Consider the following 142,221-nt stretch of genomic DNA (forward strand, 5'->3'; position numbering starts at 1 on the left):
TAGTTTGACTAATACATGATAGAAAACTATTAAAAGCGACTGAATTTAGAAAACATTTCTTTTTTAAGAGAAATAGATGTCTCCTTTAAAAATTTTTCATTTCATTTTCATTCATTTTTTTTGTGATTAATATCGATTTGTAAAAATGTCTAATTTCTACGCAGAATTTGGCTATATATATTTTTTTCTCATTGTTTATATTCAGACTTATATTTTTGATGATCAGTTTTTAAAGGTTCTGTTATCTCAATTTTCATTTACTGTGACCTTGACCATTGCAGCCTGGCTATTTTCATTTTCTTCTGATAAATACTTTTACTTACTATTCCGTCTCGGATTCGAAAACCCTTCGTCCACATCATCAGGATGCGTTTATTTAGTCAAAATGGGATGGAGAAGAAAGAGGAAAGTTGTTCACATTTAGCAATTGGGTGAACTCATATTATTGTGGAATTGGGGGTGTAATAACCGCTCATCTTCCTGCTTACCACACCTTACCAAAGTACAACCGTCTAAAAGTGCTAGTTTTGCGATCTTAAAATGTAAACAATCTTAAATGTAAACAATAGTACGAAATAAATTATAATAAAAAGCAAATGTATTTGAATTGCCGGTTACGACTTTAAATGACATAGCATGGAAAAGTTTTTGAATCACAAAAATTTTGAAGTCATATATTTCTAGCTGAATTTTCAACATTAATAATAGTATAAGAAAACTGATTTCACAACAATAATTTCGCTATTTTCTATTCATATATATTTGAAATTAGTAAAAAGTTTTACCAACGAAAATAAATAAAAAAATAAACTTAAAAATCCCTAATATAAAAAATTATATTTGTTAAAAAAAAGTATCTTCCTGCAAACCATTTATTTTATTCAATCTTTAAATCATCAAATGTTATGTAAATTGTTTACATAATCTACGCGTATATGTTTATATTCTATCTGTCCAATTTAGATTGCCTGATTTGCCTTTTTGTCAAAGTTATTGTTTTGTTTTAAATCAGTTTTAAATTTAATTCTTGATAGCGACATACTGAAAGTGACTGTGATAAAATTAAAGGTTTCTTTAAAATAAAATGCAGCCCATAATTGAATTTTTTGTTCTACTCTGCAGTGTTTATTCCTTAAAAACTATTTACGGAATTATTAAATTGAAATCAATAAAAGGAAGTTTTGTTTTGAAAGTTGATGTTGAAAAAAAGAAGGTCCCATGGAATTGCAGTGTCCAAGCTCCCCTCCCCTGCAAAAAAAAAAAAAAAAAGCTTATTTCTTCTCTGAGTGCTGGTGACTTAAAAGGTATTTTTAAAAAATCTAAACATTAAAAAAAAAAAAAAAAACTGATTCGAGAAACGAGAAAACATTGAAAATAGCATTCTAATTTGCCATTTTCAATTAAGAGCCGAAGCATACATATATATGTTAAAAAAAAACTTATCAACTTTCTTCGTAGTTTACCCAAATTTGATTTTCTCTTTTTCGTAATTTGAGAGAAAACGCAAATCGGGCAACTAAAATTAGAATTTCGTCTCATCTTGGATAAAATCAGGATATCTAAATAATATTTTGAATTAAAAAAGGATTTTGAGGATTTTTCCTTTAACCCTCTGACTGCGTAATTTTTTAAAATCAATATTTAGATGCGATGTTTGCAAATTAGTTCAAATATTTTTAAACAAAGTGATTTGATACTATATGTCACATGATAATAATAAGATTTAATAAAAATCTGTAAGAATTTAAATAAACACACTAAACTGTAAAAAACGCATTATGCAATAGAAAATGGACTGATTGCTAGCCCGTGGAAATCACAGGATAAGCAGGTGGAGGGTTAATAATTTCCTTCATCGTTGCTTATACATGAAATCTTTAAGAATAAGGCGAAAAAATTTGAATGCAATTACGTCTTAAACATCCAATTCCAGAATATGTATTTTGAGTTCGTGACGGTTTTCGTAAAATATTGCACATAAAATTCTTATGCTGCATTTCTCTAAAATTAATTATTACGTTATAAGTAATCTGCTATGTAATAATTACAATGGATTGCATTTTGCAAAAGAATTAGACCCTCGGGGGGGGCACCTCGAAATGAGGATGAGATGCTTCCGGCATGGTGGTTGGATCTCGCCACCCTGGAGGGTACACTAATAGGTGGGGGATCTGGCTCCTCCCATCGATGACGGGACGTACTTCCTTCGGGGAGGGTTGTACCGTGGCCGGTGACGGCCCTTAGGACTCAACCACAGTTCCCGCCAATTGCTGTTGTGGCGGTCCGGTCATTCAGTTTTATGGTTTAAATCCGTGTGCCTTAGTGCGGGTCGGATAGTTAGATGGTTGACTTTGCAAAAGAATTAACAGCGATTTTTCGTAATATGTCTGAAATCCATAAAATTGTCATTGCATCCCATTGTAAAGGGTGTCCCAAAATTAACGCAATATTTGAATTTGCCACTATTCGTGCAGTAAAGTGTTGGTTAGATTTGGATTAAATAAATTACTTGGAATACATAATGATATTACTAAGAAATATGATTAAAAAATATTTTTTCCCTTATTTAGAAAGGAAATCGCCTGATAAAATTAAATAATGACAAAAAGGATTTACATATTTACAAGAATAATTAAATTCAGGTGAAGCAATCTCCATTTTCACTGAGACAGTATCCCAGTAGAATATAATTTCAGATACAGATGAAAATTAAAAATAAATAAATAAATAAAGCGATCCAAACATTAAATCAGATTTATTACAGCAAGTTGTTTTTTATTATTTTTATTTGTTTAATTTTTATATTATTTTTAAAATGTATTTTTAACCATAGCAAAGATAACAAACATACAAAAACGCATTTCATATCGCTGCCATGTGCGTACTTATAAACGGTTACTAAAACGGTAAAAAAAAAAAAAAAAAAAAATATTTTAAAAGATAACATAAAAATATGTTTTAAACTTTATTAAATGTAGAGAAAAAAAATGTATACGAAATCATTGAAAAGCTAATTTTTCTAAATTTTAAAGTGGTGAAAAAATGATCTTTGTGCTGTAATATACCTAGAAGTTCTTATAGAGTAACGTAAAAATTTTGCTCATTATTTAATTAAAAATTTATTAAACGTTTAAAAACTCCCTTTATAGCAGTATCTAGTATCTCCCTAATAGTAGTATCTACTATTTAAACAGAATAGCTCTAAAATGTTACCCTATCTTTAATTTTCTATGTCATGTGATAAAGTTTACAGATACGTCAGTCTATAGACATGTTATTTGTAAAGATATATTGATAAAGTACTGACAAATAATATACAGTGAAATAAAGTGCTAAAAATCACTCAATGAAGTGATTGCTGAACTGTAGTTGTTGAGCTTGAATTTTAATGTAAGTTAAGAAGCAGTATTTAACAGAGATGTGGAAAAATGAGTGGGATAAAAATATACAATTTTAATATATACATGTTTTTGATTTTTCTAATGTAGTCTAAGTTTTAGAATGATATGGATATTACACATTATATTGGTTTTTAATGTTGGCTGAATTGCGTGTATCATCTGTGTTATTTTAAAATTCAATAGATAAACTTCAACTCAATAATAAAACCTCAACTTTTGTGGTAAACAAAATTTTATCACACTCACAAAACCAAAGTAAATTCTACTTTCCAACTCCCGTCTTTGAAATCAAAGTAGCTCTATTATATCGCTATATTCTGCAACGCAGTTTTTTTATGCTTCGCGTACCGTGACAGCAAAAAGGTTAGTTTTGTATCTTTTCACAAGCGTGTCCGTTACCATAGCAACTGCTTAATAATCGATGCATTCACTATTCGTATCGATGGGTTTTTTTTCCATTTTTTCCCTCTAATTTCACTATTTCATTAGTATTATTAATTGTTAAAACATCCCGTACATTATTATTTATGAATGTTCGTTTCTAATTTACGCTTCTGAGACCTTGAACTTAAAAAAAAAAAAAAATCCTAGCAGAAAACGTGTACAACGGAAGAATTTGTTTCTAATAATTGCAGAATGAGCTTTTGTTTCATCGATTGTAGTCACGAAATGTTTTGTTTCCTTTCCGTCGGTCGAAACTTTACTATATTTGGCTTTTTGCTGTGTCTGTCTTTGAATTAACTTTTTATGTTTATGTTTATTAACAGATAATACTTTTGATTTTGAATTGAAGTCCCCATATAGAAGAAAATTTTGAAGATTTTAAAACTTCGATTTATTTCATCCCGGGAGGCTTATTATATACAAGAAGCTATGATAAAACTAACACCCGCTGACATCTCAAAAGAGCCAGACATTTTTCCCTTCGATCATTTTACTATGGGATTTTGATAGGTATTTCTTTGACACCTGTAGTCTTAGGAAAGGGAAATTAAAAGAATGTTATAAGCATTAAGGGTTTTATTCCTTCACTCGAAGCAAGAGAAAATGCTGAAGTGAGCAGTTTTATACAGCGCGTGTATAATTAATTAAATAAAATTGTGGAAATTGGATGAAGAAATAAGAAATCATTTTGGAATGAAGTTAATATGGATTCAATTAAGATAAAAATTAGGAAATTAATTAAGATTTAAATTATATATATATATATATATATATATATATATATATATATATATATATATATACACACACACTAAAAATTCAGATTACATAGGATAAAATACATACTATTTATACAGATATAAATATTTTTTACTAAAACTGAAAATAATAATTAATAATTTATTATCTTTCCAGTAATTTCAACTATAATTAATTTTTTTAAGACTTTCGTTTCCACGACTCACATCTGTGATTCGGACCTACTAACTAATTAGATAATAATTAATAATGTGAATCATAAGTGTTTCACACGGCAAATAGCATGTTAAGATAATGTTACAGGGATGTATGCAAAATCTGGCAAAATAATAACCGCATACTGTTTTCTGTAGAATTTTTATTTGGATCTTATATTTTTAAAATTCTTTTTATATCTTCCCGAAATATCGGATTTTCTTTGATTTTTAAATATTCAAATTAATCCATTAACAGGAATTTAATTAATTTTTGAAAAATCGACATTTTAAGCCGACTGTATTTGCAAAACAAGATTACAAAGAAGTCGTTATATAGTTTATGCATAATGAAGTTATGCATTTTCATAAAAATGCGCGTTGAAGTAACAAATGGTGTGTGATTTTATCATTTAACAAAATTGTTTGGAACACGTTTTCATACATTTATCAAAGCACATATCCATAATTTAACCAAGTTTTGAAACAGCGGCATCCTAAGCTGAATAACCAGGATAACGAAAAAATGTCAAATATATTTTATGGACATTGAAATGACTCATTTTTCTCAAAATATATGTTACAGTTGCTGAAATTTTACTGTCGTTTTATAATCCAGCAAGAGTTTTCAAAAAAATATCAACATAATTTTGTCGAATTTTCAATACAAAATTTTAAATTTTTTTCTTATGAGTGATTTTCGAGTTTTAGTTTTGTTTTTCAGCAAATTTTTATATTTTTGAGAAATGTTTTTATGATGTAAAAATTAAACTTTTCCTGATAACGTATTCGAATCTCTTGCGTCACAAAGCAGAAAAATACCTATCAGCAGGAAAAAGTATTGAGAGGTACCTCCTTGTACCTTCCTTCAGCTGAAAGCATATCTTGAGTACGAGGATTGGAATTCAAATTACTCATTATTTTGATTCTGATTGCAATAACAGAACAGTAGAAGAGATCATTATTAATGAAATTTAGATCATCAAACTGGTAGAACAATGCTGCATAGTACTAAACTGGCACTGTGGTCTGCATCTTTACAGAATGGGTTATGGTTATTATAAAATGTAGGGAAATCTATTCTTTCCCTATTAGTTAAATTGATTCTAAATCTGAGAATACAATGTGATTATTATTATTATTTTTTTTCAGAATTGCTCACAAGTGTTTTAACATTACTTATGGACAAACAAACTATTCTTAGACCATATTAATAAGAAATATAAAAGAACATAAATATTACATATATGCGTATATTACTAGAGAAAATATACAGTCTTTTTGCTGTTAAATTTAGGATTTGAAATTTTTAGAAGAATATATACACACACACACAAATAACACAAAATTAAAATATTATTAAGAGTATTTTATGTATAATTGAATAATTCACAATTCTAATTATTGCTATTTTTTCAAATTTTTTTTATGGATATTGGCAGATTTTAAATATGTGGATGCATGTAATAATTATTAAAAATTTTGTTAGAATTCAATGGTATAATCAAAAATCAATTAGATTTAATCTATGATACAATGTTTAAAGTGTCTCAAAATATTGATAACTGAGCTTTTGACTATTAAATTTCTCTTTTTGACTATTAATTCTTACAACTCTTTATATATATATATATATAAATCGGGATAAGTTTTTGCCATTTTCAAAAATTTACAGCCCTACATTATGAACTGTTATAAAACAGTTTATTTGTACTGGGACAGATCACAGTAGTTAATAAACTCTGAAAAATAAATGAATGTGCTGAAAATATTATAAAAAATAAAATACATGAATTTATATATTACAAAAATATAAATATATTAGAATTAGAAAAGTATTTTAAATGTTTTATTTAAATTTTAATACCTCTATATGTTATTTAATCTTATTAGTAATATTACTAGTACATTTTTCAGAAAACTGAATTATCTTATTAATTAATTTTAGAAATATATATATGTATATATGGTTAACATATAATAAATACTTATTAATATATATATAAAATAGAAAATTTTAAAAAAAGTTTTCTTTCTTAAAAAATTGTGTATTTAATATTCAGCAGTTTATGAGTATAAAAATTTGCAAGGAAAATAAAAACTTTGTTTTTTGATTTTAATGGATTTTATAAAAGCATTTTGAAATTTAGTTTTATGAATGTGCTGTTTTGAAATAACACAAGGATCATTTTTGTGCAAAAAATGATACATGCATTTAAAAACTTCCAGATGTGTAAAATAAAAAAATGCAAGTGAATACAGAAAAAAATCGAAACCTTTTAACTCATTATGAATATTCCTTATTTATCAATTTAACAATAGAAAAGAAAACTGATAATGTATTTTATCTTCTATTTTCTATGTTAAAAATAAACACACAAAAATATAGTTGAGGAAAATTAGCTATAAAAATATATAAGTAGATATTGTTTCACAATGCTGCTTTATTATTTTCAAAAACTTACATTGTAATTAATTTGCATTAATAAGCAAACTGAATAATATTAAGTGAAAAAAATTTAACCTGTAAAATTTTTAATCCTTTCATAAATTTTGTAAAAAAATCATTCACATAATAAAGGATGGTTTAAAATTCCAGAACTAGAGATAGATAAAACTAAATTTTGAATTATTGTAGTTTTATTGAAGTAAAAGTTCTTAGTAAACTAAACTATATTGTTGCAAAATAATATAAAAACAACTATTAGTCCATTTTTCATATCAATATGATACTAATACATAAAAAGAATTAAATAAATGATAATGAAATAAATCATTTTGATTAAACTAGACAACAATTAATAATTTCTTTCAAAATTCCGAATTGCATTGGGCTGAACAAAATCAGCTAATTATTTTATTTGCTCGGAAATCATTCAAAGCACATCTTAGTAGATAAATAAGATAGCTTTAAATAAATAAAACAAAATTTCAATTGTATAAAATCTTCATATAAATTAAATTTTTGGTGGAAAATAGAATTTTTTTTTGTATATCTTTGTTGGGCACATACAAGCAGCTTTGTTATTAATTTTTTTGATCTGTTCACGATATGATTAAAATAATCATATTCAGAAAAATTCAGAAAGTTTTATAAACTAACAATATCTTTGCAATCCAACGTGGTATCCATAAGTTCTGCTGTTCCCCTCGGAATTATATCGCAAGCAGTAGTAGATTTTCTGGACCTGTAAGCTTTTAAGGCTTTCAGCAAATCAGAAGTAGTCATGTTAGCTTGATAGTTCGTTTGGATTCTAGCATTTGATGGTAGCTTTGGATAAGTCATATAATTTCTGCGATTTGATGATATGTTCGTTGTTCGATTTGCACTAAATGATTTCGAGAGACGTCGATTTCGACTCTTGCGTTTTCGTTTTTCAAACGAATTTGTTTGTTCCATGTTAAAACTGACGCTAATGAGCTGGTGAGAAGAATTATGGCACATTTCTCGCTGGAATTTTTCACCCTTAAAACATTTATCGTGTGTTTGCACTGCCACTTCTTTAACTTTTGCCATTTCGGCATAACCTTCTGAAGAATTGATTTCATCTTCCGTGCCGTCTTCATAACGTTCGAATTCCGTCACCTCGTCTTCATCCTCAAACGCGTCATCGAACAAAGTTTTTCCTTGTTTCTTAGGTAGTCTCTCTATTTTTTTGGATTCGTTATAAATGGCTTTCCATTTCGCTAATCCAGAAGACAGATCTAGGATTTGGAACTGTGGGTTTGCCACTTTAGATTTTCCAAACACCAAAGGAGTCGTCAGACTTGTGACTGAAGAAAGTCTCCTTCTCCTCCAAACTTGGGGAACAAGAAAGTCATCAGGGTTTTCGCCTCGGACGGGAACTGATGTTTTAGTTTCGTTCTTATTTGGAATGGAAGAATTCGGTTTGAAGAAGGATATCATGGCATTGAGCTTTCTTCTGATGTCTTTTCGCAAAATCAAAGTAGTGATGGGAAATAGTAAGCAAAATGAAAACTTACACCAACTGTATGCCTTGCTGGTTGACGACGTCATTTGTACAAGTGGAAAAGCGGAGGAGTCATTTAGAGTTGAGTTAGGTTGCAGAGAGAGGTTAGGAAATGAAGTAAAACCCATTTGATTGATAATAAAAGGAAATTCCAAAACAAGGAACAGCAACATTATGACACCAACGAATTTGCTGCTTTGCCATTCGTTCCATAAATGTGTCTCTTCGAAAAACAGTTCTGGGTAAGAAAGCTGACCTCTATGTGAGCTTATATTTCGTACGTTTGTGAAGTTTCTCATTAGAGAACTTAACAGTGCCAATAGTCCTAGAGTAACAGGAAGTACAAAACATAGTAGAATAATGATCCTATAACATTGTTCTTTTTTTAAAGCGATGGAACACATGAAACGATTAGGAAATAATCGCACTTCAATTAAGCCTACAATTACAGGAAATAAACTCGCGATGCTTATGGTAATCGGCGTTACTATGACAACCACTTGTTTACAAACTGAGGAAAATCTGTACTTGCTTCTTTTGAAGATTGAATACCATCGCTCAACACACATGCCGCACACATTCCATGTTATCATAAAACTCACTAATAGCACAGAAACAGCGTTTAATGTACATACCTTTAATCCTGGTAGCCATCCACTATTTTTGATGTAATATATAGAAATAGGCATATTTATGATGCTATCTAAAACACATGCCAGTGACACCATGAATACTAACTGGTTCAATATAACTCTTTTTAAACTGTTACTATAAATTATAGTGACCAAAAGAAACACATTCACTGTAATAGCTGTGATTGCTAGCGAGGACAGAATGATACAGGCTATAAAATGATATGTGACAACGCCTTTTGTTGGCTTTTCTAACCAACTAAAACTAGCATTTAGAACTAAAGTAACAGTTACTTTCACCTCGTTGGATTCGTTGGGAATTTGTGCGATGGATCTGTCCATTTCTCTTGTTCAAGTCAAATAATCTGGTCAGTTGCCCCTGAATCAAAGCACTGATAGGTGTGTTTTCCTAAGTTTTCTCTCCAGTAGACTTTTATTGATTAGATTGCTTTTTCTGATAGCGCCCTCTTTAGTTAAAAAACATCAGGTGTTTGGCGCTTAAATTTGTATTTTTCTTTCATGGGACGAAGTTTTGGAGTTTGTGTTTTTAATGCTAGTCTTTAAATGAATATTTAAATTAAATTAATCGAAATTATGTTACATTTCTGCAATTTAACTATATTTTTTCTGTTTTATATAATTAGAATTTTATGCATTCATTGCATAATTATGCATGAATTTACACATTATTTTTATTTTTTATTTCGCAAATAATAATAATAATAATCAAATGATAATAATAATTATAATAATAATAATTACCTACAGTAATCAATAACTTTGCGTTAAAACACATTTGTTTAAAATTTCTGGCAACTGAACATCATGGAAGTTGTGTTCTTCTAATTTTCAAAGCTTTAAGCGGCTGCTATCGTTTTATATCTCTTTCATTTGCTTACAATGGCTTTACTTTTCTTCTCTTCGTATGAGCGATTGACTTATGCACGTTTTTACGGATTATTAATCATTATTTGAAACCAATGAAAACCTGGTAAAAAGATATGTATTAAAATAAAACAAATAAAAATAATAATGATTGAGTGCTTCGAAGTTGACAGTAATTTTATTGCCTTTAAATTGTTTTAAAAATTGATAACAATTGAAAGAAATATTATGCAAGAATGAAATTGATATAATTGAAATGGTAAAATTGTGAATTTAAAAGATGGTATTAAAATGTTTCTAGCAAGATCATTTGTCCAAAGTTACTGCAGGAAAATGGCAAAATTTTGTGTAATTAATTAATCGAATATTTAATTTACATTTACTCTTTGAAAGGTTGATAGTATTCTTTCTTTTATTTTTTTTAAAAAATATGTATGCAAAGTTTGATTGAAATCTAGCCAGTCGTTTAAGTACAGTTCAGTTCAGTTATATTAACGTCCCGTTTTTTAAAGCAACATTAGGGCTATTTTGTGACAGACTTCGTAATTTTGAACCGCGGTCAGATGACGAGGATGTCATCTTACTTGGCACCCCTCTGCTAACCAGAGGGTCCAGTCGTTTAGGAGGAGAGGTCGGACTTAATTTCATATATACATGTATAGGCACAATGACTTTTATTTATTTTAAGATTAATGAAATTTTTGAGGACTTTTTTGATGATGACTTTGAATTGACTTTTTTTAAAAGATTAATTAAATCTTATCTTTTCTTACCAAGATTGTCTTTTTATATGTTGGATTTTTTAGCCATAAGTTATTAATATAGCAGTGCATGAGATTTTTATTAATTGATTGTAAAGAACTTTTCATTTTATAAATCATGGAACAAATTTCATTTCTTGTATTCGTTGTGAAATTTAAAATATCTTGAATTTTTTTCAGGTTCTTCGAAGTGCTTCGCAAAAATGGAAGAATAATCGTCTGATTAAAAAGTTGAATACTCCATTACTTCAGCGTTGGGCAAAGTAATATTTTATTGTTGTTATTATTAAACAATCTTTATTTTCTCACAAAGATATTCTTTCTTGGTCTGGTCTGAAATACTAAGAAGTTAGCATGCCATTTCTTTTTTAAATACAGGAAAGAACATACTTATTCTTCATGTAATATTCACATTTCAGTAAATTCAAGATTGTGAAATGTAACATCAGGCATTTGTTAAGTTAGATTTTACAACAATATTTAGATATAATTTAGCAATCGATCAAAATAAGTAATAATTTTAAAAGCTTGAGCAAACGTTCCCCATAATTGAATATTTGATTTTGTGATTTTTTTAGATATTTATTATTGCATTTTATGTCATTTTATTACATTCTTAATTAATATCTGGAATAATTTAGAAAGTTCCTTGCAGAATTTTTTTTATTTCTTACAGTATATCTCAAATAATAGTAAAAATGAAAAGTGTATATATCTATTTCTCTTCCTCTCTGCTTACACACCCAAAAAAAGTTTTTTTTAAACCTTAAAATGAAGTTTAAAATATAGCGTCGCTAAAATCATTATTGTGCTGTTATATTTTCGGAATTTATTGCAGGAAAATGACGAAATTGCTTAATTTTTAAATAAAAAAATGAAGTTCATCTTATAATATGGCCTGTAAAGTGCTAACACACACACACACGCACGCACGCACGCACACGCACACACATTTATTATTAATTGACATAAGTTTTAACACACACACACACACACATTTATTATTAATTGACATAAGTTTTAACACACACACACACATTTATTATTAATTGACATAAGTTTTAAAAAATATTTTATGCATATTTTACAATATTATATTTTCTTATTAAATTTATCCTTTCCTCCTGAAACCGTTTTCATTGCTGTTTTCAATTTTTCATCCTAATATTTTCTATTGTCCAGTCAAAATATGATGATTTAGCTTATTTTTTCATTTTGAGTAAAATTCGATATAAGTTATATTTTTAATAAACATTTTTAGCATTTTATTGTTCTAATGGTTAAGGCCTAGTTTCAAAATTAAGCAAAGGTAAATTTTTTTAAAAAGTGAGTTCATTTTTAGACATAGCTGGCCTTGCGATTATGTATTGCATATATGGAAATATATACAGAAAATAAAGGAAATTAACATAATAAATAAAACGGTGTTAAGTTTCTAAAATATTAGTGGCTATACGTCTATAAAATTTTGAGGTATAAAAATATTTTTTTCAAGGATCATTACAATCAAATTAGACTAGATATATACTTGAAATTTTTAGCAATCGTTAATCCCTGCGAATCAACTATTCAAAGACAGCTAATATGAATTAGCTTTATCGCATTTTTTATATTTTTATTTTTAGTTGGTATTTACTTTTTATGTTTGACATTTGATTCCTTTGCAGTAATTATGTCTTTGATGTATTGTTTCAGGTATTTTATGATTGTCAGTGAATTCTTTGCATGCTTTTCGAAAGATGAAAATCAAAACATTAAGGCACCCGTTAGCTTTCTAACTTAGTGCATCTATATGTATGCGTATTATAGAGGATTATTGGATCTGCGCATATCATGTGAGTATTCTGTTTTTTGTATTGCAAAGAATTATCCGTAATTATACATTAGTTTCCTCGAAACTTTCTCGCATACTTCCTAACAAAGATGTTATACTCTTACTCCCGGCATAAAAATTGTGGCCCTTATGCAACACTGCAGACGCCACGATTGCTCAGATTTTTATTTTCAGAATTTCCTGCCGCTTATAAGTGTTTTAGGTTTCATAGTGCGGCAAATAAAACCGAATTTGCATTTGGTCACTTTTTTGTTGATCGATTGAAATCAAAATTTAACACAGAGCTACAGCTTCAATAGTAGAATCGCACCAAATTTAATTTATTGCTTAGTTTAGTTTAGTTATATTAACGCCCCGCTATAAAGCAGCACTAGAGCTATTTTGGGACGGGCCTCGTAATTTTGAACCACGGTCAGATGACGAGGACGACATCTGAGCTGGCAGATGCCCACACCACAACACATCAGCGGGAGGACGTTTGGCCCTGACGGTTTTAACGTGCAACAGACCCCCTTACACGACAGTTCTTCGGTGGAATCGGGTATCGAACTTGAAACCCCTCGGTTTTGAAGCCGAGACCTTACCACCAGGCTACCGTGGTCTTAAATGCATTTTTGAGATTATATTTATATACATGCAAATGTACAGACCGACAAACGGTCAATCACTTGAAAGATTTTTTTCAAATTTTGATACGGATCTACTCTTTAAATACTGGAATTATGTACCATATTTTATTTCTATAGCTCTTTCAGCTTTATAGATCTCTTCTCCACTCTCAGATAGACAGACACACATTGAGAAGTGAATGGATTTAGTTCAAAATTTGCTATAAATCTATAAATTTGGTGTAAAGACAAATAAGAGTTTCTAACTCAAAATTTCACCTGGATAGCTCGAAAAGTTTTTGGGCTATCGTGTTCACATATATAGTTAGACCCCCATTTCAAAAATGGGTTTTCCAGACGAAAGGAGATCTAAAAACGGGAGATTCTACAAAATTCCAGCTCGGATGTTGCCCTCATCATCTGATCTGAAATTACAGTCCCAAAATAGTTCTAGTGTTGCTTTACGGGATGTTAATATAACTGAGCCGAACTTGATTGTGAAACAAAATATAAAATACCCCATACTGTGAAAATGTATTATAAAGTCGTGTGTGTGTGGGGGCACTGCCATAAAACCATGTGAGTGGACCCTCCCGAAACTTTTCGCATTCTCTCTAATAAATGTGTATTATTAACCACATGCCATTGGTGAACAATAGTAACAAAAGAGTTTCATAGCGTTCAATCTTTGACATGTTTTTTTTTGGCAGTTAATCGCTACGATGTGATTAATTCACAAATGCCTGAAAATCGAATATGTATTTTGGACGTCTTTCTTTCAGACCGACTGTACCCAAAATTTAGCATAGTCATAAGATCACATGACAAAACTTTTTTGTTTCGATAACCGCGCGTTTGCATATACATGCAAAAGTGCTGACAGATAGACGTTCAGTGATTCGACGTATTTTATTCAAAATTTGATTAGAATGTGCATTTTAGATTCTAAATCTTTGTACTAAACTCCATTTGTCTAGCTCTTTATGTTTTGTATTTATCGTATTCACTTGTCCTCGGACAACTGAATGGATTTTCCCGAACGGATTTCTTTCAAATGTTTATAGAAATAAATAGAAAAAAAATTGTAAAATCTATATATTAAATTTCATCCGTCAAGCCCAAAGTGCTTTTGACGTATCGTGTTCATAGACAGTGTTCATCGTGTTCTAAAAATGTATTTTTCGACGCAAGAAAAAAATCATGTTCGAATTTTTCTGATGATAGCAATACTTTCTCTTTGAATTCGAGAAAATTATAATATAATATCCAGTGGGAGTGATCTCTCCCAAACTTTCTCGCATTTTCTTCTAATACAGATGTTATACCAGAGAACGCCTCGCATGACATCAGTTTACAATAGTTACGAAATGTTAACTTTTGGCGTGAATTTAGCATTTTTACTGAATCTATCGTGCCATCCTTGGCGAGTTATTTGGGGCCTCGGTGGCCTGGTGGTAAGGTCTCGGCTTCGGAACCGAAGGTCTTCAGGTTCGTGACCCGATTCCACCGAAGAACCGTCGTGTGAGGGGGGTCGGTTGCACGTTAAATCCGTCATGGCCAAACGTCCTCCCGCTGGTGTGGTGTGGTATGGAGAGGGGGGTGCCAGCTCGTGTGTCGCCCTCGTCATTTGACCGCGGTTCAAAATTACGAGATCCGTCCCGAAATAGCCCTAGTGTTGCTTTAAAAACGGGACGTTAATATAACTAAACTAAACTTGGCGAGTTATTTGGCGATTCATTCCTGGCATGCGTTTCATAATATCCAAAAATCGAATACTTGTTTTAAACAATCGATAGAAACAAAAATTTGATACAAAACTGCACTTGTCACAAATTCCCATACCAAATATGATGTATTTAAGTCATTGCGTTTTTGAATCAATGCACGTTTACTTAATTCTGAAATTATAGACCGACTGACACTCAACCCGTAGCTGAATTTGGCTCAAAATTAGATAGGTGTCTACATTAATGATGTGACTAGGGATTGCAATAACGGGATACCGAATACCGGTATTTTAAGTCATTTGTACAATTTTGTAATACCAGTATTCACAAGTTTAAATACCGTTTTTTCGGTATTTACTAGAAATTTTTTAAATTGTCACCACTATATGTTCAGGAGTCGTCAACATAGCAAAATAGTACACGTTTTTGTTTTTATGTCTCCCTAATGGGCGAAATTAATTGAACTGTGAAGACAAAGTTGCATCTTACAATCAATAGAAGTAATAAAATACTGTTTGACAATGGATTTTAAAACCCTTCGCGCATTTGCGTATGCATTAGGATGGGTTTAATTCGACAAAATAGGGGTAAGAGGAAAAATGAAAGGTGGAAATGTTTACATTTAACAATGAAGACTCGAATTTTATGAGACGTAAACATTACAGATTTTGAATTTCGTTTTTGAATTGCGTTGTAGAAGGAAAAAGTGCTAATGCACAATAAAATATTTCGGAGCAATTTTTATTTTATATAAGAGACATAAACATTAAATTATGAAGAATAAATGAAAAATTTCTGTTTTTAAAATTTGGTAATTACTTTTTTTTTACAAAATAATAAGGATCTTTCTTATATTAAAGTGTTTCTTTTTTATATGTTATTAAATTTTTTCAAGAATATTTTAATTCCCCGTTTTTCTGCTTCTTGGTCACAGTATTTAATGATATTATGAAAATTTTTCTTCGTACCATTCCTGAAAGCTTTTTTATCATTTTTGGCTTCAAATATTAATACGAAATTTTGAGTTAAAGTAAATTCTGTCAGAAATAACACAACACTCACATACACGTGAAAAAAAATTGAACTAAAAAGTATCTAGTGGAGAAAAGAATTACAATTAGTGACAAATAAAAAAAATCCAACAAAATATACAATCCAGAAATCAGCTATATCCAAAACCATCCGACGAGAAATCGATTTATTTATTGAGGGATTTACAGGTAAATACTTGGAAAACATATATCGCGCATTGCTAACAGTACCACCAACTAGCGTAGATGCCGAAACAGCGTTTTCGACAGCTGGTCATTTTTGCACAAAATTATTTTCCAGGCTTAATGACAGTACAATGGATGCATTATTTTTTTTAAGATCACATTTCAAAAATTCGTAATAGTACCACAGACTGAATAGTGATACTTACACTTTTTTGCCATTTAAATAAATAAGATGTTCCTTTACTTTTTGTGATTCTTTATATACAGTTATAATTTATAAGTTACAAATTATATTTTGTGACATTAACACTCTCTAATAAAACTGGCAAATAAAACAAAGAAACACATGTGTTTTCTTTCTTTTTCTAAAATTTCTACTACCGGTATTAAAATCTAAAAAATACCGAATACTGGTATTGAACTTTTGGTCTGATATTGCAATCCCTAGATGTGACAGATGTCCAAACTAATATGCGTACCGAATTTTATCCGTCTAGCTCTCATCGTTTTGTAATTAACTTATATTCAAACAGCTGGATAAATAAACTTCCTGTGAATGGATTTTACTCAAAATTTAAATCTGCAAGTTTTTTGTAAAGATCATATGCTTAAAATCTACCGTCTAGCTGAAATTGTTTTTGAGTTACCTTTGTCACAGGCAGACGGACATTTTCCAAAGATGTATTTTTCGTACTTTAGGAGGTCTAAAGTGTAAAGATTCGCAGAAATCTCGAGTTCGAATTTTTTGTCGCTTACTGTATTTTTTTCTATATTACATATACAAGAAAATAAAAGTTACCATATTGTTTGTAACTTTGATAATAAGTTCACTTTGTTCTTTACCCCTATAGATTTTTTTAAAGATCCATTGGAGCTTGAAAAAAAATGTCTCTTGTATGTATTGAAACTTTATGCGACTTCTTCAAGAAGGAACATATTTAATTACAATAGAATTTATACAAATCGAGCCCTTTTATTTAATATTTTCTTACTCTTTGCAGTTATGCATTTTTGAAATTGTATTGTTGATTACAAACCTCTTTTTCGCCACCACTTTCGATGTTGCACTTTTTCGGAGCTTGGGAACCGTTGCCTCTTTAAACAAATTCTTCAGCAAAGGGTGAAGTCACATGAGGTGAGATCAGGGGATGAATTAGTTTGAAAATTGAGGAATGTAATGTTTTGGCAGGTAATTTGATTTTATGATGGATCTTTTAATTAACAGCTTACTGTGATGAATCGCTAGCTACTTGACCTTTAGCGCGACGATAATTCTGAACATCTGTAATCACCCGATACGTTCATGCGCTATATATATATAAATAAACTTCTGAAATATACCACTTACTTCCACATATTTGTTATAATCAGTATAGCTAGCTTATGATGGCTTATGATTATAAGCCATCATACGTTATTTTCATGTAGAATAAAATTCCCCCTCACCATACACACATTGCCATTTGCGATACAAGTATATTTAGAAAGCGTTTTACAGAGAAATTTGTAATAAGTTTTTTTCCCCCTGCTTCTGGCCTCTGGATTTCTAGACCTGGATTGAGAGAATTGTTTTAACGCAGAATAGTTCTTCCTCGCACAATGCTACTTACGTTAAGAATGTATTTAGAAGGCATCTTACTGAAGAACCATTAATCAGTCTCCATTCCCCCCCCTCTCTTTTGTCCTACAAAATCCCTCGATATGAATTTCTGTGAATTTTGTTTCTGGTACTATTTAACAGAGAATTAGCAGCCAGGTTAACTTTAATTTAGCTTAAGAACTTTAGCTGAATTAAAGGATAATACCAGGGTGACCGAGCTCAGATAGACATTTTTTTTTATTTTTCGTAAAGTTGTTTTTTGGAGAAAATATTTAAATACGAATCACATAATTATTATATATGAATATTTTTCAATCTTCCCTACATATGAATTGGTTATTTGAATAAAAAAACTCATCGATGCACTTAGTTTAACATGTCATTCAAAACGATCTGCTACATTACAGTTTTCATTATACAGTTTATCTATCATTACTTATATTTTTGAACTTGTACTCAGTTTTACCATGGTGAAATCGGATCTGAGTGGGTGCTATATGACATTGTCAGTATGAGAGTAGATAGAAAAAGGCTCAACTAGTTATATTTTTTTTTTTTTTTGTGTGTGTGTGTGTGCGTAAAATCGATTTTTTTCAGGAAAGACACCTATATAGATAAATTTAAAAAGCAAAAACTTGTCTAAATATAAAATTTATATATAACCTTATCTCTCTCTCTCTCTCTCTCTCTCTCTCTCTCTCTCTCTCTCTCTCTCTCTCTCTCTATATATATATATATATATATATATATATATATATATATATATATATATATATATATATATATATATGAAATCGCATTTTTTCATGAAAGATACATGTATAGATAAACTTAAAAAGCGAAACCTTATTTAAATATAAAATTTGATCCAAATCGCTAGAACCGCTTCCGAGATACATGAAATAAATATATATACAAGAATTGCTCATTTAAAGATATAAAATATTTATCATTCAACAGTTCCAGGATTACTGTTCGCGATTTTTTAAGTATTGCTTTTTCATAGATTTCATAGATCTCTTGACAAAAATGGTCAAAATTTTTTAACACTATTTATTCTGAATCCATTCTATAGAGCATTTTTGTAGAATTGTTGTTACGTTCAATAATGCGCGTATTGGTAGCAATTTTTGTAACTAATCAAATTTTTTTTAAAGCTAACTGTCTTACACATCTTTTTTTTTTAAAGCTTTATCGTAATTTTCAAATGGATATTTATGGACATTAATAGCACTGATTAGATGACTTTCTTATGTAAATTTATAAATGTAGCTTTTTATGTACAATATAATTGTTTGTTTGAAGGTATCGAATCAGTTGGGGAATACACCTGCTCATTAATTAAATATGAGATCAACATTTTTTGATAAATATTTATTATTTACAACAAATATAACTTGAAATATAATATATAAATCTATATGCTGCATTTTATTCCATATAAAATGCAGCAGTTTCCACTGTACAAGACTGCTATGTTCTTACACACTAAAGTTAAAGATTGTCTTCAAAAATATGAAAAAATAATTTTATGATTTGAAGTGCATCCTAAACATCATTTTGTACTAATAATCTTATTCATACCTAAATACTTTTGTCTTTTGTGTTGTATTTCGACCTTCATTATTTCAGATTTAGAGAGTTTAGACTTGGGTGAAATTATCGATGTAGTATTACTTTATAATTAGAATAATAATTTGTCTTTTATCTGCCTTCTAGTTGACCATAAATTTCCCCTGAATTTAAGTTGCATGATTTAATAAATTTTGATTAGTATATTATTTTATTTCCATGTAATTTATTGTTTTTTAAAAATTCTATTGTTAATTAACATAAATGTCAAAGATTTTTGTCCTTCTAAAAACACACTGCAAATCACGTGTTTAACACAACATCACCAAAAACAACTTTTGTGCCATGAAATCAAATCAGCTGAAACCAAATTAAGGACATGTATAACTTTTTGTCCTTTTTCTACATGCTTTACAATGTAGCATTTTAAAATACTCAATTTTTGTTGCTATGAAATAAGTACTTGAATTTAGTAAATTTTGCACACATTATATTTCGCCTTTTGGAGAGTGCGAAAATTGTATTCTTTCATGTTCAATATCAATTCTTGGTTAAAGTATAATTGCCAGAATTTCTGTTTATTTATGCTTTGGAGACTAATGGAAGCCCTATTTCCATCCCCCTTAGTATATTTTTCTGTACAGAAATGAGCGGAATTTCATAATTCAAGCCATTATTATAAGTTTTCTTTAATTTGATGGAGAAATAAGTTTTCTTGTATTACAGCTCTCTTTTATCTTCTATTTTTTTTTGTTGCTGTTGTGTAGAATTAACTACAGATTATTACATTCACATTTAATTTCATAAAGAAGGTAAATTAAACTTTTTAAAAATGAAATTGAATTACACGAATCAACTTTTAATTTCTTTTATTAGAATGTAATTTTAATTCGTTAAATTATTTTTCAAGTACACTATTAATCAAAAAAAAAAAAACGTGCAGATTTAAAATATTTATTTCTAAAAAGCATCAATAGATAAAGACATATGCATTACATAATTTATTAGCAAAAAATCGCCAGAGTTTTATTTTATACATTCAATATGAACTTCATTTTTTTATACAATAACCATCAAATAGAAAGTCCATTTCTTGAAATATTTTAAGTAATTACTGCATGGTTTTTGAGCTCTCTGCTTTAACAATTCACTGTTGGAGATCCAGAAGATTATCAGGCATCTGTATTATATATAAGTTTTCTTTTATATATTCTTGCAGGTAGGATTATATTTCCTAGGACTTATAGTTTTGAAAGTAGTTTGTATACGCTCAACATTTTCATTTGTTTGTACGAAAATGACTAATGTCTTTTCTTTTGCATATGCTATGATTTTTAAAAGAACTACAACTGTAGTTATTTTTAATCATTCAACTGCAATGCGCCGGCCATTTTCTACGAATTTCTTACACCAACTGCAAACTGTTTATGAAGCGGTGGCTCTTTGTTGAATTTACAACGAAATTCATGCTGGACTGCAATAATCGATTCATTCTTTGTGATCTACAACACTCAAAGAAATTTTTCCCGAGGCGTCTAAATGTTTCGTATACAAACAAAAGCGCTGCTTATACCGGTGTTATCCGAATGCATAAAATGGAACTTTAAACTTTTCTCTATCCAATAATATACCAGACATGTCTTTATCTGTTGCAGTTCTTTAAAAATAAATATTTTAAATCTGCTACTTCTTTTGGAATAACTCTGTAAACTGTTATGAATATTCTATTTATTTTTAACAAAAGATTCTCTTTCGTCAAAATAAATTACAAGACTTTTTTTAAAAAAAAAAAATTATTTAATGTGTTGCTAAGAAATCGGACGGGATCATAGATTTCTGTATAAACCATTCTCAAAAACATACACTTCAAATCGTGAGCTATTATTAACTAATTCTAAGTAGGAAAAAAATCTGAAGATTATAATGTGTGAAAATAGTAAACTTTTATAAAATAATTATTAATGAAAATTATCTTGATTCTTTGTTGATTATAATTAAAAACAATTTCGTAAAACAGTATTGAATCGTGCTGTAGTAACGAAATGCATTGGAATTTCTGACTAAATTTTAAAATTCCAAATTATTCTAAAAGAAGATTTTTTTTTGTAGATTTGTAAACGTTGCTTTATGTTAAAAAAGTAAATTTGTTAGAATAAGTGCTTAAAATTGCATATTTTACACACGTCTACATTGCGCAAGTATTAGGTCTACATTTGCACAGTAAGCTGATATAAACATTTGAAAGTAAAGTAGTTCTAAATCTGTTTAGATTTTATTTTACTAGATTGTACTTCTAAAATTCAAAATGCTTTACTCCACAATATGAATTAAAAACATCATTTACAGATCATTTGAAATGTGTGAAACTAACTAATATTGATAAAATTTTAAAAATACTCCCAAGAAAAGAAACTCACACTTTTGTAAATTGTAATTTATTACAACATCTTCTTCATTTTCAGAGTTTATTAAAATTTTACACCCGTAATATCTGTATGGTTAACTAGAAAAGATGTGTTCTGCACATTTCTGCACTGGAGAATAAGATATTTAGTGTGTTCAGCTTAAATTAGAATATCATAGAAAGCATTAACATACTTCGGAATTCCACCGAGTGTGGGTGGTTGCATTATACAAGATGGATCGGAAACTCTAATTATTTCAAGTGCACCAATTAATGTTTCAAACATAAGTTCTATGTACATTTCTATATATGACATATTAGGGTTTTCATAACGCATAACTCCAAAAACTGCAGACAAATTCCTAATAAATTCTCTTAAGTCGAAAGTGTCAGGCGACTGACCTTTGGCTTGCATGACACCTTGAATCAAGTTTGGTATTCTTGTATTGCCTTTATTGACAATTTGTCTGAATATATTTTCGAAATTTGGTAGATATTGGAAGAGGTTCTGGTTATTTGGCAATCCTGGGAATCCTAGTCCAATATTGTATGGGTTTTGTTGATTATATGCTGCTGCATTAGGTGCTGGAGTTACTGTTTGAGGACTAAAGTATCCTGGAGTTGTTCCTCCTGGTGAAGGTGGGCCAACGAATGAAGAACCAGGACCGGGTAAGGGTGCATTTGCAGTTGCGGGGTGATCAGGTAGCACTATTTTTGTAACTTGGTGGTCAGGGCCTGTTACTGCTCCAGGTGTATTTCCTGGCTTTCCTGGTTCTACATAAATAGGTCGTCCTTCAGGTCCTGGAACAGTACCGGGAGTTGATCCTCCTCCTGGTGGAAGAATAATTTGAGATATTTTATGATCTGGTCCGGTTATCGCTCCTGGAGTAGTACCTGGCATAGCAGGAAGTATTTCAATAGGCAGGCCACCTGGCTGTGGAATAACTTGCGGCGGAGAAACAGGTGCGATGGGCTTTGGAGTTTGACCAGGTTTCATTGGAGCATTATCTGGACCAAATGGTTGTCCTGGTTGCTGTGGTACACCTCCAGGTCCCATTGGTTGTCCAGGTTGCTGTGGAACACCTCCTGGTCTCATTGGCTGTCCTGGTTGCTGTGGAGCACCGCCTGGTCCCATAGGTTGCCCTGGTTGCTGAGGAGCCCCGCCTGGTACCGTTGGCTGACCTGGTTGTTGCGGAACGCCTCCTGGAGTTGTTTGTAGCCCTGGTTGTTGTGGAACACCTCCAGGTCCCATTGGTTGTCCAGATTGCTGTGGAACACCTCCTGGTCCCATTGGTTGTCCTGGTGTTTGTGGAGCACCGCCTGGTCCCAAAGGCTGTCCTGGTTGTTGCGGAACACCTCCTGGGGTTGTTTGTTGTCCTGGTTGTTGTGGAATACCTCCTGGTCCCATTGGCTGCCCTGGTTGTTGTGGTACGCCGCCTGGTCCCATTGGTTGTCCTGGTTGTTGTGGAGCACCTCCTGGTCCCATTGGTTGGCCTGGTTGCTGTGGAACACCTGGTCCCATTTGTTGAGGAGTACTTCGTGGGCTAGTGGGCAAGATAATCTTTGACACTTGACCATATGGGTCAGTTATTGCCCCTGGTGTTGTGCCCGGTTTAGCCGGTTCAACCTGGACTGGTTTTCCGCCTGGTCCTGGAAGAGTTCCTGGAGTCGATCCACCACCTGGTGGAAGGATAACTTGTGATGGTTTCTGATCTGGTCCCGTAACTACACCTGGTGTAGTGCCAGGTTGCGCGGGCTTAACTTGTATTGGTTGACTACCAGGTTGTGGAATCATTTGCGTGGTTTGACCTGGTCCTAGTGGTTGACCTGGTTGTTGAGGAACACCTCCTGGTCCCATTGGTTGAGGAGCGTTTCCTGGGCCAGTGGGCAAGATAATCTTTGACACTTGGCCATATGGGTCTGTTATCGCCCCTGGAGTTGTGCCCGGTTTGGCCGGTTCAACCTGGACTGGTTTTCCGCCTGGTCCTTGAAGAGTACCTGGAGTCGATCCACCACCTGGTGGAAGGATAACTTGCGATGGTTTCTGATCTGGTCCCGTAACTACACCTGGTGTAGTGCCAGGTTGCGCGGGCTTAACTTGTATTGGTTGACTACCAGGTTGTGGAATCATTTGGGTGGTTTGACCTGGTCCTAGTGGTTGGCCTGGTTGTTGAGGAACACCTCCTGGTCCCATTGGTTGAGGAGCGTTTCCTGGGCCAGTGGGCAAGATAATCTTTGACACGTGACCATATGGGTCTGTTATTGCGCCTGGTGTTGTGCCCGGTTTGGCCGGTTCAACCTGGACTGGTTTTCCGCCTGGTCCTGGGAGAGTGCCTGGAGTTGATCCACCTCCTGGTGGAAGGATAACTTGCGATGGTTTCTGATCTGGTCCCGTAACTACGCCTGGTGTAGTGCCAGGTTGCGCGGGCTTAATTTGTATTGGTTGACTTCCAGGTTGTGGAATCATTTGCGTGGTTTGACCTGGTCCTAGTGGTTGGCCTGGTTGTTGAGGAACACCTCCTGGTCCCATTGGTTGAGGAGCGTTTCCTGGGCCAGTGGGCAAGATAATCTTTGACACTTGACCATATGGATCTGTTATCGCCCCTGGAGTAGTGCCTGGTTTGGCCGGTTCAACCTGGACTGGTTTTCCGCCTGGTCCTGGAAGAGTACCTGGAGTCGATCCACCACCTGGTGGAAGGATAACTTGCGATGGTTTCTGATCTGGTCCTGTAACTACACCTGGTGTAGTGCCAGGTTTCGCGGGCTTAACTTGTATTGGTTGACTACCAGGTTGTGGAATCATTTGCGTGGTTTGACCTGGTCCTAGTGGTTGACCTGGTTGTTGAGGAACACCTCCTGGTCCCATTGGTTGAGGGGCGTTTCCTGGACCAGTTGGCAAGATAATCTTTGACACGTGACCATATGGGTCTGTTATTGCGCCTGGTGTTGTGCCCGGTTTGGCCGGTTCAACCTGGACTGGTTTTCCGCCTGGTCCTGGGAGAGTGCCTGGAGTTGATCCACCTCCTGGTGGAAGGATAACTTGCGATGGTTTCTGATCTGGTCCCGTAACTACGCCTGGTGTAGTGCCAGGTTGCGCGGGCTTAATTTGTATTGGTTGACTTCCAGGTTGTGGAATCATTTGCGTGGTTTGACCTGGTCCTAGTGGTTGGCCTGGTTGTTGAGGAACACCTCCTGGTCCCATTGGTTGAGGAGCGTTTCCTGGGCCAGTGGGCAAGATAATCTTTGACACTTGACCATATGGGTCTGTTATCGCCCCTGGTGTTGTGCCCGGTTTGGCCGGTTCAACCTGGACTGGTTTCCCACCTGGTCCTGGAAGAGTTCCTGGAGTCGATCCACCACCTGGTGGAAGGATAACTTGCGATGGTTTCTGATCTGGTCCCGTAACTACACCTGGTGTAGTGCCAGGTTGCGCGGGCTTAACTTGTATCGGTTGACTACCAGGCTGTGGAATCTTTTGCGTGGTTTGAACTGGTCCCATTGGTTGTCCTGGTTGTTGTGGAGCACCTCCTGGAGTTTTTTGCTGCCCTGGTTGTTGTGGAACACCTCCTGGTCCCATTGGTTGTCCTGGTTGTTGTGGAACACCTCCAGGTCCCATTGGTTGTCCTGGTTGTTGTGGAGCACCTCCTGGTCCCATTGGTTTACCTGGTTGCTGTGGAATACCTCCTGGTCCCATTGGTTGACCTGGTTGCTGTGGACCGCTTGCTGGTGTTGTTTGTTGTCCTGGTTGCTGTGGAACACTACCGGGACGCATGGGTTGTCCTGGTTCTTGTGGATTACCTCCTGGTCCCATTGGTTCTCCTGGTTGCTGTGGAGAACCGCCTGGTCCAATTGGGGATCCCGGCTTCTGTGGAGCCCCTCCTGGTGCCATTGATTGTCCTGGTTGCTGTGGTGCGCCGCCTGGAGTTGTTCGTTGTTCTGGTTGCTGTGGAACACCTCCTGGTCCCATTGGTTGGCCTGGTTGTTGTGGAAAACCTCCTGGTCCCATTGGTTGTCCTGGCTGCTGTGGAGCGCCGCCTGGAGTTGTTCGTTGTCCTGGCTGCTGTGGAACACCTCCTGGTCCCATTTGTTGTCCTGGCTGTTGTGGAACCCCTCCTGGTGTTGTTGGTCGTCCTGGTTGCTGTGGAACACCTCCTGGTGTCATTGGCTGTCCTGGTTGCTGTGGAGATCCGCCTGGTCCCATGGGTTGTCCTGGTTGTTGTGGAACCCCTCCTGGTCCCATTGGTTGTCCTGGCTGCTGTGGAGCGCCGCCTGGAGTTGTTCGTTGTCCTGCCTGCTGTGGAACACCTCCTGGTCCCATTTGTTGGCCTGGCTGTTGTGGAACCCCTCCTGGTGTTGTTTGTCGTCCTGGTTGCTGTGGAACACCTCCTGGTGTCATTGGCTGTCCTGGTTGCTGTGGAGATCCGCCTGGTCCCATGGGTTGTCCTGGTTGTTGTGGAAACCCTCCTGGTCCCATTGGTTGTCCTGGCTGCTGTGGAGCGCCGCCTGGAGTTGTTCGTTGTCCTGGTTGCTGTGGGACACCTCCTGGTCCCATTGGTTGGCTTGGTTGTTGTGGAACACTTCCTGGAGTTGTTTGTCGTCCTGGTTGCTGTGGAACACCTCCTGGTCCCATTGGCTGTCCTGGTTGCTGTGGAGAACCGCCTTGTCCCATGGGTTGACCTGGTTGTTGTGGAACACCTCCTGGTCCCATTGGTTGGCCTGGTTGTGTCGGAACACCTCCAGGTTGCGGTGGGGTAGTTCCTGTTGGACTTTGTGGGCCACTTACTGGAGCATTTGGTAAAGGTGTAGGAGGAGGTAATGGTCCAATATTCTGAGAAGATCCAGGTGGATTTTGTCCAGTTGCTTTGCTACCACTTGAAGGTTGTCCTTTAGGTGCTCCGAATGGTTTGGTTCCAGTTTCTGGGTTACCTTGTTGAGCGGATGGCATATTTATAGGTGATGGTGTGCTCATTGGAGTAGGACCGGGTACTGAAGGATTATAGTTTGGAGCATTTCCTGGAGCTGGAGTCTGTGATGGTTTCATAGGCCTTGGACCATGTGTAATGTGAGGAAGTACCAATCTATGTACATTATTATCTGGACCGGTTATTGCTCCAGGTGTAGTTCCCGGTTCAGCTGGCTCAACATTTATTGGTTGCCCGTCTGGTCCAGGAATATTACCAGGCGTTGAGGCTCCTCCTGGTGGTAAAACTACAGTAGATATTTTACGGTCAGGTCCAGTTATGGCACCCGGAGTGGTTCCAGGTTGTGACGGAACAACTTTTATGGGTTGGCCGCCAGGCTGTGGTATAAATGCTGTCGTGTACTCTGGTGCATTGGGTCGTTGTGGTCCATACATTGGACCTGGTGTAGGTTGAGGAAGTATTAATTTATGCACTTGCTTATCTTGACCTGTTATTGCTCCTGGTGTTGTGCCAGGTTTGGCTGGCTCAACCTGGATTGGTTTTCCGCCTGGTCCTGGAATAGTTCCTGGAGTTGATTCTCCTCCTAGTGGAAGATAAACTTCAGATGGTTTCTGATCTGGTCCTGTGACTACACCTGGTGTAGTACCAGGTTGTGCAGGCTTAACTTGTATTGGTTGACCACCAGGCTGTGGAATCATTTGCGTGGTTTGACCTGGTCCTAGTGGTTGACCTGGTTGTTGAGGAACACCTCCTGGTCCCATTGGTTGCGGGGCGTTTCCTGGGCCTGTAGGCAAGATAATCTTTGACACGTGACCGTATGGGTCTGTTATTGCACCTGGTGTTGTGCCCGGTTTGGCCGGTTCAACTTGGACTGGTTTTCCGCCTGGTCCTGGGAGAGTGCCTGGAGTTGATCCACCTCCTGGTGGAAGAATAACTTGCGATGGTTTCTGATCTGGTCCCGTAACTACGCCTGGTGTAGTGCCAGGTTGAGCGGGCTTAACTTGTATTGGTTGACTACCAGGTTGTGGAATCATTTGCGTGGTTTGACCTGGTCCTAGTGGTTGACCTGGTTGTTGAGGAACACCTCCTGGTCCCATTGGTTGAGGGGCGTTTCCTGGGCCCGTGGGCAAGATAATCTTTGACACGTGACCGTATGGGTCTGTTATTGCACCTGGTGTTGTGCCCGGTTTGGCCGGTTCAACCTGGACTGGTTTTCCGCCTGGTCCTGGGAGAGTGCCTGGAGTTGATCCACCTCCTGGTGGAAGAATAACTTGCGATGGTTTCTGATCTGGTCCCGTAACTACGCCTGGTGTAGTGCCAGGTTGCGCGGGCTTAACTTGTATTGGTTGACTACCAGGTTGTGGAATCATTTGCGTGGTTTGACCTGGTCCTAGTAGTTGACCTGGTTGTTGAGGAACACCTCCTGGTCCCATTGGTTGAGGGGCGTTTCCTGGGCCCGTGGGCAAGATAATCTTTGACACGTGACCGTATGGGTCTGTTATTGCACCTGGTGTTGTGCCCGGTTTGGCCGGTTCAACCTGGACTGGTTTTCCGCCTGGTCCTGGGAGAGTGCCTGGAGTTGATCCACCTCCTGGTGGAAGAATAACTTGCGATGGTTTCTGATCTGGTCCCGTAACTACGCCTGGTGTAGTGCCAGGTTGCGCGGGCTTAACTTGTATTGGTTGACTACCAGGTTGTGGAATCATTTGCGTGGTTTGACCTGGTCCTAGTGGTTGACCTGGTTGTTGAGGAACACCTCCTGGTCCCATTGGTTGAGGGGCGTTTCCTGGGCCCGTGGGCAAGATAATCTTTGACACGTGACCGTATGGGTCTGTTATTGCACCTGGTGTTGTGCCCGGTTTGGCCGGTTCAACCTGGACTGGTTTTCCGCCTGGTCCTGGGAGAGTGCCTGGAGTTGATCCACCTCCTGGGGGAAGAATAACTTGCGATGGTTTCTGATCTGGTCCCGTAACTACGCCTGGTGTAGTGCCAGGTTGCGCGGGCTTAACTTGTATTGGTTGACTACCAGGTTGTGGAATCATTTGCGTGGTTTGAACTGGTCCTAGTGGTTGACCTGGTTGTTGAGGAACACCTCCTGGTCCCATTGGTTGAGGGGCGTTTCCTGGGCCCGTGGGCAAGATAATCTTTGACACGTGACCGTATGGGTCTGTTATTGCACCTGGTGTTGTGCCCGGTTTGGCCGGTTCAACCTGGACTGGTTTTCCGCCTGGTCCTGGGAGAGTGCCTGGAGTTGATCCACCTCCTGGTGGAAGAATAACTTGCGATGGTTTTTGATCTGGTCCCGTAACTACGCCTGGTGTAGTGCCAGGTTGCGCGGGCTTAACTTGTATCGGTTGACTACCAGGTTGTGGAATCATTTGCGTGGTTTGACCTGGTCCTAGTGGTTGACCTGGTTGTTGAGGAACACCTCCTGGTCCCATTGGTTGAGGGGCGTTTCCTGGGCCCGTGGGCAAGATAATCTTTGACACGTGACCGTATGGGTCTGTTATTGCACCTGGTGTTGTGCCCGGTTTGGCCGGTTCAACCTGGACTGGTTTTCCGCCTGGTCCTGGGAGAGTGCCTGGAGTTGATCCACCTCCTGGGGGAAGAATAACTTGCGATGGTTTCTGATCTGGTCCCGTAACTACGCCTGGTGTAGTGCCAGGTTGCGCGGGCTTAACTTGTATTGGTTGACTACCAGGTTGTGGAATCATTTGCGTGGTTTGAACTGGTCCTAGTGGTTGACCTGGTTGTTGAGGAACACCTCCTGGTCCCATTGGTTGAGGGGCGTTTCCTGGGCCCGTGGGCAAGATAATCTTTGACACGTGACCGTATGGGTCTGTTATTGCACCTGGTGTTGTGCCCGGTTTGGCCGGTTCAACCTGGACTGGTTTTCCGCCTGGTCCTGGGAGAGTGCCTGGAGTTGATCCACCTCCTGGTGGAAGAATAACTTGCGATGGTTTCTGATCTGGTCCCGTAACTACGCCTGGTGTAGTGCCAGGTTGCGCGGGCTTAACTTGTATTGGTTGACTACCAGGTTGTGGAATCATTTGCGTGGTTTGACCTGGTCCTAGTGGTTGACCTGGTTGTTGAGGAACACCTCCTGGTCCCATTGGTTGAGGGGCGTTTCCTGGGCCCGTGGGCAAGATAATCTTTGACACGTGACCGTATGGGTCTGTTATTGCACCTGGTGTTGTGCCCGGTTTGGCCGGTTCAACCTGGACTGGTTTTCCGCCTGGTTCTGGGAGAGTGCCTGGAGTTGATCCACCTCCTGGTGGAAGAATAACTTGCGATGGTTTCTGATCTGGTCCCGTAACTACGCCTGGTGTAGTGCCAGGTTGCGCGGGCTTAACTTGTATTGGTTGACTACCAGGTTGTGGAATCATTTGCGTGGTTTGACCTGGTCCTAGTGGTTGACCTGGTTGTTGAGGAACACCTCCTGGTCCCATTGGTTGAGGGGTGTTTCCTGGGCCCGTGGGCAAGATAATCTTTGACACGTGACCGTATGGGTCTGTTATTGCACCTGGTGTTGTGCCCGGTTTGGCCGGTTCAACCTGGACTGGTTTTCCGCTTGGTCCTGGGAAAGTGCCTGGAGTTGATCCACCTCCTGGGGGAAGAATAACTTGCGATGGTTTCTGATCTGGTCCCGTAACTACGCCTGGTGTAGTGCCAGGTTGCGCGGGCTTAACTTGTATTGGTTGACTACCAGGTTGTGGAATCATTTGCGTGGTTTGAACTGGTCCTAGTGGTTGACCTGGTTGTTGAGGAACACCTCCTGGTCCCATTGGTTGAGGGGCGTTTCCTGGGCCCGTGGGCAAGATAATCTTTGACACGTGACCGTATGGGTCTGTTATTGCACCTGGTGTTGTGCCCGGTTTGGCCGGTTCAACCTGGACTGGTTTTTCGCCTGGTCCTGGGAGAGTGCCTGGAGTTGATCCACCTCCTGGTGGAAGAATAACTTGCGATGGTTTTTGATCTGGTCCCGTAACTACGCCTGGTGTAGTGCCAGGTTGCGCGGGCTTAACTTGTATCGGTTGACTACCAGGTTGTGGAATCATTTGCGTGGTTTGACCTGGTCCTAGTGGTTGACCTGGTTGTTGAGGAACACCTCCTGGTCCCACTGGTTGAGGAACGTTTCCTGGGCCCGTGGGCAAGATAATCTTTGACACGTGACCGTATGGGTCTGTTATTGCACCTGGTGTTGTGCCCGGTTTGGCCGGTTCAACCTGGACTGGTTTTCCGCCTGGTCCTGGGAGAGTGCCTGGAGTTGATCCACCTCCTGGGGGAAGAATAACTTGCGATGGTTTCTGATCTGGTCCCGTAACTACGCCTGGTGTAGTGCCAGGTTGCGCGGGCTTAACTTGTATTGGTTGACTACCAGGTTGTGGAATCATTTGCGTGGTTTGAACTGGTCCTAGTGGTTGACCTGGTTGTTGAGGAACACCTCCTGGTCCCATTGGTTGAGGGGCATTTCCTGGGCCCGTGGGCAAGATAATCTTTGACACGTGACCGTATGGGTCTGTTATTGCACCTGGTGTTGTGCCCGTTTTGGCCGGTTCAACCTGGACTGGTTTTCCGTCTGGTCCTGGGAGAGTGCCTGGAGTTGATCCACCTCCTGGTGGAAGAATAACTTGCGATGGTTTCTGATCTGGTCCCGTAACTACGCCTGGTGTAGTGCCAGGTTGCGCGGGCTTAACTTGTATTGGTTGACTACCAGGTTGTGGAATCATTTGCGTGGTTTGACCTGGTCCTAGTGGTTGACCTGGTTGTTGAGGAACACCTCCTGGTCCCATTGGTTGAGGGGTGTTTCCTGGGCCCGTGGGCAAGATAATCTTTGACACGTGACCGTATGGGTCTGTTATTGCACCTGGTGTTGTGCCCGGTTTGGCCGGTTCAACCTGGACTGGTTTTCCGCCTGGTCCCGGGAGAGTGCCTGGAGTTGATCCACCTCCTGGTGGAAGAATGACTTGCGATGGTTTCTGATCTGGTCCCGTAACTACGCCTGGTGTAGTGCCAGGTTGCGCGGGCTTAACTTGTATTGGTTGACTACCAGGTTGTGGAATCATTTGCGTGGTTTGACCTGGTCCTAGTGGTTGACCTGGTTGTTGAGGAACACCTCCTGGTCCCATTGGTTGAGGGGCGTTTCCTGGGCCCGTGGGCAAGATAATCTTTGACACGTGACCGTATGGGTCTGTTATTGCACCTGGTGTTGTGCCCGGTTTGGCCGGTTCAACCTGGACTGGTTTTCCGCCTGGTCCTGGGAGAGTGCCTGGAGTTGATCCACCTCCTGGTGGAAGAATAACTTGCGATGGTTTCTGATCTGGTCCCGTAACTACGCCTGGTGTAGTGCCAGGTTGCGCGGGCTTAACTTGTATTGGTTGACTACCAGGTTGTGGAATCATTTGCGTGGTTTGACCTGGTCCTAGTGGTTGACCTGGTTGTTGAGGAACACCTCCTGGTCCCATTGGTTGAGGGGCGTTTCCTGGGCCCGTGGGCAAGATAATCTTTGACACGTGACCGTATGGGTCTGTTATTGCACCTGGTGTTGTGCCCGGTTTGGCCGGTTCAACCTGGACTGGTTTTCCGCCTGGTCCTGGAAGAGTGCCTGGAGTTGATCCACCTCCTGGTGGAATAATAACTTGCGATGGTTTCTGATCTGGTCCCGTAACTACGCCTGGTGTAGTGCCAGGTTGCGCGGGCTTAACTTGTATTGGTTGACTCCCAGGTTGTGGAATCATTTGCGTGGTTTGACCTGGTCCTAGTGGTTGACCTGGTTGTTGAGGAACACCTCCTGGTCCCATTGGTTGCGGGGCGTTTCCTGGGCCCGTGGGCAATATAATCTTTGACACGTGACCGTATGGGTCTGTTATTGCACCTGGTGTTGTGCCCGGTTTGGCCGGTTCAACCTGGACTGGTTTTCCGCCTGGTCCCGGGAGAGTGCCTGGAGTTGATCCACCTCCTGGTGGAAGAATGACTTGCGATGGTTTCTGATCTGGTCCCGTAACTACGCCTGGTGTAGTGCCAGGTTGCGCGGGCTTAACTTGTATTGGTTGACTACCAGGTTGTGGAATCATTTGCGTGGTTTGACCTGGTCCTAGTGGTTGACCTGGTTGTTGAGGAACACCTCCTGGTCCCATTGGTTGAGGGGCGTTTCCTGGGCCCGTGGGCAAGATAATCTTTGACACGTGACCGTATGGGTCTGTTATTGCACCTGGTGTTGTGCCCGGTTTGGCCGGTTCAACCTGGACTGGTTTTCCGCCTGGTCCTGGGAGAGTGCCTGGAGTTGATCCACCTCCTGGTGGAAGAATAACTTGCGATGGTTTCTGATCTGGTCCCGTAACTACGCCTGGTGTAGTGCCAGGTTGCGCGGGCTTAACTTGTATTGGTTGACTCCCAGGTTGTGGAATCATTTGCGTGGTTTGACCTGGTCCTAGTGGTTGACCTGGTTGTTGAGGAACACCTCCTGGTCCCATTGGTTGAGGGGCGTTTCCTGGGCCCGTGGGCAAGATAATCTTTGACACGTGACCATATGGGTCTGTTATTGCACCTGGTGTTGTGCCCGGTTTGGCCGGTTCAACCTGGACTGGTTTTCCGCCTGGTCCTGGGAGAGTGCCTGGAGTTGATCCACCTCCTGGGGGAAGAATAACTTGCGATGGTTTCTGATCTGGTCCCGTAACTACGCCTGGTGTAGTGCCAGTTTGCGCGGGCTTAACTTGTATTGGTTGACTACCAGGTTGTGGAATCATTTGCGTGGTTTGACCTGGTCCTAGTGGTTGACCTGGTTGCTGTGGAATATCTCCTGGTCCCATTGGTTGCCCTGGTTGCTGTGGAACACCTCCTGGTCCCATTGGTTGCCCTGGTTGCTGTGGAACACCTCCTGGTCCCATTGGTTGCCCGGGTTGCTGTGGAACACCTCCTGGTCCCATTGGTTTTCCTGGTGTCTGTGGAGTTGTTTGTTGCCCTGGTTGTTGAGGAACACCTCCAGGTCCCAAGGGTTGTCCTGGTGTTTGTGGAACACCTTCTGGTCCCATTGGCTGACTTGGTTGTTGTGGAACACCTTCTGGTTGCTGTGGAGTTTTTCCTGTTGGACTTTGTGGGCCACTTATTGGTGCATTTGGTGAAGGTGTAGAACTAGGTAAAGGACCAATATTCTGAGAAGATCCAGGTGGATTTTGTCCAGTTGCTTTGCTGCCAGTTGAAGGTTTTCCATCAGGGGCTCCAAATGGATTGGTTCCAGTTTGTGGGTTGCCTTGTTGAGCGGATGGCTTATTAACAGGAGATGGTGTGCTCATTGGAGAAGGACCTGGTTCCTCTGGGCCTCCTGCTGGAGTTGTTTGTTGTCCTGGTTGCTGTGGAGCACCCCCTGGTCCCATAGGTTGTCCTGGTTGCTGTGGAACCCCTCCTGGTCCCATTGGTTGCCCTGGTTGCTTTGGAACACCCCCTGGTCCCATTGGTTGTCCTGGTTGCTGTGGAACACCTAGTGGAGTTGTTTGTTGCCCTGGTGTTTGAGGAACACCTCCTGGTCCCATTGGTTGAGGGGCGTTTCCTGGGCCAGTTGGCAAGATAATCTTTGACACGTGACCGTATGGGTCTGTTATTGCACCTGGTGTTGTGCCCGGTTTGGCCGGTTCAACCTGGACTGGTTTTCCGCCTGGTCCCGGGAGAGTGCCTGGAGTTGATCCACCTCCTGGTGGAAGAATGACTTGCGATGGTTTCTGATCTGGTCCCGTAACTACGCCTGGTGTAGTGCCAGGTTGCGCGGGCTTAACTTGTATTGGTTGACTACCAGGTTGTGGAATCATTTGCGTGGTTTGACCTGGTCCTAGTGGTTGACCTGGTTGTTGAGGAACACCTCCTGGTCCCATTGGTTGAGGGGCGTTTCCTGGGCCCGTGGGCAAGATAATCTTTGACACGTGACCGTATGGGTCTGTTATTGCACCTGGTGTTGTGCCCGGTTTGGCCGGTTCAACCTGGACTGGTTTTCCGCCTGGTCCTGGGAGAGTGCCTGGAGTTGATCCACCTCCTGGTGGAACGATAACTTGCGATGGTTTCTGATCTGGTCCCGTAACTACGCCTGGTGTAGTGCCAGGTTGCGCTGGCTTAACTTGTATTGGTTGACTACCAGGTTGTGGAATCATTTGCGTGGTTTGACCTGGTCCTAGTGGTTGACCTGGTTGTTGAGGAACACCTCCTGGTCCCATTGGTTGCGGGGCGTTTCCTGGGCCCGTGGGCAATATAATCTTTGACACGTGACCGTATGGGTCTGTTATTGCACCTGGTGTTGTGCCCGGTTTGGCCGGTTCAACCTGGACTGGTTTTCCGCCTGGTCCTGGGAGAGTGCCTGGAGTTGATCCACCTCCTGGTGGAAGAATAACTTGCGATGGTTTCTGATCTGGTCCCGTAACTACGCCTGGTGTAGTGCCAGGTTGCGCGGGCTTAACTTGTATTGGTTGACTACCAGGTTGTGGAATCATTTGCGTGGTTTGACCTGGTCCTAGTGGTTGACCTGGTTGTTGAGGAACACCTCCTGGTCCCATTGGTTGAGGGGCGTTTCCTGGGCCCGTGGGCAAGATAATCTTTGACACGTGACCGTATGGGTCTGTTATTGCACCTGGTGTTGTGCCCGGTTTGGCCGGTTCAACCTGGACTGGTTTTCCGCCTGGTCCTGGGAGAGTGCCTGGAGTTGATCCACCTCCTGGTGGAAGAATAACTTGCGATGGTTTCTGATCTGGTCCCGTAACTACGCCTGGTGTAGTGCCAGGTTGCGCGGGCTTAACTTGTATTGGTTGACTCCCAGGTTGTGGAATCATTTGCGTGGTTTGACCTGGTCCTAGTGGTTGACCTGGTTGTTGAGGAACACCTCCTGGTCCCATTGGTTGAGGGGCGTTTCCTGGGCCCGTGGGCAAGATAATCTTTGACACGTGACCGTATGGGTCTGTTATTGCACCTGGTGTTGTGCCCGGTTTGGCCGGTTCAACCTGGACTGGTTTTCCGCCTGGTCCTGGGAGAGTGCCTGGAGTTGTACCACCTCCTGGTGGAAGAATAACTTGCGATGGTTTCTGATCTGGTCCCGTAACTACGCCTGGTGTAGTGCCAGGTTGCGCGGGCTTAACTTGTATTGGTTGACTACCAGGTTGTGGAATCATTTGCGTGGTTTGACCTGGTCCTAGTGGTTGACCTGGTTGTTGAGGAACACCTCTTGGTCCCATTGGTTGCGGGGCGTTTCCTGGGCCCGTGGGCAATATAATCTTTGACACGTGACCGTATGGGTCTGTTATTGCACCTGGTGTTGTGCCCGGTTTGGCCGGTTCAACCTGGACTGGTTTTCCGCCTGGTCCCGGGAGAGTGCCTGGAGTTGATCCACCTCCTGGTGGAAGAATGACTTGCGATGGTTTCTGATCTGGTCCCGTAACTACGCCTGGTGTAGTGCCAGGTTGCGCGGGCTTAACTTGTATTGGTTGACTACCAGGTTGTGGAATCATTTGCGTGGTTTGACCTGGTCCTAGTGGTTGACCTGGTTGTTGAGGAACACCTCCTGGTCCCATTGGTTGAGGGGCGTTTCCTGGGCCCGTGGGCAAGATAATCTTTGACACGTGACCGTATGGGTCTGTTATTGCACCTGGTGTTGTGCCCGGTTTGGCCGGTTCAACCTGGACTGGTTTTCCGCCTGGTCCTGGGAGAGTGCCTGGAGTTGATCCACCTCCTGGTGGAAGAATAACTTGCGATGGTTTCTGATCTGGTCCCGTAACTATGCCTGGTGTAGTGCCAGGTTGCGCGGGCTTAACTTGTATTGGTTGACTACCAGGTTGTGGAATCATTTGCGTGGTTTGACCTGGTCCTAGTGGTTGACCTGGTTGTTGAGGAACACCTCCTGGTCCCATTGGTTGCGGGGCGTTTCCTGGGCCCGTGGGCAATATAATCTTTGACACGTGACCGTATGGGTCTGTTATTGCACCTGGTGTTGTGCCCGGTTTGGCCGGTTCAACCTGGACTGGTTTTCCGCCTGGTCCCGGGAGAGTGCCTGGAGTTGATCCACCTCCTGGTGGAAGAATGACTTGCGATGGTTTCTGATCTGGTCCCGTAACTACGCCTGGTGTAGTGCCAGGTTGCGCGGGCTTAACTTGTATTGGTTGACTACCAGGTTGTGGAATCATTTGCGTGGTTTGACCTGGTCCTAGTGGTTGACCTGGTTGTTGAGGAACACCTCCTGGTCCCATTGGTTGAGGGGCGTTTCCTGGGCCCGTGGGCAAGATAATCTTTGACACGTGACCGTATGGGTCTGTTATTGCACCTGGTGTTGTGCCCGGTTTGGCCGGTTCAACCTGGACTGGTTTTCCGCCTGGTCCTGGGAGAGTGCCTGGAGTTGATCCACCTCCTGGTGGAAGAATAACTTGCGATGGTTTCTGATCTGGTCCCGTAACTACGCCTGGTGTAGTGCCAGGTTGCGCGGGCTTAACTTGTATTGGTTGACTACCAGGTTGTGGAATCATTTGCGTGGTTTGACCTGGTCCTAGTGGTTGACCTGGTTGTTGAGGAACACCTCCTGGTCCCATTGGTTGAGGGGCGTTTCCTGGGCCCGTGGGCAAGATAATCTTTGACACGTGACCGTATGGGTCTGTTATTGCACCTGGTGTTGTGCCCGGTTTGGCCGGTTCAACCTGGACTGGTTTTCCGCCTGGTCCTGGAAGAGTGCCTGGAGTTGATCCACCTCCTGGTGGAAGGATAACTTGTGATGGTTTCTGGTCTGGTCCCGTAACTACACCTGGTGTAGTGCCAGGTTTCGCAGGCTTTACTTGTATTGGTTGACTACCAGGTTGTGGAATCATTTGTGTGGTTTGACCTTGTGACAGTGGTTTGCTAGGAGCTCCTGTCTTTCCAGCATTGGTGCTGGGCAGTATTATCTTTGATACCTGATGATCTGGGCCTGTTACAGCTCCTGGTGTTTGACCAGGTTTAGCTGGCTGAACTTCAATTGGTTTCCCGCCTGGTCCTGGAAGGGTTCCTGGCGTTGATTTTCCTCCAGGTGGTAAAATGACTTTAGTTGGTTTGTTAAATGGTCCTGTGACAACACCAGGTGTTGTACCAGGTTTTGATGGCTGAACTTTTATGGGCTCTCCGCCAGGCTGTGGAATTTTTTGGGTTGTTGCTGGAGTTGGATTTATACCTTGCTGTTCTGGGGTTGGTGCTGTGCCTGCTTTCATTGGTTGAGAGCCAGGTAATCCTGGGCCTGGGGTTGGTGCTGGACCTGCAGGTGTTGGCTGAGATCCTGGTCCGAATGGTCTTTTACTAACAAAGAAATATTTTAATATTTATTTGATTTTCTATAATTAGTGTGATTTTCTTTGATTTTAATAAATATATTTATTTATAAAAGCCTCTTTATTAACCTAAATTCCAAAATTTTATCGAAATATATTTTGTAATAAGACATTTGTTTATATTTTATAATACTAATGTTAACATTTTGTAATAGAGGTCTTTCAAAATTTTTACCTTTTTAAAAGCTTTTTCTAATATTGAAGCAACTATCATGTAATTAAAGAATATTTTGTTCCACAGAAGCATTCTGCTTTTTAATATTTTTAAAACAAATTCTTTTAGTATTCCATAATGAATCTTAAATCTTGGGAAAAAATTTCTCATTTTAAAATTAAAAAATATTTTTGCAATCGATGCAAATTAAAATAATTAATTTTATTTATGAAATTCGATTGAACATTAATTGTCATTATTATGTAGTTTGGAAATACATTTTATTGTAACTGGAATTATATTTTCTTGAAAGAATTGAATGTCCTGTATTTTCTGTTCAATGAATAAGAATTTTCGTGAATACTCTTTAAGATTGAGATGAAAGCATCGAGTTGTGGTCATTATCGTTATTGGTTCAATTTACTCTATAGAATTTTTTTAATGTATTTATTTTTTTCTTTCAAAGTTTCTCGAAAGATTATCACAAAATATTATTTTGCTGCCCTAGAAAATGTAAATTAATCTGTTTATTAATATTTTATTTTCTTAATTAAATTTTTTAATGAATTTAAATTAGAAGTTTCAAATGAATAAAATTTTAAAAAATGTGTTTTCAAGATATATATAAAAAAAAAACTAAACTCAGTAGTACGACAGCCGAAGGCCTAGAGTGCCCTTATCTGCTTTCTTGACCGAGGGCCTGTGATACGAGGCATATGTCCCGGTTAGGTGGTCAGTCTAAAGTGGAACCCCTAGTGTTTAGTTCCCAAGGATGTTTGGTCCTCAGTTTATCGTCCCACTGAAGGGATGAAAGGCTGAGTTGACCTTGCCCAGCCAGAGGATCGAACCTCGGCCCTCGTTGGGAGCGCGAAGTGCTACCACAACGCCACCGGGCTGCTTTTTAAAATATTATTTAACTACTTTAAAAACTATTTAAATAAAACTACGTTACATATTGTCACTACTAAGCAGTTATGTATGATATTTAATGTTGTTACCTTACCGAAGTTAAATTTGTTTATAGAAGTTAATTGAATCGATAATATTTAAATACCATGCTGAAATTAACCGAATTTATTAAAAAAAATTTATTTGCAGAGAATTTTAGCTAATGGCTGCTTTTTTATGATGATTAAGTTTAATTACAAAAAATTAGTTAAAATTCACAATTTTATGAAATTTTAGGAAAGTGGGAAAGTGAAACTATTGACATTGTTTTATTATATATATATTTCTGGATCTAATCGTGAAAAATTAATATGATAGCGCATTTTCTTCTTTTGAAAGCGTAATTTTTATTTCAGGATTTAAAATATATATATATTTTTCAAGCTGAAGTTTCTACTATTCATTTTGCTGAAAAACATTCATTTTGTGCTCTAAGGCGTTTAAGAGAGTATAGACTTTTTAATGAAAAAAAAAAAAATCTTAAAACTAAATGTTTATGTATGAAGAGAACAGCATTCGTGTGCTATTAAAAGTAAGCATATTTTTAATTTTTCTTTCAATGATGATTTTTCCTTAATCAAATTTATAAACTCCCAAAATATCTGAATTTTTGCAGAAACTTTATAAAAATAAGTCGCAAAAAGTTTGACACACTAGAAATAAACTTGAATATCCATTTTAGATTTTTTTTTGAATGTGGAAACTTGAATTTAAAGGAACAAACCTTGAAAAGATAAGAAAATATAAAATAACTTTTAAAAGATATTTTATATAATTCCGTTCTAATGTGTATTTATGTTAAATTTTATGAACTTTTTTTAAAAGTAATTTAGGATAAAGCTTCAGAGTTTATAGCCTCTTTAACAGGATTTAAAATTTTGTAATAAAATAGTAACTACTCATTGTATATAAAGCAGAAGGGAAGATTTTTAAGAATTATATTTTCTAAGAAATAGCCAGCTCAACGAAATCACTTCACATGAAATAAAGTAAAAGACAGATTTTCAGAAAGAGACTGAGTTTTAAGAAGCACATTTTCAAAACGAATATGCTGCTCAAAGGTATTTAAGAATGATGTTTCCGAAGCAAATAAATTTCCCAATAATAACATTTCACATAAAATAAAGTATAAGGACAGATTAAAAAAAGGGGGAGTTTTTTAAAGAAATATATTATAAAAACAAATAAAAATACTCAATTTAATCACTTCATCTATACTTATAATAAAGCTCAATGTGTGTGTGTGTGGGTGTTGGCGCTCTACAGGCCAGACCGTTTGACATACAGCTACCAAATTTGGTACATGTATACCTTGGAGGTTGGGAATGTGCACCTGGGGTTTCTTTTTTCGAATTTTTAATTAGAATTTTAATTATTAATTAAAAACTAACTTTCCCGCCAAAAAAATCTTCCATTTTCCCCACCGCCAACTTTTCCGCCAAAAAAATCTTCCATTATCCCCAGCGCCAAACGAGAAAGGCCTCAGTTTTTTTTTTCTCCCAACAGTAATGAGGCTAGGGTTAAAATTTTTCGGCGGATTATTTCAATCGGTTCTGTTTATTTTCTTAATGTTTGATGCATTTAAAATTAAACATTGTTAATGAATCAATCTTTCAGATTCATTCTGAAGTACTTTTGAATTAAAATAAAACAGAATAAAGGAAATTAAAAATTTCTAATCCGCATAGCGTTACCCCAACTGGCGTAGAAAAAATCACGTATTTGCGTTACGTAACCGGCGAAGAAAATTCACGCATGCGCATTCTGTTCTGATTGTTGCCATGACAACGTTATCAATGGATGATTTAAATTATTTTTGGGTTAGTTGCATGCTTTTGTAAATAAATTGTATTTATGTTAGTTATATATTTTTTGTATATGCTTATAGTTTTAAGTACATCGTTTTTTAAGTAATTTTTTTAAAACCTGTTTTCAACCGTTTATTTTAAACGATTCGTTTTATTTTCTTAGTGTTTGATGCATTTAAATTTAAACATTGTTAATGAATCGATCTGCTCATAATGAATCTAAGAAAATTTTGTTGACCAACTCTTGAAATATTACATAAATTAAAAAAGATATTCTTTAGTGCCCATAAAGTTTAAACGCTGAGTGACTCTATTTTCAGTAATCAGATTATAAAAAAATGCTTTGTTTCAGTAAAAAATATTATTATATTAATTGAAGATAAATTCTTTCCACTTTAATTTAAAGCATAAATTCTACGTGTGCTAACAGAAAATGAGAGAGATACATATTAAGTTATGACTGAAGGCCTTTATAATATTATGAATGAATTATATGATAATCAAAATTGGAAGTTTTAAAATATTTTGATGAAGAAGCTATTAAAGTAGAAATTGCATAAAATATTTAATTATTAAAATTTTAACGAACATTAAGATTGGCGAACCGGCTGGTCGCCAAAGGCGGCTAGTATGAAATAAATTAGAAGGGCAGATTTTCGAGAGAGTAATAATTATTATTTTCAAAGCAAGTAAGCTGCTCAATAGAATCACTTAACATAATGTTATCGGCACAAGAGGAATGTAAGTGGAAAAGTTAGCTGACATCTAATTTTTTAAAACTGTATTGTTCCTTAACTATTGTAACTGATTTCTTTTAAATTCCTATTGGCAATGGATTTCAAATTAAGTGGTACGGCATATTTTAAATGCATCATGTGAGTATGAATTTACTAATAAATTATAAAACAGGGGAGGATAATTTCTAAAAGAATTCTAAATTTTTTTTATAAACTATTTATTTAAAAATATTTTTAGTGTAATAAATAGATATGATTGATAAATAATATTTAATTAGTCAATGCTCATTGGATTTATTGGAAATAAAGTGGAAAATGTTTAAAATTATGTTTAAGTGCAATAAAGGCAGCATCTATAGTTTACTAAAGCGAAAAATTAAGAAATGGAAGATATTTCAAATAATATTTGTAGTTTTTAAGTAATATGCTATTCAGTTTCACACCGAATATATTTGCTAAGGTATTAAAACTTATATGTATATATATTCAAATGTCAAGCTAACTAGGAGGCAATTTTGAATTTTACTTCAACTTATTTTTCCACGAGAGGACATGATTTGGCCACAGGGATAATCGACAGAACGCGCCCTTTCGCACCGGGCACAATACTAAATGTAGTTTCCTTAATAATAATTAAAAAAAAATAGTAGAAAGTTTTCTCTCGGAGCTTTTATTGAGAAATTCTTTTAGGAATTTCTTAGACACATATCGATTCAAGAAAGGGAATCTTAGGCATCTATAGAAGGAATGACATGGGCGTTAAAAATTTTAATCCTTGCGCTTGCACTTTGAGAATTACAGTCATGAACTTTTTAGAGCGCGTGTGAGAGATAATTAAGTAAAAAAAGTGTGATTTGAATCAGGAAAAAAGATAAATTTTAGAATAAGGTAGTATGCTTTAATTTAAGCTCTTAACATTTAACCCCTTAATAATAGTACCCGTCCAGTAAATTTTATATAAAGTGGTGAAACAATTCTTAAACATTTAAAGTATTCGATGGAATTTTATTAAATCGAGGCAACAATGTGTTTCTAAAATATGTTTGTTAACCTAATTAGATCGTAGCGAAAACATCGCTATTAAAGTTTTATGAATTTTTCGGGAAATTTATTTGTAGAAAAAGAAATACCAATATTGTCAAATGTATTTGGATGACTCGATTAATTATCAATTATCTTCAATTAAATTTCAATTTTAAGATATTAACCCATGCATCCACACACCTTTAAAATTTTATTTGCTTTGAATTTTCTTAATTTCATATTTTGAAATAAAAGAATATGTAAAATATAAAACGTTTGGAATGCATTTTGTTGTTGAAATTATTTTAATAAAAAGAATTATTCCTTATTTCACCCAATAAAACATTTTAAAAACCCGAAAAATCAAAAGAATTTGCTTCATTACGACAAAATAAATACCAATATTAAATTTCAAGAGTTTTTTTTTTTTTTTTTTTTTTTTTTTTTTTTTTTTTTTTTGCATTTTATATTGAAACTGTTTTTAAAATAGAAAAAAAAATTACTAATGGTAAAAAAAAGTTTGATTTTGTATTGTCTGCTCCTAAAAGTAATTACTCTTTAATCAATTATTAAATTATTCAGAATTAATTGACTGAAAGAAAAATTCATTTTTACTTTCGATGATTTACCAGCCAGGGTAGTCACCGAAAATTTCTCACATTCTCCTTAATAAAGTTATTATTCCTTTCCCTGCCTAAAAATTTATGGACATTGGGCAGGACTGCTAACACTACGAATGCTCCAATTATTTCCAAAATCTCGCACATGAGCGTTTTGTCCTTAATAGTATAGTGATGATAGCCGAGTATGCATTTTGGATTTTTCTTTCCATGACAGATTGAAGTTAAAATTTAATACGGAACTGCAATTTTGGTAGCAAAATCTGATACCAAATTTCCTTTAAAGAGTCATTACGTTGTTCAGTTATTGCGTTTACATACATGCAAATGTGCTGAGGCTCAACTCCATGTCGGATTTGATTAAAAATTTGAGGCGAATTTATACTTTAGATACTAAATTTTTTCACCTATATATTGTATAGTGTATAGTAGCAATATACAATATATATTCTGTATATTGTATTGTAGCATATTAATTTGCATTTGGACAGACGGATGGACGAAATTTGATGCGAATTTATACTTTAGATACTAAATTTTTTCATCTATATATTGTATGATGTATAGTAGCAATATACAATATATATTCTGTATATTGTATTATAGCATATTAATTTGCATTTGGACAGACGGATGGACGAAATTTGATGCGAATTTATACTTTAGATACTAAATTTTTTTATCTATATATTGTATGATGTATAGTAGCAATATACAATATATATTCTGTATATTGTATTATAGCATATTAATTTGCATTTGGACAGACGGATGGACGAAATTTGATGCGAATTTATATTTTAGATACTAAATTTTTTCATCTATATATTGTATAATGTTTAGTAGCAATATACAATATATATTCTTTATATTGTATTGTAGCATATTAATTTGCATTTGGACAGACGGATGGACGAAATTTGATAGATATCTGCAAATTTGATGCAAGGATCACAAACCAAATTTGGCCAAATTAGCTAGCCCAAAGCGTTTTTAAGTTAACTAATTAACAGAGCGACAAATAGAGAGACATAATTCCTGATATGTGCTCAGCAACATGAAGATTCGCCAAAATCTCGGGTTCGAATATTTTGACGATTATAATGCTGTATTTTTGTACGTTACGTTTACGAAAAAGTAAAAGTTGGCTGCATTTCGGAATTTCAGAGGAATTACAACCTAGATGTTTCCGAATTTTTTTTTTTTCAAATAATTGTGTTTTTTTTCCATAAACAAATATAGAGACCGACCATCATTTGATGTATATATTTAACTCCAATGGAAATACTACATACAAACTTTCATTCATTTAATTTTTTTCAGACATTATGCTCACATATACATGAGAATACAGACCCATCGACGAATTTCATCTGAAAATTTATACAAATCTGAAATTTTGGTTAAAAGACAACATATCAGATTTTATCCATCTAGTTTGTTGCAGTTTTGAGCTATCATATTCAAATACATTCATGCAAACATAAATTCTGATGTTGGATATTTCTATTTATTTTTTTAATTAGGAGAGCGTCCAAAATTTTGAAATTCAATAAAATTTCATACATACAAACTTTCATTCATTTAATTTTTTTCAGACATTATGCTCACATATACATGAGAATACAGACCCATCGACGAATTTCATCTGAAAATTTATACAAATCTGAAATTTTGGTTAAAAGACAACATATCAGATTTTATCCATCTAGTTTGTTGCAGTTTTGAGCTATCATATTCAAATACATTCATGCAAACATAAATTCTGATGTTGGATATTTCTATTTATTTTTTTAATTAGGAGAGCGTCCAAAATTTTGAAATTCAATAAAATTTCATACATACAAACTTTCATTCATTTAATTTTTTTCAGACATTATGCTCACATATACATGAGAATACAGACCCATCGACGAATTTCATCTGAAAATTTATACAAATCTGAAATTTTGGTTAAAAGACAACATATCAGATTTTATCCATCTAGTTTGTTGCAGTTTTGAGCTATCATATTCAAATACATTCATGCAAACATAAATTCTGATGTTGGATATTTCTATTTATTTTTTTAATTAGGAGAGCGTCCAAAATTTTGAAATTCAATAAAATTTCATACATACAAACTTTCATTCATTTAATTTTTTTCAGACATTATGCTCACATATACATGAGAATACAGACCCATCGACGAATTTCATCTGAAAATTTATACAAATCTGAAATTTTGGTTAAAAGACAACATATCAGATTTTATCCATCTAGTTTGTTGCAGTTTTGAGCTATCATATTCAAATACATTCATGCAAACATAAATTCTGATGTTGGATATTTCTATTTATTTTTTTAATTAGGAGAGCGTCCAAAATTTTGAAATTCAATAAAATTTCATACATACAAACTTTCATTCATTTAATTTTTTTCAGACATTATGCTCACATATACATGAGAATACAGACCCATCGACGAATTTCATCTGAAAATTTATACAAATCTGAAATTTTGGTTAAAAGACAACATATCAGATTTTATCCATCTAGTTTGTTGCAGTTTTGAGCTATCATATTCAAATACATTCATGCAAACATAAATTCTGATGTTGGATATTTCTATTTATTTTTTTAATTAGGAGAGCGTCCAAAATTTTGAAATTCAATAAAATTTCATACATACAAACTTTCATTCATTTAATTTTTTTCAGACATTATGCTCACATATACATGAGAATACAGACCCATCGACGAATTTCATCTGAAAATTTATACAAATCTGAAATTTTGGTTAAAAGACAACATATCAGATTTTATCCATCTAGTTTGTTGCAGTTTTGAGCTATCATATTCAAATACATTCATGCAAACATAAATTCTGATGTTGGATATTTCTATTTATTTTTTTAATTAGGAGAGCGTCCAAAATTTTGAAATTCAATAAAATTTCATACATACAAACTTTCATTCATTTAATTTTTTTCAGACATTATGCTCACATATACATGAGAATACAGACCCATCGACGAATTTCATCTGAAAATTTATACAAATCTGAAATTTTGGTTAAAAGACAACATATCAGATTTTATCCATCTAGTTTGTTGCAGTTTTGAGCTATCATATTCAAATACATTCATGCAAACATAAATTCTGATGTTGGATATTTCTATTTATTTTTTTAATTAGGAGAGCGTCCAAAATTTTGAAATTCAATAAAATTTCATACATACAAACTTTCATTCATTTAATTTTTTTCAGACATTATGCTCACATATACATGAGAATACAGACCCATCGACGAATTTCATCTGAAAATTTATACAAATCTGAAATTTTGGTTAAAAGACAACATATCAGATTTTATCCATCTAGTTTGTTGCAGTTTTGAGCTATCATATTCAAATACATTCATGCAAACATAAATTCTGATGTTGGATATTTCTATTTATTTTTTTAATTAGGAGAGCGTCCAAAATTTTGAAATTCAATAAAATTTCATACATACAAACTTTCATTCATTTAATTTTTTTCAGACATTATGCTCACATATACATGAGAATACAGACCCATCGACGAATTTCATCTGAAAATTTATACAAATCTGAAATTTTGGTTAAAAGACAACATATCAGATTTTATCCATCTAGTTTGTTGCAGTTTTGAGCTATCATATTCAAATACATTCATGCAAACATAAATTCTGATGTTGGATATTTCTATTTATTTTTTTAATTAGGAGAGCGTCCAAAATTTTGAAATTCAATAAAATTTCATACATACAAACGTTCATTCATTTAATTTTTTTCAGACATTATGCTCACATATACATGAGAATACAGACCCATCGACGAATTTCATCTGAAAATTTATACAAATCTGAAATTTTGGTTAAAAGACAACATATCAGATTTTATCCATCTAGTTTGTTGCAGTTTTGAGCTATCATATTCAAATACATTCATGCAAACATAAATTCTGATGTTGGATATTTCTATTTATTTTTTTAATTAGGAGAGCGTCCAAAATTTTGAAATTCAATAAAATTTCATACATACAAACGTTCATTCATTTAATTTTTTTCAGACATTATGCTCACATATACATGAGAATACAGACCCATCGACGAATTTCATCTGAAAATTTATACAAATCTGAAATTTTGGTTAAAAGACAACATATCAGATTTTATCCATCTAGTTTGTTGCAGTTTTGAGCTATCATATTCAAATACATTCATGCAAACATAAATTCTGATGTTGGATATTTCTATTTATTTTTTTAATTAGGAGAGCGTCCAAAATTTTGAAATTCAATAAAATTTCATACATACAAACTTTCATTCATTTAATTTTTTTCAGACATTATGCTCACATATACATGAGAATACAGACCCATCGACGAATTTCATCTGAAAATTTATACAAATCTGAAATTTTGGTTAAAAGACAACATATCAGATTTTATCCATATAGTTTGTTGCAGTTTTGAGCTATCATATTCAAATACATTCATGCAAACATAAATTCTGATGTTGGATATTTCTATTTATTTTTTTAATTAGGAGAGCGTCCAAAATTTTGAAATTCAATAAAATTTCATACATACAAACTTTCATTCATTTAATTTTTTTCAGACATTATGCTCACATATACATGAGAATACAGACCCATCGACGAATTTCATCTGAAAATTTATACAAATCTGAAATTTTGGTTAAAAGACAACATATCAGATTTTATCCATCTAGTTTGTTGCAGTTTTGAGCTATCATATTCAAATACATTCATGCAAACATAAATTCTGATGTTGGATATTTCTATTTATTTTTTTAATTAGGAGAGCGTCCAAAATTTTGAAATTCAATAAAATTTCATACATACAAACTTTCATTCATTTAATTTTTTTCAGACATTATGCTCACATATACATGAGAATACAGACCCATCGACGAATTTCATCTGAAAATTTATACAAATCTGAAATTTTGGTTAAAAGACAACATATCAGATTTTATCCATCTAGTTTGTTGCAGTTTTGAGCTATCATATTCAAATACATTCATGCAAACATAAATTCTGATGTTGGATATTTCTATTTATTTTTTTAATTAGGAGAGCGTCCAAAATTTTGAAATTCAATAAAATTTCAAAGTCGGATTTTTTGACGAATGCAACAAATTGTGTTTTTGTTGAGTTAAATTCATTAATAAGATAATACAAATGAAAAAATGTGTGTATATCGATATAAATCATTGCTGCTGATTAATCCTATCTTCTCGATATCGATAAGCAACTTGTTTCATTAATTCGTCATTTTTAGTATCCGATCAATACTATCCTGTAGGTAAAACTTCTTCGTCAGTACCATCTTGCAGCTAAATCTATTTGATGTATAGCTTCCTACCGATAATGTTTCTGGATCAGTACCATCCTAATATGAAATTTCTTGATTAGTATTATATTACAGATAAAGTTTTTTGATTAATATATACCACAAGATAAAGATTCTGCATCAATATCTTTCCTATAGATAAAGTTTCAGATTCCATTAAAAAGAAAGAGAAACTGAGAAAATCCTGAAACGCTACTAGCGTTTCGTTTTGTCATTTGAATATATAAATTTAATTTAGTGATGTTACGATTTTTTAAAAAAAAGATATTTTATTATTTACAATTAAAACGGTTGGAAAATATCAGCAGAAATAATTTTATAAGCTTTTTCAGGAGTTACAAAAAGTGAAAAAAAAAATGGATCAAAATATGAAGAAATTGTAATTTAAATAAAACCAGAGACCATATTTTCTAGATATCGGAATGTATTTGGATTCTGACATCTTTATCTCATTCCTTACTTATAATAAAGATGAATGTGTGTTAGTGTTTGCGTGTGTTAGTGCTCTTTAGACCTAGAATTGCTTAAACTTGATACATACTTTAAAGGGTGGGAATGTGCACTAAAGGCGATTTTTTTTTTTGAAATTTTAATTAGAATTGTAATTCAAAAAAATTCCTCTGGGCAAGTTGGAAGAAAAAGGAAGATTCTTTTACATCTAAGTTACTATCTCCCAACATAAATTATTGATTTTAGAAACAGCCAATATTAGGACTTGAAAATCAGTTTTCAACACCTAACTTCTAAGATATTGCAGTAATCGAAAAAGTTGTTCGTTTGACTAATTGGATTTATTTTTTTATCTTCAACATTAAGAAAGTTATAGAGAAATATAAATTTTACCCTGCACCATCCCCCCCCCCTCTTTTAACTACGTGGGTCATTTACGAACTCATCAGAGAATTTTCGATTTCTAAGAACATATTCCAATCCAGTTAAAATTCAAAGAAAGTTATGAGGAAAGCGATATATATATATATATATATATATATATATATATATAATGTGTGTGTATTCTTTAGGGCTTATGGGTACCCGGGTATATTGTCGAAGCGTAGAGGTGCAACTCGTTTCGATTCTCATCATCACCGCACGGATTTTCCGTAGCCATATATAAAAAAAAGAATTGATTGATATTGTGGGGTAAAAACTTCCGAGAGAATAATATCTCTACAGTACCATGATGCCGTAATGTAAGCTCATTAATCTTTAATTTTAAATTTGTTTATATGCATAGTGATAATTAGCCTAAGCTTAATTATTATGCATAGTTTCTTCATGGGTCAAAAATCATTTGAAAGAAATGTGATATGCAAACTTCCTGTGAAAATGAAAAAAAAAAAAAAAAAAAGATTCAGAGAAAGAGAAGAGACAGCAACGCAGATAAGAATTTCCATATTTCAAAAATGAAACCGAATTTAAAGAATTGCATGCATGGATATCCAATACTGTTATAATTACAACTGTTATATTTAGAAAGGCTTGGTAAAAACAAAAAGCCTGCTCGGTTCCGAAGCTAAAGACTTCTTATTTTTAAATTAAAGAGTTTCAGAAAAAGAATCCATTTTAATAATTCGAATAAATAGAACATTTTACACATGTACGTATACACATACAGTATTGATGATTTTGAAATAAAATCTTGTATGCATGCAAAAATTTAAAATTTTCCAATATATGTGGATGCACGGAAACTTGGTACTATTAAATTTAGCCAATAGAATTAATAATTTCATTTTATTATTTAGAAAGTATAAGTAATGAAATAATAAGTAAGTACTTTTTCTTACTAATCGTAATTCATAATTCTGAGTTTTATCATACTAAGAAACATATTTCAAATAAATTTACAAATAATTTAAATATTTATTTTGTTTAAGTTTGCATTTAAGTTTAATTACGCAATTTGGCTGTTTAAAATATTTTTTTTAATGGCCATTGATTTTTAAAAATAGCCAAACGAAAATTATCGAAAAAAGTGTATCGTGAAATTGAAAGTAGCGTTGGCAAATTTGATTGTGACCTTTTGAACGCTGACTTTGAAATAAAAAGTGACACCGGTTGTTTTGACTTTATACTTGTGAATTTGGTTGTCACGTATTTGCGTTGAAGCAGCTTATGAAATTAAGAATTTCCAGCGTTAGTAAAACATCAAAAGAGAGAGAGAGAGAGAGAATAGTGGAAATTTATAAATCCTACCAGCGTGATATATAATTATGAGTAAAATATTAATAAGTATAATATTATTAATTTAGTCATATCAGCAAACATTAATGAACTATATTTTACTATAACAAAATATAGTTTGGTTTTTAACTCTGCAGTATTTGTAGAGCATTCTGATAGGTTAGCTATGTTTGCATTCTGACGAAATCGCTCTAATTGTTGAATACTGAGGCTCTTCTCAAGTTGATGTATCTAGGATATCATGAACTTTGATATGAAATACAAATTGGTGAAATCAGTACAGTAGTTGTGACTAGGGAGCTCTGTAAAAAACTCTGGTTTGGATAGACAATGTACAGTGAAATAGTGTTTTTGAAATGAACGGGAGAGGGACAATCGACTATTTATGGCGCATCTGGTGATAATAAGTTTTCATAGAAAATAAGAAAAACATTGACAAAACCGAGTCGGTACTTAGAACGGGTTATTTGGTTTTCCTAATTAAACTGAAACTTAAAAACAGCACACATGAAGGGATCAAAAATAAGGATTCAAGCTTAACAATAATTTATCACATTACGATATTAAATAATTAATATAATTATTTGCATCTTACGAAGTGTTAATGAGTGTTTTTAAAATAAATGGTGAACTATAAACAACATTCACAATAAGTAATTTATTTGAGTCGATTATAATGCTAATAAAATCGTATGCTCCATCGTCCAAAGTAAAATTATTATGTATGATCGTAGAAGGTATAGGATTGAGTATAAGCAGAAATTAATATCAATACACCAAAATATGCTAATTTACCATGGCTGATTTTTGGTGGATTGTTTTGAGCTCATCCAGTTAGTATAACAATAAATAATTAAGGTTACATTATCACAGACGAATTTTAAAACATTATTTTCAAACTATACACAAAACACAGAATACTAAACTGTTTAGTGTTGCTTATTCGTTACTCGCTTACCTTTTACTGAAGTTTTTCAACACTAGAGGTCGCTATATTAGTTGCGACGAGCAATGATCGTATTACCTTTGGCTCTAGTATGCTTGTTAGTTTTGAATTAAATGTGAATCGATTGTTATTGAATTACCATCGTTACAGATTAAGAAATTAATCAAACAAGAAAGAAATCATTATTATACACAGAAAAAAAATAAATTACGAAAAGCAATAAATGATAAAAATAAGGTTTCAGATAATGCTTTTATTAATGTTCTGAAATATAAGAAATAATTTTTTTTTTGAATCAAGAGTATAAAGCGCAAAAGATAATTGCAGAAAAAAAAATATTGCTAAAGCGTATTTTTTTAGTGCGTAATGCTTTTACAACTTTGTTTTGATCTTCATGTTTTGATAAAAAAAAATCATATTTTTTAAGTACGCTATTAAAAATGTGTTTTTTAAAGACATTGTTATTTTTATTATTTTCTGCCTTTTAGTCTTTATTTTATAGTTCATTATTAGAAATATGAAATCCTGTTATCAATTTTTACCGAATTTTCTATTAAAAAGAACCTATCATATATTAGAAAGACCCCTTCAGTTAACGAATAATTGATTGCTAATTTTTGGAGATTTAAAAATATTGCATTATTATTACAATTTATAAAATTACTGAACTCTGGTTACATAAAATTGTCTGTCCAAAATCCATTACGAAATTCCATCTTTACAAATATAAGAAAATCAAGTGAAATTAAAGAGTTTAAAAATCAGATGGTGCATACATTTGAAAAATCAAAACTTATTACAAAAATTGCTTCAATGGAACTTTTAACTTTTTAAAAAAATAACAGTATTTATTTTATTTTTTGTCAAATAATAATTGGTATTGATAATTAATAATAGTATTTACTATCAAACTAGTAAGAACTTTTAATCCGGAAAATTATTTTCAATTTATTTATACCAATTTGAAATAAGCATCGCTAAGTAATCTTCTATTTAATAATACACTGTTAAGCAATGACGAAATTTATGCCGGCAGACTTAACTCTGAAAATTTAATATAGCTTAGATATTGGAGAGGTTCGATAATGATGATGGACCTTTTTTGTATTTTAAAGATTTTATTGTTTCTCCGCTTTCGGGAGTTGGATTGAGCCTTGCCATTCGGCGTTGCTGCTACGTCGATGATGTTACAAAGACTGACGGTTTTTTACATATACCACTAGAGGGCGTTACAAGAGAGAGGCGGGGCAACATGCATACGTAACAGATATTATATTACATATTCAGATGATTCTATATTTTATATTTTTCCTGAAATATCTCAGTACTCTATACATAACCGGTAATATGTAAACTTTTACTGTATTAAAAAAAAATTAAGTTGATTTGATTCGAAAAAATTAAGTGCTTGTGCCAGTTGTAGATTTTAACGTTTCTCTTAGTTCTTTTAATTTTATTCCATCCAATACATCACCTTTTTTGCCACTTTTTTTCTTTTTTTTTTTCTATTTATTTACTAGACACAAACAAAAACACACACACATTTTTTTAAATAACTAAACCGAACGTTTTCACGATGGCATAATAAATAAATTTTCACAGTTGGGATTTCTATGTCATTTGTTTTGTTTCTTGAAGGTTGAAAAAAAAATATTAATAATAATTTTTATTATTATAATAAGAGTAAATCATTAACATTTTACCGAGAAAGTTGATGAAAGCTTTTCGGTTGTTGATTGTTATTCATTAAAATTTTATTTCATGATATTTGACTCCCGAAGACGTTTTAATCAATATCGCTATATATTGTAATTATATAATGCCTGTTGTAGCAGATATATGGCATATAAAGATATTTTATAATCGTCGATCTCTTTAAGGCGACCACATATTGATTAAATATGAATATTTTCTAATGTTACCTCATCTGACATCCATCAGCGCCATCTCACAAAATTTTCAAGTATCATTAGGTTATCTCCTATGGCAACAATGCAAGTGCCACAAAAGTTTACGAGATGGCGCTATATGACATTGTCAGTATGAGAGCAGATACAAAAAAAAACAAAAAAAAAAAAAACAAATCTTAATAGTTAAGTATAAAAAAAGTGTTGTTTTTGTGTGTATGTGTATGTAAAGTAGCATTTTTTTGGTCAAAGACACCTATATATATAAACTTAAAAAGCAAAACCTTATCTAAATATAATTTGATCCAAAACATTAGATCTGTTTCCGAGATATACGAAATAAATCTGAATGTATACAAGAATTCCTCATTTAAAATTATAAGATAAACGAAATATAATTGAATTGCAAACACGAGAAAAATGTATTTATATATACATTTTAAACTCAGAATTTAACAAATTTTAGGTGTATACAGATTTTGATATCAATGAAATCCATATTACAAGGAAAATGTAAATTTTCTAATTTATCTTAAATAAAACTTATTTTTTAGATAAAAAATATAATTAACTAAATATTTTATTTCTCCCAAATCCCTCACCCCACCAAAAAAGACACTTTTTAGATCATTTGTCAAAATTTTCAGTTTCATCGTTATATAATAAAAAAAGCCTATAGAAATTAAATATCAATCATGATTTTCAGCTTTTCTCATAGACATATATGAATGAGAATTTTTGATGCAATATTCTTCATAAACATTTATATATTTTAAGTAGGTGTTCATATCAACTTACACAAATGAGCACAAAATTGTAACAGCACTTACTTAGGTTCTTCATTTTCTGGTGTTTCTTGTCCATTAGATTGTGGACTTTGTGAATTTTTTCCTTGTGGGAATTGCACATATCCTCCTTGCCGGTATTGCGGAAGTTGAGCATATCCTTGCCGGTATTGTGGATACTCCCCATATCCTTCTTGCCGGTATTGTGGAAACTCCCCATATCCTCCTTGCCGGTATTGTGGAACCTGTGCATCTTCTCCTTGCCGGTATTGTGGAAACTCCCCATATTCTCCTTGCCGGTATTGTGGAATCTGTGCATCTTCTCCTTGCCGGTATTGTGGAAACTGTGCATATCCTTCTCCCTGGTATTGTTGAAACCCTGTTTGCTCGAACTGTGAATATTTGTCTTTCCCTAAAGTGACACTTCCGATAGGAATCATCTTGGGATGACCGCCACGGACACCGTAATATCTACTTGTTATGCTCTGGACTCGTTCTGGTGGTACTTTTGTACCATTCAAATAATATAATGTGAAATTGGGAGTTTGAACTGGAACAAAATTTTCTTGTACTTTACCATAATGATTAACTCCTTGTTGCGCTTTATATTCGATACCGGATTGTGAAGGTCCAAATAACGGCTCGAAAAGCGCGTCCATGGTTGTATTGTCTAAAGTTAAGAAAATCATAACCAAGATCTTCACTTCCCTTATGAGGTCGTAATTAGGCTTTCCTGTTGTTTTTAGGTATGCCTTTTCTAATGCATCGGTCACAATCTTCGTTTTTTCGCCAATTGTTGCATCATCATCAAACTGGTCTACAATGAGCTCGGCTATAGCGGACGCAAAAGCATACATAAGCGCCTCTTTTTCGGTATAGTCCGCATGCTCAGTCTGCTGTAGAAGTGAAATGGCCTTTATGAGAGTTTCAGTGACTTCTATGAAGCTCATGTCACCTTTTTTCCCAAATTCCTTTGAATGCAACACACTATTTACAAAAACTTTTGCGAACTTCTTTTCGGTTTTATTAAAATCCGAAATATCTTTGCCATTTTGCTTTGTACCACTAGTTGCTCTAAAACTGAGCCCCAAGAAACAGGCAGCAACGAACACATGGGTTATCCACCCCATGTTGAATTTCGAGATAAACCCTTAAAGCACTGCCAATCAGGCCTAAAATGACACCCTTATATATCCAAAACTTGCTTTACATCGTTAAATTTAACTGCTCGTTATCTGTTTTATCATTTAGCAAGTATATAATAATTTTCCGTTATAATGCATCATATCTGTCGATGGATTGCGATTCGATATCGATAAAGACTAATCCGATTTATATTAGATTATTTGCAGAGCTGGAATTGATAGGTTTCTTTTTTAGTAAAAACAAAAGAGGGGAAAAAATACATTTCTCGAGCATTACGATTGATAGAATTCTATTAGGATTTATTGCAGAGCAAATATTTTTCGAAGTTTTTTCACTTCTATACTTTTTAGAAAAGCTACGACATAGAAGAATGATGGGAGGTAGCTCAAAAATTTTATAAGATTTGTGCTATTTTGTTTTTTTTTCTATCGTTTTATGTTGCGATATTCTTATTTTAACCTATGACACGCTTAATAATACCAGTAAAGGATTAACCTTAGAATGCATGACTTTTTATTTTGTTACAAAAGAAATATATGTTTTTTGCATAACTGCATATAATTTCAGAAAAAAGAATTACCAAAAATGGCAAAAAAAAAATGTACCAAAGTGCATTAAAAATGTACCAGATAGCTATATTATGAATTAAACAATATCCTAATGACACAAATCACACTATAATAATTCTGCAATAAAAATGAAAGTCCCTTTTTATCAATGTATTTTTTACAATGCAAACAATTTTTTACAATATTCTTAATGGTAGAACTATGCATACAACAGACATCTTGATATTTTTCCAAATTCCCAGTTTAAATTTAATTCCGGTACCGCTATTGCCATTTATCATCTTTTCTATAAATTTTTATCAAACACCATTTAAAAAAGAATTTCGAAATACTCATTGTTGCCTTTTGGAACAGTCATGTGAAGCTTATAAATGGAAATAAAAACGTGTAGTCAAATGGCTACACGATACACTGTAAGGTTAAAAATAATAATAAAGCATGGATAAGTTTTTGCAACGGAAATTAAATTTACAAATCATCCGATTTATACATATAACTCAATCCAAGAATATATATAAGTATATATATATGTGTGCGTGCGTGCGATAATGAACTATTTTAAAATGATTCGTTATCGCATAAATGTATTTTCATTTAAAGAATATCAGTAAGCTTTCAATTTCAGAGAAAAAATCATTTCACACTTTCTATTGTATATTGTTTTCATTGTATGTTATTTCATCTTTGTTTGAATATATTTTCAAATGAAGAATATGTATGTATGCCTTCAATAATGGAAGGCATACATAATGGAATTTTCCTACACACGCCCCTTTTTTTTATTGCTTCTAGTGTTAAATATTTTTTTTTTTTTTGCTTCACTGCATGGATACAATCGTATAAATTTCAGAATTATCTTTATTATATACACTACATATTTAAATTTCAAGAATATAAATAAAAAATAATATGTGTACTTGGCTCCATGGGCACATTACGTTTACTGGAACAGACCTGATTAGTATCAGTTTTTAATTGGCAACATTTAAAATAATTATAAATAGCTTTTAGTAAAAGTTAAATTCTATTTTTATGGAGATTTTATTAAATCATATCTTATTATTAATTCACATTGCATTATGTTTTCTTCTAAAAAGAAGCATATATTGATGAAATCAATTCATATTCGTTTTTACGCATTACATGAACCACGCCAATTTAATTGTAAAACCCACTATGAAATTCGCGGAAGAAAGAAAACAATGTCACAATACAGTGTAAAATGGTGTTCAGTGGAATCCTAGTTGACATTTGCAATTATGTTTGCCATGTTATTGTGATATCACATAAATGAAACTCAATTCTAACAAAATCGAACGTTCTATCAATGAAATTTTATGAATACCAATAAATAAATAAATAAAATCAGAAACAGACTTTAATTTGCAAAGTATTCACATTCAGGAAAATTTTCCCAGGAAGAAAATTATAACAATCGTATTTAACATTGATTGTAGTTTATTAATTGAAATGGGGAATTTCTACCTAAGCCTATATTGTCGCCAGATGAATTAATTCTAACAAAATCGAACATTCTATGAATGAAACAAAACGAATACAAAGAAACAAAATATTTCAGAATATATTTGAATTTCTAAAGTAACCACTTCCATTAAGAATTCTCTCAAAGAAGTTTACAGTAATCAGTCATTAACTTTGATAGCAGTTTATTTATTGGAAGGAGGAATTTCTAACTAAGCGGATTTTGCCGTTACATCAATGAATTCAGTTGTAATAAGATCTATGTAAATGAATGAAGCAAAACGAATACAAATAAATGATCAGAATATACTTTAATTTGCGAAATATTTACTTTGAGGAATAATTCGTTTAAAAGAAGTTTACAGTAACCAGGCCAGTAAGTTTGATGATTGTTTATTTTATTGGAAGAAAAAAACTTAACACTTACTATTTAGAATTGTATTTTATTGAAAGAAGAAATTTCTACCTAATCCTATTTTTTCTTTACATCAATGAACTCAGTTCTTAAAACATCGAACGCTTTATAAATGAAGCAAAATGAATACAAATAAATTACCAGAATAATTTGTGGAACATTCACTTTGAGGAATAATTTTTTCAAAAGAAGTTTACTGTAACCAGGCCAGTAAGTTTGATGATTGTTTATTTTATTGGAAGAAAAAAACTTAACACTTACTATTTAGAATTGTATTTATTGAAAGAAGAAATTTCTACCTAATCCTATTTTTTCTTTACATCAATGAACTCAGTTTTTAAAACATCGAACGCTTTATAAATGAAGCAAAATGAATACAAATAAATTACCAGAATAATTTGTGGAACATTCACTTTGAGGAATAATTTTTTCAAAAGAAGTTTACAGTAACCAGGCCAGTAAGTTTGATGATTGTTTATTTTATTGGAAGAAAAAAACTTAACACTTACTATTTAGAATTGTATTTATTGAAAGAAGAAATTTCTACCTAATCCTATTTTTTCTTTACATCAATGAACTCAGTTCTTAAAACATCGAACGCTTTATAAATGAAGCAAAATGAATACAAATAAATTACCAGAATAATTTGTGGAACATTCACTTTGAGGAATAATTTTTTCAAAAGAAGTTTACTGTAACCAGGCCAGTAAGTTTGATGATTGTTTATTTTATTGGAAAATGAAATTTATCATTTAATATTTAGGATTGTATTTATTCGGACCAGGAATTTCTAACTAAGCATATTTTGTTGTATCAATGAACTCAGCTTTAATAAAATCGGAATATCTATAAATGAAACAAAATGAATATAAATAAATTACAATAATATACTTTAAATTGCGAAATATTTACTTCCAGGAATAATTCTTTCAAAATAAGCTTGCAGTAACCAGTTTATTACGTTTGATTATTGTTTATTTTATTGGAAAATGAAACTTATCACTTACTATTTAGGCTTGAATCCTTGATAGTAAGTTATGTTCAACAGGAAATACGCTATTTCCAAAATTTCTTACTGATGCTTAAATCTAATGAATTCAGCTAATTATATATTATCTCCAGTAATACCCTAAGATTACGTAATGATAAAAAGTGAGTAAATCCGATCGATTCAGAAATTTTACTTTCCTGGTCTAGAGTAATTTGGTGACTCATTAGAATCGTGACTAAGAATTTGAGAGCCTATGACTTAAAATATTTATCACATAAAATTATTGGCAAGAAAAAAAATCACTTGTCTTATGATAGAGCTTTTTAATTTACTTACTGACATCTTTTTAAAATTGCATTTTTGTAGCAGCTTCTGTTATATGCAACTTCGATTACTTTTCTGATTGTCCCCACCACGTTAGGAGTTTTTTCGATCAATTTATGTTTTTGTAATATTACAAATCGTTGGCCGTTTAGTTACAAAGTCGAAGTTTGCTTTTGTATGAAGGTTCTATATAAAAATTAATATAAATCTAAGAAAAGAATTCTGGAGGAGGCAATTTTATGATATAAATAAAATTAATTTTTGTTGCGTACGCATGTATATTCTGCGTTTCTTTCTAAACAACTAGGGCGATTTCAGTCAAATTTTACACATTATTTTTAATAAGGGAAAAAAATAGTGGAAATATTAAAGAAATGTAAAACTTATTAGAAGTTAACCAAAATATTGTCGTTTTTTGCTATAAATTTGGAGGAAATTATCCCATAAGAAATATGATTAAACTACGTTATAATTCAAAATTTTATCTTTTCAATGATACCAATTTCATCTCGGGGCATTTTTTCCTTTCAAATTTTGTTTCTCTTACAAAATTTATTAAAATATGGAATATATGCAATCGATTTTGATGTAAGGAATAGATAGATACGTCAGATAGATAGATAGATAGATAAATTATAGATACGTCATTACTAGACGATAGTGAGATTTTGAACCACTTTATCTCTATTCTTTGATATTTCTATTTTATTTTTAAAAACATTTTCTCCAACATTTTGTTTATAGTTTCAAAAGAGTTGTAAATTTTATTTATTAATAATAAAATTGCAGACGATTGAAAAATTTTGTTAATTTTAATTTTTTATTAAAATTAAATTACTTAAAAAAATTTGTATAACGAAAATTCTGGGTTTCAGTTCAGTATTAACATTAAATGGATTCTTTCTTTTTCGCATATGACGCGTGATTAAAATTTTACTCAAAGCAAATAAGCAAAGATTTAATGTAATTTTTGTAACAATTAATAAAGCCGTATGTTTTTCATTTGTAAAAAAAAAAAATCTTCCTAGACAATACTAAGTATTTCATTTAGTAAAAGATATTAAATCAAATGAATATTCTAATGCAGAAATATTATTACGATTATCCACCCTTTTAGCTACGCTAATTAATCAATAGGATGATTATCATCAACTAGTTTATTAATTCCCAAATAATTAATATTTTTTCCTCTATAATTATGGCGTTAAGGAGCTATAGATTTTTTAAAAATTTTTTAATGATATCATTTGATAACCGAAATCCTTCTAAACATTTTTTTTATTTGTTATCGCATATGTGTATGCGTTAATTTGTTTAAAAGATATAGTTAGAAAACGTAAAGAGTACTGTTTATTTTTCACTCAAGAACGTTTACTTTAAAGTCATTTTTCTCAATACTACATTTTCGGAGCTTGCGCGAAAGATTGAAATAAATAGTTCATCGTATCAATATGAAAATTTCTAACTGTGTTTATATACACATAATAAAGAAAATCATGCAGAATCAAAGCATTATTATGTATATTTTTTTCTTCAGTTCTTACTAATATGCTTAAAATGTTTTTTTAAGCTTTAACATATTTTAACGAAATAAAAAGTAAAGTAATTCCAATAAATCTCTTAAAATATTCATCACTTTGTATGTTTATCATGTTCTTTGAAAGTAAATTGGCGTAAAATTTTTTAATATATTTACATACATGCATGGCATAACATTTGTAAATAAAAGATGCTTATTGTCTGATAGACTTTGCGCGCGGGAAAATTCTGTCATCAACAATTTATATGGAACATGTTTTTTTTCCACATATATTTAATTAATGAAAATTATTTCACTGATTTAAAAATTCATAATTATAAGGTTACATGTTTAATAAAACTGTGATAAAAAAATCTATTAAGTTTTTTTTTTTTTTTTTTTTTTTTTTTTACGTCAGGAAGAGTTGCATTTAACCAACTTCCGAGGCCTGTTTTAACTGTTAAAAATCTTATGGTCTCTTAAGGCAAATATTTGGCATGAACTGTATGATGGTTATTTGGATTTCATCTGTAAAATATATTTAAAATATATACTCTAAAAATAACTATGGGTGAACATTTTTAGGTTGAAGCACATGAATTGAAATAATTGAGATAAATTTTCATCAAATAATTCGGGATAAAGTTAATGTTAAAGTTTTAATATTTATAAAGTATTGTTTTTTTAAAAAAATATTCAAAAAATTATACTAAAGAGCGCGCAAAATACAGCTACATCTAAAACCCTAATGGAAACATCGATTATATCCAAAAGAAATATCAAACATGAAAAAAACAGGAAATTAATGTGAATTAACATTTAGATAAAATATAAATGAATCTGATTTAAACATTTTCCAGAAAGAGATTCAAAACAGGAATTTTTTTTTCACTAAGAAATCTAATTTCACCTAAAAATTTCATTCGAAGCTTCTATGAATTCCGTAAGGGCTAGAATTATTAGGCATAAAATACAAGAATTTAAATACAACAAAATGCATTGTAAACATAGAAAAGTAAGTTACAAATTCAAAATGAAAAGCAAATAAGAATAATAATAAGTATTTGTATCAAATAAAAATAATAAGAATTTGTACCAAAACGCCGAAAAGTGCGTGAAAAAAATCGATTTAACTTATTTCTGATCATAGAGAGCATAGAACAGCTTAAAAGTAAAAAATCGTGCCTATGTAAACAATCTAAATATTTAAAAACATATCTATATAAAGTAGAATAATTTATACGATATATCTTCTTTGTAAATTAAAGAAAAATAAAATAAAATCCTTAAGACGCAGAAATATTTTTAGGCGCCTTAAGTTAATAATCGAGACATTGGCTTACATTTTATATAAATAGGATGACTATCTTTTCAAAAATTTGAACGGATTTTCCAAAGAATTTCTAAAATATTTAAATAACGAGAGAAATCCATTTTGTATTTAAAAAAAAATGTTCCAAGAAGTTAATTTGTGTGCACGAAAAGTATTTTAGTTTTAAAATATTTTGTTTTCCCCAATAATTAGTTTTCTTGTTAGAATTTTTTTTCCAGTTTTACAGGATTTTTAGTAGCAGATATGAAAGTAGCTTTGTTAATAAAATCATATATTAGTAGGAATTTTGCTATATTAACTACCGACGAATAATTGTGCATTTTTGATAGAGAGTTATTAAGTAGAAGTCACGTACAAGTGTAAATCAGTTTTAGAACAGTTAATTTATTCGAAGACTAGCAAAATTTTTGATTTTGGATCGACTTACTTGAGTATCAAACTTAGTTACTATTTTACGAAGAGCACTTTAATTTGAAACTGAAACAACCATTCAATAACGGACATGCGAAGTAACAGAACGCGAAGTAACAGAAAATAAATACTTCTTTTTTGTCCATCAGCCGTGCTTTAATTTCCAGAATTTCACGAAGCATTAGATCTTTAAAGATAAATAGTTTTTATTGGATGATAACGTTAACTATTTTTATCTTAAAATTATTGAGAATTTTCTGAGATTTACTGGCAAAAATAATCATCAATATTATTCGTATTATTCTCTATAAAAAAGATTGTATTTTGTCGATATTAAATTGAAATCACATCATGCCATATGTAGAAAATACGCTCTAATAATAAGAGAACAGTAGATTATGTTAAACAGTAGTTAAACTAAACAAATTTTTATCGAAATGGTTTAAACAAATTAAATTTATTCCGATGATTTTATTGCATAAGACTCACGGAATAAATAAAACCCTTAAATATATGTTCTTTGCAGACTTCTTTATTACTAATAAAGATGAATGTATGCATGTGAGTGTTGCCGTTCTATAGGTCAGTCGTTTAACCTTGAAAGGTGGGATTGTATATCTCAGAGCGATTTTTTGGAGAAAATTTTAATTAGAGATTTAAGGATTAAAAATTAAATTCAATTTTGGAATTTCATTCCCCCAAAATAAATTTAACGCCGTTTCAAAATTTTAAAAATTGCCTTTTTAATGATATTAATTTGATGATGATGCAAAATTTTCCTGAATTTTGGTAATTTTTTAAACATACCTAACATACATAGAATAACATATTAAACATATATTCTAAAAATTGATTATATTGTTTCCTAGAAATTCCAATCGTTTTCATTGTATCATTAAATATTAAATTGCTTGCATTTTCCCCCTTTGTTGAAATTAAAAAAGAATTCTATTTAATATCTGTGTATTATGGTATCTATTTAATATCTGCGTAGTACGAATGTAACAATGAATTTATAATATAGCAAAATTTAGATAGACATTTAGATTTTTAATACCGCTTTGATGTCAAATATCTGGTCTATATTAGAAAGATTCATTTATTCAGTAAATAGAAGATGTATAAGATAATTAAAATAAGTCTTTGATGTATGGACAATTTGACGGAATAAAGAGCATGAAGTTATATCTAAACGATTTAATTGAAATAAAATAAAAATCAAAATAAGCTAAAGCAGGAGCACATCTGTATAGTTTACAATGCGAATAAGAAAGTGGTTAAAATATCACGAAAATTAGATGAACAGGGTTCCACTAGAACAGGACTGGTTTCCACTAGAAAGGTTCACGCACACAATAAACAGGACATATGTAAGACAATTAAGAAAAAACAGCTTTAATGTATAACAGTTTGAGATGAAATAAAATCAATATATTTGCAAGCCAGTTGGTCTCCAAAAGCGATTCGTTAATAAATATATGTAAGATCTTCAGAGATCTATCTTTTTTACTTTACAAATTGACTTATGATTAGAGTAAACTGATTTTTATATTTGTTTTAATGAATGAAGTAATTACACAAAGATAAAGAAGAAACAAAAATCTTATTAAGAATGGAAGTTGATTTAAATGATGTATTATTTTTCTCGGTTTAAATTTTTTTTGGTATATCAAATTTTATGAACACGAATACAGCAATGCTAAAAACGGATATGAAATAAGAAATAGTATATCATGATCAGTATATCATAAATGAAATAATATATCATGATGATATGTTATATATCATATAGTATATCATCAAAAGTATATATCATATAAGAAATAGTGTATATTTATCATAAATTAAGAAATTCATATTATTTAATTTTAAATGCACAGCGTGAAGGAATGCTTTTCTAGGCAAAAAGAAGCAGTAAAAAATGAATGCAAGGAAAATAATAATAATACAAAATATGAGGCTTTATTATATCAGCGCTTTTTACTTATATTATATGCATAATTTCCTTAAAAAAATAACTGATGTAATTTTCCTTTGTGAATTCAAAATCATGCTGACTTATGAATCCCCATTTCAAAAGCATCTTTTATGGAGCTGACAAAATTATCCAATAAATTAAACAACAGCATCTAATGGCTATATAAGCAATGGGTACATCATTCCAAAATTAATAATCTCAAAAGAAAATTACTAATGAAAATTATAAATGAAAATTATTAAAATGTCTTCCCATATAGCTGCAGATTTAAAGCGCTTTATTAGATGTGATTATTCCTAATATAAAATTAAATATCATGCAAACATAAAAAGTATGAAATCATTATTTATAACATCAGCATTACTGAACTTTACTTGATAAACGGTTTTCTTTTGTTCAGAAAAATTTTTTTAATTCTATTTTTCTCTTTACTGTTTCATGTACATTGATGTATTCTATTTCTATGAATCATTGATTTAATTTTTTTAATTTCTAAGTTACAATAAGATCTATTTATTTCAAACATTTTTTTTTTTGAAATTTACTTGCCCAAATTTTTTTGCTACTAGGATTATTATTTTTAAGATAATTACTACTTTTATTAAGATTTTTCTACTAAGATAACTACTGCTTTTTTTCCTACTAAAATAACTACTGCTCTTTTCTTTAAACTTCTTTTTTTTACTAAGAAGGCATTACATTTCCCACTAAAAAATTAATTATCTTACTTAAAGAGCATTAAAAAAGTATCCATAATTCTCTAATTTATCAGTTATCTGCTAGAGTAAAATTGACAATTTTCACTTTCCTTGATTATAAAAAGTGAATTATATTTTTAATTTATATTTTAAAATTTATAATAACACATAGTCTTTTACAAAACTCTAAAGCATAATAACTTTTATTCAATACACAAAAATAAAACAGAATACTTTTATCCGCATTTTTTTGTTTGTTTGTTTAAGGACAAAATATATATTTGCTCTACCACAAAACATTGTCCCATTTTCGGAGTTCTTTGTTTCGAAAATGGACTGATAACACGAAAATAACTATATTTAAAATAAAAGATTCTGAAACGAAATAGTTATGTTTTAATTATGTTTTTTTAAGAGATTAAAAACTTAATTCCATTTATTTTATTAGATAGGTAACTCATAAATGATGTTAGATTATTATTAGAGATTTATTAGATCTTATCTTATTCAATTTATTAGATCTTTTCTTATAGAAATGGATAGAAAGGATTATATATATATATATATATATATATATATATAATATATATATATATATATATATATATATATATATATATATATATATATATATATATATATATATATATATATATATATATATATATATATATATATATATATATATATATATATATATATATATATATATATATATATATATATATATATATATATATATATATAAATAATCCATTTATTATGCAAGATAACAATTCTTTTAAGTCTTTTTAATAGGCTTGTATTTAAACAAATATATATAACATGGTATCAAATGGAAGTACATAATTAATAAAAAAGAAAATATCGCCTTAAGTAATGTTATAACATATTCGTTTATTCTTAATTTGCGCATTAATTTCTTAGAAATATTTACCATTATGCGTAATTTATAGTTAAATAAAAAAAATTATAAACGTCTTGGACAAAAAAAACACACAAAAAAAAACACCCCATTTGTTAGAAAAATAAAATATGAAATAAAAATTGAATTAAAATAAAAAAGCAAACAATTATCAGTACAAGCAAAAAATGAATGCCGTGTTTTATAATAGAATGCTTAGTATCAACTTTGCTTAAATTTAATGTTTTAGTGAATAAATATTCGAAAATAATAAGAAAATATCAGTTGTATTATGACAAAAGCTTTGTTCGAAATTTTTTTCACAAAATAAGAAACACAAATACATCAATAAAAACTTATAAATTAAAAACAAAAATCATTTCTATAACTGCAATCAAAATGCTTGTTTAGTGTTATGTATTCAAATGCAGTTAAGGAAATATAGCTTCCTTACTTTTAGCATAATTTTGTATTCAATTTTATAAAAGTGCGACAAATTATAAATAAAACAGAAAATAAGTACAAAATATTAGCTAAAGTTTGAAGAAATAGTAAAATATTTGGAAACATTTCTACTATTTAAGTATCATCATCATGATTTACGGTAAGTAGAATGCGCCATACTTTAGCATGAAAATCGAATTTCAGAATAACTATTTTCAACGAAGCAAGAGACGGAGAAAATTAAGATTTACTGTTTTAAAGAAATCCATACTTATATGTAAACTTATCTCTCGGTTTACGAAAATATCGCCTGTCTTAATGAAATCGTCGTCTGTCACTCTCGATTGTGAAGAGCGATTCATATAAGGGGAGACGAAATTTTTACTTCAAGTCATGATATTTTAAGTCTTTTTTATGAGGGGGATTGAGTAACAAAATTTTTTAAAAATTATTTTAAATTCTTATTATTGCTTCTTCATCTGAGAGAAACGAAATTTTGTACGTTTTACTGAAATATAACTTCATTTTTACTTTTTAATGAATTGATGAAACGGTAATATTCAGAGATTGATTAAAGCATGAAGAATCAATAATTCCATTAAATATTTACGTTTTGTATAAATATTTCCATGGGATTTCAAGCACAAAAATATATATTTTATTAAATGAATAACTGTTATTGCGTATGTGTCTGTTGAATCCGGAAATCTAACCAGCAACGACCGCATTGTTCGGTAGATTTTTTACCGTCTCCTGACTTTCAACAAAATATTTACCGTCTCGAAAAAGGAGCTACAGCACGAGGATACATTTGATGAAAATTAGTAAAATTCAAAGGAGTGAGAAATTAGGAATTATTCTTTAAAGTATTTGGCCAAAAAAAGTTTCCATGATTCTAATACGTCGGAAACATTAATTTTTCATTAAAAATTGCTTTCAGTTTCATGTATTCATGCATCTAACATGAGAAAAAAAGGCGGGAACAATTTAAATGTTTGCATAAATATTTCAACAACTTTTCTTTGTACAATACATTTAATTACATTGCCATATAGTGTTTATAACATGATTAATATTTTCACCATATGAAATTATACATTCCCTAACTGCGGAATTTTCTTTGCTATCTTATAAGAAGGCACCTTCTGCTTTAGGTTATCATAAATTCATTAAATTTCATGAAACACGTGAAATATTTATAGTTTAAAAGTAATTTTTGCTTTCAAATTCAACGTTTATAAATGACTTTATTTTAGGTAGTAAATTATAAAAAATATGGCATAATCCGATGGACAAATGGAGCTCGGATGTAACAGTTAAAGGATTGAAACTTGATATGTACGATATATCAGAGAGGCTAATTTTTTTTGGCGTTATATAAATTTGAACGTGCTAACATAATGGAAAATAAAAAGTATAATTTGATATACGTTTTAAGCATTTTAAATTTTAGTTTTACAATTCAAAGTTAAACAATCTGAGGTTTAAATTTGAATTTAAAGGTATATTAAAATTGAATATAATGACGGCTGTGTTTCAAATGAAACAACTTTTAATTTTTAAGATATTGGCATTTAAATGATTTAAATGTTTCTATAAGAAAATCAAGTTTATATTTCTTTCAGTTTCACAACTTGTTATTCGAATATACTGCTGTTTTATACTTAGAATCTTCAGTGTTTTTAGATAAAATAAATAATATAAAAAAAGAAATTGTTGCCATTTTGAACTAGCCGTCGATATAATAATTAAGTACGTAAGCAGATCAGTGGAAAAATTAGTATTGAAATTCATATTTGAGCTCAAATAATGACTTTGTTTATTAGTATCTGTGTTGAGGGGGCCAATCATTTCCCTTCCTACCGCCTCAGATCAGGTCTGGGTTTCTTGACTGAATTTTAGTAGTACAGAAAAGGAAATTGAACTAACATAAATTTCACCAACCTGAATTATCAGGTGAACTAACATAGATTACACCAACCTGAATTATCAGATGAACTAACATAAATTACACCAACCTGAATTATCAGATGAATTAACATAGATTGTACCATAAATATTAATTATGATAATTCTTTTGAATTATCATAATTAATATATCTAGCTGCAACAAGAAATATAAAATAGCAATAACTTTGTTTTCAAAAACTTTTGTGGAATTCATTTGCGTTTGATCTACTGGAGGTATTCTATTAAATCAATTACAGCATGTTGATTTCACGGCCATTATATATGGTTCATAGCTTCTAAATGACCCAATGATTAGGAATATAGCTAAAGAAAGAAGCTTGTAATTCTATATGTCATAGATAATCTATCTACGTAACAATTTCTACATTTATCTAGAAAGTTAAAAGAAGCTTAAGAGTGCATGTATGACAATGCAAAATGTTTTCAGAACATTTATATTTTGTTCTTCCCGATTAACAGTTATAACACTTATCCATCCAAAGATGTGATCGGGATAACGCATAAATGTCATGTACATAAAAATTAGTAAAATCTGTAATTTATCTCTGAAAATTCTGGTATATGCATCGAATAAAGAGAATTGAATTTTGTTCGATATGATAAATATTTTACCATTTATATGGCAATATTATAGAAAGCAATCTATTCTTTTCAAAAATATTTCTATTTATAAAGAAATGCGTAATAAATTTAAAATTCAACTAAAAGAAACTAACAAATATGATAATAATTAAAAAATGAGGAATTTCTTATTCGAAATCATTATCATTAAGAAATAACAAATCCATATTTACAACTAACTCAATTTAAAAAATATATCTAAAGGTATTTTTGTACAAATTTTTTTTATAAAAATAAGAATGCATCTTTTAATACTTCTAAAGGAACTAATTACTTACCTTGGATATTGAGGTTGACCCCCTGGACCTTGAGGTTGACCCCCTGGACCTTGAGGTTGACCACCTGGTCCTAGAGGCTGACCACCCGGATATTGAGGTTGACCTCCTGGTCCTAGAGGCTGACCGTCTGGGCCTTGAGGTTGACCGCCTGGACCTTGTGGCTGACCGTCTGGTCCTAGAGGTTGACCGTCTGGGCCTTGAGGTTGACCGCCTGGGCCTTGAGGTTGTCCATCTGGTCCATATGGGTATTGAGGTTGACCGTCTGGGCCTTGAGGTTGACCGCCTGGGCCTTGAGGTTGTCCATCTGGTCCATATGGGTATTGAGGTTGACCATCTGGTCCATATGGGTATTGAGGTTGACCATCTGGTCCATATGGATATTGAGGTTGACCATCTGGTCCATATGGGTATTGGGGTTGACCATCTGGTCCATATGGGTATTGGGGTTGGCCATCTGGACTTTGAGGTTGACCATCTGGTCCGTATGGATATTGAGGCTGACCATCTGGGCCTTGGGGTTGACCATCAGGACCATAGGGATATTGAGGTTGATTATCTGGTCCGTTTGGATATTGAGGCTGACCATCTGGGCCTTGGGGTTGACCATCAGGACCATAGGGATATTGAGGTTGACCGTCTGGTCCGTATGGGTATTGAGGTTGACCACCTGGGCTTTGAGGTTGACCACCAGGACCATAGGGATATTGAGGTTGACCATCAGGGCTTTGAGGTTGACCACCAGGACCATAGGGATATTGAGGTTGACCATCTGGGCTTTGAGGTTGACCACCAGGACCATAGGGATATTGAGGTTGACCATCTGGGCTTTGAGGTTGACCACCAGGACCATAGGGATATTGAGGTTGAACATCTGGGCTTTGAGGTTGACCACCCGGACCATAGGGATATTGTGGTTGACCACCAGGACCATAGGGATATTGATGTTGGCCACCTGGTCCGTAAGGATTCTGACCATATGGGTATTGTGGATAATTTGGTCTGCCTCCAGCATATTGAGGTCTATATGGATAACCTGGTCTGCCTCCTGGATATCGTGGTCTGTATGGGTTCCCTCCTTGACCGGGATAAAATGGATTTAGATTTGTAGGGAATCTGATGTTGCTCGGAAATCGTGGCTGTCTTTGCCCTGCCGGAAAGAGATTTGGAATCTCTGATTGAGGTACTTGGGTTCCGTTCAGGTAATAAAGTTTAAAATTTCCTCTATTTATTTGATCGTAAGGAAACGGTTGAGGAGGTGGTAGAGGAGGCGGTGTAGGGTAGAGCGGTACTCCAAATGGAGGTGGCAAACCATACTGTGGAGCTCTTCCATAAGGATTCCACAAAGGATCCAAGAAACCTGGTCTCTCAAGCGTTAGGAAAAGTGCAACCAAAAATTTCACTTCCTTTATTAAGGCTTTATTAGGTTTCCCTGTGGTCTTTAAATAAGCGTTTTCAAGTGCATCGGTAATTATATCTGTTTTCTTTTCCAAGCCTAAACTTGCATCGCATCGATCCAATATAAGCTCAGCCATAGATGAAGCAAACGCCACCATCAATGTTTTCTTTTGGTTTGCATCTCCATCCTGAGACTTCTTCAGGAGTTTAATAGCTTTCAATAATATTTGGGTGACTTCTGAAATTTCATCCTCTGTTAATTTGCCGAATGCACCCGAATTTATCACATTATCTATAAAAACGTTTGCAAATCTTTGTTCCGTTTCATTAAATTCCATGGGATCATTATTTCTGGGGTTCACTTGGCCACTAATGCTCTTGCTCGATAATGCTATCAAGCATACCGCGATGAATACATGGGATAGGTACCCCATGCTTTTGTTAGATGTCCCAACGATTTTACTAGAGCGTTCCGAATTCACTTCCTTATATATAAGGCCGATCCTGCCTCGTAAAATTTAACTGCATATTATCACAGTATCTCAATTTATCTTTTTGTTATAATTTTTCGTTATAATGCATCATCTCTACCACCTGGGTGAGATTCGATATGTATAAAATTTAATGAAATCGGCTTCTCATGTTAGTTTAGCTGGATATTTCAGCATGAGATATGAAAATAAAACAAAATATCATCATTTCACATAGTCTATAGCGTTCCAATTTCCGTTAAAGTTTACTGTCCTGTAAATATTTTCAGTTTGTTTTTGAACCATTTACCCTTCGGCATTTTCAACTTATATTTCGAGAGAGCCTTCAAATTTTAACGTTTTATCATTGTTTCGCGTCAATTTGGCTGCTTTCTCTTATAACGTGATAGCAGACTTGAAGATGTTAACGCTTACTTTCAGGAAATTTTGTTGTTGACTTGGAAGAAAAAAAAATTAAAACGGATTTTGATTGTTATGGTGTGCAGCATTTTATTTCCTTTTGGTTGTTCAATGAACCATGACTACTGAGAGAGTTTTTTTAAAAAAAATTCTGCATTTATATTCTAGCAGATGTATAATTACATCCATAAATAATTGGTGTATTTTACTTATTTAACCAATTAATTTGAATTCAAATCACATTTTGTAAATAAATAGAAGGTAAAACAAAAATAGCTTTTGATCTTTTTTTTTCTTTTTTGACATTTACGTTTACTGTTTCAGAAGATATATTTTTCTTCAGCCGAAAATTATTTTATAAGGTGTTGGTTTTATTGCTTTTAAAGTTCAAAGTTTTCATCAGAATTTAACTTCAGCTCAATAAATGAACTCATTCGTCAGTTCAATAAATGAGAATTTTCTGTAGAATTTACAAGTTTAATTATTATCTCATTAATAGTCTTTAATTAGAAAATTAAAGGAAGGATATTATTAGATATTGCATGTAGGAATTTATTACGATATTGGAAATCATTTTATACTTTTCTTTTGTAGTCGATATTTCATTCTAACAGGAAAAAAAATCGCTTTTGTAATTTAATTCATCAATTGCTTTGTAACTTATAATTTTAGTGTACGAAAGTATGCTAAAATTATGAGTAAAATGATAAACTTTTGTATGTTTTTCAGTTATAAAACGGAATTGGTGAGAAGAGAACCGTGAAACTACATGATAGTAATGGATAATTATTGGGATCCAACTCATATTTAATTTACAAAAAGCAAAACAAACTTATATTAATTAATGAAGAACGTGCTTTTCTCTAACTGATGCCGATTTCTCCATGCATTTTAACATCTATTTTACTAGATTAAAATTGTGTTGAGCAATAACTGTGTGTGTATTTGTTAAAATGTGAAAAAAAAAGATTCTTTTACCATATCTAGAAATAAGGTGGGGAACGTAGGCAGATAAACTAAATAGAATCGCCATTTTTATAAAAATAGTTTTAATGTTATATTTGGTTTTTATATAATTGTAGATCATTGTATATGATTTCGGACCTTAATTCTATTTGATTAAAATCTATCAATTTGATTTTTAAGTTCATAAATAATTTTTAAATCATCCTTGAGATAAAGCGCTGATTTGCTAGTGATTCCAATTTTTGGATATTTTCTTTTGATATATTTCAGAAGATACAATTTCTTCTAAAAATTTAGCTTTTTTAATGTTTTGAAAAGAATTTAAATGATGATGTTTTGGGAAAGGTAAAATAATAAAATAGGAATAAAGAAGAGGAAGAAAGTGAAAATTAATAAAAACAGAATTTTGTCCAAATATTGCGCATTTTTGTTTGGGATCATAATATTATATTTGACAACGTAATATCAGTGAAAATTAATAAATCTTACCATTTCATATGAATATTTTTACTTCAGATCGCTAGAATACTTAGCAATAAAGGATTTAAAAAAATTGAATCAATGAAAATATTAAATATTTCTTGTCTTTGTATATACCATGTTTTTCTATTGTTTAAATAAGCTCTAAAACTATAGTCAGAATGTATTCGGATATTTATATACTTCAAAGAAAAATCGAATGGTTGATACATATACACATTATAGCCTATTTGCTTTCATCTGGAATATTTTAATATTTTCCAAAAAATTTTCTGCTTATTTTCTTGTTTTGAAATAGCATATATATATATATATATATATATATATATATATATATATATATATATATATATATATATATATATATATATATATATATATAATAGAAGCGCAATATGTTTACAGAGTAATTAATATATGTATATATATTAGATTCTCCTTTTAATGTCTGTTGAGTATATGCATTGAGAAATTCCCAACATTGTTCAATATAAGTTCAATCACAATTTTTTGACTTGATATTTTAATTCAACTATCTCTCTTGATTTTTTTCTTTTAATTTTGTGAAATTTTCTGAACTTTCAAATTATTTTGAGATTACCATTGGATAGGGAAAAAATGAGGTAGAAAAGTGAATCCCTCGAGATTTTTTTTTCACTCCAGAAGAATGACATTCCTCCAGAAATGAATTCACACCCGGAAGAATGACATTCCCCAGAAATGAATTCACACCTGGAAGAATGACATTCCCCCAGAAATTAATTCACACTCGGAAGAATGACATTCCCTCAGAAATGAATTTACACCTGGAAGAATGGAATATTTAGAAGAGGGAAAAAGATAAAGATGAAATAAATATCAGTTTTCTTTATGCTACATTTGCACTTTATTTTTCATGTACAACTTATTACTGAAAATAGCATAATCTTTTTGCAGCTTGTTCCATTACTATGTCTTTTTGTTAGGAAAAATGTTTCGCAAACCCAAGTTTTTAAATCTTATAGGAAAATGACGGTTAATTAATGTTAAATAAATTATTTATTTTAAATAGTTTTTTTTTACTATATACTTAAATACTATATACTTTACTCTTATTTAAAACCGAATTCTTATGCTTATAATAATGATGAAATGTGAAGAAAACACGTTTATCAGTTTTGTCTTTTTGTAAAAAGGTTTTTAAAATAATTTTTTGTTTTCAATTTCAATTTTAAATTAAAGGGGACTTAATTCACACAATACCTTTTTCTGTTGATGATATGACTATTGAAATCGATTTGACTGCTTTCCTGTTTCTCCAGTTTTCCATATTTCAATCAGGAATAGTGACCCTAGTTTTTTTTTCTCAACTGTGAAATTTCTGGTGACTTGAAAGTTCTTTTCCTTCTATTCCAGTTGGGAGGCTTTTTATGACGACTTTAATGGAACGTTGTCCGGGGCTTCAAGAAACACGTATTCTTGTTTTTCTTTTACGAGTAGGGCATTGATTTTCTACCAAGATTTTTCGTTTTTTGAGGAGATCTACAACATTGGTTCTCAATTCTAGGGTAATTCAATTCTATTCTCAATTCTATGAATGTCTTGAAGAATGTGGTTATCTTTTGATATCAAGTTCAGATTTAAAGGTGGTATTTCCTAAATGAGAAACATCATTCATCAGCATGTTCACATCAGTTATTTCTTGAACATGATATTTTTCTGGAGCCTCAATACAGGAAACATAGAGTTGTTGGATATATGGTTTTTTTTTTTTTAATCTTTGGTGACAGGCAAATAATCTTTTGCTGCGTCCATATTTGTTTCTTGATTTGAAGGCGTATCAGGATGCATTTCTTGTTCATCATCACTTGGTAATATTTTGTTTGTTGATGACAGTGATGTTTAACTGAAATGAATGTGTTGCAGTCATTATCGGTACCGGGGATAGTAGGCTCATTTTTACTTTGAATATCTTTAATCGATTGTTTGGAATCTTCCAAGGAAGTAAAAGACATATCTTAATGAGAAAGAATTATCTAATTGTTATCTAGAGTTTGATAACTATCAGGACTTTTTTTGGGATCTTTGTGAGCATGGAGAGCTGGGCCTACTGGATTCGGGATAGCATCTTGGTATCTAGAATGATAGAAAGCAGCACCAGTCCTGGTACATTTTGCTAAGAATCTGGGATCATCAGCAGAGACTCCGATAACTTTGGTGCATTAGTAGGAGCAGAGAAAAACAAAAAACAAAAGATCTAAAAGGTGCAGAAAATCGCACAGCTATCTGGTGGGCCAATCGCCCATCTAGATCAGAACAGTCTGATGTAAAACAAGGTAGTAAAAAGATAACACAAGTCTCTTTTAGAAGGATTGCGCTGCAACAGTCGACTGTCAGAACATTCAGCAGGAACAAGGTCTGACTATGGAGAGCTCTAAAAGCACATTTCTTTCAAATGAATGTCAGAACGGCCATACAACTTTAATGCATTGGCAGGCTCAGAGGAAAGCAAATTTCAAAAGATCTAAAAGAAGCAGAAAGTCACACAGCTATATGGTGGGTCAATCGTCCATCAAGATCAGAACATTCTGATACAAAACAAGTCAATAAAAAGATGACATTTTGCTCTTTGAAAAAAGGATTGCGTGGCAATGATCGGCTGTGTCAGAGCATTCAAGCAGGAACATGGTCAGACTATGGAAATCTCTAAAAACATCTTATTCAAACGAATGTGAGAACGACACTCGTCTTTAAAAATTATTTATTCATAAAATTGGCTATTGCACCATATTGTTCAAGAAGCCTGCTTGGAGTAAAACACAGTTAGCTTCAAATTTAATGAACTTCTTAAAAAATATTAATAATAGCATTTGAATTTAAAAGCGTAACAGTATATCTATGTATCCTAATTACAAAATAAATTTAACATTTTTCCTTCTATTTTGGCAATTTCTATACTTACTTACTGGGATAATAAGAAATTACAAATCATAAAATTAAAGCAATACTTATAAAACTAACTTGTAAAATAAATATTTCTTGAGTCAAAAACTTTTAAAAAGAAGGTATATTGTATTTCGAGCGCGACAATACTGCTACATCTAAAACAAAAATGAAATTAACCAAATTTGGAATATATATTGTTTAAATTGCAAAGAAATATAAATAAAATGGCATAAAAAATGAAAGGAAAGAAGTGATGAATCCGGTATGAAGAACTTATACCGGAATAATTATATACTTCACCGGTATAAAAAGTCACCCTCATGTTGGGATTCAAGCCTGGCATTTTATCTGTCACAAGGAGTCAAAACCTGGACGAAAGTCAGACCCCTCACAGAAAAAAAATCCTTGATCCCTGGTTTGAATTCCTGCCTGAGGGTGACACTTGATAAAGTCTTCAAGATGAATTCATCATTTCTTTCTTCTTCTTCTTCTTTTTTTAATTCCATTTTATTCTGATTTCTTTTTTTGCAATTTAAATTTAATGTTTATTTCTAGTTTGGTTATTGGGATAATGTTATTATATATTATAATAAAATATTTAGTGTTCTCTGTGAGAATGAGAAATGAAGTAAGTTTTATGATTTACAGGAATTACTATTTAATTTACAGGAGCTTTAAAATATTCTTTTGCATATTATTTACAGTATTCTGAAGCCAAACTGATGATCCAAATAACTAACTGGCCGGTACAGCTTGTCTTAACTTACCACAGTCAGAGATTTCTCATTGAATACGGGCAGACGAAGGGTACAGTGCCACCTAGTGATACAGCGGATAATTATTCCCTCGTCTGGTTTCGAAACACTTATCCAAATGAAGAGCCAGGATTTCAGAGGTACTTCTCTCTCTTTCTGTGTGTGTGTGTGTCTTTCATGTCTTTTATAATGGGACCATTGATTTTTGCAGGAATATGATATTGTTTTTAGATTAAGTAGAGCTTTGAGGATGCTTCACCGAACAAATTTGAATTTTCATTTTGTAGTATTGATTATATTTGGTAGAATAGTCTCTTCACCTTAACAATAAAAATATAACTCTGTCGTAGCGCCACCTGGTAATGCAGCGGATAATTATTCCCTTCTCTGGTTTCGAAACACTTATTCAGATGAAGAGCCAGGATTTCAGAGGTACTTCTACGTGTGTGTGTATATATCTTTCATGTCTTTTATAATAGAACCGTTGATTTTTGCAGGAATGTGATATTTTTGCATTGAGAAGTAGAGCTTTGAGTCTGCTTCACCGAACACATTTTGAAGATATATTTTGTCCTATTAATTACATTTTGTAGAATAGTCTCTTCACCATAACAATAAGAATAAAACTTTTTCGTAGCGCCACCTGGTGATAAAGCGGATAATTATTCCCTCTTCTGGTTTCGAAGCACTTATTCAGATGAAGAGACAGGATTTCAGAGGTACTTCTTTGCGTGTGTATCTTTCATGTCTTTTATAATGGGACCATAGATTTTGCAGGAATGTGATATAGTTTTTGGATTGAGAAGTAGATCTTTGAGTCTACTTCGCCGAATATATTTTTAATTTTCATTTTATTCTATTAATTACATTCAGTAGAATAGTCTTTTCTCCTTAACAATAAAAATGTAACTCTGTTGTGCAACTATGATGGGACTATCTGTGAAACTTAGAATTTTACTATTTTCCGCAATTAATCGTCACTTCGAGAAAACCTTTAAAAGGTCATATTAAATTAAAATCGTTCATGCATGTATTATCAATTTTTAGATTTATTTTTTTCGATTGCGTAATCTGGAAAGATATTAAAGCTCCTTGAGAAAAATTTTGCTATTTGTTTACTTAAAAAGCGATACATTTATTTGCATATTAAATGTTTTCTAATTATATAACGGGTATGTTGGTGGTTTCGCTTAATTTACATTAATAGTTCGGTTTAGATTAATTAACCTCGTCCTAGATCCTTTTTAAGGGCCTTCTGAGACGAAATGAGATCAGACCCACAAAAAAAGTAATTATAAATTGCTACCGTGTAAAAGGGAGTAGCTTTCAAATGACGTGACAAACATCCAGGCTGGTGCTACCTACTTCAAACTATTAAATATCACAATCAAAGTCACTGTCAGATTCTTCTTGCAATAACCGATTACCTTCTATTCAATGACGGCATTCATTTTGTTAATAATCAAACTGTGTTATCATAGAGTGATAACACATTTATTCGGTAGATATGCATTTTTTTCACTTGTTTTGCCATAAACAAATGTTTTATATTATTAAGAACATAATTTTTTAAAAAATAAGTCTTTTTATTCAAAGAGCAACATCTAACTTGAACACGAGAATTTTATAGGATAATAAACACTCAGTTTTAACAAAATATTTCTTCTCATGCTGTGGCACAGTACACATGGCTAATGATTTGCTGCAGTGTTTCACTCATTTTGATTTCATTCAGATTCTGTAAACAGCTGATTGATTAATGAAGAAAGCTCACAAATAATCAAGAATTTCTCTTTGCTCACAGCTGAGTTAGAATAAGCAAGAGCTGCAAAGCAATTAAGATTTCATACTTCAAAAATATCCATTTGGAATTTCGATTGCTTTTTTTTTTTTGACAAAATTTCGATTTTTTTAAAAAATTTAGTATTTTTACTTTTTATATTGTTATCTTCATAAAAATAATTTGAATTTTTTTTCCTGCGTTGATTCTTTGAAGATTGCACATAAATTACGCTAATGCTTACATTACATTTTGCACATCTTTAACTGCTTTTTTCTCAAATTCGAAATTTTGGTAAAATAATCTTACGAAAAACGCCATAAATTAATATCTAATGCGTATATTTTGTTTAAATTTGTGTAATATTTTTTCAATATGTTCTGTAGTTTCTGAATTGTAGAATATCCATCTATTCATTTAAAGAGATTTTATAGTTGTTTTAATGCTTCACATTTTTTTTTTTTTTTGAAAATGAAAGATTTATGCTATGTATCACTCACTCATTTCCCAATATTTAAAGAATAATGGCGATAAACTCATTTCTTAGTTCTGGTTCTAGGTAATAACATTTTTAACAAATCATTTCATGAACTTTGAAATCAGAAGAATTTTTCTTAATACCTATTTTAGCCCTGCCCCAAGAGATAACATATGTTACCCCTGTTTATACGGTTTAGTTCTGTGGTATCAAGGTGATTGGTTGTAATAATAAAAAGATAAAAAAAAAGATATCATATACTCTTGTTTCAATTTTTTTTTCACTTATTTGAAGCAAATATAAATATCATATTTTTCTGAAAATTCGTACCGAATGTAGTTCATAACTATATATTAATTATTTTAATTGATAAAATCTGAAAATTATAACGCATGTTAACCATATCCATAACTAGGCTTGAATAATCATTTCCCATCCATGTATTAGTATTTTATTTTTATTTTCTCAAATACGGAGTATACAAAGAGAAAGTATTGCAATCGTCAAAACATTCGGACTCCAGGTTTTGACGAATATTCGCATTTTAGACTTCCCTAAATCGGAAAACTCGTTTTTGAATTTGTGTCTATCTGTCTATTTTTGAATACGATAACTCAAAGGAATTAAATCGCAAAATTATAACACATGTTATCCATAATTCCCATAGCTTCAACTTCGAAGTGACTTGATGTGATCTATTGGAGACATTCATTTGCATGCGATTAAAGTCTGTTCATTATCAAATAGATAACTAGGCTTGAATAATCATTTCCCATCCATATATTAGTATTTTATTTTTATTTTCTCAAATACGGAGTATACAAAGAGAAAGTATTGCTATCGTCAAAACATTCGGACTCCAGGTTTTGACGAATATTCGCATTTTAGACTTCCCTAAATCTGAAAACTCATTTTTGGATTTGTGTCTATCTGTCTATTTTTGAATACGATAACTGAAAGGAATTAAATCGTAAAATTTTGTATATGGCCTTTACATCAAATTTCCAGATTTTTATTAAATTCTGTATGAAATTCTTTGAGGAAAAGACCGTGTGTCCCACTGTCCGAATATAAATTGTGTCCCACTGTCTGAATATAAATTGTGTTCCACTGTCCGAATATAAATTTACACTATAAAATGAAATTTGACACATAAATTTAACATCTAAAGTGAGATCTGTAACAAATTTGGAATCAAATTCATCAAGGATTTGATCGTCGTTCGGTCTACACTTTCACAAGCATGTAAATGCAATACCTCGAAAACGCGATAAATAATTAATAATTAAAGTTTGGTGTGTGACCTTGCATTTGTCGCTTTGTGTCAAATTTTGGTTTCAATCGGCCAGAAAAAAGTTTTCGAAAATATGTAATCGCTTTTCTAATAACTGTATCTGCGATTAACAGAACGATCAAACAGCGACCAAAGACAGCATGTTAGATTTAGTAAAAGCGCTGCATTCATGCCAGAGATCGATATTATTTCGTAATTATTGTTCGTCATTGTCATGTAGTTAATACACAAGTGTCGGTTTCTCTTAATATATTACGAAGCGCACAGTTCTTATGCGTGAAAATAAAAATCTGTGCACTCGTGGTTTCCACGGCTTTGCCTGAGATTTGCAGTTTTATGCAGGGGAAGGTGCAGCTTTTTTTAGAGAGTATTTGAGTAAGTTTCAGGCAGACCACTCTCATTAGTTTGAAGACATAACAGGAAATTGATTAGGACACAAATAAAATGATTTCTTTAACATATCTGCCTGGAAAAGACGAATTTTCCATTCGTAGGCTGAACATAATCGACAGGGATGCTCCTTTTTCGACTTTCTCATAGACAATCTAGCCAGATAGAACTGGATTTCGATTTTTTTTATTCTGCTTTGCATCTTCGGAACATAATGGGAGGCATGGGGCAACTTTCGGAGGGAAAAAACTTTTGAAATAAGTTCGTAGCATGATTCGTTGCTCAGTTCGTAAGCACGATTGTTCTCTTTCCCGACTTCCACACGTAACAATATGGCGTAGCTCGTTTTGTGTTTAGGAATATTATCAAGGGAACCCAAGATGGGATTTTTGACACCTTCTATTTCTCAGCCTGGGTTAAAAATTTGGCTCATGTATACAATTTTGTCCGCAAGACTGCTGACTAAATTTTATTTATCTGCCTTTGGGTTTTTGAGTTATAGCTTTTAGATTCATGCAAATATAAAGACTAATAAATGTCCTCCTTTTGTGAGATTTCGTTCAAAATTTAATGCTCATGATAATTCATTAATTCTCATGATAAATCTCTATACCAAATTCTTTTTTATAGTTTTTGCGGTTTTGAGTTATTATATTCATATGCATATTGACAGGCTGATTTCCTTTCGAAAAAATTTTGAAAGAAATCTACAATTTAGTGTTAAGGTTACAAATCAGGTTTCAAATGATGTCGCTCTAGTTTAATGAATAAATGTCCTCCGCTTGTGAGATTGCAAAATTTAACATGCCTCTATAATTGTAATGATAAATTTCTACACCAAATTTCATTTTTATAGTTTTTGCGCTTTTGTGTTATATTCGTATGCATATTGGCATGTCGATTTACTTTCGACCAAATTTTGAAAGAAATCTATTATATATTTGAGAGATTCTTTGTTCAAATAGACAAACATAATTCTAAAACTGAGGGAGGTATAAAACGTGAAGATTTGTAAAAATCTCGAAGTTCAATTTTTTTTTACAATTACCGTACTTTCACTTTGTTCACTCGATAGACCAGAAAATAAAAATTTTGGTTTGACTTGACAGTTCGCTGCTTGTATAAAACGCAGTTACTTTTGTTTTAGAGCACTTGTGAGTGTCTAACAACTTTATCAGAATAATCAAAGTAGTCTCGGTGTTGCACGAGAAAAGGCATGCAGCCTTTTCAGCTTCTCATATATGAAATATACAGAGACGAAGTACTGTAATCGATAAAGAATCGACCCCAATATTTTTAGGAATCTCAATATTCCATATTCCTCTTTGAGTCCGAAAAATACATTCTTGGAATTTCATCTATCTAATTGAAAAATACTTTGTGTTAGTCGGATGACATTTCGTATATAGTGTTTACACCAAATTTGTTAATGTCTATCAAATTTTAAATGAAATCCATGCACAAGAGGTTTGTCTATTTGTCTTTCCAAGTGCAAGTTAGTGATTATAGCAAAATGTAAAAAGATTGATAGATAAGATTTCTCACATAATTGTAGTATCTAAATTATAAATCCTAATAACATTTTGCCCAAATCTGTCTGCGGGTCTATCGGTCTATACATTCACATGCATGTAAACGTGATAAATTCAAAAACACAACTACTTAGTTCAATAAAACTTGGTAGATTATCTTTTTACTAATATTGTAGTTTTGTGTTAATTTTTGGTTTCATATGGATCGGGGAAAAAAAAAGACTTCTAAAATGCATTCTTGGGTTTCTTCACTTTCTAAACATACCCCAGTGATCGCTCAGGGTTTCTCAAGACTGATTGGCCCGAGATTATGAATGTTCTTATAGAAGATTATTATATGTTCATTGTTCTAAACTATTCTATTTAGAGCTTCACAAATCAATCAGTGTTGATAGCGGAAGATGAAAACGTTCATTTATTTCTGTAAAAGGTGAAATGTCAAGAATATTTCGCAGAATATGATTCTTTAAGGACAAAGGAATATTTAGACTTCATAATTTTTTGAAGTATATTTATAGATCGAAACAAAATAAAATATTGTTATTCACGTCATTTAAATCCTATTGAAAATAAAACTAAAAACTGAATTTTAAGAGGAATTTGAGAATTTTTGTTGAACAATTCTTGAGATATTACATAAATTAGGAAAATTATTCTGTAGTACACATAAGTCTTGAATGCTAAGGGCTCTGTTTTCAGTACTCATATTTTTAAAAAAATGCTTGGTTTCAGTAAAAATGTTTTTATATTAATTGCGATTTAATCAATTTCACTTTAATTTATAGTTACAATTTTATGGGAGCTTATAGAAAATTAGAGATACATAGTATATTATGGCTTAAGGCCTTTATAATAGTATGTGTAAATTATATAGATATTAAAATTTGAAGTTTAAAAATATTTTGACGAAGAAGCTATTAAAAGACAAGTTACATAAAGTATTTAATTGAAAATATTAACGAGCATTAAGAAAATATTAACGAGCAATTGCGAACGAGTTGGTCGCCAAAAGAGGCTAATATTTATAATAAAGCTGAATGTGTGTGTGTTTACGCTCTACAGGTCAGACCGTTTGACCTATAGCTATGGAATTTGCACATGCATACCTTGGAGGTCGGAAATGTGCACCTCGGAGCAATTTTTTTAAAATTTTTAATTGGAATCTTAATTAATTAAAAAGTAAATGAAATTTCTATGTTTTTTCGCTATAAATTCCGAAAATATTATCGCACAGATATGAATTTTACATCATCTTCAAGCTAAAAAAAATAATCTATTCAATGATATCAATGTTTTAACTTGTAAACTGCTTCTATTTCTAATGAGTTTTTAAAAATACTTTAAGGCCAAAATAGCCTGGTTGGTAAGGCGTTGGATTCGCATCTCTTGGCTTGTGAGTTCGAACCCGCCAGCCGAAGACTCTCCGTGTGTGTGGTGGTGGCTGGCGCAAGTATCAATCTGTTGTGGTCACAAAGCCCTCCATACCGAGAGTAATACCACTGGGAGTACTGGATCAGAGGTGATCGTTCTCTGGTTGAGGTCTAAATTACGATCTGTGGTTAAATGAATGAAATGCATGAATGAAGTCCGTCCCGTAAAAAGGATTGTGACGCGTGAGTAGCTAAGTCATACTCTTGGCCCTAGATGGCGGTACCAAAAAAAAAAGAGACGCAAAAATTTCGGCTTAAATTCACAAACTTAGTCAGCGGGCTTGTCTTTGACAAGTGCCATCAGAAACAACAAAAATACTTTTATTTTATTTTCCAACAATTTGTTTCACACAAACTGAAAATAAAATTTAAACTGCACGAGCACGTTATGAATGCGTGGAAAAATTAGCTTTTATCAGCGCGTTGCCATCACATTGACAAAAACCTAGTAACGTGTAGTGTTCAGCGCGTATGTTGTATGAAATGGAACACATTTTAAGTGTGATATTTTCTATGAAAAAATGAGTATGTGAAAATGTTTTCTGTGACGTTTTAAAATAGCTATATTATTAATTCAACAATTTAGTTTTATTTAAGACATACATAGTTTAAATGGATGAAAGATATGAACTCTAATCAAAGCCCAACAGTTAATTTCTAAAACTATTAATTGGCATATATATATTTAAAAATGTTCTAAATGAAATAATAATTATATTTTATGTAATTTGAATCAATAAATGTTCCGATGAATTATGAAATTAAAATTTTTATACATATTCTCCGGTCTGCGAGTCATATTTATTAAAGTATTGTATAATATGACTAATATTTTTTTTTTAAAGTTCCACTCTTTTGCAATTAAAACTCATTGAATGATGAAAATTTAAATATCTCTATTCTACAAAAACACGAGATTTTAGACCTCCCGATCGACCATCTGAATATATATACCGGGTGTTGCCGAATTCGACCGACACATTCAGAAGGGTGATAGGAGGCATCAAGAGGATAAAGAATCACCATGCAACATGGGGTCCCAAACGACGTTTAGGGGGTAATAATCTCAAAAATATAAGGAGTCGGCGAACTTTTGGAAACTGTAAAAAATTAATAAAAAAATAACAAAAGGTGTTTCAACTATGAATTTTTTAAAAGTGAAAGCACATTCTTAAAGGCTATTTTTCATGTAAGTAACATGCCGATTTGATGAACCAGGGGGTCGTAAATTATTTAAAAAGAAAAAGTAGAAAACGAAAAGTTTAGAACCCTTATCTGCAAATATATTAAAACTTTAAGAAAAATAAAAGCTTGGAAATATAAGGAATTTTATGCTCTTTAATTTCATATAAGTCTGTAGTATGAAAACTGAGGAGGTTTTAAGATATTCAAGAAAAACTAAAATGTTTGCCAGGAAACATCGCTGCAACATCGGTACCGATGTTTACAGAAGGTTTTGCCAAATTCGAAAAGTAAATTTAGAGAAGTGATAGTAGGCATTAAGGAGATGAAAAATTTTCATAAAACATAGGGTCGCAGGAGACGTTTATTCTGTGAAAATCGCAAAAACAGACATCGACGAGACAATTAGCCTGGCGAAGAGAATGGCCCTAAGAATGCAAGGATTTGGAATAAGGTAGTCGAGAAGAAGAAGCTTTCTCGTATCTAAATTTTCCATGCGTTCGAGGAATATAAAAACAGCTTGTATTCATTAAAGAGCAGTGCAGAACTGATTGTCGATAAGTTTCATTCGCAAACAACATATCAGATTTCACCAATGACGAATATGCGGATATGCATTTAATTTACGACCGAGCGGATGGTAATGGACGGCTAGTAAAAAGAATATACCAATACCAATATCCAAGCAGGCGTTGTCCACACCATAGGGCCTTTGCAAATATTAATAGGCGGTTGCTGGAAACCGGATCCTTCAAAATAACAAGGCCAAGTGCAGGGCCCGAACGCCTCAGTAGCGCAAAGTACCTTGTTTTCTTGAAGCACGTCCTTCCGGATTTACTGCAGGAAATACCGGCCATTACACACCAGAACGTGTGGTTAATGCATGTTGGTGCAGCAGCGCATTTTTTGAATTCTGTGCGTAACTACCTAGATGATACATATCCTGCGACATCGATAGAGCTTAGCGGACCTGTTGATTGGCCTCATGTTCCCCAGACCTCAATCCCTTGGATTTCTTCTGGGGCCATATGAAATCTCTTGTTTATCAGACACCTTTGGATACATTGAAAGATCTCGTAGCACGCATCGTCGTAGCTGCTGGAGAATTCGCAAGCACATCTGGTATGTTTGAGCGCGTCCGGTGATCCTTTAAACGTCGGTGTCGGTTGTGTAATGACCTTCGCGGCCGCAACACTGAGCAATTTTTATAAAAGTTTCTCATCGTCTCCTTTCTTATGTTAAAATGTCTGTGCTGTAAATGTATGCTGTATTTGTATTCCAGCAAATAAATTTCACCGTCGTTTGCGACTTTATATTTCTTTGAAAATTCTTATCTCCTTGATGCCTACTATTACTCTTCAGAATTTTTCGATACCTTCTGTAAACATTGGTGCCGATGTTGCAGCGATGTTTCCTGGCAAACATTTTAGTTTTTCTTGAATATCTTAAATCCTCCCCAGTTTTCACACTACAGACTTACATTAAATTAAAGAGTATAAAATTCCTTATATTTTCAAGCTTTTATTTTTCTTAAAGTCTTAATATTTTTGCAGATAAGGGTTATAAACTACTTTTTCGTTTTCAATAGTTTACGACTCCCTGGTTCACCAAATCAGCATTTACTTACATGAAAAATTACCTTTAAGAATGTGCTTTCACTTAAAAAAAATTCATAGTTGAAACACCATTTGTTATTTTTTTATTAATTTTTTACAGTTTCCAAAAGTTTGCCGACTCTCTATATTTTTGCGATTTTCACCCCCTAAACGACGTTTGAGACCCCATGTTGTATGGTGATTCTTTATCCTCTTGATGCCTATCATCACCCTTCTGAATTTGTCGGTCGAATTCGGCAGCACCCCGTATATAAACGCCAATCAACGCTTGGACTTTACCCAAGACCTTTAGTCTAAAATAATGTTGATTGTTTGAAATAATGATATTTAAAGTTTTATAACTCAGTCAGGCTTGATCGCAGCAAATTGAAGCGTCAGATTGCCAATATAATTTTACTGAAAATGATTTATAGAAAGGAAGAACTGTATAAAATTTATACTTTATTTTTAGAAGTACATTTATGGATGAAATAAAATATTATTCACCACATTGAAATCTTTTTGACAGCAAATCTGTATTTTATGACGAATCTGAAAATTTTTTATTCAATAACTCCGTATTTCATCGTAGGATTTATAGTATATAAAAATATTCTATGAATCCTGAAGGATTCGATTTTTTGCAGTCATATTTAAAAAAAAAATATATTTGGTTTCAGCAAAAATATTTTTATTTTGTATTTATTGAAATTTTATTTTTTTCATTTCAAATTGAAGTTTAAATCGTACAGCAGCTGACAGCAAATCAGAGAAATAGAATGAACAAAATATCATATGGCTCCTATAATAATGCGAGTTATGTGATTATCAAAATTTGAAGCTTAAAAATATTTTGCTGAAGGAGCTATTAAAAGACCAAAATACATAAATATTTAATTGAAAATTTTAGACAGTATTAGTCCTGGATGACGAGCTAGTCACAAAGGCGGCTAGTACTTAATAATGCTCAAATTTTAATATTTTTTTAATTCCAAATTTTCAATTGTTTAAAAAGAAGTTTTATATTTTTTAATCAACTGTTGAAAATTTGTTTTTAAAACTTTTTTTAGTTTCGCATACATTAATGAATTTCATTTACTTACAAAAATGCAAGCGATTTAATGAACTCTAAAATTAAATAAATATTCACAAATATGTAATTTTAATATTTTTTATTCCACAATATTTAACACATAAAGAAATAATATATTATAGATACAAAGCAAATGTCATTGACAAAGGCTTAAAATTCGTAATCCTTTAGGGAAAATATATATGAACTAAATAAGAATATCAAAAAATGCATTGATATAATCAGAAATATTAACTTGAGGAACAGAATTAATTATTATTTTTTGGATACAGAGAGCCGCAGTGTTTCTTATTATTTCTAGAGCTGCCATTAAAGTTTCGAACATAAGTTCAATGAATAATTCGGAATAGTTGAAATATTTGTTTTCATATCGCATGTCAGCAAAAATTCTAGACAATTCTTCAACGAATATGCGCAAGTTGAATGATTTTGGTTTATTACCTCTTGCTTTCAGTATTACCTTTATAAGCTGTTTCACTCTAGGACTACCATTTTTCAACAATACTGCAAATATATTATCAAATTGTTTTAGCGTCAGCAAGGGACTACTGTTATTATACTCTGGATTACCAAATATTTCAAATGCGATATTTTGGAATTGTGGCGGTAAAGTGTAATTTTGGGGTAATTGCATTTGCGGCTGGAAGTCAGTATTAAATAAAAACGTTGGATGAGGTGTTGAGTAATTTTGTGGTATCGGTCCATATTGATTATAACCCCCTATGAATTCTATTCCTGTTCCTTTAGTACCATTTGTTTCTGTTCCATTGAAGTCGGGAAATTCAGTATCGATATCTATAGTTGGATTTCCGATTTGAGCAGACGGCGGATTTGTTGTACCTGGGTTGACTAAGCCTATATTAGGTCCTACTAATCCTGGAGTTGAAGAAGGATATGAAAATCCTTGTGGCAAAATGATATATAGAAGTTGACCATCAGTGCGAGTGACTGCACCAGGAGTTGTATCATTCTGACCTGGTATAATATAAATTATTTCTCCATGTGGTCCTGTTACATACGTCGGTGCCTCGCCTGAGAATTTAGGTATAATAATACGAAGAATTCTACCGTTATGTGTGACCACGCCTGGAGTAACACCTGGATGCTCTCGAATAATTAAAATTTGTTCTCCATGAGGGCCTTCAACAGTAACTGGCATAGGGGGTTTTGTCATATTGCTTTTCGTAAAGAAATAAGGCAAAATTACTCTAATTATATGGCCTTCGGAATTAGTAACTACACCTGGTGTATTTTGTGAATTTGCTGTTACGAGTTCTATATTTTGTCCATGTGGTCCTTTAACTGTCTGTGTTTGGTTACTAATAGGTACAAGGAACTGAATAATATCCTTATTAGGACCAGTAATGTAACCAGGGGTAAATCCAGGCATTTCTTCAATGATTCGTATTAATTCCCCATTTGGTCCTCGTATATATAAAGGAATTCGCCTTCGTTCAATAACAATTCTTATATCACCATTAGGTAATCTAATCAATTCAGGCTGCTGACCGGTGAATTCTATTAAAAATCGTATTAAATCATCAAAAGAAATGCTAAATTGTTTATGAATATTCGTTCCAGGGATGTAAATAATAATATATTCTTTACCATTTGAATAATGTCCAGTTTTCACGCGGAATTCAAAGGCATTAGACGGAGTAGATAATCCTTCCTTCGAAGTACCAACATTCAATGTTAGTGGTGTACTGGTTCCTGGTGGGAAAGTTTCTTTCGTTCCTGGTGGTAAGGTAAATTTAAATCCTTTCGGAGTGTAAATAATAAGATTGAATTCACCATTCGGTAATCTAGTTATTTTTGGTTCACAACCGGTAATTTTTGTTAAGTAATATTTCATTTCATTAAATGACATATCAATCTGTCTGTAAAAGTTAGAACCAGGAATATGAAAAATCAAGTACTCTTTACTATCAGAGGTATGCTCTCTCTTCACATGATATCCGTATGATTTTGAATGAATGGAGCAATCTTTTAATGGCCTTACAGTGCTAATAGATGGTGTAGATTTAGATTCTCCGGTTCCTGGAATTAAGTTTAATTCAAAACCTTTAGGAGTGTAAACTGTAAGATTTATTTCACCATTGGGTAACCGTGTTATTTTCGGATAATAACCTGTTAATTTAAACAAATAATATTGCAAATATTCAAATGATATATAAAAATTCTTATTAAAGTTTGTTCCAGGAATATAAATTTTCAAATATTCCTTTCCATCAGGGTTATGCTTGATCTTCACATGGAATTCATACGAATTCGAAGGAGTAGAAGAACCTTCTGCTGGTGTTCCGAACACGAATGATGGCGTTGAGCCGGTTCCAGGGGTAACAGCAAACTGAATACCAGTTCCTCGAGTGGTTTTTCCGGTTCCTGGTGTCAAAGTAAATTGAGTTCCTGTGCCTGGCGTAGTCTGTCCAACTCCTCCTTTCGGTGTCGTTCCTCCTACTGGTGTTCCCACACTGAATGACGGCGTTGAACCTGTTGCTCCGGTTCCTGGTGTCAAAGTGAATTGAGTTCCTGTGCCTGGCGTAGTCTGTCCAACTCCTCCTTTCGGTGTCGTTCCTCCTACTGGTGTTCCCACACTGAATGACGGCGTTGAACCTGTTGCTCCGGTTCCTGGTGTCAAAGTGAATTGAGTTCCTGTGCCTGGCGTAGTCTGTCCAACTCCTCCTTTCGGTGTCGTTCCTCCTACTGGTGTTCCCACACTGAATGACGGCGTTGAACCTGTTGCTCCGGTTCCTGGTGTCAAAGTGAATTGAGTTCCTGTGCCTGGCGTAGTCTGTCCAACTCCTCCTTTCGGTGTCGTTCCTCCTACTGGTGTTCCCACACTGAATGACGGCGTTGAACCTGTTGCTCCGGTTCCTGGTGTCAAAGTGAATTGAGTTCCTGTGCCTGGCGTAGTCTGTCCAACTCCTCCTTTCGGTGTCGTTCCTCCTACTGGTGTTCCCACACTGAATGACGGCGTTGAACCTGTTGCTCCGGTTCCTGGTGTCAAAGTGAATTGAGTTCCTGTGCCTGGCGTAGTCTGTCCAACTCCTCCTTTCGGTGTCGTTCCTCCTACTGGGGTTCCCACACTGAATGACGGCGTTGAACCTGTTGCTCCGGTTCCTGGTGTCAAAGTGAATTGAGTTCCTGTGCCTGGCGTAGTCTGTCCAACTCCTCCTTTCGGTGTCGTTCCTCCTACTGGTGTTCCCACACTGAATGACGGCGTTGAACCTGTTGCTCCGGTTCCTGGTGTCAAAGTGAATTGAGTTCCTGTGCCTGGCGTAGTCTGTCCAACTCCTCCTTTCGGTGTCGTTCCTCCTACTGGGGTTCCCACACTGAATGACGGCGTTGAACCTGTTGCTCCGGTTCCTGGTGTCAAAGTGAATTGAGTTCCTGTGCCTAGCGTAGTCTGTCCAACTCCTCCTTTCGGTGTCGTTCCTCCTACTGGGGTTCCCACACTGAATGACGGCGTTGAACCTGTTGCTCCGGTTCCTGGTGTCAAAGTGAATTGAGTTCCTGTGCCTGGCGTAGTCTGTCCAACTCCTCCTTTCGGTGTCGTTCCTCCTACTGGTGTTCCCACACTGAATGACGGCGTTGAACCTGTTGCTCCGGTTCCTGGTGTCAAAGTGAATTGAGTTCCTGTGCCTGGCGTAGTCTGTCCAACTCCTCCTTTCGGTGTCGTTCCTCCTACTGGTGTTCCCACACTGAATGACGGCGTTGAACCTGTTGCTCCGGTTCCTGGTGTCAAAGTGAATTGAGTTCCTGTGCCTGGCGTAGTCTGTCCAACTCCTCCTTTCGGTGTCGTTCCTCCTACTGGTGTTCCCACACTGAATGACGGCGTTGAACCTGTTGCTCCGGTTCCTGGTGTCAAAGTGAATTCAGTTCCTGTGCCTGGCGTAGTCTGTCCAACTCCTCCTTTCGGTGTCGTTCCTCCTACTGGTGTTCCCACACTGAATGACGGCGTTGAACCTGTTGCTCCGGTTCCTGGTGTCAAAGTGAATTGAGTTCCTGTGCCTGGCGTAGTCTGTCCAACTCCTCCTTTCGGTGTCGTTCCTCCTACTGGTGTTCCCACACTGAATGACGGCGTTGAACCTGTTGCTCCGGTTCCTGGTGTCAAAGTGAATTGAGTTCCTGTGCCTGGCGTAGTCTGTCCAACTCCTCCTTTCGGTGTCGTTCCTCCTACTGGTGTTCCCACACTGAATGACGGCGTTGAACCTGTTGCTCCGGTTCCTGGTGTCAAAGTGAATTGAGTTCCTGTGCCTGGCGTAGTCTGTCCAACTCCTCCTTTCGGTGTCGTTCCTCCTACTGGTGTTCCCACACTGAATGACGGCGTTGAACCTGTTGCTCCGGTTCCTGGTGTCAAAGTGAATTGAGTTCCTGTGCCTGGCGTAGTCTGTCCAACTCCTCCTTTCGGTGTCGTTCCTCCTACTGGGGTTCCCACACTGAATGACGGCGTTGAACCTGTTGCTCCGGTTCCTGGTGTCAAAGTGAATTGAGTTCCTGTGCCTGGCGTAGTCTGTCCAACTCCTCCTTTCGGTGTCGTTCCTCCTACTGGTGTTCCCACACTGAATGACGGCGTTGAACCTGTTGCTCCGGTTCCTGGTGTCAAAGTGAATTGAGTTCCTGTGCCTGGCGTAGTCTGTCCAACTCCTCCTTTCGGTGTCGTTCCTCCTACTGGGGTTCCCACACTGAATGACGGCGTTGAACCTGTTGCTCCGGTTCCTGGTGTCAAAGTGAATTGAGTTCCTGTGCCTGGCGTAGTCTGTCCAACTCCTCCTTTCGGTGTCGTTCCTCCTACTGGTGTTCCCACACTGAATGACGGCGTTGAACCTGTTGCTCCGGTTCCTGGTGTCAAAGTGAATTGAGTTCCTGTGCCTGGCGTAGTCTGTCCAACTCCTCCTTTCGGTGTCGTTCCTCCTACTGGGGTTCCCACACTGAATGACGGCGTTGAACCTGTTGCTCCGGTTCCTGGTGTCAAAGTGAATTGAGTTCCTGTGCCTGGCGTAGTCTGTCCAACTCCTCCTTTCGGTGTCGTTCCTCCTACTGGGGTTCCCACACTGAATGACGGCGTTGAACCTGTTGCTCCGGTTCCTGGTGTCAAAGTGAATTGAGTTCCTGTGCCTGGCGTAGTCTGTCCAACTCCTCCTTTCGGTGTCGTTCCTCCTACTGGTGTTCCCACACTGAATGACGGCGTTGAACCTGTTGCTCCGGTTCCTGGTGTCAAAGTGAATTGAGTTCCTGTGCCTGGCGTAGTCTGTCCAACTCCTCCTTTCGGTGTCGTTCCTCCTACTGGTGTTCCCACACTGAATGACGGCGTTGAACCTGTTGCTCCGGTTCCTGGTGTCAAAGTGAATTGAGTTCCTGTGCCTGGCGTAGTCTGTCCAACTCCTCCTTTCGGTGTCGTTCCTCCTACTGGTGTTCCCACACTGAATGACGGCGTTGAACCTGTTGCTCCGGTTCCTGGTGTCAAAGTGAATTGAGTTCCTGTGCCTGGCGTAGTCTGTCCAACTCCTCCTTTCGGTGTCGTTCCTCCTACTGGTGTTCCCACACTGAATGACGGCGTTGAACCTGTTGCTCCGGTTCCTGGTGTCAAAGTGAATTGAGTTCCTGTGCCTGGCGTAGTCTGTCCAACTCCTCCTTTCGGTGTCGTTCCTCCTACTGGTGTTCCCACACTGAATGACGGCGTTGAACCTGTTGCTCCGGTTCCTGGTGTCAAAGTGAATTGAGTTCCTGTGCCTGGCGTAGTCTGTCCAACTCCTCCTTTCGGTGTCGTTCCTCCTACTGGTGTTCCCACACTGAATGACGGCGTTGAACCTGTTGCTCCGGTTCCTGGTGTCAAAGTGAATTGAGTTCCTGTGCCTGGCGTAGTCTGTCCAACTCCTCCTTTCGGTGTCGTTCCTCCTACTGGTGTTCCCACACTGAATGACGGCGTTGAACCTGTTGCTCCGGTTCCTGGTGTCAAAGTGAATTGAGTTCCTGTGCCTGGCGTAGTCTGTCCAACTCCTCCTTTCGGTGTCGTTCCTCCTACTGGTGTTCCCACACTGAATGACGGCGTTGAACCTGTTGCTCCGGTTCCTGGTGTCAAAGTGAATTGAGTTCCTGTGCCTGGCGTAGTCTGTCCAACTCCTCCTTTCGGTGTCGTTCCTCCTACTGGTGTTCCCACACTGAATGACGGCGTTGAACCTGTTGCTCCGGTTCCTGGTGTCAAAGTGAATTGAGTTCCTGTGCCTGGCGTAGTCTGTCCAACTCCTCCTTTCGGTGTCGTTCCTCCTACTGGTGTTCCCACACTGAATGACGGCGTTGAACCTGTTGCTCCGGTTCCTGGTGTCAAAGTGAATTGAGTTCCTGTGCCTGGCGTAGTCTGTCCAACTCCTCCTTTCGGTGTCGTTCCTCCTACTGGTGTTCCCACACTGAATGACGGCGTTGAACCTGTTGCTCCGGTTCCTGGTGTCAAAGTGAATTGAGTTCCTGTGCCTGGCGTAGTCTGTCCAACTCCTCCTTTCGGTGTCGTTCCTCCTACTGGTGTTCCCACACTGAATGACGGCGTTGAACCTGTTGCTCCGGTTCCTGGTGTCAAAGTGAATTGAGTTCCTGTGCCTGGCGTAGTCTGTCCAACTCCTCCTTTCGGTGTCGTTCCTCCTACTGGTGTTCCCACACTGAATGACGGCGTTGAACCTGTTGCTCCGGTTCCTGGTGTCAAAGTGAATTGAGTTCCTGTGCCTGGCGTAGTCTGTCCAACTCCTCCTTTCGGTGTCGTTCCTCCTACTGGTGTTCCCACACTGAATGACGGCGTTGAACCTGTTGCTCCGGTTCCTGGTGTCAAAGTGAATTGAGTTCCTGTGCCTGGCGTAGTCTGTCCAACTCCTCCTTTCGGTGTCGTTCCTCCTACTGGTGTTCCCACACTGAATGACGGCGTTGAACCTGTTGCTCCGGTTCCTGGTGTCAAAGTGAATTGAGTTCCTGTGCCTGGCGTAGTCTGTCCAACTCCTCCTTTCGGTGTCGTTCCTCCTACTGGTGTTCCCACACTGAATGACGGCGTTGAACCTGTTGCTCCGGTTCCTGGTGTCAAAGTGAATTGAGTTCCTGTGCCTGGCGTAGTCTGTCCAACTCCTCCTTTCGGTGTCGTTCCTCCTACTGGTGTTCCCACACTGAATGACGGCGTTGAACCTGTTGCTCCGGTTCCTGGTGTCAAAGTGAATTGAGTTCCTGTGCCTGGCGTAGTCTGTCCAACTCCTCCTTTCGGTGTCGTTCCTCCTACTGGTGTTCCCACACTGAATGACGGCGTTGAACCTGTTGCTCCGGTTCCTGGTGTCAAAGTGAATTGAGTTCCTGTGCCTGGCGTAGTCTGTCCAACTCCTCCTTTCGGTGTCGTTCCTCCTACTGGTGTTCCCACACTGAATGACGGCGTTGAACCTGTTGCTCCGGTTCCTGGTGTCAAAGTGAATTGAGTTCCTGTGCCTGGCGTAGTCTGTCCAACTCCTCCTTTCGGTGTCGTTCCTCCTACTGGTGTTCCCACACTGAATGACGGCGTTGAACCTGTTGCTCCGGTTCCTGGTGTCAAAGTGAATTGAGTTCCTGTGCCTGGCGTAGTCTGTCCAACTCCTCCTTTCGGTGTCGTTCCTCCTACTGGTGTTCCCACACTGAATGACGGCGTTGAACCTGTTGCTCCGGTTCCTGGTGTCAAAGTGAATTGAGTTCCTGTGCCTGGCGTAGTCTGTCCAACTCCTCCTTTCGGTGTCGTTCCTCCTACTGGTGTTCCCACACTGAATGACGGCGTTGAACCTGTTGCTCCGGTTCCTGGTGTCAAAGTGAATTGAGTTCCTGTGCCTGGCGTAGTCTGTCCAACTCCTCCTTTCGGTGTCGTTCCTCCTACTGGTGTTCCCACACTGAATGACGGCGTTGAACTGGTTGCTCCGGTTCCTGGTGTCAAAGTGAATTGAGTTCCTGTGCCTGGCGTAGTCTGTCCAACTCCTCCTTTCGGTGTCGTTCCTCCTACTGGTGTTCCCACACTGAATGACGGCGTTGAACCTGTTGCTCCGGTTCCTGGTGTCAAAGTGAATTGAGTTCCTGTGCCTGGCGTAGTCTGTCCAACTCCTCCTTTCGGTGTCGTTCCTCCTACTGGTGTTCCCACACTGAATGACGGCGTTGTACTGGTCGCTTTATTTCTAGGTGTGATTGTAATGTCAGCTCCGGTTCCTGGGGTATTTATTCCTTGTGCTTTCGGTGGTTTTGTCTTTTGTTGCTCCATATTTGGTGTTGTGCTGGTAATTTTATCGGTTTTTCCAAGTCTAGGTGTGAATGTCATTTCTGTTTCTCTATTTGTAGTTGTTTTCTCTTTGTTCATTAAAGTGGTTGCTGTTTCTTCATTTGATGTTGTAAAATAAGTGTACTTCCTGTTTTGAGAGAAAAGGAAATTTTAGTTTTTTAAATTCTTATTTCCAACTTTCTTCAATGAATATTTTTCACACTTATATTTATGACATTACTAGACGCTGTGTTATTTGCCATCTGTCTTTATTGATTTATTTCTATCTAATATGGAAACGCGTATTTTACCGTTGAGATTTCGTTGTGTCTTTTATTTAAACATTCTTCTCGACTTCGGTTTTTACATGTAGCATTGGTATTTTAAAGGTTAACGAAAATTAATTTATACTTTTGCTTTCATTCTTTTCAGACTCTAACACTATTAACAATTCATTTTCAACTCTATTTGAATATGATATTTTTATTTTTTGTGAGTTTAACCTTATTGAATACACTCCACCCATAGAAATATTCATTTTTACTGAAGATTGGATTGTACCATTGGACCTTAATCTTTCGTATCTTTGAGGTATTCAGACGATTATAGATTAATTTTACTCTAAAAGTATGTTTTTATATTCTATATAACTCGCTTAGCTCAATAACGACATTACATGTTATTCTTTCCAAATTAGAGCGGTACCGGTAATTATTCCACCGTATCAGCAGCAAAATGTTGTTGGATTTAAATAAAGTGATCAAGGGATTTTCTTCTGAATAAATACAGACTTAATGAAATCTGGATTTTTATGCTATTGCAAATATATATTCTATTAAATCTGCTTCGTACAGCTCACTTGGGTTTTTCCTTTTACTTACTTCACTGACAAAATAAAACCCTTTGGGGGTGACCCCTTTTTCCTTTCCAATCTCACGCGGTAATCCAAAACGAAATTATTTTTATATGCTTGACATATCCTTAAAGTTTGCCTGTTTGTTTTATAAACTTTTTGTGTGATTTACATGTCATCATTTTTATTATATTCAATTGTTGTGTAGACTATCCAAAACGTGCCAATATATTTATTTATGGATATCGGATCGATAATAGGGAAGAGAAATAATATTGATTGAAGCATCAATTTCATTTGGTAGTAAGAAAGAAAATGGAAATGGTTGAAATAGAACAATCATAAGTATAAAAAATTTCTATAACATAAGCCATTAGACCTGAGAATAATTTAATTTGATTAGGAATTAAAAACTGCAAGGTATTGAAAAGTAACTTTAATTTTTTTAAGAATATGTATGCAAAAGTTTTGTTTTCTCATTAAAGTAAGTTATATTGCATTGAATGGCCCCTGAAAATTTCAGATCTATACTTATATATAAAATTTCAGATCTGTAAATTATTTTTAAGATTAATATTTGTCGGAAAAAGCAGGGTCATTGGAAAGTTCATATACTTTTCTTTCAATCTGAATTTGAGGAACTAAATGGTTCCTATATAATCGATAATCAGGAAAAAATTTTGGAAAAAAAATTGACATTAACATTTTTACTCAATTATTATGCTTAAGGGTTCTGATTTTTTTTTTAATTTTAAAGACAAATATGACAAAAAAATAATAGCTGATTTTATTCATTTAAAATAATAATTTCTTTCAGTTATAAAGCTTTCTTTCAGAAACGACATTTTATCAGACCTGATTAAATTTTGTTTCATAATTTCTTAAAAAGTTCTTTTAAGGAGATTTGATTTTTTTCTGTCTTAAAATTCCGATTGAAAATATAATTTTGAACTATTTTCAGAGGAATTCATAAATTATTAAATGACAGAAAGATATTTGAGCCGACAAACTGTATTGAAAGTTCATACACCATATTAAGCTGAGGACATGCGATCCTTGATGGCGGATGAATGTGGAGGAAGCCATCATTCAGAAATCATCTTCTCATAAATTTTCAAGTATGGGATGATATTTATGCCGGTATACTATGCTGAAAGCTTGTGTTCTACAACAAGATGAAGCCTTGGGATCCTTGATGGCAGATGAACGTGCACGAAGTCTACTTCAGAACACTACATTCAAAACATGCAATAATTTCGGATTTCAAACAGCGGAATGATATGGAATCCAGTCACCAACTCATCACTCTCCATCTTCCTCAACTCCGGGAAGTCAAGGCTGTATTATCAGATCATTACGATTTCTGATGAAAATTTTTTTATAAGAGGAGGAATATAAGTATCTGTGTCATCGTTCTTCGTCACCTCTTGAAATCAGGGTTGTATCATTAAGATGTCTGATGGAAGGGGCCTTTTTTTTGATGAATAAGAGGAGACAAAAATTCTTCAATAACCGTGACTTTTTACATTATTCAAATGAAGCCTTTGAAGTCACGGCTGTCTTATCAAAAACTCTAAGTAAAATAGCTATTCTTTAAAATGAATAATAAAAAAGAAACAACAATTATTTTTTAATGTAAAAATAATTTTGCTGTTAACAAGGAAATTGATCATCTTACTTATTGCCTCGGCAATCTTTTTTCTCAAAATCTGTATCGTGAAGTATGAAATCGTTTCCTTTAAAATACGCATGGATATGAATATCTTTGCGACGTTAAGACTAGATAATTTTTTTTTTAATTCTTAACATTTTTTTCGGTGGCAGAAATGTAAATAAGAGCCTTTCGAGTTTCTGTATTTTATTTTGCGTTTATAAAATTCTTGTGAAAACGCGATGGCAAACTTATAAAAAAGTGGTTTGAAAAGTGATGTATTACTTGAAAGTAATATTTTTTCGAAACTTCTAAATGAATTAAAGAGCTTGACACTAATTATTTAAATTTAGAATTTTAAGTACTTATATTCTTACAAAATAGTTGCTGAAAATTACTGATATAACAAAAGTGATGACTTATTCATCGATGATCTTAATAATATATTAAATTATTAATAATAGAAATAGCAGCAATTTCAGAAGTAATAATAATAATTAATGAAAGAGCAAAATAATTAATGCTGAAGAAATGGCACAAAGAGACAGACACAAAGTAAAATAAAATCCACCAGATGTGGACCCAGAATCCAAAATCCACCAGTACATTTTGTGTTTACTTTCTTCATTTCATCGATTAAATACTTTTTTTTCAAATGAAGTATGTTTTAATATGTTACACATAAGTACAGGGTGGTTATGAAATACTTCATCAATAAATGAACTCCTAGTGGCTATTTGTTCAGCCATTGTGAGAAAATTCCAGATATTGATATTTGAGCGTATATGTCAGAGATTATAATGATTTAAAATAACATAGCTCTTATAGTTACAGTTACAATGAAAATTTTTTGAACTGCAATGCTCACTTTTATCCTGCTCAAATTGATGAGCTCATTGAAAAACTATAATGGCGTTGGAACGATCATGAAAATTGGTGATGTAAAACGTTTGCAAAGTTGAGCATTGTGATGGTCCAATAACACCACAAGAGAAGAGAGAGAGAAGAAACTTTTATTGGAATGATATTTACAAGTTTCAAACACATTCGCCTTCGCAGATGATAATACAGTGCTTGCGGGGATTGTTAAAAACGATGACGAACATTGTAGGGGGAATCTATATATAACTTCACGTTTTATGGAATCTGTCAATCCTGCCGAATCCCTTGGATTTGGTACATATATCTTATGTTAGATAATCCCAGAACTAGAAATCCGTTGGAGTGAGATTGGAAGACCGCAGTAATTACAAATCTGTTAAATTACGGGAGATAACTAATACCGAAGAACTGCTGCATTACCTGTTGGACACATATGGCGCTGTTGCAATTCTGGAAGAATTTCGTAATTCTGCAACATCATTATATAGAGAACGAATAACGTTTTCATTTCTGAGAGAGTGACTACAAAAAATACTGACTGAATACGAATGGATTGCGATGCTGCACTGCACAGTACCCTTAGTTTCGCGTGATGATGGATGCTGGTGTCACATTCTGAGAATATTCATCAGCCCCATGAATTGTTGATAAAAATCCTCAGAATTCTTGGAGTTAATGTTAATTATTTGGTCTTGTAATTAATGTCCCCATTTAAGATGAAATGTTCTTTAACTATCCATTAATAATCTTAGCAGCTTATCATCATCATTAGTAAGGGAAAAAAATCGCGAAATTGCCACGTTTCTGCTCGTCTCCAGGTTGCAACATCTAATCGAAAAGGAAATATTCCCATAACACAGCGTGAAAATTTGAGGACTGTAATTGTGGGTACATCTAGATTTCGAGAAGCACTTCTTGTTGTAAGCAATTGACCTGCAATGATCGTATTACCTATTTCCACAGTAACTTCAATGATCGTCTCCATCGCAATCTACTACATATGCATCTAGTTTCACATGGGCATCTAATTTCTTTTACCAATTAACGTACAGATTTTATGGAGTATGGCACCGTTTTAGCTTCTTCTTTTGCAGATATACTCGCACTATTTCGACAGCATTTTCGCCATTCAGGTAAAACAACTTTTTCCATCCACCCCGTTGTTTTTGGTGTTAAAGATTTTATTTTATCTTTGTTACCTTAGTTCATTTAATGATGTTCTATTTTTAATAACTGTTTTTATGTTGGTAATTTATTTGAATTTTAGATAATATTGATTTAATATTTACATTTATGCGTATAATAATAATAAATAATGATTCCATTAAGATCCAGCTCAAAGATATATACATGGAATTCCCCCTCTCAGTGCGCGGAATTACCCGCCATATGGAATAACATAGCCATATGAAATAACATAGCCATATGAAATAACATAGCCATATGGAATAAAATATACTTTTGAGAAAACTGATTATTTTTTAAAAAATAAATTGGTTTGACAAACAAAAAAAAAAAACCTTATTTCGCATTTAACTGCCGCATTTCATGAGTATTGAAAACTGGATAGTGAAAAATCATTACTAAATCGACTAAAACAAAACAATCTTAGGTTTCGCGGAATTCTTCCATTCTTCTTCCTCAGTTTTTCCTAAACAGCACATAAAAATTAATGTATGCGAACATTCTACATCATTATTTCAAAACACGCTAAAACAATGAATTATTGTTTTATGTTGTTATACAATAAGGTGGCAAAAGTCATGAGACGCTTCCTAATAACGTATCGGAACACCTTCTGCTAGGAGGACTGCAGCAAATCGACGTGGCATAGACTCAACAATTCGTTGGAAGTCTCCTGTTGAAATATTGAGACATGGTGCCTCTATAGATATTCATAATTGCGAAAGTGTTATTGGTACAGCAGTTTGTGCACGAACTGACCACACGATTATGTTTCATAAATGCTTCATACGATTCATGTCGGGTGAAATAGGTGATTAAATCATTCGCTGGAATTGTTTAGAATGCTCTTTAAACCAATCGTTGGACAGTTGTGATCCGGTGACATGGCGCATTGTCATCCATAAAAATTTCATCGTTGTTTGGGTACAAGAAATCCTTAGAAGGCTGCAAGTAGTCTCTGGGTAGCTGAACATCCTCATTTCCTGTCAATGATCGAGTCAATTGAGCCAGAAGACCCAATACAATCCATGTAAAAACAGACCACAATGTTTTGGAACCACCACCAACTTGCACAGGTCTTTGTTAACAACTTGGGTCCATGACTTCGTGGGGTCTGCGCCACACTTGAACCCTATCATTAGCTCTTAGAAGCCGAAATCGTGATTCATCTGACCAAGTCTCGGTTTTTTCAGTCATCTAAGGTCCAACAAATATAGTCACGAGCCTGGGAAAGGCACTGCAGGTGATGTCTTGCTGTTTGTAAAGGAACTTGAGCCGGTCTTTTGTTTCCATAGCCTATTAAAGCCAAATTTCACTCCACTGTTCTAAAAGAAACATTCATCATACGTCCCACATTGATTCCTACGATTATATCACTCAATGTTGCTTGTTTGTTTAACTGACAAGTCTAATTACTGGTCTCGGTCATTAAGTGCTAGCAGTCGGTGACTGCGTTATTCATGGTCGGAGGTTATGCCTGAAATTAGATATTCTTGGCACGCTCGTGGCACTGTAAATTTCGGAATGATGAATTTTCTAGCTCCAACTTCCATCTTCCGTTCAAAACCTGTTAATTCCCATTGTGCGGCCATAATGATGTTAGAAATCTTTTTACATGAATCATTTGAATACAATCCCTGCCAATGCGTTTCCCATTGATACATTTTGCTCGCGATACTACTGTATACTGCTTATTACTATCCTATGATTCTTTCATCTCAGTGTAGTACATGCAGTAATACTCAGTGTAATACAGTTTTTGATTATTAATTTATAAAATACAAGAATCGTCATTAACAAAATTTTTGGTTAGGGCGATATGATCTAAAGAATGACAAATTAAAAACGAGGGAGAATTTATGAAATAAGTTAAAAGATCAGATCATGACATGGTTTTTACCTAAATATTTGCAGAATAGCTAAATTATCTAAAATATTACTATCATATATTTAAATATCTAGAGTATCTAAAATATTACTATCATATATTTAAATATCTAGAGTATCTAAATATTACTATTTATTTCTCACTGGAAACTGTCCTGATTTGTTTAAGTGCTGGCAGTCGGCCACTGCGTTATTCATGGTCGGAGGTTATGCCTGAAATGAGATATTCTTAGCACACTCGTGACACTGTAAATCTCGGAATGATGAATTTTCTAGCTCCACCTACCATCTTGCGTTCAAAATCTGTTAATTTTCATTGTGTGGCCGTTTACCATTGATACATTTTGTTCGTGATACTACTGTATACAGCTTATTACTGTCTTAGGATTTTTTTGTATATATTTATATATATATATATATATATATATATATATATATATATATATATATATATATATATATATATATATATATATATATATATATATATATATATATATATATATATATATATAATATATTTTGTATATATTTATAAATTTCAAAAGAAAATAAATAGCTGTAACCATAAACTGAAGGAATCGATAAATTTTCATTTCGTATTCTAAATTAGCATATGTTTAGGTAAGTTTTTAAAAACCCTCTATTGAACAAAGACGAATGTTAATTATACAGGGTGACCATCACAAACCACAAAGCGGCTACTTCGACCTGCCGGAAGACACACGGAAAAATCTGAATGACTGGACCGCCGCAACAGCAACATTAGCGCACTGCAACGACACAGCGTAAGGGCCATTTCTGGCCACTGTACAACCCTTCCCTTGTGAAGTATAACCCGTCATTGATAGAGGAGTCAGATCCCCACCTTTTTGTGTACCCACCAGGGTGATGAGAACCAACCACCATGCCGGAAGCTTCTCCCCCTCAATTACGAGGTGCCCGTTAAGATAATTATACAAGGTGTTTCAAAATTCCAAGTACAAACTTTTAGGGGAGGTAGAAAACACAAAAACAAAACAGAATCACATAGGAATATAGGACCGGAATCGTAATCTAACGCTGAAGGGTGAAAAGCCAACAATGGATAGAAAATTCTTTATTTAGCAATACTTTACACTAGAATAAAGTATACACGCTCAGCTTCACAAAAACTGTTGAAGGTTTTTAACATCGGTGACGCATCGACTGTCGAATGCTTTCAAAAATTCCCGGCATTTCATGGACGTTGGCTGCTGTGACGGAAATTCTTTTGTCGAAGTCGAAGGCAGAATCAACGGGTGTTTCGTACGCCTTGGACTTGAAGGTCTCTCATGTCAAATCCAGGTTTGTGCAGGTTATAGTGGTGGGCTATAGTGGTTAGGCTATTATGGTGACCGTGAGACGGGTCTACCATGTCAAATCCATCGAAGTGCAAACACATTGTTCGATTAATCACGTACGACACGGGAAGGATGAGTTGGAACCCCCATCGAGCTGAAACCACATTGCATATCGAATAGACATTGAAACAATATTCAGTAATATCGACTGTACTTCCTTCAGAAAAATGCGATATTTCCAGCCATCCAATGAAGCTGCTAAGAGGTATCGTCCAATTTAGTAATCAGCAACCATACCCACTCATGCATTTACTAAGAACCATTGTTGGGCAGCATGTAGTCGGAAACATCATGGGTTGTTATGGTTCCACATAAGAATATTGTATTAATTAATGATTCCTTTACGAGAGAAAGAAGCTCCATCCGTGAATATATTGAAATTTGGAAACGTCTGGTTCTCATTGCATTTGTTCAAGCGCCAGTGCGCGAATTCCAGACGTCGAGGATAATCTTCTGGTTGAAATGACTGTAATATGGAGGTAAATGATACGTGTGTAGTGTGGACCTCACACTGGATTGAAATACTACGATATCACGCGCAATGATTCGAGTGCTTGTACCAGGAGATTCTTCAATTCAACGCAGTTCTCTTCATCGTTAGCAAGTGTGCATGATATTTGTGGCCACCTTGTATCATATCTGCTATTACATAATGTTCCTTATTTACACAGATTATAGTACAATTTCTCAAATATTTGATGATTATTCTGTTCCGTCTGTTCGGTTACCGTTGGGAACACAAAGGTACTGCAGCCCTTCCGCTGCAATCAAGGTGCTGCACTAAGTACAAGAATTCATGCATGCGTCCATGCTTTCCATGTGAATTATAGAGGTTCACAGGAAGAACCCCGGTGAACTTTAAATGATTATCAGAGAAATTCCAATTAAGGCACTAACGAACAGCGCGTACTACCTTTAGGTTTGTATTTCTAGTCATACAATCCTTTGTGATTCTGTTTTGTTTTTGCCTTTTCTATCTCCATTTAAATTGTACCTAGAGTTTTGAAACACCTTATATATTTCATCGCAAAAAACGTTCCATCCACATAAGGCATAAATATGGTTCTAATCAACAGAAAATATTCAAGGTATATTGATAAAAAAACGAAACTTACTCGTAACCCGGGCTGCTAAATGCTGGTGTTGTGCTAGTTCCAGGTACAGTTCTTTCTTGATTAACTCCTGGTGTAGTACCAGTTCCTGGAACTGTCGTTTTTGGTGTCGGGCCGTAGTAACCAGTACTACCTGGAGTAGTTATTATTTCACTTGGTGTCGTCGTTGTTTCCTCACCTGAAGTCGTGTAATAATAAGAATACCTATGGAAAAAAATACACGTGATCAAACAAGAAAATTTAACTTAAGTTAATGTCGATTATTTATTGTATTGCTAAAGTATCTTAATTCTTGTTGATGAATACGTACACGTAACTTGGTTCGCCTGGTCTGTGATGACGTCTTCTGATCCTTATTTTGTGTTTGTGTAAATGCACTCTTTCTCCTGATCTTGGAGTTCTTTTACCGAATACCGGTGTTGTTCCAGTTTCAGGTCCAATTGTTTCCCGACTTTCTCCTGGTGTAGTTCCGATTCCAGGAGCGGTTGTTTTCTCACCTTCCATTGGAGTAGTACCAGTTCCAGGTGCCGTTCCGATTCCAGGAGTTGTTCGGCCTTTTTCAGGTGTACTACCAGTTCCGGGAGTTGTAATTTCACCAGAGTTCGGTGTTGTTCCCTCCGTTCCGGGTACACTTGTTTTTGGTGTTGGTCCGAAATATGTAGTTCCACCAGGAGATGTTATTAGTCCACTTGGTGTCGTTGTTGTTTCCTCGCCAGAAGTCGTGTAATAATAAGAATACCTGTGGAAAAAAATACACTTGGTCAAACGAGTGAATTTAATTAAATTTTATTTAGATTACTCATTGTATTACTACTGCTTCTTACTCATGTTAATGGATACTCACACGTAACTTGGTTCACCTGGTCTGTGATGTTTTCTTCTGATCCTTATTTTGTGTTTGTGCAAATGCACTCTTTCTCCTGATCTTGGAGTTCTTTTACCGAATACCGGTGTTGTTCCAGTTTCAGGTCCAGTTGTTTCCTGACTTTCTCCTGGTGTAGTTCCGATTCCAGGAGCGGTTGTTTTCTCACCTTCCATAGGAGTAGTACCAGTTCCAGGTCCTGTGGTTTCCTGACTTTCTCCTGGAGTAGTTCCGACTCCAGGTAATGTCGTTTTTCCACCTTCACTAGAAGTTGTACCGATTCCAGGAACAGTTGTGCCTTGTCCCGGTGTAGTTTCCATTCCTGGAATAGTTGTTTTCTGCCCTTCAATAGGTGTAGTACCAGTTCCGATTCCGGGAGTAGTTTGACCTTTCCCAGGTGAAGTTCCGGTTCCGGGAGTACTTTGACCTTCCCCAGGTGAAGTTCCAGTTCCGGGAGTTGTTCGGCCTTTTTCAGGTGTACTACCAGTTCCGGGAGTTGTAATTTCACCAGAGCTCGGTGTTGTTCCCTCCGTTCCGGGTACACTTGTTTTTGGTGTTGGTCCGAAATATGTAGTTCCACCAGGAGATGTTATTAGTCCACTTGGTGTCGTTGTTGTTTCCTCGCCAGAAGTCGTGTAATAATAAGAATACCTGTGGAAAAAAATACACTTGGTCAAACGAGTGAATTTAATTAAATTTTATTTAGATTACTCATTGTATTACTACTGCTTCTTACTCATGTTAATGGATACTCACACGTAACTTGGTTCACCTGGTCTGTGATGTTTTCTTCTGATCCTTATTTTGTGTTTGTGCAAATGCACTCTTTCTCCTGATCTTGGAGTTCTTTTACCGAATACCGGTGTTGTTCCAGTTTCAGGTCCAGTGGTTTCCTGACTTTCTCCTGGTGTAGTTCCGATTCCAGGAGCGGTTGTTTTCTCACCTTCCATAGGAGTAGTACCAGTTCCAGGTCCTGTGGTTTCCTGACTTTCTCCTGGAGTAGTTCCGACTCCCGGTAATGTCGTTTTTCCACCTTCACTAGAAGTAGTACCGATTCCAGGAACAGTTGTGCCTTGTCCCGGTGTAGTTTCCATTCCTGGAATAGTTGTTTTCTGCCCTTCAATAGGTGTAGTACCAGTTCCGATTCCTGGAGTAGTTTGATCTTTCCCAGGTGAAGTTCCGGTTCCAGGAGTACTTTGACCTTCCCCAGGTGAAGTTCCAGTTCCGGGAGTTGTTCGGCCTTTTTCAGGTGTACTACCAGTTCCGGGAGTTGTAATTTCACCAGAGCTCGGTGTTGTTCCCTCCGTTCCGGGTACACTTGTTTTTGGTGTTGGTCCGAAATATGTAGTTCCACCAGGAGATGTTATTAGTCCACTTGGTGTCGTTGTTGTTTCCTCGCCAGAAGTCGTGTAATAATAAGAATACCTGTGGAAAAAAATACACTTGGTCAAACGAGTGAATTTAATTAAATTTTATTTAGATTACTCATTGTATTACTACTGCTTCTTACTCATGTTAATGGATACTCACACGTAACTTGGTTCACCTGGTCTGTGATGTTTTCTTCTGATCCTTATTTTATGTTTGTGCAAATGCACTCTTTCTCCTGATGTTGGAGTTCTTTTACCGAATACCGGTGTTGTTCCAGTTTCAGGTCCAGTGGTTTCCTGACTTTCTCCTGGTGTAGTTCCGATTCCAGGAGCGGTTGTTTTCTCACCTTCCATAGGAGTAGTACCAGTTCCTGATCCTGTGGTTTCCTGACTTTCTCCTGGAGTAGTTCCGACTCCAGGTAATGTCGTTTTTCCACCTTCACTAGAAGTAGTACCGATTCCAGGAACAGTTGTGCCTTGTCCCGGTGTAGTTTCCATTCCTGGAATAGTTGTTTTCTGCCCTTCAATAGGTGTAGTACCAGTTCCGATTCCTGGAGTAGTTTGACCTTTCCCAGGTGAAGTTCCGGTTCCGGGAGTACTTTGACCTTCCCCAGGTAAAGTTCCAGTTCCGGGAGTTTTTCGGCCTTTTTCAGGTGTACTACCAGTTCCGGGAGTTGTAATTTCACCAGAGCTCGGTGTTGTTCCCTCCGTTCCGGGTACACTTGTTTTTGGTGTTGGTCCGAAATATGTAGTTCCACCAGGAGATGTTATTAGTCCACTTGGTGTCGTTGTTGTTTCCTCGCCAGAAGTCGTGTAATAATAAGAATACCTGTGGAAAAAAATACACTTGGTTAAACGAGTGAATTTAATTAAATTTTATTTAGATTACTCATTGTATTACTACTGCTTCTTACTCATGTTAATGGATACTCACACGTAACTTGGTTCACCTGGTCTGTGATGTTTTCTTCTGATCCTTATTTTGTGTTTGTGCAAATGCACTCTTTCTCCTGATCTTGGAGTTCTTTTACCGAATACCGGTGTGGTTCCAGTTTCAGGTCCAGTTGTTTCCTGACTTTCTCCTGGTGTAGTTCCGATTCCAGGAGCGGTTGTTTTCTCACCTTCCATAGGAGTAGTACCAGTTCCAGGTCCTGTGGTTTCCTGACTTTCTCCTGGAGTAGTTCCGACTCCAGGTAATGTCGTTTTTCCACCTTCACTAGAAGTTGTACCGATTCCAGGAACAGTTGTGCCTTGTCCCGGTGTAGTTTCCATTCCTGGAATAGTTGTTTTCTGCCCTTCAATAGGTGTAGTACCAGTTCCGATTCCGGGAGTAGTTTGACCTTTCCCAGGTGAATTTCCGGTTCCGGGAGTATTTTGACCTTCCCCAGGTGAAGTTCCAGTTCCGGGAGTTGTTCGGCCTTTTTCAGGTGTACTACCAGTTCCGGGAGTTGTAATTTCACCAGAGCTCGGTGTTGTTCCCTCCGTTCCGGGTACACTTGTTTTTGGTGTTGGTCCGAAATATGTAGTTCCACCAGGAGATGTTATTAGTCCACTTGGTGTCGTTGTTGTTTCCTCGCCAGAAGTCGTGTAATAATAAGAATACCTGTGGAAAAAAATACACTTGGTCAAACGAGTGAATTTAATTAAATTTTATTTAGATTACTCATTGTATTACTACTGCTTCTTACTCATGTTAATGGATACTCACACGTAACTTGGTTCACCTGGTCTGTGATGTTTTCTTCTGATCCTTATTTTGTGTTTGTGCAAATGCACTCTTTCTCCTGATCTTGGAGTTCTTTTACCGAATACCGGTGTTGTTCCAGTTTCAGGTCCAGTTGTTTTCTGACTTTCTCCTGGTGTAGTTCCGATTCCAGGAGCGGTTGTTTTCTCACCTTCCATAGGAGTAGTACCAGTTCCAGGTCCTGTGGTTTCCTGACTTTCTCCTGGAGTAGTTCCGACTCCAGGTAATATCGTTTTTCCACCTTCACTAGAAGTTGTACCGATTCCAGGAACAGTTGTGCCTTGTCCCGGTGTAGTTTCCATTCCTGGAATAGTTGTTTTCTGCCCTTCAATAGGTGTAGTACCAATTCCGATTCCGGGAGTAGTTTGACCTTTCTCAGGTGATGTTCCGGTTCCGGGAGTACTTTGACCTTCCCCAGGTGAAGTTCCAGTTCCGGGAGTTGTTCGGCCTTTTTCAGGTGTACTACCAGTTCCGGGAGTTGTAATTTCACCAGAGCTCGGTGTTGTTCCCTCCGTTCCGGGTACACTTGTTTTTGGTGTTGGTCCGAAATATGTAGTTCCACCAGGAGATGTTATTAGTCCACTTGGTGTCGTTGTTGTTTCCTCGCCAGAAGTCGTGTAATAATAAGAATACCTGTGGAAAAAAATACACTTGGTCAAACGAGTGAATTTAATTAAATTTTATTTAGATTACTCATTGTATTACTACTGCTTCTTACTCATGTTAATGGATACTCACACGTAACTTGGTTCACCTGGTCTGTGATGTTTTCTTCTGATCCTTATTTTGTGTTTGTGCAAATGCACTCTTTCTCCTGATCTTGGAGTTCTTTTACCGAATACCGGTGTTGTTCCAGTTTCAGGTCCAGTTGTTTCCTGACTTTCTCCTGGTGTAGTTCCGATTCCAGGAGCGGTTGTTTTCTCACCTTCCATAGGAGTAGTACCAGTTCCAGGTCCTGTGGTTTCCTGACTTTCTCCTGGAGTAGTTCCGACTCCAGGTAATGTCGTTTTTCCACCTTCACTAGAAGTTGTACCGATTCCAGGAACAGTTGTGCCTTGTCCCGGTGTAGTTTCCATTCCTGGAATAGTTGTTTTCTGCCCTTCAATAGGTGTAGTACCAATTCCGATTCCGGGAGTAGTTTGACCTTTCTCAGGTGATGTTCCGGTTCCGGGAGTACTTTGACCTTCCCCAGGTGAAGTTCCAGTTCCGGGAGTTGTTCGGCCTTTTTCAGGTGTACTACCAGTTCCGGGAGTTGTAATTTCACCAGAGCTCGGTGTTGTTCCCTCCGTTCCGGGTACACTTGTTTTTGGTGTTGGTCCGAAATATGTAGTTCCACCAGGAGATGTTATTAGTCCACTTGGTGTCGTTGTTGTTTCCTCGCCAGAAGTCGTGTAATAATAAGAATACCTGTGGAAAAAAATACACTTGGTCAAACGAGTGAATTTAATTAAATTTTATTTAGATTACTCATTGTATTACTACTGCTTCTTACTCATGTTAATGGATACTCACACGTAACTTGGTTCACCTGGTCTGTGATGTTTTCTTCTGATCCTTATTTTGTGTTTGTGCAAATGCACTCTTTCTCCTGATCTTGGAGTTCTTTTACCGAATACCGGTGTTGTTCCAGTTTCAGGTCCAGTTGTTTCCTGACTTTCTCCTGGTGTAGTTCCGATTCCAGGAGCGGTTGTTTTCTCACCTTCCATAGGAGTAGTACCAGTTCCAGGTCCTGTGGTTTCCTGACTTTCTCCTGGAGTAGTTCCGACTCCAGGTAATGTCGTTTTTCCACCTTCACTAGAAGTTGTACCGATTCCAGGAACAGTTGTGCCTTGTCCCGGTGTAGTTTCCATTCCTGGAATAGTTGTTTTCTGCCCTTCAATAGGTGTAGTACCAGTTCCGATTCCGGGAGTAGTTTGACCTTTCCCAGGTGAATTTCCGGTTCCGGGAGTATTTTGACCTTCCCCAGGTGAAGTTCCAGTTCCGGGAGTTGTTCGGCCTTTTTCAGGTGTACTACCAGTTCCGGGAGTTGTAATTTCACCAGAGCTCGGTGTTGTTCCCTCCGTTCCGGGTACACTTGTTTTTGGTGTTGGTCCGAAATATGTAGTTCCACCAGGAGATGTTATTAGTCCACTTGGTGTCGTTGTTGTTTCCTCGCCAGAAGTCGTGTAATAATAAGAATACCTGTGGAAAAAAATACACTTGGTCAAACGAGTGAATTTAATTAAATTTTATTTAGATTACTCATTGTATTACTACTGCTTCTTACTCATGTTAATGGATACTCACACGTAACTTGGTTCACCTGGTCTGTGATGTTTTCTTCTGATCCTTATTTTGTGTTTGTGCAAATGCACTCTTTCTCCTGATCTTGGAGTTCTTTTACCGAATACCGGTGTTGTTCCAGTTTCAGGTCCAGTTGTTTCCTGACTTTCTCCTGGTGTAGTTCCGATTCCAGGAGCGGTTGTTTTCTCACCTTCCATAGGAGTAGTACCAGTTCCAGGTCCTGTGGTTTCCTGACTTTCTCCTGGAGTAGTTCCGACTCCAGGTAATGTCGTTTTTCCACCTTCACTAGAAGTTGTACCGATTCCAGGAACAGTTGTGCCTTGTCCCGGTGTAGTTTCCATTCCTGGAATAGTTGTTTTCTGCCCTTCAATAGGTGTAGTACCAGTTCCGATTCCGGGAGTAGTTTGACCTTTCCCAGGTGAAGTTCCGGTTCCGGGAGTACTTTGACCTTCCCCAGGTGAAGTTCCAGTTCCGGGAGTTGTAATTTCACCAGAGCTCGGTGTTGTTCCCTCCGTTCCGGGTACACTTGTTTTTGGTGTTGGTCCGAAATATGTAGTTCCACCAGGAGATGTTATTAGTCCACTTGGTGTCGTTGTTGTTTCCTCGCCAGAAGTCGTGTAATAATAAGAATACCTGTGGAAAAAAATACACTTGGTCAAACGAGTGAATTTAATTAAATTTTATTTAGATTACTCATTGTATTACTACTGCTTCTTACTCATGTTAATGGATACTCACACGTAACTTGGTTCACCTGGTCTGTGATGTTTTCTTCTGATCCTTATTTTGTGTTTGTGCAAATGCACTCTTTCTCCTGATGTTGGAGTTCTTTTACCGAATACCGGTGTTGTTCCAGTTTCAGGTCCAGTTGTTTCCTGACTTTCTCCTGGTGTAGTTCCGATTCCAGGAGTGGTTGTTTTCTCACCTTTTATAGGAGTAGTACTTGTTCCGGGTGCTGTACCAATTCCGGGAATAGTTAGGCCAGATCCAGTTGTGGTTCCGGTTGCTGGAGTAGTTTTCTCTTCTTCAATAGGTATATAGATACTTGATGATCTGTAAAATTTGACAGGTGTTTATTTCTTTTTAGTGAATATTCGTTAAGGTATGATAATTTTTAATTATGAAATTGTTTTAATTCTTTAAATATTAATTAAGAATATTTAGTTTCCCCCCCCACTATATTAGAATATAATGCAATACAATTTTTTTTATACCAATTTAAAAAATATTTTAAAGATTTACATTTTACTGATGCCAATTTAGTGAGGTAATTTTTAAATTAATTTTATTAAATATTTCAATAATTTTTTTATTTACAATATTGTCACAATGCTTTTTTTTTCCTTTTTAAGTCTAGGCTTGCAAAACTGCAAGATTCTGAATAATAAGCATAATTATTTTTTTTATTATTATTTAAGTAAAATAGGTACTATAACAGTAAAATATTTACAGTAAGCAAAAAGTCTTAGTTTTACGACGTGACATATTTCAAAATGCAAAATTTTTTATGGTATTTTAATCTTTTTAGACTGATATTTTCATTGAAAAGATAACATGAATTTCATGATATGCTAATCATTATGTTACGAATGCAATAGATAGAGCAAACATGCCAGAGGAAAACTTAACAAAATAATCAATTCTAAAGCATCTGTAACTTACAGCGTTTCGGGTTAAAAGTTCTTTTTTTTTTGTGTGATCTTAAACGTTTCAATTTTTAATCTTTAAAAGTCTTTTTTTTAATTATTATTATAACTTTCGGCCGGATATGAGAGATTTGACTTCACTTCTTTTAATCTTAATTTAGATTGTTCAAAATCAAAATTCTTTCTTGGTATAATATTATGTAAGCCAATTCTATTTCATATAGTTTTAATTGTTTTTTGTGTAAATATGGAAATACTTAATTTAGATTTTACTATTATTGTTTATTGTTTGCTCTGTCTATTGTCTATTTTGTAGACTCTAATATAAACACTAATTTTTTTTTGAAAAATATTCTAATTAATTCTAATTGTCTTTTTTGTAAACTGTAATATAAATACTCAACTCTAATTTTTTTTGAAAAATATTCTAATTAGTTCTTGTTGCCTTAAACTCAAAAACATTAAAAATATTTGCCAAATGATCATATGAGTCAGATTTGTGTGAATGAATAAACATTTATTATCATTTCAATTTGGCAATACCGAAACTAGCTACTAGTTTATATATCAGAAACGAAGTTGTAAGCTCTTACAGAATCATGTTCCCATTGCATGACATACAATAAAATATATTTGGAAGTTTGTTTCGACATTTTGTTTCCTTAAAAGATTTGTTTTAAATGTAAATTTCCACTTCAAAATTTAAAAAAAAAAAAGAAAAATCTTTTCAGTAAAGTATTGTTAGTACAAAAAAATTGTACGAACAATACTTTAAGAAGAAACAATACCTTAAGAAGAAGAAAAATTGTACGACAATTGAATTATTACAGTACAATTTTGCTTTAATTTAATGAATTTCTAAAAATATGGACAACCTCGCCTTTAGAGGTTCCGTCTTTTACTGCAAAGCAGACAGACGCTTTTCCTCGTTCAACAAACACTCTGAAACTGAATTTGTGTTAGTTGACAATATCTCTAACCTCAAAATTGATATTGAAATGAATGTCTTATATTATGATCGAAATGAATACATTGAAAATTCTGCTTCTATTGTGGAATTACCATCGCCACCGTTTACAAGCCTTTTCCGTTTTTAAAAATCATTTGCATATATTGAATTATTTATAAAATTTTGAAAAAAAAATATTATCATTTTATCTTATTAATGATGTCTATGGGATTGGTATCATTGAAAAGATAAAATTTTGAATTTTAAAAGGGTTTACAAGTATTTTTTGGGAATAATTTGCTGTTTCCGAATTATCGTATGCGACGACATACAATCAACTCTTTGATCGGTTTGATAAAAAAAATTATAAGAATCTACATCTTAGATGTTAAAACTATGTTCTTAATTTCAATTATCTAATTGTTACGTTTTCGAATGATCGCATTTCTATCCATGCGAAAGTAGAGATCCATGGCAGTTTATTCCTTTACAGATTTAATTTAAAATTTGATACAGAAACTACATTTTAGATGTTGACTTTGTGTGCAAAATTTGGTTCATCTAACTTTTTTATGTCTTGCAATTATTGCTTTCATCTGTACTTGGACAACTAGTCAACCAAAGTTTCTGTGAATTCTTCAAATTCTGATAGAAATTAACGAATTTAAAACTACATTTTGAATTTAATGAATGTTAAAACTACATTTTGAATTTAATGAATGTTAAAACTACATTTTGAATTTAATGAATGTTAAAACTACATTTTGAATTTTATTTTGTGAATTAATAGAATTCTCGTGTTTGAATTATTGTGTTCACAGTCAGACAGACAGACATAATTCTAAAAATGTGTTTTTCGGACTCATGGGGGTCTGAAACATGCAGATTTGTGAAAAATCTCAAGATGGAATATCTTGGCAATTACGGTAATTTCTCTTTCTATACTCTGTGTTCGAGAAAGTGCAAACACTTGCACATTTTTTTATACATTCAAATGGTCCAGAGTCCCATTGAATGGGATCATAAAAAGAAAGAAAAAAAAGATTATTTCACGAATTATGGCTTTTTCCGAAGGATTGGAACGAACTCTCAGCCACAGGATCTACTAGTATTTCGTTCCAAATTATATATGAATGCTATTTCAAATTTATATGGAGAAGTAAAATATTACTTATGAAAAATTCTGCTCAAACGAAAAGATTAATACTATTAAAAAATCTACTATCAATTGAATCAGACGATTTATAAAAATTGGCTATAACTTATTTTATCCATAAGTTGTTAATGTTTGTTATATTTAATACTGCAAATTTGTGTATAAATACTAAATAAAGGTTTTAAAGAACATCTTGAAACAATTAATTAATTTTTCATTCAATAAAAAATACTTGGGAAAAAAAAAGAACCCGAATAAATAGTTGTTCCTGATAAAATTTGTTAATCGCCTGATTTTACAATTTTCTTCTAAAATCCCGCCAGAGGATCCTTCAAACAGCTTTTCGTAAGCATTTTTATTTTTCGACATTTTTTCTCAAAAGCTTTACTTCACTTTGAATTTGAGTGATGGACTTTTGCTTGCTTATAAACATCGTTATATCACTGTTTTAAAACTACTGAAAATATCATCAAGATATATCTGCTAAAATAAAACTGAAATATAAAAAATAGTGCTAGTGTCGTTTCATAGTCTTTCCGGTGTCTAGCAGAGGACTACCTATATATTTATGAAATTCAAAATCAACAATTTAAAAAAAATATAATTTACAATTAAAGAAAATATTGTACATACTTGAAAAGGTTAGATTTGGAATTTTAAAATGGTACAAAAATATTTTTTCTGGAATATTGCTCTCCAAGGTTACTGTGAATAAAGTCGAAATTTTGGTTAATTTTCAATTATTGAATATTTTATTAATTTTATTTCTTTGAAAAGTTAACAGTATTCTTTCTCTCGTCATAAATTTTGTTACAATCGACCCAGTTATTTAGGAAGAGATGTGGGACATGCATATATTTATAGATAACTACAATGGCTTTTAGTATTTTTAGTATTTATAGCTAAATTTTATAACACAAACTTTTCTGAAACTTTCCTTGAAACGAAAATATCAGTTAAATCAAATAATTAAAAAAAATACCGAAGCTTTGCAAGCGGTAACAAAAAGTTAAATTTTAAAAAAATGGTTTAAAATATCTATATTATTTACATTTAAAGACGAAAAATAAATATTTTTTTAATTATAATGAGTATTTACTTTAGTTTATATAAGTACTTTTTGCATTAAAAATGCTATATATTATTAATGTCTGTTAAATATATGGCGTATTTTTTTCTGGTAAAAATGTTTTTTTAATTATTGGGTCACTTGGTACAGAACTATTGTCACTAACACTAAATATGTGGTTTATATAGCGCATGTGCAACAAGAACATATTTCTTAATTAATAAAAAAATAAGTTCTAAATAAAATGTTATGAAATTTATACTAAAAAAATTCTTATTTCTTCAAAATGTTTGTAAAAAAGAAATTGAAATAATCTATTCAATAACAAAGTTTCTATAGCTTGCCAAAAAAAAAAAAAAAAAATACAAAACATTTCAGTTTTAAATAATGTATGTGTATAATATTTGCTTTTATGTCTCATAAAAAAAATCTAGTTTTTCACCGATTTTAATGAGAATTGACAATGCTCTTTTCAAGGCAAGAAAAAGATCACCGTTCATTTCTCAGAGTCCCAAAGTTAATTAAATATATTAATTAAACATTAAGCAAAATTTTTATTGTTTTCAGTTATATCTTCCGAAAATATTATATATTATATATAAAATATTCTAAAAATTAAAAAAAAAATCTTTTTTTGTGTGAAAAGGTTTTCATTTCCGTGCAATTTTTTTTCTCTAATTTTAATAACTGTTTGATTTGATACACAATATATAGCAATCTTCACGTTGTTATGATGAAATTCATATTAATTTCATGGTTTCGTCTAACCATTAAATCGCGTGTTTTTGTCAATGTTGAAATTAATATAAAAATTTCTTTCACTAGTGTTTAACTCAAAATTTGGATTTTTCATTTTCGCATTTAATTTATAATATACATGATGCTCACTAAAATTCTTCCCTTCTCCATTAACTGGAGAACGGCGATAACTATTGCCACACACTTGGTGTCTATGTTAGTGATCATATACTACACAATGAGATCGGTTACAACGCCACCTAGGGGGAAGTGGAGTTAGCGTTTTTATTTAGAAAACAGTACGGAAAAGGGCGAAAAGGTCAGTTATAAATTGTAGTACATTTTAAATTTAGCATAATAATGTACCTTATAATTTATTTATTTTTAGAAATAGCAAGACATATTGATATATACAATAAAGTGCAATATAATATTACTATGTATTAATCAAACTATTTAATATTTTGCAAATTCTGTAGTGTTTATTTGAACATTTATTGAGCAATAATGGGCAATAGATGGAACTTCGATAAATATTATTTTAGGTATTTGTTCGAAATATGAAATTTAAATTGGAGAGTATAAAAATAGTCATAGTTTAATATTTGTACTGAAGTATTAAATTCCAGTATGATGCAATCAAATAAATTATTTGTTATTAATTAAATACAGTTAGTACGTATGCAGGGTATTATTATTAGTTAATTACTGAATCCTTCCCTTTTTCATATACAAAGACAAAGTAGGTTTGATGAATCATCACATTTTAGTTCTCTTTGAATTAAAAATTTCGAATTATATCAATCTTTTTTTTTAATATGATAACTCTTTGAATATGATAACTCGAAAGCGCAATCAGCTAAACGGATAAAATTTGGTCTGTGATTTCATATCAAAACTAGATTTATATCAAGTTTTGAATGAAATCCGTAAACCGAACGTCTGTCTGTCTGTCTGTGAGATCAATAATATTTAGCATATGATTTTGCCTTCAAAATTAAATACTCATATCGAATTTTGGACCAAATCCATCTATCAACAGGTTGACTCTCTGTTGGCATGTACGTTCATGTGAATATAAACGCTATAATGCTGAAACTTAAATGTTGCAATATTGTTTAGATTATTGAAATTTGATGTGTCGTCTCACCAAAATTATGATTCGATAGTTGTTTATTTTTAATTTTGGCTGTAAAAACGGAGATGTAGGTAGTGTAATGTAATGTAAAGATGATCGTATTCCCAGAATTACTTGGCGATTTTCAGATAATACCTAGACCGCCAAGTTCCATCGTATATAAAATTAACAGTGGTTTGTATTTGTTAGTGATTTATCACGGGTTTTGTGAAACTAAATACAGTAAGTAACTGTGATTTAGTATCACCAAATTAGTGAAATTTAGATTCAGTTAGTGAAAAGGAAACATATAAAATCCATATTCGTTTTTCTTCATTATATTATGAACCATAAAAAGTGTCATACTGTATTAATAGATTAAAAAAAGAGTCGAGGGTACGCTCTCTAGATTTACTTTAATATAAGTTCACTTTTTATGAAATTAAAAGAAAAATACTTAAATTAGGTATATTATCAGAGGAAGGTAACTAAATATTATCTTTTCTCAATTTTCTCTTAATTACAATATCTCCAAACACTGCAAAACCATTTTCAACTTAATGTAAAATAAGAGATAAGCAAAATACTTACTCAGAACTCGGCTCCCCTGGCCTGTGATGGCGGTGTTTAATTCTTCTGTGATGCTTATGTTCTACTTCGCGTCTTATCTTTTTGCCAGGATGCCTGTGAAGTACTTCATATGGGTTCGATCCGCGGCGGTAAATTGTGTAATTATAATTACGCGGTTTTAATCGATAGAGTTGCGGGAACAGCAGTTGATATTCACTTTCTGGCATTGTATGATAAGGATACAATGGGTAAATGTTTTCAACTTCCTCGATGAATCTGCGGAGGAAGGGGAAGTAAACTGTGTAATTTTGTCCAGGAACTTTCTCTTGTGGTATTCCATTTTTAGTTGGAATGTCGAATGTGAAATCATCTGGTTGTCCATAGATGTATGATATGAGTCTTGGATCATAAGTAAATTTCGGCTGGAACGTTTTCGGCAGAAAGATGAGTCCTGGAAATCCTGGGAACAACTCGTGGACGTCAACTGGTGGTTTCTGAGATGTTTCCTCCAGGAAGATTATTACTAAAAATGTTACTTCGTTTATCAGAGGATAGTTGATTCGCCCGGTGGTTTGCTCGTACGCTGTTTTGAGAGCATTGGTAACTATCTCAACCTTCTGAAAGATGCTGAGAGTATCTCTGCACTCTATAACTATCAATTCGGCGATAGTCGCAGCGAAGGCGATCATGATAGTCCTCTTCTGCTCTGGAAGTGCATGATGAGCTTGCCTCAACAAATTAATGGCATCTGTCAAAGCGTACGTGACTTCGCTAAAATCTGTATCAGCTCCCTTACCAAAGTGTGGATTATTCAAGATGTTCTGGACAAATATGTTGGCAAATTGGTCTCCTAATTCATTGAATCCAAGCGGATCATTCTCATAGTCGTCGGAGTTCTGTCCGTTATCATTCTGCTGTGGATAATGCTGGCCTGGTTGATAATTTTGTCCGTTACCATTATATTGTGGATAATGCTGGCCTGGTTGAAAATTTTGTCCGTTACCATTATATTGTGGATAATTCTGGCCTGGTTGATAATTGTGTCCATTACCATTATATTGTGGATAATTCTGGCCTGGTTGATAATTGTGTCCATTAGCATTATAGTGTGGATAATTCTGGCCTGGTTGATAATTTTGTCCATTAGCATTCTGCTGTGGATAATTCTGGCCTGGTTGATAATTTTGTCCATTAGCATTTGGCTGTGGATAATTTTCACCTGGTTGATAACTTTGTCCACTAGTGTCCTGCTGTGGATAATTTTCACCTGGTTGATAACTTTGTCCGCTAGTGTCCTGCTGTGGAAAATTCTGGCCTGGTTGATAATTTTGTCCATTAGCATTTTGCTGAGGAAAACTTTGGCCAGATTCATTTTCCGAATCACCTCCTTCAATATTCTGTTCCGAAGAACTTTGGCCAGGTTCATTTTCCGAATCTCGTCCGTTAGCATTTTGCTGTGGAAAACTTAGGTTGGGTTCATTTTCTGAACTCTGTTCGTAAGAATTCTGTTGTGAAGAGCTTTGATCATATTCATATTCCTCATACTCATCGTATGATTCAGCACTTCGGACTATTTCAGAATATATTCCTATAAGGCATATCAGTAGAATAACATGGGATAGCCACCCCATGCTTACTGTGTAAAATTTCCCTCTTAGATACTGCCTCTGATGCTTTAAGTGCCTTGCTTATATACTGTGTTATATGAGAGAATTTTATTGCCAGTACAAATTCATTTGATGCATTAGAGATATGCCTCTATTCTTCTCAATATAATTCCTTATCAGCGCTGTTAATCTACACCATTTAGACTCCTAAGTGAATAAAATTTGATGAATTTGCCGTCTGGTAGTTGTTTAGCTGCTTAAGTTAAGTACATTTTCTCTGAGATGCAACCGGTGTACGAAACAACAATTTCTACTTATGTGGTTTTGAGCATTTCACCGCAAGAGCGGAATGTTTTAGTAGCTATATTTTATTGGATCGTTCTTTTAATATTTATTTGGAAATCATCTTTTTATTGTTCTTGAAAAAACTGATAAATTACATAAAGTGTAGCATTTAACACAATTGCTATTTGAATTTCGATTTTATCCATACCTTCATAATTCCATCAAATACATACAATGTACGGAACGAGTTTTAATAATAACTGTAAAGCTTGTTTTTTCTAAAAATTGAAAAACATTTTTTTGAGTTAGTAAAATTTACTATCAAGCTAAAAAATTATTATACAATAACAAAACTTTCATTTCGCCAATTTAGATACTTATTTTTTCAAAATTAGATGACGAAATTAATATATATTTTTTTTTTTTACATAATCTGCATAATATTTTGTTTATATAAAACGTAATCAGCTATTCATTCTTTCACCAGGTCGATTAATGTTTGATACAAGTTAAAGACTTAATCTTTTTTTTCATACACATAGGATTAATTTGCAACTCCTTAATGAAGTATTAAAAATTCAGCGATTGCGTAGATTGGTTACAACGTGCTAACTAATATGTTCACAGAAAAAGAAAGCACATAATAAGAAAAATGTTATTTTCTAAATACAGTGTGAGTACAAATGATGGACCCGATTTTTAAAAATCATATTTTCGAAACTACTGCACATATTACAATAAATGATACATGAATTTAAAAAGAAATATACCAAGTTTTTTTCAGTTACAAATGTTCGATGTGTGACCTTCTTGTTACACAGCATAGTCCAATCTGTAATTCAGTTCGTTCCAAACCTTTTGTCTATTACCTTTGACATGACTCCACAAAAAGAAATCATTGAGACAAGACATCATTTATGTACCACCAATACCGAAAACACTGCCAGAATTTAAAGAACGCATTTGTGCAGCATTCAGAACCATTGACAGATGATGTTACAAAATGTTTGGAACGAATTGGATTACAGAGTGGACATATGCCGTGTAACAAGAAGGTCATACATCGAACATTTGTAACTGAAAAAAACTTGGTATATTTTTCTTTAAAATCATGTATCATTTATTGAAATTTTAATTTGAAATTTATATTGTTTATACCGATATATCATTTTCCAAGGAGAAATATGTGAATTAACACTATAAACTGTATTTGATAAAATGATAAATTTCATTTTAATCTACTTTGAATTCGGTACTTGAAATAAATGGCATTATTATTTGAAATACAGTGACAAGATGCCTTATTTTTCTTTTATTTGGCAATGCTAGAAGAAAATAAGTAATTGGATAAAATCCAAGGTTACATTCTAATCATGGTTCAACAGGTAATTTCTAAGCATTAGAAATGCGCATATACTTCCAAAGAGAATTAGAAACGCTTTAAATGACTTATCAGCCCAATATTTTAAGTTAGCCCAGTTTGTAAATGTACTGCTGAAAAAATCACGAGGTCTGGAATTATACTGATCCCTGTCCTGCGAGTTGTACTTTTTACATATTATCATTTTAAGAAAAGGAAAAAAGTTCTACATTTACATGACTGAAACTGACCGAGTTATGAGATCTTGAAAAATGATATTTAAGATTTTTAAACCATTTCAGTGGCAATTCCACTAATCAACGGTCGAAGCTTGATAGAGGTAGACATTGGTTGGTTAAAATTATAAAATTCAAAACATCATATGTCGGTTAATGTTGGTAGTTGGATATTAGCATTTTTAATTATAGTATCTAAAGAATATTTCTCTAAATATGACTGATAAGACCAAGGGACTGAATAAAGATGAAAATTTTGTAATTTTTTTTCAACAGTCCATTTATTGAATCATACAACATAAAATATAAGTATTTTTATAATTCAAAACATTTTCCAATTGGAACGTATGCCTATCTGTATGGGTTTGAAATTAAAAATCAAGCCACGTCTAAAAGTGAACGCCTTGTATAAGTTTATAAAGTAAAATAAAAGTGCAGAATCAATAAAATATGTTATCATTAAAAAAATTTTAATTGAGGAAGATAATGAAGCTTAAATAATATGTTTTCGTTGTTAACTTTTATGGGTTTTTTTAATTCATTTACATTAGCCATGCTATAGTAACTCTACGTATATAAAAAGTTTGGAAGAGTAATTTTATAGAAGATAATTTATTAAAATAAAAAAAGGCACTTTTATTATTACACTAAAAAGTTAAACTACTTTTTATATTAAAACTCTTGGGATCATCATAAAAACATAAAAGCTTGAGATGCTGATACAAATAATCTTAGTAAATAATAATTTTTATTTCATTCAGAATATATTTTAATATTTAATTAATGGTTAAGTATTTTCATTTTCCCCATGTTCACTGTAGCTTAGTTCTCTGCATTTATTGTTTTAATAAAAAAAACCCCATAAAGATAAAAATAAGCATAATTTATAAAACCAAACATATGCCAAAATCCAATAATATTGGGTTCAAATGGGGATGCCGGGCAGCCTGGATAATAAAAACTTATGTTTATTATATATTATATGTAATAACCTATATTTATTATTTAACCTATCTTATTTATTTATTAACCTATATTTATTATATATTATATAATCTATATTTATTATATTTTATTTAACCTATTATTATTATATTTTATAGCAGCCATAAAGGATAAATAAAAACCTATATTTATCAATCAATATTTATCAAAGTTTAATAACCTAAAATGAATAATTAACATGTTAAAAATATACTAAAACGGAAAATTAATCTTATTAAAAAGGTGTTAGGTCATCCTTATGCTCTCTATTTAGGATCGCAAAATACTAAAACCGGCTCCATTCGGTAAAATCGATTTTCAAAATATAGAATCCTATTTCGAAATGGCGATTTCATCACTAATTCATCGCGGTTCACTGCTTCATCGTATCAAAAACCTAGCATATACTGGTCTGTTTAATTTAAAATTGAAAGCATCTGAACCTTCAGCTCAAGACCCTGGATGGAAAATATACAACTCCCATCAATACTTGCAATTTGTATAGAATCCATTATTGTTTCCAAGAAATCCACATTTGTTCATTTTCAAATCAAAAGTATTCATATTTATGATTGTCTTCCCACTTCACATCTTTCAAGTAATCCGATTTGGAATCCAGGGGTTGCGATCCGAAGTAAACCAATCTGCCACTCATCTTAGAAGACGCAACTCTCCACTGACCCAGCTCCTTTCAAGGTTGTTATGATTCTTGAGGATCTTCAACTGAAGAATGCGGCATAAGCACGCGTGTCAATGAAAAGCATGAAATGAAGCAAAGCGAGCTGAAGCTGCAGATCGTATTTCATCAAGAAAATAATAGATGTGAGTGTTCTTGGAAAATAGCGGTACTGTCGGAATTCTTCCAATTTTTTTTTTTCGGTGTATAGCTCTCAAAATGATTCTTTATATGTAATCATCGATTACATATAAAGTAATATTGATTATGAACATTAGTTTTCATTCAGAGGCCAAATATTCCAGATTAGTAGTGATGATCTGGTTTTTTGTGGAACTAGATTAATAGTAATTATTCATCTTAGATTGAAATTTTGCCTTGGATCTGTCCTATCAAATTAAATATTCTGAATTGTCCCATTCAACTTACCTAAAAGTATTAATTTATATTTGTTAATAAATTATATATTTAACTCAGATTTATTCCATCCCTAGGAGCATTATTTATATACAAGGAAGAGTGGTAAGAAATACGTCAGTCTACATCGCGACACAAAAGCAGAACAATTGCAGGAATTTTTTCCTGCAATTATTTTACTCTGAGAATGTATAACGATTTTTTTTACGATGTGTCGATTTAGATAAGGGTAATCCAGGTATCATTAAAAGAATGTGCTAAGCATTAAGGATTTTTATCCCTTCAGTCAAAGGGTGATAAATTGCAGAAGTAAGCATTTTTAGAGAGCGTGTTGCATTAATTAAATAAAAAAAGTAGAAATGGATCAGGAAATAAGAGAGCATTTTTAATGAAGATAATATGGGCTAAATTAAGATAAAAATGAGAAAATTAATTAGGATTTCAATTATATTTAAAAATATCATAGTATATATACGTATAATTAATCTATCCTATGTAAAATCATTCTAAAAAACCAAACAAAAAAAATTAACTAATTAGACGTCCCAATTTTTCCTAAATCCCGATTTCAAATACAGGGCAAATTCTAAATTTGAATTAAATACTCTGGATTATATTTTTTTTACATCAAGAGTGCACAGACAATGATTGAACATATTTTTTTTCTTCTATGTTATCATCAAATGATTATTACCTTTAAAATTACTCTAACTACTGACGTCATGGCTACATTCTTCTTCTTTTTTTATACCTCAAAAACTGGGGGGGGGGATAGCTTCGATATTGTAGAAATACTAAAAAAAAAATTATTTTACTTTCTACCGATAGCGAAATATTTATACGTTAATAAATTCTTCTTATTGTTATTGTCCCCAGAAGCTTTCTAATGACAGTAAATTGCATGAATGCGTTTCTACACTGCAAAGTTCATGAAAAAAACGGGATGCCAAGGGGCACTATATGTTTTACTGCGAATTAGAAATGTGTAATAAATTTCAAAATATTTGAATTTATTATGGAAGGTGATAGAGAGTGTATTAAACATTTCAAAACATTACCTTTATTATTTGTTTTATTAGAATCGCAGATTATATTCTTTTCGTTAGTTCATTGTCCTAGTTTGTTTACACAAACGTCTAATTTTGAATCAACAAGAAAGCTATTTTGGGGTGGATCTTATAATTTTGGTCCGTGATCAGATGACGAAGACAGTGCCTGAATTGGTATAGTCTCCTCGAAATATGACGTTTGGTCAGAGAAAAGATATTTGACTTGCGATATCACATTTTACTGTGTGTCTCGACATCTCAGAAAGGAGTAATGCTGCAAACATTTTTTTTTCTTAATCTAATATTTTTAAGAAAATATGATTTAGTTTAAAAGCATCTTTGGGTATCCCAAGTTTTTAATATTAATCGAAGTTACATTTAAGGAATTCGCCGATGTATCTTTTTTTCAGTGAACTTTATTTAACAAAAGAAAGCAAAAATAATTAAATACGATCCTGTCGTGAAACTCCAAAAGCAGAAACCAAAACCATACAAAAGCAAACCAGGTAAATGACTAAAATTATGTTTCTCTAGGTTTAATTTCCACTGAGAAAAAGTTTGTTAAGTTCTTTTTAAATTTGAGTTTTTATCATTGTGATGGTGATATAAGTGTGAATAAATATTCTACCAAATCCGGCACATATGTTCTTTGGAGGGTAAAAAATCGCACCATGGATCAATTTTTAAGAAAAAAATTAATTAAATAAAAAATTAAGCCGAATTTTGGCATTTACCGACAATAACTTTCTAAAATACGTCAGCACAATAATACTTTTTACGTCATCTTAAAATACAACAAATTAACTATTTTCAATGATACTTATTATTTTGCCGTATAATTTTTTTTTTCAATTTAAAAAAAAAATATTTTCAGCATATTTTCCAACAATATATTTCACAGAAACAAAAATAAAATTTTACCTGTGCGAGTTTATTATGTTTGTATGAAAAAGTTTTTATCAATATGTTGACATCACGCTTACAAAATCTCACATTAAAGTATTAACATTCACTAGACGCTAAACCAACAACAACAAAAAAAAATAGAGCGCGTCTTTAAAAAATGAAATAAAAATCAAACACGATATTTTCTAGAAAAATAAGAGCAAAAAAAAAAAAAAAAAAAAAAAAATTCTGTGACTTTTAAAATATTTATGTTATTATTTCTATAATTCTGTATTATATAAGGCAAATTTGGTTTAGTATATACAGATATCTTTAACCGGCACTCAAAAAATAATTTCTACATCTTTAATACACACACATTTAGGTATGCACATTTAATAAGAAAAATGCTCAAAATAAAATAAATAATTATATTTTATATAGTTTATGTCCATAAATGGATATATAGAATATAGAGTTTCTGATGGATTACGATTTTAAATTTTTATACAAATCCTCAGTACTATGAACTATTTTTAATAAATACTTTCTGAATATGCTAAACTGACTTTTATGTAAAATCAAATGAAGTTTTATTTAATGATTCTCTGAGGTATTGTATAAATTATTAAAAAAAAAGTATTTTGTAGGACACATAAAATTTAAGCGTTGAACGATTTCTGCATTTACATGGTTCGAAATACACATTTGGTTTCTGCAAAAACATTTTTGTATTAATTGAAGTTTAATCACTTCCATTTAAAATTAAAGTTCAGATTTTAGGGCAAATGTTAGAAAATTAATGAGATATACATTAGAGTGAACAGAACTAAAATAGTCCAAGTTGTATAACTATCGAAATTTGAAACTTAAAAAGATTTTACTACGGAAGTCATTGAGACACAGATAAATAAAATATTTAATTGGAAATTTTAGTGACCATTAATTCCGTTGAATCAACTGGTCGCCAAAAGCAGCTAAAGTAAAATAAGAGAATACATGTAAGAATTTTTTTTAAACAATGTTTCGTTTTATCTTAGAATTTGCATTAAAATAAATAGAGGGAGTAGAAATTTTCACAAAACTGGCGTTTGATTTGAAATTCTGTAGAATTAATCATTTTAATTTATATAAAAATAATAGGCGAAATTAACAATGGGATTTTGTTCCCTTTTAAAAATAGCATTTTTAAAAAAAAGTCACATTTAATAGTTTTTTTTTATTTACATATTAAGTCATCCATTTATCACATTATTTTAATTATACTATCAAAAAATGCGCCTACATTATATTTCTAAGAAGACATTAATTAATCATTTATTTTCACCGGCACAAAGCACTTGGCGGTACGTCCACTCTGACAGACTGACGGCTCTGCTGGCGGTCCTTCCCGAAGCAATGATGACCCGTAGATCATTTTACTCTCTTGACCAACAAAAGAGAATCGCATCGAACAAAGTGCAGTTCCTTCATCTTTTCACCCTCCTTCGATTGTAATACGTATTTCTCCTAATTGACCTTGTCATTAAGAGCAGTAATAATTGTGGGCGGATTTAAGAGTTCTCCTCTAAAACTGTTTCATTAGGCCGGGTAACGAAAATTGGGTTTATTTGTTATTTTATTCTCTCTGTCATTCGTCCAAAACGTGAATGGAGAGCTAAAAATAGTCAGGCTCTCATTAAAAATATTATATAATAATAAGAATACAAGTGGGATGTCTAAAAATTATTCTTTTTTTTTTTTACTTTATTCAAAAAGCAAATGCAAATAATTTTACCCAAACTGACAATATGCATTGTAGGTTCTTAATAAACAAGCGTTATTATGCCGGATTAGTTAGTTTAGTTATATTAACGACCCGCTTTAAAGCAACACTAGGGCTATTTAGAGACGGACCTCGTAATTTTGAACCACAATCAGATGACGAGGAAGACACCTGACCTGATATCCTCCATTTTAAACTTACACACCACACCAGTAAGAGGACGTTTGTCTCCGACCGATTTAAAGTGCACCAGACCCGCTTACACGATGGTTCTTTGGTGGAATCGGATCTCCAACCTGAAACCCTCCGTTCTAAAGCCGAGACACTACCGCGGGCCCTGTCATACCAGAAGACTACCGAAAACGCCGTTTAATAGAAGTACCTTAAGTAATACCTATTTTAATAGCAAAAGCTATGATTAGAACAACATAATTACTCAAAATACCGATTTAACTCAATGGTTTTTATTAATGAGTGAACAGATCTCTATGAATCCACAATGTGATGGCTCCGTGTTTGTTTCCCACATTCTTCTAATAAAATATTTTAAACTCTCAAAGATTTCATTACTTTCAAAAATTTCAGCTATTATGTTGTCACTGGTTGTTAAAAACCTTCAGGGTTATAGGTTTATATTTTTAAAAGTGATACGATTTTATTTTTTAATATAATCATTCTTTGCACATTTTCAGTGCTTTTTAGAAACTAATTATACTTTAATTACTGAATAACCTTCTCATCTTTTAAATGCTTCTGATCAAATATAGTTTAAACAAACACTATTAACTATAAAAGTGGTGCAGTATAATCAGCAAATGGCTTTTGTTCTAATAAAATATAAACAAATGGAATCAAACTGCTAAATATTACAAGTAAAGTTTGTTATTACTTTTCTAATCTCTAAAAATAAAGATGAATGTGTGGCCGTATCGGTGTGTTGATGATACTCAACTGACCAATGTGTTTGACTTATTAAATAACCAGATTTCGTCTAGATATATTTGGAGGTGTGTTGATGATACTCAACTGACCAATGTGTTTGACTTATTAAATAACCAGATTTCGTCTAGATATATTTGGAAGGGTGAGAATGTATATCTCTAAGCGATATTTTTGAAATCTGAATTATAATTTTAATTAATTAAAAAATAAGCTAGATTTTTATGTTTTTTTCTTAATAAATTCTGAAAATATCTTACACTATTTTAAAGCCAAAAAATTATCTTTTCAATGATGCCAATTTAATTGCTGTAAAATTCTTTAGTTTAGATTTAATAAATTTTAACACATTTTTAAATACATTTCATTTTGAATATTTTCATTGCCGTGAACGAAACCGATATAGTTATTATTATTTTATCATATATTTGATCGCGTGATTTTCTTCCATTATTGAAAGCTAAAGAAGAATTCTGTTTAATATCTGCTTAGTTTACACGAAAAATTTTTAAAAAGAAGAAGTTACAATAGTACTAAATTCAAATGATAGATGAATTGGACAAAATAATGTTATAATGTCATAAAACTGATTCCCACTAGTAAAGTTCATATACCCAGTAAACAAAACATATGTAAGGCTGATAAAATAACATCCTCTAATATCTGACAGTTTTACAGAATCATTGACATCAAGTTTTATCTAAACGGTGTAAATTACATATAACCAATAAATATATCTCTGGCGAATCATCTCTCCCTACTATCTCTGGCGAACCATCTGGTCGCCAAAGATTACTAGATCCTCTAATGTCAAAGATCCTCTAATGACAAAGATCCTCTAATATCTGTCAATTTGGCAAAATCATTGACATCAAGTTTTATCTAAACGATGAAAATTAAATATAACCAAGACATACATCTCTGGCGAACTATCTCTCCCTACAATCTCTGGCGAACCATGTGGACGCCAAAGATTACTAGTTTAAAATAAACTTTCCTTTGTTGTAATGAGAGGTAATTATGGCTTTCTTCTAATTAAACTATTATTATGTAATGAAATTATTTTAAATTTCAATTTGCTATTTAATAAGACTGAAAAATTTCAACTTAATAGAATAATTCAAGGTTCAGGCTCACTTTCGACCCTACAGAAAAAATTTTGAAATAAAAATCTTTGCTTAGCTTTTAAATTTCTTATTATACATTGTGTACACAAATTCTTGCATTAATACAGAAAATTTATATAAAAAGCAATTCAATGGCGCATCCTCGGAGACCGGCAAGTAAATATGTTATTTAATTCCGTGGTAATTAAATATGCTATTAATATTCCGTAGTAAATATGCTATTCCATTTCTCGAGCAATTAAATAGCATATTTACTACGGTATAAAAGTCGAAAGGAAATAAAGTAATTAATTATTAAATAAAGTATTTCCTAATTAATGTTCAAAAGGGAGGAGCAATTTCTTATGTTAATTATAATACTATCAAAAGCAAACGATTTAAGAGATTGATAGAATAATAAAATTAGTTTAAATTTTATCGTAATAAAAACAATGTTACAGATTGTGTATCAAATTAAATTTTTAAAAATTACTAAAATGAGAAGAAAAATTATATAGAATTGAAATTTATTTAAATAAAAAGGCGATTTTTTTTCTGTTATAAGATAGGGTAAAAGTCATTTTTGTAAGACAATATTTTCTGAGAATATAGCTAAAAAAAAAACAAAAAACCCTTAATATTTTAATTGACTTTTGGATTTTAAAAAATTGACTGTGAGTCTCTTCTTGTCTCGAAAAGCATGTGTGCCAAATTTCATCAAAATCGGACAAAAACCATAGATTTCTGCAAAAGAACATACGAAAAACAATATATAGAAAAACAGATAAATGAAACATATTTCCCTTCATCGGACTGGCAAGTTGCTACTATTATTTGCTCTTCCTAAATTGTCTCCATATTTTATGTATTCATAACTGTTTATTAGAAATGGAACAATTTCCCATAACGGTGTATCCCATGACGGTTCCGTGTACCGGCAGGACTGTGACTAATGCCGCTATCTAATCTTTGATCTTTTTTCCTTTCATTTTCAGGGAAAGCAGGAAAAGCGAGAGGGATGCTTCTGATGACGCATGACGTGAAAAGGGGGTGCCCTTGAGGGCTAATAGCACCCATCGCTGAAATCACCATTCCAGCTAACCGAAAACACGTGTCGGAAATGCAAGAAGTGCTGATTGCGATAATGACCCGGAATTTTTCTGATGTGCAAATGTATTCGTAAACGTAACACGAGGATGTCAAGCTCCCGGCCCTCCCGATTTCGCAGACATTACGTAAAAAATTTAGAATAAAAATTTTAGCATAGTTTTTAAATTTCTTATACAAAGTGATAAAATAAATTTATTTAAAAAAACCTATTTCAGATATAGACATACTTTTGTTTTTTAAAAAATTTGATCCTTATTTTAAACAATTTTTTTCTTATAGTGCATATTAGCTAAAGTGAGGTAGGTGGTTGATAACTGAAAATGACTTCTATTATTGGAAAAGCTCATTGTATTCTGTGATTTCATGAAAGAAAATAACTGATTAGTGTGCAAAGAAGATTTGAAAATGTGTGTGGACACAAACGGGGACGGTGATGCAAAATATTTGTGGCAAGAGAAACATCATAAGTACATCTTCCCCACTATGAATATATTAAAGGAAAGATTAATGAATGCGATATCATTGATAACAACAGAACGGGTTGGCGCATATTCGGCGGGAAATTGAATATCGTCTAGATATTCTGCCAATCTATGCAAAGACATGCTTTGAAATAAAGACCCAAATAAAAAAATATGTTTTTCTTTCTTTCTTGTTTACATAATATAAAGTATAATAAAGTAAAGTATCGAGATACTTACCACATTACAATAAAGATATAACCACATATACAATAAAGTAAAGTATCGAGAAAGTATAATAAACGTCAAAAAAATTCGAACTCGATATTTTGACGAATCTCTGTATCGTTTTAGATTGCCCTGAGTTCCAAAAACACAATTTTTGGAAACATTCCCTTTGTTTATCTGTGACAAAAATAACTCAAAAACGTTTTATCTAGACATATGAAATTTGGTAAACGATCTTTATACCATATTTGTAGATTTCTGTCAAAGCTTGAGCAAAATCTGCTCAGGGTAAGTCTATCTGTCTGACTATTCGAATACAATTTATCACAATAATTAAAAACGAAGAGAGCTAGATAGATAAAATTCAATACACAGGATTAACATCTATAGTCTAGACACCTATCAAATTTTGAGCCAAATCCAACAAGGGATTGACCATCTGTTGGTCTGTACTTTTAGAAACATGTAAACGCGATAATTCAAAGATGCACTGGCTTAAATATATCAAATTTGATAAACGCATTTGAAACACAAATTCGATTTTCGGATACTATTAACTGCATGCCAGAGATTAATCGCCAAATATAACACGATAGATTCGATAAAAATGCAAAATTAACGCCAAAAGTTAATACTTCGTTACTATTGTACGGCAATCTATGCAAGGTGTCAATGCTTATATCGTTAAGAATGGCTCAAATTTTAATTCATACTTTTTTCTTCCGGTTAGGCTGCTTATAAGAGCCAGATTTCCGACCAGGTTTTGGGCCCCTGGAAGGTTGCAGACAAGAATGATTAGAAAAGATATTATTCTAGCAGTAAAATAAATCAGTTTTAAAAAATGAAATTTCTGTAATTATAAAATATTAGCAATGCAACTACTTTAAATTAGTTATTAAAATATTTATGAAACAAATTAAAGTACAATCAATTATTGGTATATTAATTATTAATTTAGCTAGTTTTGTTATTTTCTGCTTAATGGGTCGTATACAAAAATGATTTTTAAAGTTATGTTTGATTGAAATTTTTTATTTTCCTACTGTCTGAATTATCATAAAAATTAAATATTTTTCTTTATAAGTGGAAAAATCCTTTTAGATAATAATTATGGATTATGATTGATAGCTGATCAATATTTCAAAAATTTTGTCATTTTTTTTTCATGCTATAAATGTTACCGTCGATGTATGAAAGCTGCCATTCTATAGAATGCCTAGGTATTTTATAGAAAACCGAGAAATAGTCAGCAATGTATGAAACGATTAAACATTTCACACATCTCCTAGGCATTTTATCGAATGCCTAATATCAAACCGGAAGGGTACGAATTCTATTTCCAATGCAAGAAAAAGAGGCTGTTTCTAAAAACATGGACCAGTTTCGATGATGGATTAAAGCAACGAGAATTTAAAATTAAATCCAAAACAACATTTTTTTTTTCTTTTTTCCAAAAGCTTTTGTCATGACGAAAATTTTTGTAATGCTGCTTTTACCGCAATCCGAAAATGACGTGTTTTAAAAACCTACATAAATTAAGCAATGTGAATATTTCCTTTAGTTAATGTAATTTTTTTAAAAAAAATTGTATTTAAATCTTGATAGTGTTGCAATATTATATTTAAATTGCTTTGTGAGCTGTGAGGTGGAAGTTTGTTAAAAGATTGTAAGTAATATTCAAAAAATCTTATCAATTTTTTTTCTTCCTTTTTCGTTTTTATCTTAAAATTATGCCAAACAAAGTCATTATCTAAACATGCAATAATTAATATAGTAACTCTTCTAAAGATGAATCGTATTTTAAGATTCTATTTTGCTTATCTTATCTTTAGCTCTAATTTACTGATAACACAGTAGAAAAATTAATTTAATTTAACATTATAGTTTGTTTATTATTTCTTGATTTTAAATAATTAATCTTGCATCATCAAAAATCGTGATTATCGTTTGATTTTTCTGAACTCGTTTTCAGTTTATTTAATGCATTCTTGTAATATACAGCTTACGTTTATTCCTTAATGATTTTTTTGTGTACGCTTTATAACTGCACATTTAAGACTTTCACCACATTCTTACGAATTGTGTTTTTCAAACAATCTGTAAATATTAAATAAATATTAAATAAATTTTAAAATCAAGATATATTGATTGAATTTTATGACACACACAACAGCTTCAAAATATTTCAGTAACAGCGAACTTGCGATCGAATTACTTATTACAACTATTTGTTACTTCCAACTGCTGGAAGATAGGCAACTACATATTTTATTAAAATACAAAATATTTTTAAATAATTCTAAAAAATTCACCATTATATTATTTCTTCTTGTAAAATTGTATTGCTTTCCAAAACATTCTTACGTATTTAAAGACTACAGTCTAACAACTTTTTAGTAAAATTTTCTTGTAAAATCAGTCGATTACTATAGCTGTCAGAATTAAGAAAATGAATTAGGTCACACTGGGGGGGGGATCTGAATAAAATTGCAATTATATAAAAAACATAGAAAATCTCAGAGAGGTGAATATAAATTAACATTGTTTATTAAAAAATGTAAATCAGTATTCAATAATTTCACTACTCCATCTAATAATAAGGAGGTTCTTTAAATAAATCAACAATATTATAATAAGTTATTAATTATCTTAAAACTGAAGCACTTTAACAGTTCGAATTTGTATTAAAGAAATTTTATTTTCTAGCAGCGTCACCCTTGTGATCGACGGGATCCTTTTGTTATCTAGTTCCGCTACTGCATATATTAAGAGGTCCTTTTTTCAATAACTGGCCATTTTTGTTTCACATTTCAACCCATTTTTAACATAATCAATAAGTTAATGTTTATTATTTAATTTTTTTTATATATTAGCATATTTTTAAAGTATATGTTTGTGCTTATTATTTTTTTATTACATGATAAAAAATTATTAAGATAATAAAATTTTTGAAAATTAATTATCATCAGTAGTTACTGTTTTCATCACAAATAAAAGCATTTAATTATTATGACTAAAGAATGTCAGATATAATATTAAAAATTATAATTTTACTAAACTTGCCGATTGGAAAATTAATATAAACCAATTTTATGAATTATTAGCATTACGATATATTATAAATAAGCAATTAATTGTACTTTAATTTATTAATTGAGGATTTTATAAATTCAATGTAAATACAGACTGAAATTCAAATATTTCATAATTCACAGAATTTGCATTTTTTTCTAATTAATTAATTTACCAATTAGACCAATGACATTTTTAAATTAACTTGCCTTCGTTAACTCGTTAATTCCCCAACCTTAGATAACAGCCTAATCTGCATGGTTAGAAATCCGTCATTGATAATCACTAGATGCAAACAGCTCCTATCAAATATGCAAAGGTTAGATAAGTGATGGTTAGCCTCCCTCCCCTCACACTTCTGAATTTCTATTCTTTTTTATCATTTCACATTGTTTAGATAATTCAGAGCAAAGTAATCACTTATTATATCTTTTTTTAAATCTCCTACGTGTTATTGTTCTATTTCTATTATCTCACTAAGTTGTATATGATATTCGACTTTGACAGTTCCTTAATTCAACTGGATACTATTTGTAGTTATAGTACTGAGTATTAAATTAAGATTTACCTTGTAAATTAAAAGAAAAGATAAGTGCCTATTATATTATTTGAAAAGGTGTATTGAACAATTAAGCGGATTGGGATTTCGTCAGAAACTACTTTCTTTGAAAAGCCGATCTTTGAAAACTGTGCTTTTTAATGAATATTCTAGAAATTTCGGGTAAGTTACATGGTCTTTATCAAATTTCCATGTCTCTTTAGGAACTATTTCGAAATAATTTCATTACTCTTTATCGAACCTTCAGCATGAAATGTCGCAAAATGATAATGTTTTGAACTTGATTGATTAGCTTATTAATCTTGATTTTATTTTTAAAATTCAATCTTGATTATTCATTAGCGGTAACTTACATACAAAAAAAAGACTTAACGCCATCGCAACGCATGTATTTATAAATATAGAAACTAAAAAAATGAAAATTATTTGAAAAATAATTAAAAAATATTTTCAAAAAATTATTAAAAGAAAATAGAAAATTATGCTATATCATTTTTATTTCACTGAAGATATTATTTCTTAATTTAAAAAAAAAAAAATTCTGTGCTAAAAATTGATCGTTTATTGTGTCAATTATTATTTTCTTCGTCTTTGCCATTTTGCTGTTTATTTTTGCTTCATTTGCTATTTGAAAGCAACATATTGATAATAAATTATATTGATAATAAATAAAACAATGAAAAATCCATGTTTGAAAGTTGTGACAACGAAGAGGGGGGGGGGACTCAAAACTTGCATTGCCTATAGGCCCCAACAAGGCGTAATACGACGGTTTGCAGAATCATCTAAAGAAGGGTCTTTCTTGTACGTATTCCTGAAATGACGCTGTGTATTGATGACTGATTTATTTTTTGAAAGATTATTAAGTGTGCATTAATTTTTCTGGTGCATTCATTATTTTTAACTCTTTTTGTCACTATTGCCCACAATGCAATGGAAAAGCGTAACCACATAAAAATTTTTGAGTTTCACTGTACGATTCCGTAATCTTTTCTTTTCATCTTTATTATTATTCCTAAGTTATGAGGCATGAAACCGCCGACAATAATTTAGGTACAATTAATATTTGTAAAAAAAAGAAGAATGTGATATCTCAACTTGCATATCACTAAACCCATTTAATTTTATTTCAATGTCACAAACCTTTTTCGAGCACTTTCCTTTAAGAACACACATCTCCCTTCCCTCAAGTTCCGAACTCGTTTCGAAGCTAAATATCCGCAACTTAGTGTCGATGTCCCACGTGCCATGTCTGCCGGTTAATCTCAAATTCAATAAATCACGCCATTTATCACAAGTTCTTGGGGCACCGTATTTGTTCCGCAACAAATTCGACCCACCGCAGGTTGATGGAGTCTGAAGCTGATAGTGCAAATGTTTTGCAGCTTCTGCTGTATTTTATTTGACTGTCTGTTTTATGAACAGCGTAACCCCCTCCTCATCATTTTCTCTGCTATCGCCGCAACGACACAGATAAGGAATGGGACCGGAGACCAACTATCCTGTGAAGGGTAAATGAAGCCTCCACCCTCTTCCCCCGTGCCCACGAAAAGAAAATGTCTGGCGGGGCGGTTTGGGTTTGTCTACAAATGGTGGGAAATTGATTCCAGGTTTATCTAACCAGGGCGGGAGACGACTGCGTAATTTCGCGACTAGGTTGCAGGAAGTCTTTTTATTTCCAATTTATTGGATCACTAAAAATGATGAAGTTTATCATCAGTTTTATCGATTCTTCGAAATTTCGACAACTTTGTTAAAAGGTAGAAGGCGTGATTTGTGATTTATTTTATTAAAAAAAATCTAGCGGGAATATATTTATTTCGATTTGCTTGATTTTTATACAATATATATAATATAGCATGTTCAGTTTTGTAATATATTTTATGCTTCTTACATGGAATATATTTTATACTTCTTACGTATACGTTTATATGTTAGTATACGTCTTTACGTGTCTTATACTTCTTACATTATACTTCTTAAACATTGGCTCCAAATTTTGATACAGCTTGATTTAGAAATTAATCGATTCAAAAAAAATTCTGACAAGAAAATACAATGAATAGAAAAAAATATTCAATTATTTAAACATATCTGTACTTTGAAGAGATCGAGATTTTTAACTGTAACTGTATTTCAGAAAGTTATTATCGTATTTTTTTTCGATAACTCTTTCGTATTGGATTATTTTTTTCTAACAAAAGAGAATCAATATATATTAAAGGAAATAAGCTTACATTGTGCAATAATAGAAGTAAAATCAGAATCAAATGATAGCCAACGAGAAAAAACACAAGAAAGTTATCCAAGTGGGGAGACGAGCCTTAAGTAAAAGGGTGAACAAAGAACATCACCCAGTAGATTATGCGCTCAACATGATCTGCGACCAAAGCAACTCAGTTACCGCTAAAGTCAAGGCACAATATTTGGTTTTCGCTTTCCATTATTAAGTAATGAGTGGATGCAAAATACTAAGTTGGGCTGTTTGGGGACCAACCAGACTTGAATATCTAACAGTTGGATAGCACTTTCCTTTCCAAACACCATATCATTCCATTCCAACAGGAGAACATTTGGACAGATTGACTGTGCATCAAATCCGTCTTTTCAAGGGGATTTTCGATGGAATCAGATTTCGAGCTTGAAACTTGTCAACTCCAAAATCTTACCAGGCCACAATGACCTCGATTTGGTGTAAGGCAAACTTTTTTTTTTTTTTAAATATCCGAAAATTATACCTTTCTGTTCAGAGAGAGGTGGAAAAACTTTCGAATAAACTGTACTTTTTTTCAAAGCCAAATTCGGCCTGCCTGCAAACTCGACTACAGTACTCAGATTTCTCTTATTACCTACTCTGTTCTGAGGCTGAACAAAGAACTATCGAGACTTGCTTGTTAGCGATGGTAGAAGCGGAATTTGTAACAATTTTTTTTTTCATCAGCCTAAAATTTAAAAATAAATAAATAGAAAAATGAATATAAAGTAATGATAAATAAATAAAAACTCATTTGAAACTAGTTTTTATAATAGTTAAATCTGAACAACATTTTTTGTTATTCAATTTTTTTTTCTGTTAACTTTTCATTTTAATAATTTTTAGTCACAAATGTTGATAAATTGCGAATCAATATAGAAAAATATCTTAATATTGTTACGAATTTGTATTATTGCTTCTCAGCATAATTAGTTCTATGATAAGGGGGACAGTTTTACAGATGCAGATGCCGAGTCATTGACCTCTATCCTTGGCGACAAATTCGTTGACCATTTGGTGACTTGACTGCGAATTTGGTGAAAAAATCGAATATTCCAGAAACCACATGATTCTTGGCGATAGCTCCATTAAGTCATAACTTTCGCCGATCTTTCTAGAAGCTGTCACGTTAACTATAAAATTCAGGCAACAGAGCTGAAGTCAATCGAGTATTGATAATAAATATGTCCATAAGAGTGAGTCGTCAAGCCATATATCTCTCCTGTGAGTTCTGTGTGAACGTTTTGTGTTCTTACAGTTATTGTTGTCTTTTTTTTATTGTCTACATATACGTGTTTTTCATACAGAATAAAGTGTCGTTGTTTGTTATTGAATCTATTAAATTTTTCCCTTACAACTACGCACGGATTTCTGATATTTTCCAATTACAATATTTTCATTAAAAAATTTTTACAAATAAAGAAATGTAACAATTTTTATCCTGATTATCATTATTGAATGCTTCAGATACATATTTTGCCTTCCTACTTATATATTCTTTTTGTTAGAAAGTATATATTTTGTTGCCGAAGTGTTCTCCTATGTAAAATAAACAAGAGTATCATTCTTTCTTGGACACTGGCATATATTTCTTCAATCTACCGATACTTATAATTAGTTCGTATGAAGTCAATCGAATGTAAATTTTCAATCTCTTCCTGGGATACATTTTGTAATAGTTTCAAAAGTTATTACAAATCTGCAATTTTGGTCTCTAGTTAAGCTATATTTTATTTGTCTAATTCACTGAATTTTTGGGTTATCGAAATTATATACTCATAGACAGACGAATAGTAAATTTGCTGATCTAATTTTCACCAAAATTCGAAACAAATCTAAAATTTTCATTTCAAGTCGTGCACATGATGACCATAAACTAATTTTGGGGCATCTGCAAGTTAAGCTAATGAGCGAAATGGAACAATCATTTCAGTCTCTGAAATTTATGGAAAGAAGAATTACAACAAAAAAAAAGTTCTATCAGAAATTACTGATGCAATACACTGCTGCTGAAAATGCTGCTCGTTGGCTAGTGGATACTAATATTGATTTTGTTTTTGTTTTTTGTTTCTCATATTGTATGTCATTTAGTACTGTTTCTTCATTTACAGAGACGAATTCTAAAGTAAAGATTCATCAAAATCTTAGTATTACATTTTTAAGATTTTACATTTTTTGAAGATTAAAACATTTCTTTTACTACACTTTTTATATCACACATAAAAAAGCTCAGAAAATATTGTATTAAATCATTGAAAGAATAAAACTACTATTTATCTTTAAGATTTTCATTTTTGAAAGATAAATATATCTTACGGCATGACAGATTCTAGATACACACACAAAATAATATTCCTTTTTTTTTTCATGGCACGTATTCTGCGAAATGGCAGATCGATTAGCCTTTTTTCACGTTTCATACTGTATCATTTTGATTTTTTTTCTTTCCTTCATCTCTTTCCTTCGCATTTTTTCTAAGCTCAACGTGTTAATATTTATGTCTAGGTCCAGAATACGTTATTATTGTTTTGTCGTCATAAAACAGTTCTTTATTATTTAACAATTGTGTGTGTTAGTTGTTTAATGTACTAGTATCTTTAAAATCGTATTTCACCAAGGATATGTTTATCACTGCTTTGGAATGTGAAACATATAGTTTGAAAGTGAAAAAGAAGTTCCTGTATCTATAAAAAATTTAGCACAAAATATACTCATTTGGCTGAAAGCAGTAATTTTCTTTTATTTAACTTCCTTTTGCACGTACCTCTTGTCATTTTTCATCTTCTTGTTTTATCCGCCTTTCCCACTTTAATGAAAAGGAACATAGCGGCGAATTCCATGTTTAAAGTAAGGTGTGGTACTTTTTTCAGTGATGAAATTTTTCCATGAACAAGTCGAAACTGGCTAATTCATAAAGGAAACCTAAGAATCAGAATTCCTTTATAGTTGCTTTAAAATGATAAATATCTGCATATTATTGACTTTTTCCAATATTAGAACTATTTATCAGTTGAAATTTTTCCATGAACAAGTCGAAACTGGCTAGTTCATAAAGGAAACCTAAGAATCAGAATTCCTTTATAGTTGCTTTAAAATGATAAATATCTGCATATTATTGACTTTTTGCAATATTAGAACTATTTATCAGTTGAAATTTTTCCATGAACAAGTCGGAACTGGCTAGTTCATAAAGGAAACCTAAGAATCAGAATTCCTTTATAGTTGCTTTAAAATGATAAATATCTGCACATTATTGACTTTTTGCAATATTAGAACTATTTATCAGTTTTTGGCATTTCTTAACGAATGTGAGGTGCAATATGACTATGTGTGTCCTTGGGCTTTAAAATCAAATCAAACCTTTTGAATTCAAAGAAAATTCTGATTTATTTAAATCAAAACCTTGCATAAATACATATGCATAATACATATTAAAGCATACATCATTATTTTATTCATAGTTATCGCAAAATCTATCCTATTAATGAAATTAACTTGATTAATATGTTATAAATTTCATATTTCAATAAATATAAAATATCATATTCTTAATAAATCTCTGATTTCCATGTGATATTGACTAAAAGAATAGTAGATTATTTCGTTTGAATTTTTCTTGAATTTTGTTGGCCTAACGTTATAAAAATTGCATACTTATTTATAGAAAATACTTGTTAAATTATTTTTTGTATTTTTTTTAATAATTATTTCTTCGAAAATGTGAGGTCATAATTTTTCTGTTTGTCGACAGAGAAGTTGATCTTATGTTGCTTGATTTCATTAAAATTTTAAAAGAAATGAGTCGTCAGATTGGTAGTAAGTGCATCGTATAGTTTCGCTTTGAGATAATATAAAAAAACTGAATTTTATAAAAAAAATCTAATTATTATTTCGTAAAATAGTATATGTAATATCTTAATCCCAAAAATATTAATTTTACCAGAAAGCAAAATATATTTATTATAAAGAATTTATTCAAAATGATAAACGAATAAAAGTTTGCTAGAATTTTTAAAAATTTTAATCAAAGTCAGCTAGATTGTATTACATTAATTTAAGAACTAAAGAATTTAAAATACCAATATGTTTATTCTATTCTCTTATTCTTTTTTAAATTTGTCTTTTACATGAAGCCATATTATTTTACATACATACATGTATATTTGTGTGTGAGTATGTATTCCTGAGAGAGAAGTTGAAGTACTTTCAGGGTTTAGTAAATCCACTGAAAATTTTCTAGGAGTAATTGTACAAAAATAGCTTTTGTATTGGAAAATAGGTTCACAAGCGATAAGAGTAAGTTTCTGTGATGTGCAAAAAATAAAATTAAAAAAAAAAAACAATCATGTTGCATTGAAATTTAAACTACTTTCCCTATTTCTGTAAATATTTAATCCTTCATTGCTGAAAAATAAGATATATATATATATATATATATATATATATATATATATATATATATATATATATATATATATATATATATATATATATATATATATATATATATATA

The 142,221-nt window shown here is 33.8% G+C and overlaps 2 protein-coding genes across 2 annotated transcripts; both read right to left on the reverse strand.

Moving 5' to 3' along the window:
- Positions 1–20,545: 20,545 nt before the first annotated feature.
- LOC129965639 (uncharacterized) lies at positions 20,546–71,674 on the reverse strand. Its single transcript, XM_056079713.1, has 2 exons — positions 69,830–71,674; positions 20,546–38,217 (listed from the first exon to the last, which is right to left on the reverse strand). The coding sequence occupies exons 1-2, from the start codon at positions 71,656–71,658 to the stop codon at positions 22,170–22,172; spliced, it is 17,877 nt and encodes a 5,958-aa protein (XP_055935688.1). The 5' UTR covers positions 71,659–71,674; the 3' UTR covers positions 20,546–22,169.
- Positions 71,675–75,575: 3,901 nt separating this feature from the next.
- LOC129966356 (mucin-2-like) lies at positions 75,576–120,359 on the reverse strand. Its single transcript, XM_056080777.1, has 15 exons — positions 118,737–120,359; positions 112,209–112,523; positions 111,474–112,103; positions 110,700–111,368; positions 109,926–110,594; positions 109,152–109,820; positions 108,378–109,046; positions 107,604–108,272; positions 106,830–107,498; positions 106,056–106,724; positions 105,522–105,950; positions 105,215–105,415; positions 90,304–96,407; positions 88,456–90,144; positions 75,576–75,751 (listed from the first exon to the last, which is right to left on the reverse strand). The coding sequence occupies exons 1-15, from the start codon at positions 120,344–120,346 to the stop codon at positions 75,576–75,578; spliced, it is 15,837 nt and encodes a 5,278-aa protein (XP_055936752.1). The 5' UTR covers positions 120,347–120,359.
- Positions 120,360–142,221: the final 21,862 nt, after the last annotated feature.

The sequence above is a fragment of the Argiope bruennichi genome, chromosome 4 (assembly GCF_947563725.1).
Source record: "Argiope bruennichi chromosome 4, qqArgBrue1.1, whole genome shotgun sequence".
In the NCBI taxonomy this organism is placed as follows: Eukaryota; Metazoa; Arthropoda; class Arachnida; order Araneae; family Araneidae; genus Argiope; species Argiope bruennichi.

Excerpts from the sequence above, each read along its gene's own strand:
- LOC129965639 (XM_056079713.1), bottom strand. The coding sequence starts at position 71,658 with ATGGGGTACCTATCCCATGTATTCATCGCGGTATGCTTGATAGCATTA. Across the intron at positions 38,218-69,829 it reads GGTCAACCTCAATATCCAAG|TAAAAGACCATTCGGACCAG; the intron begins GTAAGTAATTAG and ends TTTCTTTGTTAG.
- LOC129966356 (XM_056080777.1), bottom strand. The coding sequence starts at position 120,346 with ATGGGGTGGCTATCCCATGTTATTCTACTGATATGCCTTATAGGAATA. Across the intron at positions 112,524-118,736 it reads CCAGGGGAGCCGAGTTCTGA|ATCATCAAGTATCTATATAC; the intron begins GTAAGTATTTTG and ends CAAATTTTACAG. Across the intron at positions 106,725-106,829 it reads CCAGGTGAACCAAGTTACGT|GTATTCTTATTATTACACGA; the intron begins GTGAGTATCCAT and ends TTTTTTCCACAG.